General features: G+C 41.6%; 4 protein-coding genes across 4 annotated transcripts; 2 read left to right on the top strand and 2 right to left on the bottom strand.

Annotated features, from left to right (window-relative positions):
• Window positions 1-8,587: 8,587 nt before the first annotated feature.
• Window positions 8,588-68,871, bottom strand: LOC124266150 (low-density lipoprotein receptor-related protein 4-like). Its single transcript, XM_046700962.1, has 52 exons — window positions 68,714-68,871; window positions 66,518-66,625; window positions 62,726-62,842; window positions 61,415-61,534; window positions 59,022-59,135; window positions 57,952-58,017; window positions 54,882-54,998; window positions 48,877-48,987; window positions 48,271-48,390; window positions 47,838-47,957; window positions 46,565-46,687; window positions 45,849-45,962; window positions 45,407-45,520; window positions 44,363-44,443; window positions 43,981-44,079; window positions 43,461-43,583; window positions 42,535-42,864; window positions 41,692-41,869; window positions 40,676-40,903; window positions 40,407-40,525; window positions 39,782-39,918; window positions 39,014-39,155; window positions 38,441-38,584; window positions 37,780-37,968; window positions 37,448-37,631; window positions 36,700-36,927; window positions 35,475-35,593; window positions 34,630-34,772; window positions 33,193-33,331; window positions 31,676-31,852; window positions 31,186-31,374; window positions 30,809-30,995; window positions 29,690-29,920; window positions 27,086-27,204; window positions 26,306-26,448; window positions 25,786-25,924; window positions 24,762-24,905; window positions 23,986-24,162; window positions 23,092-23,278; window positions 21,831-22,055; window positions 20,596-20,714; window positions 19,663-19,799; window positions 18,775-18,913; window positions 17,887-18,027; window positions 17,446-17,622; window positions 14,271-14,454; window positions 13,138-13,368; window positions 10,709-10,827; window positions 10,316-10,458; window positions 9,674-9,812; window positions 8,879-9,025; window positions 8,588-8,720 (listed from the first exon to the last, which is right to left on the bottom strand). The coding sequence occupies exons 1-52, from the start codon at window positions 68,781-68,783 to the stop codon at window positions 8,713-8,715; spliced, it is 7,599 nt and encodes a 2,532-aa protein (XP_046556918.1). The 5' UTR covers window positions 68,784-68,871; the 3' UTR covers window positions 8,588-8,712.
• Window positions 68,872-78,414: 9,543 nt separating this feature from the next.
• On the top strand, window positions 78,415-81,990 carry LOC124266294. The gene is made up of 2 exons (XM_046701116.1): window positions 78,415-78,499; window positions 80,445-81,990. The coding sequence occupies exons 1-2, from the start codon at window positions 78,483-78,485 to the stop codon at window positions 81,577-81,579; spliced, it is 1,152 nt and encodes a 383-aa protein (XP_046557072.1). The 5' UTR covers window positions 78,415-78,482; the 3' UTR covers window positions 81,580-81,990.
• A 5,752-nt stretch (window positions 81,991-87,742) lies between these two features.
• On the top strand, window positions 87,743-104,003 carry LOC124266307. The gene is made up of 3 exons (XM_046701121.1): window positions 87,743-87,857; window positions 95,428-95,493; window positions 102,626-104,003. Exons 1-3 carry the CDS (start codon window positions 87,832-87,834, stop codon window positions 103,785-103,787), a joined length of 1,254 nt encoding a protein of 417 aa, XP_046557077.1. The 5' UTR covers window positions 87,743-87,831; the 3' UTR covers window positions 103,788-104,003.
• Window positions 104,004-107,167: 3,164 nt separating this feature from the next.
• On the bottom strand, window positions 107,168-115,457 carry LOC124265771 (2'-5'-oligoadenylate synthase 1A-like). The gene is made up of 9 exons (XM_046700621.1): window positions 115,262-115,457; window positions 114,423-114,580; window positions 113,533-113,588; window positions 112,982-113,119; window positions 111,426-111,732; window positions 110,445-110,721; window positions 108,667-108,824; window positions 108,073-108,275; window positions 107,168-107,456 (listed from the first exon to the last, which is right to left on the bottom strand). Exons 1-9 carry the CDS (start codon window positions 115,449-115,451, stop codon window positions 107,303-107,305), a joined length of 1,641 nt encoding a protein of 546 aa, XP_046556577.1. The 5' UTR covers window positions 115,452-115,457; the 3' UTR covers window positions 107,168-107,302.
• Window positions 115,458-122,013: the final 6,556 nt, after the last annotated feature.

Genomic DNA, 122,013 nt, shown 5'->3' on the forward strand with positions numbered 1-122,013 from the left:
TTGAGATCCAAGAAAAGTAGTCTTTTTTTAATTTGTAACCTTGAAACGTTATAGTGATGTTGATCACTGGATTGTCTGGTCCAAACTCGATTATTTACAGAAGCCGTCATATAGCTTGAATATTGCTGAGTGTGGCGTAAAACTAAACTCACTCACTTTAAACATTATTTATTACTCAGACTTGACCTAATAAGGAAGAGTGCGAGTAATGTTCAGTTCAGTGTATGTAATACTATATTAATGAAATTAAAATTTTCATTCATTTTCCATTTCTCTTCGAGCGAATGATTTTGTAACATCCCACCCCTCAGATTTTACTGAGCACAATTTGATACACGTGGTAGTCTCATGTTGAACAATACTTCAGTCGCTTGCCTCTTCCTCTGTGTAACTGCATCGTCCTGAGGCACCGCCGTCATATAGCTGGAATATTGCTGTGCGGCGTAAAACTAAACTCACTCACTCACTCGTCCTGAGGCTGTCATAAGACCCAAAGGCACATCACAGACCACTAACATGTTGTGAAAATGTCAACAGCCTGAGGTCATGGGTCGTTTCCAGTATTCCTCATCATCGTGCCAATGTTTCCAGAACTGTTTCGTCAACGATGCTCGGTGGTGTCCGGTAAAACAAATCCTGTTTTGAAATGGCCTCTTTTAGGAGAGTTATCTTCCCTTGTGTAAACCACGCCACTCTGAATGCAGAGGGCTTTGTTTGAAGTAGGTTCCCTGCCGGCTGAGAAGATAATGAACCGAAGAAAAATAAAACTTTAAGAGAAAATTGGCTTCTGGAGTTCTGATGAAAAACATTTTGTTCTTGGCCATGGAGGCGAATGCTTTGACATCATCGAGAAACCACTGCCAGTGCTGCTGCTCATGTCACCTTGACATAGACGTGTATATATGTCCCAGTGTTGGAAATAGCCACTGGTCCGCTAGCCGGTCGTTCCAGTAAATCTTCAGTCACTGGCCCGACTGCCTAGTGAATTTTCATGGGGTCATTTAAATTTGTAAATATATCACTCTTTCCGACTTGTTAATTTATAACACAGTTTTAAAGCATGCAAGATTATGGCCTGATAAAAATGTTCATCATATTAGCAGCTTAATGATGAAACCCGTGTCTACGTTCAAATATCGGGCTAGTCAATTATTTTGTGGGCTGGTAACTTTCAGGCATAGCAATCCCGACTCGCTAGCAATATATGGAATTCCAACTATTTCGCACACTGATACGTCCACGTAATCTTGTACTTCCTCTGGCCTTGCTTAGAAACATATCCTAGTTTATAAAAGGCAATGTATATTACATCGTGTGTTTCTCTTCCTCACCTACAAGGGGAGGGAAGATAATCATAATATTGATAAACATACTAATTGCACAGCCTGGTTGAGAATGCAACGGTTGCGTTGTGGTTCCGATTAAACCTCTTTAAAATGTAGGGTAGGTGGGTATTCTTTTTTTTTTTTACATTTTTCTTTTAGTAGTAAAGTACAAACTAGTAACACATTTATCAATGTGTAATTGTCACCAATGCTATCTGAACGAAAACATAGGATCGGCACCAGAATTAAGGGTCAGTCGGGTAATCAGAACCACAACAATTTTTTTAGGCCCAAGGGGATTGGGAACAAAGTTCACTGCCTTGGTTGATGCAAGCTATCGTATCCAAAAAGTGCGTATATCGATGTTCATGATGTCTGGTCTGTTCAGAACTCGATTATTTACAGACCGCCTTCATTTAGCAGGGAAATAGTTGAGAGCGACGTTAAACAACAAGCAAATAGAAACATGATAGGGGGCCATGCACAGTATGATCCTAGCGTTGTTAATTTTGTTCCATGTATTTTAATATTACTTTAAATTATGACATTATTTCAGTACTTTTCGTACAAATCATGACCCTATGCAGCCACAGTTAATCGCAGTCACTGACCCTCATTTGTTATCTATTCTACGTCTACCTCTTGTTCTGCGTCTGCTACTTCGTCTACTTCTACCTCTTGCCTACGACACCTACTGCTACGTCAACCTCCTTCGTTTTCTGTGTATACTACCTCTCCTAGTATCTATATATTTGCTGCTCTACACACATCTGTTGAGGTATACTTTAATATAATGTATATCATGGAAAGGACAAGATCACGTCGGGATGGTCTTCATTACCTGGAACTAAATCACTACAACTGTTTGTATATCTGGAACAAAGGTACAGTGCCATTATTGCGGTGGGGTAGCCTAGTGGTAAAAGCGTTCGCTCGTTACGCCGAAGGTCCGGGTTCGATTTCCGGAATATACATTGCTGAAACCGGCTTAAAACCATAGTTACTCATTCACTCACTCACTATTAAGGAACACATGCCAAACTTGTTATAACCATCAATGCTACTTAATATCCAGTTCCGAAAGGAATAATATTTTTCAGCATTTTTAGAATCTTGTTATTGTATTATCGTCATCTTGAAACTCGTAATTGGGAGGAAAATGGTGTCACTTTCGTTGCTGCCGTTTGATTAATTGATTATACTATCCAACATGTTTCTTGTACTTTAATGATTTCATGTGCTGGTTGAAAGTATATTCGTCATATTTATGGATTCTATGAACGTTATCCGAAACTGACTGAATTATATAATTTCATAATGAAAGAATCAAGTGTAAAGGAGTATATTTCTATATTACACTTAACGTGTTTATAAGGTATGTCTGAAATACGGTGAAAACATATACGCTGACATTACTGAAACTGTATCGATTAACCCGACGTTCGGGACAAGCGGAGCCCAAGGTTAACACTGTTTCACTGTGGAGGGCACAGTATACACGTATGATATATAAATTAACACTTGTATGTTTTTTTAAATCATTTTTCAAACCTTCTTCTTCACCAATCAGGAAAGGGCGCGAGGTGTATAATAGTGTCACATTTATGAGTTCGTTCGCATCGTATATTCACATCCATAGCTTTTGAATATAATTCTCAAGACGAATTCAGGCATGTCAGTGATTAAACTTATGTTCGTCTTACACCTAATGAAATCTGTATCTACACTGTGTAATAATCGAGACTGAGGTTTTATGATTGTAATATTGCTTGACGGTTGTATATTCGCATGAAGCTGTGGTAAACCTACTCACGCATGCACTGCAGGAATACTGTTCACAAAGAATATTCAATTCTTTTAAAAAATCATCAAACATCGATAATGTATGTAATATCATTCTCGTCACTTGAATGATGCTTACTGTAAGCTATACATGTTCATCATTGACTTTTCCATCATCACAACAGATATGAAATGTGAATAATTTGTATAATTATGATTTATCATGCACGTTTTACGTATGTATTAAAACATTACTACCAGAATAGATCGTTATATTTGTCTTTTGTCCTGTGCGCATGTATAATGCGTGGAGTGGTGTTTGTCATCGAAACACAACCATCCTGCGTCCAACGCACCCAAATCGACATGTGTATAGGTTCGTTGATTTGTTGTTTTACGCCGCACCCAGCAATATTCCAGTTATATGGCGGCGGTCTGTAAATAATCGAATCTGGACGAGACAATCCAGTGATCAACATCATGATCATCTATCTACGCAATTGGGATACGATGACATGTGTCAACCAAGTCAGTGAGTCTGACCACCCAATCCCGTTTGTCGCCCCTTACAAGTATGGGTTGCTGATGACCAAATCTAACCCGGATCTTCTAGGGCACCGATGAACAAACCGAAACATGAGTCTCATTAACCTATTCAGACAATGACCTACTTTTCAGCCGATCCGACATTTCTCGTGTCAAAGTGAAAATAGACATCACAAACAACTATGGTTACACTGAATTCCAATTCCTTTTTTCATAAAAAATGGTATTTACAACTGAATTTTAATTTTAAACTTTAATAACATCGTATTTCTATATTTTATGGCGAGGTGTATGCAACATGACCTTAACTAAGACGTCACAGACTGCCCCAGTTTGATGAGGTCGTAAAATGATTCACAATGCATCTGGCTCACTGGTTACACCTGTTGTGTGTTTTTTTTTGCGTTTATTCAGTGTAGTTTTGTAACGCGCAATGTGATTGATATAATATCAATTCCGTACCATACCGCCAAACATTTCTAGCGGCAGAGACTCGTTTTGAGATTTCCACGATTTCCTGGTTTCTGTTTGTCAGTGCTCGCTGTACGACAGAGCACGCTGCACGACATGTTTGCACGGGGTTATAAGGAGCGTAGTATTCAGTTGAATGAATTGGTCTCAAAATTCTGGACTGGTTATTGTACTAAGTTGCGCAATAGGATGGAACCCAGTCAATAGGAAACTAGACTGTTGTGTAATCAGTGTTTTGACTAATAAATAGAAATTATAGATTGACTGTAAGTCTTCATATTTATGAATATCCAATTTTTACTTCCACAAAATGTTTTAACTTTTTGGCGAGATAGACATACGCTTTTCATCCTGTTACGCCATAAATGGGTCGCTGGTAGAAAAGAGAACCTCGTCAATGACAAGTTGCGTTTAACTAACAAGTTCAGAAGGTTAATATCGTCATGGTATTAAAACATTCAGGAGCCATGGTTTGAAGGTTTTCCGCTGATCCTGAATCCGACACCAGATGAGCAATTTAGATAAAACCATCCGTTTAGGCGTGTCATGAACAGTGGTATATCGGCGAAATTAGACCACTGCCTCTTCATGTTTTGAGATATCTAACAATAGCAATACGAGACATATTAACATTATTTTGTGATGATGTGCAGAAAGTTAAGACCGCTTCGTGGCTTGCGAGGGCGTAGTGTTTGTACGCACCCGCGGCGCAAAACTGAAAACTGACTCTGTTCCTGGGTAGAAAACAAACATGGCGTCGTCAATTTGATCGTCTGGTTCCACAGGTCGAGGACACAAACGTCTCAGCTAACAGCGCAGATTGCGTCCTCGACCTGTGCCGACTGCGATGGAAAACACAGATCAAGAGAAGGGTGTTTGAATGTCCATGTGGCAACGGCAGACGGCAGAGTGGGTCACTTTGATTCAAGTCTCCTCTACATTCCTGGAAACGTCCCCGCCGTTACGACGTGGCGCTGTGACGACTTTACAGGTCGTGGGAACGACGGCACGATAGAATCAGACGAAAGATAACGCTGATAAATATCGATCAAGTATTCTTGGAATTTTCAACAAAAAGACTGAAACTCCGTGTATGTCAGCAAACACTAGCTTGTAAAGCTGCCGTTCTCCATTACGGGACAAATGTGGCCATTACACACGTATGATGAAAACATGTAGCTTCTAATTCAAACGGGAAAGGATGTCTTTGTAGCTTAGGCTACAAGGGGTGACTATTGAGGGGGAAACAACTATTGCGATAGCTATGGTCTATTGCAATACATTTTTCTCTCCTTGAATTGTCTCATTTTGAAGCCATTTCCCAAATGAATGTATTTATATGAGAAAAAAAAAGCTGAAATAGTTTCGTCTCTTTTAAAAACTGACAAGGAACTTGAAACCCAAATAAGTTTGTTTAATAAGTAACAGGGGCGGATAACTCTAAATCAAAGTCGAATCTGGTACTTCCGGTATTTTGCGCTGCGTATTTATCAACAGATGTCAATTACTAAACTATCGATAGTCACACATACTATCGATGCATCGATAGTTTTTGTTTCTACCATTGATTAATTGCTCTCGGAAACTCAACAATTGCAGTCCATCGATAGTTCGAAGCATCGTTACATCCCTAAAGGCTACCGTTCCATTGCCTCCCGGCCCTCCTGTCCCGATGGAAACAGGAAGCTGACATATTGTGATAGGAGTTTAAATATTCCAACCTACTCGCTGACTTGGTTGATATGTCATTTTATCCCAATTGCGTAGATGGATGCTCATGCTGTTGATCACTCGATTGTCTAGTCCAGGCTCGATTATTTACAGATCATATTTCCAGAGCATATTGGTGGAATATTGCTGAGTACGGCGTTAATCAACAAACAAACAAAAACAAATGTACATTTCAAGGTCCCGAGCCACAAAACGGCCGTAGCGCTGTGTAAGCCTATGATAAACTCTAGAGTTACGACAAGTCGTAAAGTTACGATCGCTCTGAGAATCGGTACTTAGAGTCTTTAAGTGATATTTACTATCAGACTGAGGCGGCTGACTTTGTGTGGTGACGATTAGGTGCCTGAGGGTGTGGTTGGATTCCCGGATGGGACTCAACCCAAAAAGTACTAGAATCTGTACCTAACAAAGAAAGTGTAATCCCAAATATAACACGTTTGACCTCTTTCTAAATGGCATTGTGCAATGATATTTACGAGTTTCATCTCCTTTAATCCACGTGTTAAGGACGTTATCCCACTGGTATTGACGATGTGATTAAAATGCAATCCATTTTCCCATTTAACAGTGCAAATTTTGCATTCCAGTAAGAACATCACGGCATCATGAAACTCAGAAAGTCATCCGCCTGTTAAGAACAAAATGCAACTGTGCTGAAACCGATACCTCTGACGTGTGTTCGTAAATACAGAATCTTGCGTGTGTAGTCACATCCCAATGAGCTGGCAGCTGTGGATCCCCTGTTGATCGGGATGTATGTGTCGAGTCCTCCTGCAGAGGGCAATCACTTACTGCGAGATGAGCCAAAATAACAACTCTTGTTATTGAACCATTGGTTGTTGGCTTGTTGTTTTACGCCGCACTCAGCAATATTCCAGCTATATAGCGGCGGTCTGTAAATAATTGAGTCTGGACCAGGCAATCTAGTAGTCATGATCAACAGCATGAGCATCGATTTACGCAATTGGGATACGATTACATATGTCAACCAAGTCCAGACCACACGTTCCCGTTAGTCGCCTCTTACAAGCATGGGTTACTGAAGACCAATTCTAACCCGGATCTTCACGAGTTTTTGAACGAAAGCGCAGTAGCATTACTGTGCCTATCTGGAATTTGGAAAGGTGATTGCAACCCCACTCAACGCAGTCGAGTCTGATTCTTCTTCAGCATTCTAGATTAACGTTACGTGGACAAACGAGACATTGACGAAATTATTTTAGGGGAATGCAGATAAATGGCAGTCAGCCTGTGGTTTTCAGTTCAGAACAGTTCGATTTCATCTTTTCTCGAATCAGCGTTGAGCTAGCAGCATGCACGGGCGTGATCTTTGGGCGAATTTATTCAATTTTGTCATGTTTGTCTTCAAATAAAGAGGTCCAGCAGTGAAATACGGATACACAATATGCCGTTGGGGTTACTCTGTACCTTAAACACAATCGGGACTAAGATTGGCCAAGCCGGCAAGGTGCATGTATTTGCGTTGCAGAGTTGCGAGTATTAGGTGCCAGAAAGTTACTATCGCGAGCTCGAATCCAGTTGGCCCGGATCATTTTGTGAGGTCAATAGTAGTAAACGGCTAGACACTGTGATGTCACAGATATTGATCCAAACGTCTATATCCGGTCACCATCACGCAAACCGGGAAATAAATATGGATTTCAGTCAGTCACACGGATTTAGGTTTATTTTACGGACGCTTCTGACAACTTTGCACTCTGCCGTGGTCACATGTACAATATTTCCATGCAGCAAAGCTGGGGAAACGTGATAATTCACGCGCTAATATATCACGCTTAACTGGCTGATCAGCACTAAGCGGGGGAATACTCAGTGAGTGAGTGAGTGAGTTTAGTTTTATGCCGCTTTTAGCAATATAATAGCAATATCACAGCGGGGGACACCACAAATGGGTTTCTCACATTGTGCACATATGGGGAATCGAACCCGGGTCTTCGGCGTGACGAGCGACCGCTTGAACCACTAGGCTACCCCACCGCCCCGAATACTCAAATGACATGATTGACAACCCACATCTTTATCCCAATAAATTGATGTAGATATTTGTCAATGACCAGTTGAGAAAATATTGATTGTTTTTTTTCACCCCAACCTGTACATTCTAGAACTTACATAATCCACATCGTTTCCATAGCAACTTAGTTCCAAAATCCACACTGTCGTTGAGATTTACAGTCAATATCAGTGTCAACATAGTGTCAGATAAACCAAAAATAGAATTAGAATGAATGACAACATGATTTTATTACAACTATTTACATAGTATTTACAATGTGTGTTTGACAGCAGAGTTAATACGTCATCCCACATTTCATAGAAGTCCAGCCAGACACTAGTAATCTACACTGAGGTGACCATTATGATATACGACACCAATAAAGCCGTCGGGCCAACAGTCTGTGGGCATGTTATATTAGAGGAATCAATGATGATGTTACGTAGATGTGGTGTATTTTGGAAACCAGGAGGCATTGAACGCGTTTCAGACATGTCCCATCTTTGACTATATAGCTATTTTGTCGACAGCAGCGTGGCCAGTGTAAACACTGTTACTCAAAAACGGTAAACGACCATCCCGATTCTTACACATTACTGCAGTTAATCTGGCACAGCGGTATAGCTGTATTAACATGAAGGGATCGACGTACCCTTACATTATTTTAGTAGTATAAATCATAATAATGTACAGAGACATGGAATAAACGAACTTCAGGTGTCAACATTGAACGAAATGTTTTATGTCCACTTCAAGCATCGTTGTAGCATAGCCTCATCCAAGGTGACAACAGTGATGACGGTGTTTTTGCTTTTGTAAAACGTCCGTTGAAAAATCTCGTTAAGAATCTGTAAATAAAAGGTCAGCATGGTATGACTTTGTGAATTTCAGTTTGTAACGATAACCAGAAGTGTTTGCCAGGTGAAAATCAGTTCTGAGATGAAAACACTGCGCCAGTTAAAGTAGCCGGTGTGGATACTGTTGAAGGTCTCTTAAATGTACTTACTTATTCGGACACATGATATGTCGTCTCTTTTCAACAACATATCATCCGGGCATTCACAACGGAAACCACGTGGTTCTGACGTCATAACAGGAGTAGGGAGACACAAATGGGAACATCCGCCATTGTTGTTTCCGCAGATATCGATATCTGAAAATATCAATTGCTTTGTGAGTCCTGTGTATGTGATTTTGTATAGTGAGTGAGTTAAGTTCAACTAGATTTTGAAAAGTGTTCCAGTTAAATCAAGGCGCGTTTGCTTCGATAGGTAAAGTTAGATGTGGGATGAAAACCCGGAGTAATGGTTGGTTGTTTTGTTGTTTAACGCCGCACTCAGCAATATTCCAGCTACTGCTTACGACAAGCATGGGTTGCCAAAGACCCATTCTAACCCGCATCTCCGGGTTCGGAGTGATGGAGGACTCAGACGCTTGCCAGTTTGGTGAAACCCACGGAAAGGGTGACGATAAAACGAGAAACATAAAATCATAGTGACACGTAATCATGATCATCGGTTTCTGGCGTGTACAAGGGCTGCAACTCTGTACAGTCAATTGCAGAGCCTGAGACAACAAGGCTGTTCGTGTACCAACACTTGATCATGATCAGTTTGAATCCGATTTGAAGAATTTGGAGTTTCATCCACTGTACATGCAAAATACATTACTTTTCAAAATCTCTTCATATTCATGGGGTACCTTTCGCTCAACATTCCCCCACATGGGTACAATGTGTTAAATCTCTTCATAGTCATATATCATTTGTGTGAAGCACTACGCGATGTGTTGTATAATTTACCCGGTTTCTGGCGCGAGGTGTGGAATACTTTCACGTCCATTGGTGAGGTGTTTACGCGGTATGACGTGATATTCTGTCCAGTGTGTTTATTCGCCCTCTTCAGTGCACGGTTGATCCAGTCCGTCCAGTACACCCAGTCCTGCAATGACCATCATTGCAATACTTTACACAATGTATTTGTCCTCAAACATGCTACCAAACATTATCCAGGGAATTGTATATATTAAATATTGTAAGTATATAAATACACTTAAACAGTAGTAGTTTCCGAAATGTATCAACAACCCATCTTTTGCGCCCCTATTTCCAACAGAGCAGGACATTTCTCTCGCATAGGAGAGTAATTTGATTGGATGGATATATTCAAATCGTTCCATATCGCCCCAAGACAAATTTATGGTCCACAAATGGCTGTATTTACAGTGCATTGGCTATATTCAAACACAGGGGTCATCAATAATTTAGTTTCTTTTTCTATATTATTTAAATAATTGTCAGTCGGCTTTGAATGAGACTGAAACTTGCATATCATTGAGCAAACTGTATCTGGGGCTGGAACAGTTAAGAGGACTTGACTTTCAGCATGTCACGAGTCGAGGAAGCTGTAATTCCCGATAGCTACAGCTATGGATGTACACTCACCCCGTATAGCGAGACCGAAAACAGGTGTTCCCTGGGAACGCCGATGTTGTGTAGGAGGATGCGCCGGTTGCTACCGTCGATGTCGCTGCTGGACAACATCTCAAGGCCGGCGTCCGTCCAGTACAACCGTTCCGTGTCGTAATCTACCAGGATCAGACAGGCAGAAGAAAGTATTTCATAATGAATGCCTTGGATAAAATTATTGAATCTCCGTTCTTTGCCATAAATGTCGAAATTCTATTCTTAGCGGACATCCCATATGGGCTTGCGCTTTAGACATTTATGGTCAATTGTTTCCAAATTTTGATTTTTTATGTTTTTATATAAAAAATGATAATATTTGCTTTTTCATCTCTAAACCTGGTCCAACTAAAACCCACTGGATGAACTTACCAAGGGTTATTCCGTTAGGCCATTTAATAGCATCGTTGATGAGGACTTTCCTGTTCGTGCCATCCATACCGCACCGTTCTATGGTAGCCGACACCGCCCAGTTGGTCCAGAACACCCAGCTGGGTAAGCACAAAAAACATACATACAGCATCCGTCCGTCTGTTTATATGAGGGGGCGGTGGGGTAGCATAGTGGTTAAAGCGTTGGCTCGTCACACGGAAGAGCCGGGTTCGATTCCTCACATGGGTACAATGTGTGAAGCCCATTTCTGGTGTCCCCCGCCGTGATATTGCTGGAATATTGCCGAAAGCGGGGTAAAACCAAACTCACTCACTGTTTATATGATGGTGACAGTGACACTGAGTTTAACGACCTGTTCAAGTGAGTATGGTTTTACACCGCTTTTAGCGATATTCCACAATAATTACCAAGGGAAATGCCAGAACTACTCCTTACATGTTGTACTCAAATTGGGAATCGACCCCGGGTCTTTAACCGTGAGCGAACGCTTTAACTACTATGCTACCCAAGTCCGTCGCCCTTGAGATTGTTGGACTTCAGTAGCAACATGCATGCATAGTGACCCAGGCGGGTGGGTCCGGACAAAAGTGAGAGAGTGAGTGATGTTTTATGCCGTTTTAGCAATATTCCTGCAATATCATGGCGGGGAACACCAGAAATGGGCATCACACTTTGTACCCATGTGGGGAATCGAACCTGAGTTTTCGGTGTGACGAGCCAACGCTTTAACCACAGGGCTACCCCACCGCCCCTGGTCCGCACAAACATCCCGTTTAATAGTTCCGGCTAACCGAGATGACATAACGCTTTTGGCTGAGATTTCTCATGGATGTAGAAAGGGGTTTTTCTATTTAGGTGTATACAACACTGGTCCACATGTGTCTCATCTTATTCACTGTAACATAGTAATGAATCAGTAGTAGGAACTGAAGGATTTCAAATCATAGCCTTAAAATACCGAAAGGTGCCATTGTCTCTGTTAAGTGCGAAGTTAGCGGTACATTTGGTTGAAACTGACTGTTAAATGTAAGTGCTCAAACATTTGCAAGAAACGTTCTTCTCCCGTAAAGTCTGACGACAGCTCGGAGGCGGTGGGGTAGCCTAGTGGTTCAAGCGTCCGCTGATCACCCGGGTCGAATTCCTTTGCACGGGTAGGGGCGGTGGGGTAGCCTAATGGTTAAAGCGTTCGCTCGTCAACCGGGTCGAATTCCCTTGCATGGGTACAATGTGTGAAGCCCATTTCTGGTGTCGCCTGCCGTGATATTGCTGGAATATTGCTAAAAGCGGCGTAAAACATCACTCACTCACTGCAGCAACGAGACCATTATACGATTGGTCGAAGGACTTCATCCCAATAGAGCACTTTTATATTGTCTAGGTCTCAGTGATGGTCGATATAAACGGAGATGATACATATATGTACGGACTGAAATGTCTAATAAGAGACCATGTCGGATACGAGAGAGACATGTCTTGCCAGTGCAAGTGGGAACGGAAAAGGTTGAGACCAATACGTCATTGCATCTCGGAATAATTCATATGCGGCCGTTTTCGTTGCACGTAGACAATCTGTGACACAGTGGGAGTTAACCGAAATAATCAAAGGTTGGTGTGTTCAGGTGAAACCTGCTTCAAAATTATGGTATTTATAGCGAAGGATGCATGCGATTTCATGGCACCAATGAGTGAGTGAGTCGGGTTTTACGCCGCTTTTAGCAATATTCTAGCAATATTCTAGTGTTTATGACCCAACACTGCCGCTGTAACAGGTCATTGGCTCCCTCCCTCTGCAAGCATTCTGCGTTCTGCTGTTTATTTTGTTGACAGTTACATAGACAGATTCTTTAATACAAATGCATAAAATCGGTGATTTACAATGTGATTAGCGTGTCTGACAAAACATCCACTTGCACAGTTTGAGATCGATTTGGTCCTTGGATGAAGAGATATTTACAAAAAACCGGGTCCACATGCATTTCATGCCAAACTATACGTCAGGTTTAGCAGCGCCCTGTTCTTACACGTCATGCACAACGTCGGCTAAGCCACGGTGTTACTACGTCCGATTTAACGGGTTCACGGCGAGCGTGGTGTGCTTTTTTTAGGGTACACTATGGATCCCCGACTTACCCCCTGCTGGGATGTACTGTGGATCCCCGACTTACCCCTACTGGGATGTACTGTGGATCCCCGACTTACCCCCTGCTGGGATGTACTGTGGATCCCCGACTTACCCCCTGCTGGGATGTACTGTGGATCCCCGACTTACCCCCTGCTGGGATGTACTGTGGATCCCCGACTTACCCCCTGCTGGGATGTACTGTGGATCCCCGACTTATCCCTGCTGGGATGTACTGTGGATCCCCGACTTACCCCCTGCTGGGATGTACTGTGGATCCCCGACTTACCCCCTGCTGGGATACACTGTGATAGCTCTAGGTTTCCCAAGCTCCCTGTCCACAATGGTTTTAGTGGTCATCCGGCGAAATGACCTGACCCGGATAGCCTCGCTATCAGGCAAGGCATCCACCCAGTACAGGTTCTTGTGAACCCAGTCGTAGGCCAGTCCGTAGACGGTGGAGGCGTCTTCATCCACGACAACACGGGTGTGTGTCAACTTAAGTCCATCCACTGTTGCCCTTGAAATGGAATTGGAATAAGATTTGGAAATCAACTCTTTGATTAATCCTTATGATTCAAGATGTTATATAATTATACATTGGCACGCATTGTCCTTCGTTTGGAAAACGTTCACCCAACATACATGATACTACGTCTTCTACAGCGTTTCTCAGATCAGTAGGCTTTGTTCTGTATATGGCGGTATACATGTATCACACATTTACATGTCACAGAGGGATCCACACATTCTGAGGTGAGGTGAAATGGTGTTTAACGTCGCACTTAAGAATATTTCATTTATATGACGACGTGCATGCATGTGTATGTGTGGCTGCTTGAACTAATCCAGACTAAAGCTGGTTTTATAGTGCTAGCTCACTGAGATACCATGCCGCAGTGAAGCATGAATACCCAACTCAGACACATTATACTGACCCCGAGCTGACCAGTCCTTGTTGTACCCATTAATGCCGAGCGCCAGGCAGGGATCAACAAGTACCAACGTCCTTTGGTATGGCGCGACCGGGGATCGAACCCGCTAACTTCCACTCTCCGGGCGGACGCTCTAACCACTATACCACGGAGGCGGTCCCATACATTCTGAGGGATGTCGGGGTGCACATAATACAGACATACGACTTGGCCGAGGGATGTTAAAATGTAAGGTGTTTGAAGAAATAGAGGGCAACCCCTGCTGCCCCTAAAACACATACGCACGCACACACGCACGCACGCGGACATCTCTCTGGATTCGCTCGTGTATGCCATCTTTCATACACATGATCGCCAGAAACAGTTTACAGAACTGTAGACATTTATGCAAAACTTGTGATCCAATACAGTCTTGACATGGTGGTTGATGTATTCACAAGGGCAGCTGCCAAAACAAACAAAACAAAAACAAACAAATGCCTCTCACGTGCTAATAATCTGTCTGGCCACATCTGACCAGTACATGACGGCATTGTCCACGTCAAAGTCCAAGGCGATTGGTCTATGAGCGACGAAACGGTCGGCCCCTCTCATTAATGTTGAGCTGTACGTTGTAAGGTTGAATCGCCGGAAGTCCACGTGATCAATCAGTATAAGAAATGCATCTTTGCCTGAAACACATAATCTAGTCGATATTAAAAGCAAAAACAAAACGATGTTCATGAAATTGTAAGGGGCGGTGAGGTAGTCTAGTGGTTACGCCGAAGACCCGGGCTCTATTCCCCACATGGGTACAATGTGTGAAGCCCACTTCTGGTGTCCCCCGCCGTGAATATTGCTGGAATATTGCTAAAAGCGGCGTAAAACTAAACTCACTCACTCACTCATGAGGGGCGGTGGGGTAGCCTAATTATTAAAGCGTTGGCTCGTCACGCTGAAGACCCGGGTTCGAATCCCCACATGGGTACAACGCGTGAAGCCCATTTCTGGTGTCCGCCGCCGTGATGTTGCTGGAATATTGCAAAAAGCGGCGTAAAACCAAACTCAGTCACTCACTCACTCATGAAATTTTAGACATCAGTGAATCAAGAATTTAGTAACTGCAATCGCACAAACTCGTGAAGATCCGGGTTAGAATTGGTGTTCAGTAAACCATACTTGTCGTAAGAGGCGACTAACGGGATCGGGTGGTCAGGTTCGCTGACTGGGTTGACACATGTCATCGTATCTCTATACAATAGATCGACGTTCATGCTGTTGATCACTGGATTGTCTGGTCCAGACTCGACTATTTACAGACCGTGGCCATATAGCTGGAACATTGCTGAGTGCAGCGTTAAACACCAAACCAACTAACCATCCAACAAAGCCATCGCACAAGATACCAAACTGATTTTTTTTATCGCAGCATTCCTAATTTCGATCATAAGTCGTTGACCTCCATACACATATTATGAGGGACTGTGATGACTATGGAGTGCATATTTAAATATACTCTCCCAAAAAAGAAACGCATATAGGAATTTCAACAGTATTTTTATGTTTATTTTGAAACATCTTGTAGGCTTTCTGAGTCAATGGAATAAAGCTAAATTGCACACTGGAAATGCAGACTTATCCGTCTTTGGCACCAACTCGAGGAAAGTCAGTTTGAGTGTCACATGGAGACGTGTGGTGGCGCTGAAGTCAATACCTCGTGTGACCACCGTTGGCATCCAGAACTGCACGGCATCGCCTCGGCATCGAACGAATAAGTCTCAGAATCTCGTGTTGCCCAATCGCAGCCCACTCTGCCTGTAGTGCCTGTGCGAGTTGCTGAAGTGTCTGGGGCTGAGGGTTACGGCGTCGCACCCGTCTGTCCAGGGCATCCCACAGATGTTCGATCGGGTTTAAGTCCGGTGATCTTGCGGGCCAGGGGAGCACATTGATGTTGTGGTTCTGGAGGAAGTCTCTAGTGTGACGTACTGTGTGGGGCCTGGCATTGTCCTGTTGAAACAACTCCCTCTGGCGATCAATGATTGGAAGGAGGTGTGGGCGTAGGATTTCGTCACAGTACCGTTGAGCTGTCAGGTTGCCCTGGATCATCACCAAATCACTTCTCCTACGACAGGTGATCGCTCCCCACATCATAACACTGTCCCGGCCGAATCTGTCCACTTGGGGAACGCAAGCGTAGGCGAAACGTTCACGTCGACGTCTGTACACCCGCATTCTTCCATCGTGTCGTTCCAATAGAAATCGTGATTCATCACTGAATCAGATTCTACGCCAATTCGGTAGGTTCCAGGCCTCAACGTTGGTGCACCATTGAACTCGATGTCGACGATGTTGTTGTCGAAGCACAGGGCCAAAATAAGGTCTTCTGGCACGTAAACCAGCCTCTCTCAACCTGTTCCTGACGGTCTTTGCAGAAAGCCTCTTCAATCCGGGTATTTGTCGAGCGGTACTGGTCACCGTAGCTGTTCGATGACGCAGGCGATGTACCCGGATGTAGCGATCCTGCGTCGCAGTGGTCGCTCGAGGTCGCCCACTACGAGGGGCATCTACTACCGAATTCTGCCGGCGATATCTCTCCAAGAGCCGTGAAATGGTGCTTTGGTGAACATTCATGCGTCGGGCAACTGCATGTTGAGACTGACCAGCTTCAAGCAAACCAATGGCGATATGACGGTTGGCTTCACTTAGACGTGGCATTTTGCGTTCGTCAACAATATTCCAAATACAGTGAATAATCGACAGACAGCGGTCAACCTTTTATACCCATCATTGAGACTATCTGATCCCCAACTTTCACGTGCATTGCTTGTGAATTGTGTATTCTGTGACACTACACGCCGAAATTGAAAACCATGCTGTTAAATACGGGTATTTTACGGATGGTGCGTTTTGTTGTGATGTTTCAAAACATAAACACCATAGGACTCATAAACAGAGCAAAACCTTTTGTAAAATGAATCAAGTTTTAATTCATTGCTACATGAAATTGCTATTTTCATGATGCGTTTCTTTTTGGGGATAGTATATGTTTCGAGACGTTTTACGTGCATTTTTAATAAGCTGGATATGTGATGCTGGATATTGACGAAAACAAATGAGCAAGTCAAAACATTGATTACATAACACTCTCGTTGCCTGCTGACTGGGTTCCGTCCTACTGCGCAACTTAGTACAATAACCAGTCAAGAACTTTGAGACCAACTCATTCAACTGGATACATAAATATTAATCAGTATTATTTGATACATCTAATCACTTGTATATTGCAACACCACGCTCCTTCTAATCCTTGCAAACACGTCGTGCAGCGTGCTCAGTCGTGCTCTAACAAACGGAAATCGTGGAAATCTCAAAACGAGGCTCGGTGGCTACAAAAGTTTGGCGGTCTGGTACGGACCTCGACATAAAATACAGAAATACGATTTTTTTAAACTTCAAAATTATAAATTAATTAATTTGTAAATACCATTTTCTTATGAAACAAGGAATTGGAATTTAGTGTAACCATAGTTGTTTGTAGTGTCTATTTTCACTTTCACACAAGAAAATTCGGATCGGCTGAAAATAGGTCATTGTCTGAATTGGTTAATGAGACTCATGTTTCGGTTTGTAGTGTCACACACTGAGTTAATAAGATTGACATTGGATGAGATGGTTAAACTCACTCAGCACACATGTTCCATTTTCCAGATCGAAGCCGACACGACATGCGCACTGGTAACTTCCGTTGGTATTGGTACATAGATGATCACACACGTGCGGCTGCTCCTCGCACTCGTTGACGTCATGGCATGTGCCGTTGACGAGGCGGTAACCTTGGAGACACTTGGGCCAGGATGGATCTATAAAAGCAGTTGATAATATGTCCTGTTATTCACAACAATGAATTTCACTCTTTTGAAAGCTGTATGCGTATTCATGTTTCATTAAAACCTAACTAATATCCCAGATATGTTATATAGATAATGTAGACAATCGAAAAAGAGTTACCTTTAACTTTTAGTTTGAAGTGCTGACAAAAAATTCAATAGATTTGGAATCAACCTCTACCACGTGCATCACTGAGTTCCTTTTCAAATGATGTTTGTAAAGAAGAAAATGACCACCTGTAGCGCCACAGGACTTCCCGTCAGATTGCAGATAGAGACCGTCTGGGCATGCGCATCGGAAGTTTTGTTTGCTTCCGGGTGGTGTTGGGAGGCAAAATTGACAGCCGTTGCTGAAGGCGTCAGTGCATCGATACCTTGCTGTGGATACAGGACATAATATGTGTATCATATAGGTAAATGGTTATCCTATTGTAAATTATGTAATGTAAGCTTATACATATGCTAGGGGAATCGACTTTGTTTCTTGTGGTATCTCTACCGTCAACAGGAAGTATCAACTTATCTACGCAAAATTTGCGCACATACTTGCCATAAATACACGACGACGTTCTTTACGTTTGCGAAAAATCTACTGCTATAAAGAATAGGTGAATGATAGCACAATTGTTCATGCATACGAATCACGTAGGAGTGCTGCCTTTAAACAAGAGTCATTGGCAGAAGTGCTTGTCACTTGTATTAAACAGTACTGCTCGATTCTACAACTGCTGCCATCTATACTAGAAGGTTTATATCATTTTATTTAACGTGCTATGGAAAACACAATCGTACATGGAAACACGGCTCAAATGTATTTGAGCTTTTAAAAGACGACTTGGTTGAACGCTCACTGACCTTGGGGAAAGTCTTTTCGTGTCTGTGCCATCATCAACTAAACCAAACGCTTAATTCATCTACAGTCGCCATCCTTTACACGGAAATGTAACGGGGGCGATGGGGTAGCCTAGTGGTTACAGCTTTCGATTGTCACGCTGAAGATCCGGGTTCGATTCCCCACATGGGTACAATGTGTGAAGCCTATTTCTGGCGTCCCCCGCCGTGATGTTGCTGGAATATTGCTTAAAGCGGCGTAAAGCCATACTCACTCACGATATGAGAACTCACCGTACGGCTGTCTGTCAGGGTGGACGATGGCCACCCCCGAGGGTTGGGTCCCATCACTCACACCAGGTCCCCGTTCCATCCACACCAGATCAAAATCCTGGATTTTAGGCTCTCCCCACTCGGTCCAGTAGATTGAATTCTGACAATTAAAAATTATTCAAGATATTCAAAAGCATTCATTTTTCGAAAGTCTTTCTCCATGTTAGTTATTTAGCATGTTGGTTAACACAATACTCCAGCTGACATCGATCTGTAAAAAAGTCAGGACTGGGCCAGGCAATCCAGTAATTGACATCATGACCATCGATCCACTTAAGTAGGGATACGACATGCATCAATCGAGTTGGCGAACCTGACCACCAGAACTCGTTACTCGACTCTTAGACTAGCACGGGCTACTAAACATCAATTCTAACCAGGATTTTCACCAATTCTTTCAACATGCTACGGCGTAATGATAAATATAGCTGACACAACTGATGAGACACTGAAATTGCCAGGAGAAAAAGTGTCATTATAATGACATCTTAAAAGAAAAACGTAGAATTTAGTTAAGTTAATTCTATATCACGTCATACGGAGATCGGTTTTCTTACATATGGACGCCTAACAAACTGGTGCAGCGAGTTCATATTTATTTGTTATTTGAAGGTTGTTGTCTCGAACCCGGACAGAAAGAAAAGTTTGGTTTTAATCCTTTCGACAAAAATGAAAGCGTTATTTAAATGCTCAGAACGGAGGTGTTGTCTGCCTAAACTATTCTCTACCACTTGGTTAGGTCTTAGACATCCTATAAAATGGTATTATAAAATAGTGACTGTGTTTCTATCCACGAAGTGGCAATGATGAACAAATAGTTACTGCGTTAAAGCACCATATTCATTTTACCCCAATTGCGTCCAGTGAAAATATCATGAGCCTGTCCTTCGACTTCCACAAGACGGTGCAGTCCTTGCCGTTCAGGTCGCAGCTGACCAACTTCGTCGCCCAGCCATCCACCCAGTACAAGCGGTCACTTACATAATCTGTCGAGAGAGAACAGTGAGTAGAACATTAAAAACTGCTTTTGTCCAATGAGAGATCATTTCGTCACCCCAAGGACACACGATGGTCTATAATTGCAGTTCAAATGCTAAATATCATTGACCAGTGTACATAACTTGCATGTTCTAGAAAATATGTATTTACACGCCTTAAGCGTATACTTGCATTGCTATGATTGACAAGAGGCACAATTGGGCAATTTTCTGTGTTGAGTCAATTTCCTTAATGGTGGCAGAATTTGATCCAGCATTGAGCCTGTTTATGATTCTCAGCACAACATCTTGGCACTTCCACTGTATTAAGGAGGCACGACTCAATATGGCACTCCACACAACACCTTCATTTACTATAGGTAGCCGCATGTCTCAGGCATGTGCTTTGCTTTATAGCAGAAACAATAACTGACAGTGTGCTTTAGAGGTTTTCTATAGTCAACTCACTCGGGTCATACCATACAGATCCGTCTGTCAGTGTACAGAAAACAAATTTTACTATGGCACTAAAAAAACCGACTTAACATGGGCATGGGCTAGCGAAAGGAAGTAAGCTGGGCCCGGCCCGCATGTCGCAAGTTGGCGCGCACCAAGGGCGCCGGGAACCAGCTTAGTACTGGAAGTAGCGCCTCTCGAGACTTACAGGCCCTATACAATGGATTGTTTGAATGTATTCATTACATACAGGTATTTTCTTTTTTCTTGCGAAATTATCCGCACGCAGTTGCTCACTGTGGAGAAAGGGTATAGGATTATATTGCTCTGTCGTTTTGGAACTGCTTACCTATAGATACATCATTGGGCGTGTCCAGACCTCGGTGTATGAGAACCTCCCTACTGCTCCCGTCCATTCCGCAACGGGCTATCTGAGGACGCTGACCCCAAGCAGCCCAGTACAGCCAACTGGACAACGTGAGTCACAGACAATAAAGGCACTACATCAAACCACAAAATAATATAATGCATTTCTCTCAATAATACTATCAGCCCTCAGGGAAGTTACCATATAATTGTTTTATAAAAATTACCTATTTAGATTACAATATTAAATTCAAAAGTTCGAGTGAATTAATGCATCGTTGCGAACCCCATGGGGTAATAATGTCTCTTGGAGCGCTCTTTACGAATATTCTACGCACTATAGTCCGTATGGCTCAAAAGCGGACCGATGAATTGCAATCTAACTCGAAAACTAATAAACATAAAATACTCAATGAAACGCTGATCATAAGGGACAGCCAGGTGTTCGTGAACGAATGGAGACGGCACAGCACAGGTTAATGAATAGATAACTTTGTCTGTGAACGTGCTTCTCGAACACCTGGCTGTCCCTTTCTCTGCACTCCTCCCTTGTAACAAATAGTGAACTGTGTCAATATTTTAATGATAGATTGTTAATCAACTTTTTTATTTTTAGGACAAAAATTCTGCAAAATCCCCACAGAGTGGGTATGATGTTTTGATTATGATCAGCGTTTCATTGAGTATTTTATGTTTATTAGTTTTCGAGTTAGATTGCAATTCATCGGTCCGCTTTTGAGCCAAACGGACTAAACTTCTGATTAAAACCAGTTCAGCAAACACCGACAACACTGCGTGCAACTTTTCGATGTACGGAGCTATTGTTTACATTCCATATATGGCATGTGTTCTCTGTTTGGAAGCTGTTCGTTAAGTTTCAATTATCGATTTTCAGTCGTAAGGGATAATAAGCCTTTTATTGCATCAATAGGAAGCTAAAGTGAGTGCATATGCCCCAATATATATAATATAGGTCCAAATATTGTGGAAAATATCTGACATAGTGCCTTTAAGGTGAATAGATCAGAAATTTCAACAACTATTTCTTTTGTTGATTATGAAAAATGTTTTGTCATCGTTAATAATCGCGAAACTTTTAACCATTCGTTTTTCTATGTTGACTCTTCAGTTTCACGTAAGACAGGTAAACACATCACTGTGCATTCAACAGGTTTGTTTGTCAAAAGTGACGTCACGCCACATTTACAAGCATCATACCCATGTCGTGGATCAACAGCAAGTCCCCGGATGTATTCAAGGTCAGTGTCAACAAGAGTTTTCTGGACCATAGTGTCCAGGGACGCAACGTGAAGGGAGTGCGCGCTGAGGTCTGACCAGTACAAATTGTTGTGCACCCAGTCTAACGCTATGCCCTGGGGGTCACGGATACCCTTCCAGAATAGTTTCCTTTTGTTCTTCAGGGTGTCCCCTTCCAGCTCTGCCCTGAATGAGACAAAGGTCTGTGAATACTATTTCATGTCTTTTGTATAACGCGAATAATAGTTGCATGTTTGCATTGTTTAACGCCAGCTTATCTGACAGCTGTTTCTAAATATAACTGAGTCTGGGTCACACCATCTAGTGATTGACATCATCAGCATCGATCCACGACACTGGGATACGATGACATGTGTCAACCAAGTCAGCCAGCCTGACTACCCAATCCCGTTAGTTGCATCTTACCACAAGCACGGCTGAAGACAAATTCTCACCCGGATCCGGCAGCGAGTAACAAGACAGCAGCACGTAAGTAATTGGGACAGGCACAGACAAACGAGTGATTAATAATATGAACAACAATGTGTTGTAAAATGATTCAGTTAACATGGGTAAGTAAAATTGCGATTGCATATCTATCCACACACAAACCAAATGTATAAAAATATTCAAACATAATTATAGCTTTATAACTGTTTGTTTATTAAATGAGATCTTTTTTGTAAACTAAATTTTAATCATGTTTCAAATTTTTACTCGCAAATATGAAATTATCCTTCGATTAAACGTGGTCGCATTCATTGTCATATTTCGAGCTATAATAATAAATGCATTTCTCTCAATAATACTATCAGCCCTCAGAGAAGTTACCATATATTTTTTTTATAAAAATTACCTATTTAGATTACAATATTAAATTCAAAAGCACTACTTCTGATTAAAACCAGTTCAGCAAACACCGACAACACCGCGTGCAACAGTTTTCGATGTACGGAGCAATTGGTTACATTCCATATATGGCATCTGTTCTCTGTTTTGGAAGCTGTTCGCCTCTAAGTTTCAATTATCGATTTTCAGTCGTAAGGGATAATAAGCCTTTTATTGCATCAATAGGAAGCTAAAGTGAGTGCATATGCCCCAATATATATAATATAGGCCCAAATATCGTCGAAAATATCTGACATTGTGCCTTTAAGGTGAATAGATCAGTCTATTATAGAAGTATGTCATGTTATCACGTTCGGCAGATGAAGAAAGCTACCTGTATATTCCAGTCTCTCGGTAATCTGTCCAGTAGATGGTGTGGTTTTTGAAGCTGTAGTCGATAGCGGTCGGCCTGGACTGGGACCTCTCATCTGCGAGAGGAATGGACGTCACTTTGCCGTTCACGAGGTTGACTTTCTTCAGATTCTTCCTGTCAACCACGAGGAGAATAGCGGCCACAGGCTCTACCAAAATACAAAACGTCTTGTGGTTAAACGGTACTCGAATTAGGGGGGCGATGGGTAGCTTGGTGGATATAAAGTTCGTCGTCCTGCCGAAGTCCCGGGTTCTATTCCCCACATGGGTACAACGTGTGAAGCCCATTTTTGTGTCCCCCGGTCGTGATATTGCTGGAATATTTGCTAAACGCAGAGCAAGCCTATGATCACTGACTCAGTAGGATCGTAATCGTTTATGCATTAAATATTATGATACCAAGATAGTTACAAAATAAATGGCATTAACGCGTCGAATTTCCTCACCTATATATCACGGGGCAGAGATTTAGCGTCATTCTGCTGTCTGCTTAAGGTGGTAAGTATGGTAATTTGTTTCGTGTTTTTACATTAAGGAGTCTACTTTGATTTTACGAATTAAAACAAAATTTAATCCTACATAGATCCACTTGGACATTTACGACTATTGCTCGTCATATGCTGTGTCATGTGACTTTCACGTGTGCACAAACAGGTGGAACTGAAATCTATGGTACTGATCGATGATGTGGGTCTGGTAGTGTCCGAATGCTATTCCTTTCGGTTATGTGAGAAAATCTACATATTCTGTAACCCATGGAAATGCACCATACATAAAAGAATTATTTTAATATCAAAATTTAAAAACTTCTTATTTCTATATGTAGCTTCGCATAAATTAGTGTAGTTCCTTTTACCACGTGTCATGCAGCTTGTGTCGTTGATGAGGGCGTACCCATCAGGACAGGTACATTTATAACTCCCGGGTGTGTTGGTACAGTTGTGAGAGCATGGACCCGTTTCACACTCGTCGTCATCGACACACTTGCCTTTCACAGAGCGGAAACCTGACGAACACGTGGCTGACCTTTGACCTACAACATACAAATTTTGTTCGCATTATTTGTTGTTCAGTAAGAGGGAGAAAACAAAATATTTCGATTTTTTCTTTTCGCAGTGATCTTTCATACATATTGTTGTATATAGTACATGCAAAGATTGGAGAGCTTCGGGAGCAGTGGTATCCCAACTGTCTATGGTTCTCACATCCGCTTTGCAGAGTTCGTTGGTTGTCAGCATCTGAATCCCCAGTCACATTCAGCTAGCACATCGTTCAAAGTAGCATTAAACATACCTTCCTAAAAACCCAATCACATTTTATATCGAGCCGTGCCAATATAATTATTATGATATCGGACAACAGAAAATCAATATGATGGGGTATTCCTAATAATATTCTTTCATCGGTACACAATCTGATTACATAGCCAACTGACAAGATACGATGTTTTACTATACAAATTAGAAACATTGACGCTGACGGGCAGAGCAGAATGTTTCCCTGACGCGACAACCTATGGAGGTGTCTTCAGACCTCCACACATACAGGTATCACATCGGAATAGAATATCTATGTTTATGACATTGGTTGGCACACTAAGTCTTTGTTATGTGACAGTTGTGTGTAACTGACCTTTCTTGACACAGGTCTTCCCATCAGCCTTCAGTGTCATTCCATCTGCGCATGCGCATGTGTACTCTTTGGTGCTTCCTTCTTTTTGTGGATGTGGTAAACAAATTTGGCAACCTCGATTATCCAGACCACATCGGTTCCTCTCTGCAGAATATTCACAATACTTCAAAATACAATTTATTGATGAGCCGTATACCAAGAATAGAGTAATATCGTCCTATTAGGAGTTATGGTTGGTCACACGCTATGTACATATATATAATTGCCTTTTTTTTTGCTGCATTTGCAATACGTCAACTGCAAATATTCGGTGGTTTGTACATAATAGAGTCTGGACCCGAGATGCGCATGGCCTTATGGGTAATATAAAACTTTTCCAGCAAATGTCACGACAGCCTTCAAATAATCGAGTCCGGACCATATAACGGAAACATCAGAAAATACACCGAATCCGAACACGTCGCCTCTTACAACCAGCACAGGTGAGGGGTTACGAACTGGAAATGGGTTGCACGATAACACATTGTAAAGGTGTTACATATTGTACACATACATTTGGATATAGATAATACATGTTGGGAATTTCAGAGTCAGCTACGCATCATATTTTTCAAAGGAATAAATTAATGTATCACGTGGTTACGATTTGGCCTCAATACTTTCAGATCCTTAAGGAAGGAGACCTAAACCGCGGGAGGACTCAACTGCATTTTAGAAATATAGCACCTTTAATATAGCATATTTTTCCAACAAATATAGGCAGTGTCATTCTTGATCACTCGTGTTATTCCGGGACAAGCTTAAACCTTGGAGGTTACGGAAAGGGGCGAGTGGTGACGATTGAGGCAGTGTCATTCGTGATCACAAGACTTGGAGGTTACGGAAAGGGGCGAGTGGTGACGATTGAGGCAGTGTATTACTGTTAAGGAAGGAGACCTAAACCGTTGGAGGCTTCGTCATCATTTTTGAACAAAGCCACTTCTGTATTGGTCAACAAAGTACTGCCGTTGTGAATATGTCGCACCTGTTATCTGCCTGGACTTGTGGAAGACCTTGATGTCCATGGGGTGGACCCCACCTACATGGTGGAAGGTCATATTCCCAGTCCGCTTGTCCATCTGCCTCACTGTTTTGGTGAGCCAGTCCGTCCAGTACAGGTAGTCCTGCAGACAAGAAAAACAGGGGAATGGTATACACGCACCTGCAGTCTCGTCCCCACCTCCATACCTGCAGGTGTCTGTCTATGTAATTACATACAGTTGTACTTTGTCTGTATGGAGCTGTAACACATGCCTTTGTAAATGCTGAACTGGGAGCGATTTTACGACGGACGCCTCTTAGCGGTAAGACCTCCTATCCAGTCAGATATTGTGAATGAGCCTCTTTTGGATCTTCATTGTTACTGTTTATCCTTAGCAGCGTCGAAGATAAATCCCATCTCCCCCAAACGGCTGTAAATCAAACGGCTGCTAACTGACAGCAAACTTACTCACTATTTATTTTTAGTGCATATTCTTATTGTTGTCATGGTCGGTGAAAATTACCTCGAATACTGTAATAGCAAACATATGTTCCTTGACGAATCTTCTCTTGTCAATGAGGACTCTGACGTCATTTCCGTCTAGGTCAGAGGTCGTGACACTGTCCAGGTAGGCATCGATCCAGTACAGGCGCTTATCTATGTAATCTGGAAGAAACCAAGACGTATGCTCTAATCAAATCACCTTAATAAAAAAATGATATAAACTCTAAGATTCTGTTTGCAAGGCTTTTCTTCAAAAGGAATTATTTTCATATGTACTTCATACTTTTCCCCATTACCCAACAGCTCATGTTTACTACTCAAAGACGTTAAAGAACATACGATTATTACTGTTAGTCTAACTGTAAGCTGTATATCAACTTACAGAAATATGAAAGAATCAGATGTTCTTTTTTACTCCTTTTGAGTAGTACGTAATTATTTTTGCCAAGTTTTTTACGACACGGATCAAGGTGAATTACATTGTTGATGGTTATTAGGTTGTTACTTTTATATGCCTTCAACATTGATGATATTGGCCCTGCAAATACTGTAAGTTATGGATAATGTACAAAATGTAAAGCCATTTGACCGTTGTCGCTAATGGGCTAATCTCGCAGCCTCATATGATCAGAAAACTAGCCAATAGTTTTATTACTCAACTAAGTGCAGTCGGTACAGCGACAGCCGTCAATGATGATACAAATCTCAGAAAGAGATGTGAGTTATTGCTGCTAAAACTGATTCCATCAATGACCATCAATGACGTAACAAATGTGATGGTGATACGGTTTCAGCTCACCAATAGTTATGCCGTTGGGCCAGTGAATCTTGTCAGTGATGATGGCGTGCCTCCTCGTGCCGTCCATACCGCACTTCTCTATACTCGCCGGCCGACCCCAGTTCGTCCAGTACATCCACCTATAAACCATAAACTAGGTGCTTACAAGATTGTAACAGTAGTATATCACATAATCATGTTTACACACTCATATTTCAGCAACTGTAAGATAACACAAGACGTGTCCTGTGAGTCGCTTCAAACCGAAACTAGCACGAAAACTAGGTTCTAAGAGGATTGTAACAATAGTATATCACACAATCATGTTTACACAGTCATATTCCAACAACTGTACGATAACACAAGATATTTACATGGAATACAGGTCTCCAGGAATCTGCGAGTCTAGAGAGTCCTGAGAGTCTAGTGAACAAGTCGGATGACAAAATTTCGGTGACGGGGCTGCATGTGTTAGTGTTGCGTCAATATATACACATGGAGTCAATCACTGGACTGGCTGGTTCGATCACTGAGCCGTGTGGTACTGTTTGTTACACTTCCTGGTGCTCCATATTTTGGGGATGAAACACGGAATAGTCGGCTCATACCATTATATACACTATGCTCTGAGTGGGGTATATCTGTTAAACTATTGTGTAGTATGTCAGGGGATACGGTGAAAACGGACCCCAGCGAAAACGGACCCTAAACAATTCGGACCCCAAACCTTTTTTCAGAAACAAACAAATGAAGAGTGATTTGACGAGCATTCTGCGGCAAACAGTCATCCCACTGAGATGTTAGATGCGCAACATTACAAGCGAGTCCGGTAAGTTTGCGCGTCAGGTAAGTCTGCGCAGCTGCAATGGCGTACTTCCGTATCGAAGGTAAGCATCGTCTGCTTCCACATTTAGGCTTGAAATCGGGACATTTCTACAAGGGACTGGCTTTTAATCACTAAAGGTAAGTACACAGGGATAACATGTTATTTAAAAAAAAATTAAAATAATTATGAAGGAGACTGAATTACGAAAAACATCAATGTACATACCTGCCACGCCCACCCACATCGCTGACAAGTTCATGGTGACCTGTTGAATATTCATACAAGCACCCGACACCTCCATGGCAATATGTAGATTGCTCACGGAAGTAAATTCACAGTATGATCATGCGGAAGAGCGCGCGGTGCACCCCCAAACGAAAATCCTGTATCCGCCCCTGATCATGTATAAACTTTTTCAGTCAATAAAGTATTTACTAGCATCGCTGATTCAAGGACAAAAAATGTTCGGTTTTGCCAACGTCCGCCATTTTCTCCAGCCGGATGTTGTGCGCATCAGTTGCTGCGCAGAGTTACCGGACAGCAGGCGATGTCGTCAGAACACCGGTAAGGTCAACTGTGTGGCATAATGCAACTTTAGAATCTTGTAGTCGTCAATAAAACTTATATTTCTAGGTAAATATGATGCATACCAGCGTGTTTATTCACGTAAACCACAAAATATATGAGACGTTAGCTGCCGTGTTGCGATCGATATGCTTAGGTGCGCAGACTTACCGGACGTATACATAAATACACGTTGTAGATGTACAACCTAAAACTTTGCCATGACTATGTTATCATTGTTGTTGCCTTCTTATTATGATATTGATTTAGAGCAAAATAAACTACCAGCCTAAGTAAACGTAGGCTCAGTATTATTCGTTACACTGCTATACTGCGTCTATCAAAACATAGTAGTAGGTCGCGTCAGCTAACCTTTTGGACTGACCAATCAGAACACAGCTTACCAAATCGCGAAAGTTAACATTCGCACATACCTTTTGAACCTTTACCCCAAAAACTCGAACGATTCCGAATGCTATTTTCCGCACGATCGCTTCCGAGTTATACACGCAATGAGTAAACAGTCGCAGAAAATAGCTTTTTTGTCAATATTCAAGGATGTCATCTTGCAAAATATAAGCAAATAGTAACCATGTCATTAGAAATCCATAAGCGTATATACTGCAGGTCAAATATCTGTGTTTTATGCGGATTTTCGTTTGTTGATAGATCAGTGTCAGCGACCAGGGAAGAGAAAATCCAAACACCGTTTGGTAAGTCCCGCCGAACCCTAACAAGTAGTCGTTGTCGGATTGGTTAAATCCGTTCGGCAGTCTCGCGTTTTATTGGACGGTCATAGGTCGCTCAAAGGTTAGCTGACGCGACCTTCTACTAGGTTTTGTTAGACTCAGTATAGCAGTGTAACGAATAATACTGCGCCTAAGTTTACTTTGACTGAATAAACTACATGACTTTTGTAGTTTTCTGTTATATATAATGGCCGTTTTCTCTTGGATTAGAGGACGTTTTTTCCAGCAGCGGTGTCAGTTTTCTCCTGAGCGGTGGCAGTTTTGCTCGAATTTTGTTTGGGCCGTTTTCGTTGGGGTCCGTAAAAACAGTAAAACTGGCCGTCACTACTATGTATGTGCAATAACCATTGACGTGATATTAAACTCTTTTCGCCTCACGACCCCTTACTCATCTTTTCTGCTTTCCCAATCAAGGAAAAATAATTTAGAAGAAGTTTATGAATATGTTCCTTTACATATTTACCAAAAACACTCAAATGCGTTTACCCTCTTGCAGGATCAACAGCTATCGCACGAGGATATCCGAGATTAGTGGAAAAGAGAGTCGCCACCAGCTTTGTCCTAAGGGACATAACTTTTATTGCCTTCTCGTCCTCTGCATTTGCCTGAGTCCAATAGAGGGCCTGGTGAACCCAGTCGTAGGCCACACCGGCCACTGAGGTCACATTCGACACCAGGACTTCTGGGCAGTCCAGATTGTATTTGTCAATACGGGCCCTACAAACAAACAATTGCACACATTTATGCAGTTACCAATGACATTAGAATCCTACACTCACTTAACGTACATATTCATATTCCGTATTTTCAGTTCAATGCATATTTGTTTATTGTTTTACGTCGCACTCAGCAATATTCCAGCTGCATGACGGCTATCTGCATATAATCGAAGCTTGACCAGACAATCAAGTGATTTATATCCTGACCATTGAACTATTATGCATTTGGGATAAGCTGACACGCGACAACCACCTGATCCCGTTAGTCGCCTCTTACGACAAGCATGGGTTGCTGAAGATCAGCTCTCTCCCGGATTTTCACGTGCATCTAGCCTGCACCTTCATGCTAGAGGAATAGGATTATGAAGGCGCTATATCACCACGTATACTGAATGATTAATAATTACTTTAACTAAACTTTTGTAAATGAGGTCTTCTGCATCGAGCGATAGACTGGTAAGATGACAAAAGTCATACTATCATTCTATCTATGTGGAGCGCAGTAGTGCAGCGGTAAGGCGTCTGCCTACCACGCTAAATGCCCGGGTTCGATCCCCGGTGGAGGCACCTAGGTTCGGTTCCCGAGGTGGGCACATTTGCGTAGTATCCTCGGACAAGATACTTAGATCCACATTGTCCTAGTTCACCCAGCTGTAAAATGGGTACCCGTGAAGATGTGCTGGCAATGTGAGTGTTAAATTCATTGCGCCTAACAGGCAGCATGGCTGAATGCTCTCCCGGGAGTTGAAAAAGTATCGTAAAGTACGATAGTGTCCTGTGACCGGGGATAGTAATGTACGTAGCGCCGTGAGCAGGCAATGTGTCTGGATATGAGCGTCATATAAGCGGTATATTACTATTACTATTACTATCATACTATACTTACATACTGATGGTTTCTTTTGGTACATCCGTCCAAAAGACTCTGTGTTTCCTGACGTCAAAATCAAGAGATACTGGTCTTCCGATCCGGAAGCTTATTGGCTTCGTCATGACCACATAATCAAACGTTGTCAGGTTTATTCGTTTAATGCTCAGGGAATCCAGAAGTACAAAAAACAACACTTCATTTTCTGAAATGATAACAGGTGAGTGCAAAATTACAAAAACTTAATCAAATGTTAGAGATGTACATCTGATTACTATTTACTCACAGTGACTTATTTTAATCTGTAAATAACACTATATGTACGTATACTACCATTACTACTACTACTATTACTATAACAATAATAATAATAATAATGATGATAATGTGCTCACCATCTTCTACCTTACATCTTCTGCCATTGACAAGTGTGTAGCCATCAAAACACGCGCATCTGAAGCCGCCGACCGTGTTGACACACTTTTGTGAACACGACTCCGGCGACACCGCACACTCGTCTTCATCCACGCACCTGTTGCCCTTCAACACGTACCCCTCAAAACATGGCGACGGCGTGGTCGGGCCTTCAAAAGTGAAAGCATTGATCTCCCTTTCAAATTGTTTAATCACATTTATTCTCAAAAAGGCCATGACGGATATAACACGTTATATTGTACAGTTTATATGAACTGGTTTTATTAAATCACATTGAAAAAGAAAGTATACGCGCATGTTTCACGGTGGCTTTAACACAGATAAGAAATGCTTGTTCGATAGGGGTTGTACTTAGTGCGGGTAAAATAGCTGTGTTTTGAACTTCCTTGGGCGATCGTTTTCAACTATCTCTATACATGGTTTTGCTCAGACAGATGTAGTCCCTCTTACCACGTGCCATGCAGCTTATCTCGTTGATGAGGGCGTACCCATCAGGACAGGTACATTTATAACTCCCGGGTGTGTTGGTACAGTTGTGAGAGCATGGAGCCGTTTCACATTCGTCGTCATCGACACACTTGCCGTTCACAGAGCGGAAACCTGACGAACAGGTGGCTGACCTTTGACCTACAACATTCAATTTTGTTCACATTCATTCTTGTTCGATCACTTACGAAACAAAACAAATATTTCGTTAATTTTTGTTTTATATACAAAGGTCAAAGACGTTCATGGAATAGGGGTGGCCCAATTGGCGCCCTCTTCCACTCTGCAGAGTTGCCTCCCCATGGCTTTCCACGTTCCTGTGCTCGTGGGATCCATCTGATTCCTTCGTAACTACTCATGTCATTCCGGCAAGCCGGATGGCATCTCGTACCCTCTCTCGTGTTTACGACTGGGCCCTGTCCAAGCAAAAACGGGCACGGAGATGAATATAGTCTTGTACTATTACCAAGGAAAGATAACTCTAAATTTCCAAACATGGCTACTCCTAGAATATCCTATATCCCGTGGGCAAAACAACTATACAGTCATTCCCTTTGTAAATATGTTTCAGTGTTGAAAGTTGCTGATCCTTTAGCTCAACGTTTATGTTTAAATTTTGCTGTGCATAGATTAGCGAAGCTTCAAAGTTCAACGGTGCAGCCATTTTTATGCTTCGAAATGCGTTTTACTATGCGCGATTTGATTGGATGCCACGATTCTTGGCAATAATGGCGTACGACAGGGGTACGAGTCTTCTTGTGGGTCACGGAAAGAGGCGAGTAGTTACGAATGCCATCTGATTATGATGCGTAGTATGTCAGCATCATACAAGTACAAGCTCGTTTGTTGTAAGCATCTGAATCCCCAGTCCCATCCAGTGTTCGTCACACATTCATCATCCCTGCACATCAAACTAACACACCTACTCTTATACGTAAACGAGCCGTACCAAAATACGATATAGAACAACACATAAAACAGTATGAGGGGGTATTCCTAATTAATTGAAAATATTAACTTTTTAGATACGATGCCTTGCCAACTAATGATAACCCCATCAGATGTCAGTTTTCTAAAGTTATTAGGCTTCATTAATTTCCCTTACCTCCCCGAATCGAAAGTTTCGGTTTTATACAAACTAAGGCTGAAACATTGTTTTGATGGTAATCATTTTTTGTGCTGATGCCATGAAGGTAAAAAAATGTCTCCAATAACATGATGGCGTGATCGTTTTAATTGAAACTGGGAAAAGCCGATTATCTCCGTTTTCGAGACACAGAAATCAGAAATACGAGTGTAACGGTTTGTTCATTAGTACCAAGAATTGAGAAATCTCGACTAGTTGAGCAGAATGTTCCTCTGACGTGACTACCTATGGACATCTCCACACATGTAGGTATAACATCGGAATAGAATATCTATGTTAATGACATTGGTTGGCACACTAAGTCTTTGTTATGTGACGGTTGTGTGTAACTGACCTTTCTTGACACAGGTCTTCCCATCAGCCTTCAGTGTCATTCCATCTGCGCATGCGCAGGTGTACTCCTTGCTGCTTCCATCTTTTTGTGGATGTGGCAAACAAATTTGGCAACCTCGATTATCCAGACCACATCGGTTCTTCTCTGCATAAATAATAACAAGACTTCAAGAAAATATAGAATAGACTTTAAAAGAAACCCATGATATTACCGTCCTATTAGGAGTTCTGGCTGGTCACACTCCATGTTTTTATTTGCCTTGTTCTATGCAGCAGATAAAATATGTCAACTGAATACTGTATACAGTTACTGTTTTTCTTCTAATAAGCGCCAGGGCTTAAGGGACCATTCCTTAATTAACCTATTTTGGGATCAAGGGAGACTACATATATAAAACACGTACCCGGCGCTTATTAGAGGCCCGGCGCTTATTTCTTATATTAAACCGCTGCTTTACCCCCGGCGCTTAAGAGGAAATACGATAATCGACTCTGGAACTATGACTCTTTGAGCAATGTCAGAGGTGTTTTTATTTTCCTTATAGCGCAATATTCCTGCAGTGTGACGGCGGCCTGTACATAATCGAGTCTGGTACAGACAACGGCAACATCCGAAATACACATTAGGGCTCCTTGCCTCTAGGCAGGAGACCTATTGTAATCGTTCGGATTATTATTATTATTATTTATTATTCCGCCGATTTTTGTACCAAACATAACTCCTAAACCAATGCTCCGAATCACTTACAAAAAATCACACAGATGCGCACCGAGGTGTAGATATTCCCCTTAAAAATCTCTAGGCTCTTGGCCCAATAGCAAAGGGGCGATAATTCAAAATTAATTCCAAAATTTCAACGTTTGACAGCAAATATCTCAAGAACTAATTGTTCCGACACTTCCAAATTTCTTGTACAGGTGCACAATCGAATACCCAACAATTTTGCCTGGACGGGTCAAGTCGCTAAAACGTACCGTTTGGCAGTTATTTTTGTTTTCAGCTTTTCTGAGTAGTTTGCTCCCAAAATGTGCAAATTCTGCCAGTATGGTAGATGAATTCCAGCCAGTATGGAACGTAGATGATGTCCTGGCGATTCCAGAACACTAATTGTTTTGAACGTAGACCCAAGAACACCTGAGATACAGCCTTTTAAAGAGGGAACTATTTCTTCTCCGGAACTACTTAAAAGGTACATCACCCCCGTGACCCCGGCTGTATTTGGAAGATCCGCTCGCCTGTCAAAACATGTGTTCTGGCTCCGTTTTGACGATGATATCTAGCCCTCAGATACAATAGATAGAAAGTAAAGCCAAGGAGAGACCTCATCGTTGCCCGCAACTATATTTGTGGTTGCTGACTAAAAGCAAATTCACTCACTGTCTATGTCGTGGTGCATGTTTGTAATTTTATCAGCCGAACATTGTCAGTGATAAATACCTGAAAAACAGTAACAGCAAACATATGTTCCCGGAAGAATCTGCTCTTGTCAATGACGACTCTGACGTCATTTCCGTCTAGGTCAGAACTCGTGACACTGTTGAAGTGGGAATCGACCCAGTACAGGCGCTTATCGATGTAATCTGGAAGGAAACAATACGTATGATCAGATCAATTACATACCTGATCATTTAAAAGATTTCCAAGGCTGTCCTTCCATAGGAATTAAATATGTACTTCATACTTTCACCCATAACCCAACATCTCATGTATACTACTCAAAAGAGTGAGTGAGTTTAATATTTAGGCCGCACCCAGCCGCATTCCAGCTGTATGGCAGTGGTCTGTAACTAATCGAGTCTGTATCAGACAATTCAGTGATCAACAGCATGAGCATCGATCTACACAACTGGGATACGATGACATGTGTCATCCAAGTCAGGGAGCCTGACCACCCGATCCCGTTAGTCGCCTCTTACAACAAGCATGGGTTACTGAAGATCAATCCTAACCCGGATCTTCACGGGTGGAGGCAAGCATGGGTTATTGAAGACCAACACTAACCCGGATCTTCACGGGTAAATTCTCAAAGAAGTTGAAGAGCATCCGATTACTTTATATCTATAATTCACTATGTTTCTTAATGGACTAATCTTGAAACCACACATTACATTCCCAAAGGTACAGCCAATAGTGTTATTACTCAACTAAATGCAGTCGGTATAGGGACACCCTTCAATGACGAACAAATCTTAGAAAGAGATGTTAGTTGTTGATAGTAAAATTGATTCCACTAAACCATCAATGACGTAATAAACCTGATGATAAATACGGTTCCAGCTCACCAATAGTCATGCCATTAGGATATCTAATATCGTCAGTGATGATGGCGTGTCTCCTTGTCCCGTCCATACCGCACTTCTCTATACTCGCCGGCTGACCCCAGTTCGTCCAGTACATCCACCTATAAACCATAACCCAGTAGGTAAAAGAATGTAACAGTAGTATATCACATAATCATGTTTACACAGTAATATTTCAGCAACTGTTACTTAACACAAGACGTGTCCTTTGAGTCGCTTACATGTGAAGGGCGTTGGGGTAGTCCATTTGTTAAAGCGTCGACCCATAACGCCGAAAACCTGGGTTCGATACCCTACATGGGTACAATGTGTGAAGCTCATTCCTGGTGTCGCCTACAGTGATATTGCTGGAATATTACTAAAAGCGGCGTAAAACCATACTCACTCACGCTTACATATAAACGACGTGGTTGATTGCATGTGTTTGCCTCAGTTGAGTGGATATATGCTGGATTGGCTGAACCAGACTGGGAATACAGACTGCTTTCATAAAGCCAGAGTATTGTTGAATGACAACCAGAAACGGCAATCAAATATTGCGTGATGAAAACTCGAATCTACCTATGTAATATAGTTTCCGGATAATATCTACTGCACACTCTGTGTCTTATACCATGTATTTTAAGAGTGGACAGGATAAGAGTGAACATTATCCTGCAAGGTTTGCCCAAAGCTTCCGAGCGGAATCAATCGCTTTGCGTCATATGCTCTCTCTTCCTCGTCTGTTTAATCAATATTGACCGCTCTACAACCCAAACTGCATGTGATGCGCAAGATGGTTTACAGTCATTTCGGTACCAATTCACTGCTGAGTGAACACATGCAATTATGAACTCACTTGCTTAAGGTGAGACCATATGTGTTTCATGTGCTTCGTTGCATTGCCAGACTGAAGTCCTAGAAACCTTCAGAAGGCAAGCTGCCAAGCACGGTCACCAATCCAAGGGATGTCCGCGACCGACACTGCTCAATTTCAACTGGTTTGTGATTTGTGACCACACAAAACCACATATTAAACTGGGGTTTAGTATCTGAGGTGGGGCTAGCACAATAAAACTGGCATTATTTGAGACCACTACTACGCGTGTGTGACCCTTGCTGAATAAGTGCAATAATTTCGGGCGTACTGCAATTATAATTTTCTTGGAACAACTTTACTATTACCAACAACATCATAATTACTAGTAACATAAAAAAAAAAGTTTACCCTCTTGCAGGATCAACAGCTATCGCCCGAGGTTTGCCGAGATTTCTGGAAACGAGAGTCGCCATCAACTTTGACCTAAGGGACACAACTCTGATTGCCTCCTCGCCCGCCTTTTCCTGAGTCCAATAGAGGGCCTGATGAACCCAGTCGTAGGCTACACCGGCCGCTACCGACACGTTCGTCACGAGGACTTCTTTGCTATCCAGATTGGATTTGTCAATACGGGCCCTATCAACAAACAATTTGACACATTAAACACATTATGACGTAACCAATGACATTAGAAGGGTAGACGGGACTCACTTACTGTACAATTCATATGACGAATTTTCAGTTCGAAGTTTGATTGTCTGTTTGTTTGTTTGTTTGTTTGTTTAACGCCTCATTCAATAATAGTCCAGCTGTATTGCCGCGGTTTGTAAATAATCGAAGCTGGACCAGACAATGCAGTGACTGCATGAGCATCTATCTACGTAAGTGCAATACGGTGACATTTGTCAACCAGTTCTGTGAACCTGACCATCCGATCCCTTTAGTCGACTCTTACGACAAGCATAAGTTACTGTAGATCAATTCTCATCCGGCCCCTCACGGGTCAGATTGATGTATGAATAGGGCGGAAGTAAAAACCTTCTCGTGCATCTGAATGCAAATACTCAATGATTTTTAATTAATTTTATTGGAAAACTGAGTCTTATGCATCATTTGCGGGGACAGAAAAGATGGCATACTATCAAACTATACTTACATACTGATGCTTTTAGTGTGTACATCCGACCAAAAGACGCTGTGATTCCTGACGTCAAAATCAAGAGATATTGGTCTTCCGATCTCGAAGCATTTAGGCTTCGTCATGACAACATAATCAAACGTTGTCAGGTTTATTCGTTTAAAGTTCGGGGAATCCAGCAGTACCATAAATACTTCATTTTCTGAAATGATAACAGGCGAGTGAAGGATTGCTTAATCAAATGTCACAGACGTGCATGATGGAGTGATGGAGATTCATAAAAACACCCCCCATGGTACATTGATAATGATGATAATTAAAATATACCACAATTGTAATAATGCTCTTACCACCTTCTTCTTTACATTTTGTGCCATTGACAAGTGTGTAGCCATCATAGCACGCGCATCTGAAGCCGCCGACCGTGTTGACACACTTTTGTGAACACGTCTCCGGCGACACCGCACACTCGTCTTCATCCACGCACCTGTTGCCTTTCATCACGTACCCCTCAGAACATCGCGAAGGCTTGGACGGGTCTTCAAAAGCGAAATGAATGGCAATGTTCTTTCCTTTTAATTCTTAATTAAGATGTGCTTTTTACTAAGGAAAACCAAGAAGAATATAATACTTTAAATGTAAAGCTTACATGACATGCTTTTATTGATTTAAAAATTATACTCACATGTTCCGTGTTGTTTACATAACACAAACCAGAAATACTTATCCGATAGGGAATTGTATTTGGTGCGAGGAACATAGGTGTGGATAGGACCTTTAGCTTGCAGTGTACAAGCGACTTTTTTCTATTAGTAACGTTTTGATTACGTTTGTAATGTTACTGTAAAATAAAACGCTTTTTTCGGCAAAGTAAATTAGTGAATGCATATCCAAACTATGATGGATAGCGCGAATCAACTGCGGCTTCAATCCTTGTAAGTTCCGGAATATCAGGGGTGACCCCCGATCCCCGACAAATACGGAAATGATCTATTCCAAGAAAATAAGTACCTCTGTTTGAACAGGTTTTCTTGTCTGATTGCAGGAACAAGTTATCCGGGCATGCGCAAATATACTGAGAAGTGGAGTTCTCTCCCTTCGGTGAAGGTAAACAAATCTGACATCCGCCATTATCCGAACCACACCTGTTTGGGGCTGAAATGAAAGCAATGCATCGAATAAGCTGCGTCTATCACATGGAACGAGAACTTTGGATGACAGGATCGTTATTGTTAAGAATTCCATCTCCTAACAACCAAGTCAGCGAGCCGAACCCCTTTGTCACCCCTTACAGCTACATTAGTGAGTCCGAATACCTGAACTCCCATAATGATATGCAGCTTCCTGTTTGGGGAAAGACACACAGACTATCTCCATGACCACTTGGGGGTGGGGTGGAGGTGTCGTGTGGTGTGGGATTTAGCCCAGTGGTTAAAGCGTTCGCTTGTGACGCCGAACCCGGGCTAGAATCCCACATGGGCACAATGAGTGAAGCCTATTTATGGTGCCCCCGCCGTGATATTGCCGGAATATTGCTATAAGCGGCGTAAAATTGTACTCACTCACTCACTCACTTCTACCCACCGTAAGGTTGACGCTGACTATACATCACAACCAGGCCCTTTGGTTGTATCAGGTTTTTCTGAACACGACGGACGAACTTGCCCTGCTCCCTGTTGATTCTTTGAATCTGTCCGTACGCCGTCTCGCTCCAGTAAAGACGTTTCTGGGTAGTACATATGTCAGAACAAATAAAAATGACATCTGTGAGAGCGATCAAGGTATTGTTTTAGTTAAGATGCCGTTCAAGCTGTCACAGAAATGGAATGTACACTAGGGCATCCATATTACAGTCAGTGACCACAGATAATAATATTCATTATCGGTAGCAAATTGGGTTCCTTGGTTGTGCCAGGATCTGTTGTTTAGTGGTTTGAATATCTGCCCTCTCTAAGATTAATCATTGTTTGCCAACGCCATGGCCTGCAGCACGGTCACGTCGGGGTCACTTATAGAGCGAGGTGTATGCACGTGTGTGTGTGTGTTTTTCTAAACTTTTCTTTTTTTAACGCTGCACTCAGTAAAATTCAAGTCATATGGCGGCAGTCTGTAAATAATCGAGTCTGGATCAGACAACCCAGTGGTCAACATCATGAGCATCGATCTACACATTTGGGAACCAATGACATGTGTCAACCAAGTCAGAAAGCCTGACTACCTGATCCCGTTAGTCGCCTCTTACGACAAACATGGGTGGCTGAAAACAATTGTATCCCGGATCTTCACGGATTGAAGCGTTCACCAAACTCGGGGTAGTTTTGCTGCTATCCCATTAGTCTCAGTTCATCCTACCTTGTAAATATCGATCCCATAGTACATCAGACCTGTCCGGGCCGTCCACAGTACCCGACATCCGCCTTTGACGATGTCGCACACGCCGATCTTGTTGTTACCGCTGTCCGCCCAGTACAGCTGATTGGTTTTGAAATCTGATATACAAGGGGATAACAGTTAATTATAAGTTCAGGTCTAAATATAAAATGTATCTTTTGAGACAAACTCTTTCACTGAAGTGGACGACAAACCAGGGCACAACTTTTTCAGTCACAGTATGATTGCACAGTATTCCGAATTTGTTAGTAAAGCATTGTTACCGTATCTCTGCCACTAAGCTTCGACCATGTTGTTCTATAACATAGTGCCAATTCTATACCTATCCACAGATACATGTAGGTTGACAGTTACCTATTACCACCGCTATTTTAGTATTGTACATACTTTCTTACTAACCTATTGCCACTCTGTACCATATTAGCAAGTATATCATCTATTGCAATGTTGTTACTACAATTGTCAAGTTGATGTTTACATGTAGTCATGTTGTTGCTGACGAGTGTTGCTAACTTATCGTATCATTGTCACTAACCCATAATCTATTGTCACGTCGATATCAACTTGTGGGAACGTTGTTACAAACCTATGGTCACGTCTTTGGGGTACTCGAGTCCTTTATCGAGGAGGACTCTTCTGTTGCTGCCGTCGGTGCCGCTCATCTCAATCCTAGGACGATGTCCCGCGCAGCCCCAGAACAACCACCTTTGGAAGGAGAGCATTTTTATCCCTGAACGTCTATAAGCTGGTGAATTTTTATAATGTCAAAGTAGCATTATTGTTCCAGGTATACCTCATTTTTGTAAACGCTTAATACAAATACAGTTGACACGACTACCAGACGTTTATATTCACCTATTCAAGGGATCTACGTCAAGACCCTGAACGTCGACCAGATCATCATCCAGCAACGTAGTTGTGACCCCTGTGTCAAGGGAGGCAACTGTGACAGTGCCGGCTGACATATCTGACCAGTAGAGGTTGTGATGAACCCAGTCAAGTGCTATGCCGACGGCTCTCTGTATCCCAATATTATACAGCTGCTTGATGTCTGTTAGAGTCTTGTTTCTGGTTAAAGTTGCACTGCAGATACAGATTAACGCTGTAGTAAATGACGAAATCATCAAATTATATTTTCCTAAAGCTTGAACCGCAATCAGTGAAAAATATTCAATTATACAGTCAGCAATGCGTGACCTTCATCACTGTGACACTAATGATGATGGTTGAAACCGATTCATGGCCAGCCCGATATGATATTGCTGGAATAGTGCCAGGAAAACAAGGGTCGATAACATGAACAACAAACAACGCAAAACAGAGGGGAACACACACACACAAATCAAGGCTGCACATAACCGTTATTATAAGGACCTCGTGATAATCATGTAGATATAATCATTTGCACTGCCCACCTAACCTAACGGGATTGATAACAGTATTTCTAACTGAAATGCCAATAAAAAATGAATGGGTCAATAACTGACATCACCTGTAAGTGAGTGAGCGTGAGTGTTTGGTGTAACCACGTTTTTCCGGCATTTCAGTTCTATCAGGGTATTCCGCATAATGTGTGAGGAAAGCTATGACAAGACGTTTACCCAGTGACAACAACGGATAAGACCTGACAAACTTAGAAACCAAGATAACTTTAGAAATAATCGGAACGAACCAGGATTTGACCCCACGACTTCAGTTTTCAAGTGTGCATGCACCAGTGATGCACATTGTTCAGTGCTGCGGCGTCTCTGCCAACATGGCCACCCGCGAACCCAGCGTTTCATGTATTGTCATTTCCTCTTTGATTTGTTATCATGAATAAAAGACAATTCGTCTCAATCCGCACCACCCATCTACCCTCCACGACTCACGAGTTGATGGTGTTGTACTTGACGTCGGGCCAGTACAGCGTCCTCTGTCTCACGTCAACCGTGAGCCCAGTGGGAATTGGATCAAAACCTTTAGCAGCAAGCGGAAACACAGTGACGTCATCGGAAGTTAGGTCAAACACACGCAAGTCCTGGTGTACGAACACCAACAGAAGGGGATCTGGAAAGATATAGAGAATTCTCTGATGTAGTGTACACAGATGAATTCTGGTGTAACTCGCTGGCATCTGAAAATTGCAATAACAAAGTAAAGGAAATGACCCTGAAAGGCTTCCGTAATTAACAGCACGTTTCAATAAAACATTTATTTCACCTGATCACCAGATTCATAGAATTTAGACTGTATTTCATTCTGACTACCGAACTGGTTGCTTTTGAAAGAACTATTCGCAAACTTAAATTTAAAAATGCCTCATATCCCCTCATCTAAGGATAGCTCTATTAGCTTCTCGGTGTTACACCTTTGAAATTATCGAAAATTGCGGGTTCTCAGAATGAGTTAGTAATGCTTGAATAACACTGCCCCATGTTAGTCACCAACGCTGCTTCAGCCAGTCAGACCTCGATTTGGATATTTGTTTTATCAAAACGAAAGGAAACGCTTGTTGAAACAAACCACAGGTACTCAGTTTGAGAGCTAAGATTGTCAGAGATAGTCAGGGAGTGAGTGAGTAGCAGCTATTCTCGGCGAGGCGCGTAAATGATACAGGCTGTATCAACTATCCCTAAGAGTGTTATTGATGACGTGCATTTATTCATTTTTCTTTCGAAAATGCCCAAATGAATCGCTTTCGAGCAACATAAAACCATATTGCAGACACACACCGTTGTCCGAACGTGTGGCAGTAACTGCTGGTGTTTTGACAGTCGGCAACGTAGAAGCTGTAGTAGAAGTTGTCGTAGTTGGTGTAGTGAAAACAGTTGCTGTTGACGTCGATGGAGGCGTGGATGTGACTGGTGCTTTTGTAGTTGATGCTGCCCTTGTTGACGTGATAGACCTTTGAGTTCCTTCTGTCGACGATGTCGTGTTTGGAGCAGGGCACCCAACCTCGTCTGCACCGTCATCACAGTCCACCTGGCCATCACACATCCACGGACTGGGGATACATTGTCCTGACCCACACTGGACATACCTTGACCCACATGTTGTGTCACCTGTACCAACAGGTATGCTAGACACGTGTACTTGACAAACAGGTGTACTGGGCAAACATGTCTTGTTTAACACAAACACGTATATTACTACAAACAAACATGTTAGAAATACACGTATACTTAACAAACAAGTATGCTTGACAAACACGTAGTCTTGTTTAACACAAACATGTATACTTGCCGAAGAACAAACAGGTATGCTTGACAAACACGTAGTCTTGTTTAACACAAACATGTATACTTGCCGAAGTACAAACAGGTATGCTTGACAAACACGTAGCCTTGTTTAACACAAACATGTATATTTGCCGAAGAACAAACAGGTATGCTTGACAAACACGTAGCCTTGTTTAACACAAACATGCATACTTGCCGATAAACAAACAGGTATGCTTGACAAATACGTAGCCTTGTTTAACACAAACATGTATACTTGCCGATAAACAAACAGGAATGTTAGAAAACAAACAAACGAACTAGACAACCGACTATCCTAGACAAACTTGCGTACTGGAGAAACGTTCATACCGGACAAACAGGTGTACTCGACAAACATGATGGTGTACGAACACGTTACTGATGTTGGGTGAACGTACCACAGTCCAGCTCGTCACTGTTGTCGAGGCAGTCTTGTTGGTTGTCACACCTCCACCTGATAGGGATACACTTGCCGCCCCCACACCTGAACTTCCCGGGGAGACACGCCCCCTGGAGACCAGCTGAGACACAAACACAGGTCAGAGGTTATCACAAGACATATTGGTCACAGGTTATCATTGTATATATTGCTTTACTGTTACAGATGCACGCACATACCACAACACGGGTGTGATGGTAACAAACCAATAATTTAACCTCACGATTATGCGATTCTGGCATGATAACGAACTGCGGTGCCTTAGGTGACCCGTAACGGCTATGAATATTAATAAAACATAAATCTACACCTTTTCGGTAGGCGCGATGGTTCTAAGGATAATCAGAGACACAAAAAGTCCTTTGGGAAGTCAAATCGCTGGTATTGATTGTAATTGGTATACTTAACATCATACTTGGGCGAGACCAAAGTTTATAGACTCAATGTTGACATGCCGGAACAAGGAACAAGGCGCCTACCCGATGAGGAGGTAGATGGTGTTATAGTTGAATGTTGTATTGGTGTTGATGTTGGTGATGTTGATGTTCCTGACGTTAATGTTGAGTTCAAAGTTGATGCTTTAATAGAAATATGAAATTTATTAATTAATCAAAAAATATATATTTACTACATTAGACCTTGTCTAGATTCAAATAGAATATTGCAATATTTCATCTCCACTAAAAGTAAAGAAAACTGCATTCATCGAGACTATCACCCACAAACGCAATGCGAACTGTGAAGCTCAATAACGGCGCATTGTCATAAAATAAAATCCCGATAATTTACGCAATGGGAAAATGAGTAACTATATATATCGTGTATATACGTCTGAAAAATTATCTGAGATAAAATACTCACCATCAGCAGTCGATCTACTCGGGTCAAATGTTGTGTCGCTTTTAACTTGTGGCACAACAGTATCATTAGACTTGACCGGACCTATTTGTAATGTATACACATGTTACTAATATACTGAACAGGGAACTATTTGTAATGTATACACATGTTACTATACTGAACAGGGAGCTATTTGTAATGTATACACATGTTACTATACTTAACAGGGAACTATTTGTAATGTATACACATGTTACTATACTGAACAGGGACCTATTTGTAATGTATACACATGTTACTAATATACTGAACAGGGAACTATTTGTAATGTATACACATGTTACTATACTGAACAGGGAGCTATTTGTAATGTATACACATGTTACTATACTTAACAGGGAACTATTTGTAATGTATACACATGTTACTATACTGAACAGGGAACTATTTGTAATGTATACACATGTTACTATACTGAACAGGGAACTATTTGTAATGTATACACATGTTACTATACTGAACAGGGAGCTATTTGTAATGTATACACATGTTACTATACTGAACAGGGAACATAGAATCCTGTCAACCAAAGTTAATGTCGTTTCATCAAAGTGGGAGGGATTTTTTTTTTTTTTTTTTAACACCACACTCAGCAATATTAATTGGTGATGACCAGTTCTAATCCGGATCTTCATGGGGCGGGAAACGGAGTGAGTGAGTTGAATTTTACGCCGCACTCAGCAATATTCCAACTATATGGCGGCGGTCTGTAAATAATCAAGTCTGGACCAGACATTCCAGTGATCAACAGCATGAACATCGATCTGCGCAATTGGGAACCGATGACATGTGTCAACCAAACCAGCGAGCCTGACCACCCGATCCCGTTAGTCGCCTCTTACGCCAAGCATGAGTTACTGAAGATTAATTCTACCCCGGACCTTCACGGGTCGGGCGGGAAACAGATGTCTACGTGTCTGAAAGATAACATGCTCATGGTATTTTATGGGAGGTAAATATCCCGAGTAACTGGTACTATAATACACATCGGTAACAAATACATACACCTCATCTCGTCACTGTCGTCCTCACAGTCAGCCTCGCCGTCACACGTCCACGTCTTCGGGATGCAGGTGTTATCAAAACACTTGAATTCGGAAATGGCGCAGTTCACGGGTGCTAGAAGTAGTAACGACATTGACAATACCAACGTCAATTCACGAGTGCTAGAAGTAGTAACGACATTGACAATCACAACGTCAGTGAAAAGGGGTGATGAAGATTATTATGATGACGAAGGCGATGACAAAGATGATGACTGGAGCCATAAAAATGATGATGGTAACCGTACGCGTTATAGTAAAGAGGAAGGATTCATGGAGCGCACGAAGTTGGTGATGACTCAGATGGCACCAATAAGAAGAACGGCGACCATGTACAAGTGTCATGATACTGAAAATGAAGACAATAACGTACATGTGTGTTGTATAGATATGACACAACGTACCACACAAGGCTTCATCAGACCCATCACTACAGTCCGCGTCCCCGTCACACCGCCACGCCTTCTTAATACACTTGTCATCCGCACACTGCAGCTCGTCAGACGCACAGGTTGGGCCTACGTCAGAACAAAGGGGGCACTTTGTTTAAAAGTTGCCATGCTTCTATTTTCTTCATTTCTAAAACTCCATCGTGTGTTTGGTTCTAAGGATCGTTGATAAGTTACAGATTCAATAAAGATTCCATTATACTGGAATTATAATTTAAATTTAAATCTTCGAATTTTAAATCTGTTTTGTACAAGAGGGTGCGGGAAGAAGGAGTCAAGGGAAACACCAAATTACTCTGTCTTAGTGCAGATGGCGTATTCATTATTTGTAAAATATGCAAAAGTAATTCAACCAGTTCAGCTACTTACAAGAAACACACAAAAACCATAGCTGTGAGGCCATCAATATGAGTAAGTGAGTGTAGTTTTACGCCACTTTTAGCAATATTCCAGCAATATCACGGCGGGGGACACAAGAAATGGGCTTCACGCATTGTGCCTATGTGGGGAATCGAACCCGGGTCTTTGGCGTAACGAGCGAATGCTTTAACCACTAGGCTATCCAACCAGACTACCCCACCGGCCCCCGTGAATATGAGTTGACAAGTGTAAATTTCAATTGCTAGATCGTCAAAAGTGAACTTTCATTCTAGCGATATGACTCAACTTACGACAATTGACCTCATCAGTTCCGTTCGGGCAGTCATGTTCCCCATCACACAGCCAGATGGCCTTGATGCAGAGGTTGGCGTCGTTCCGGCACATGACATGATCTGGCGCGCAGGTCTTTCCGCCTGAGGAATCCACCATATTTCTTCCATAACCACAGGTCTATATAGGTCTAATGGCATGCATAGTTTGGAACTTTAATCTATATCTATAAACATAATGAAAAACCTGCAGTGACAGCACTGCGATTGGGAACACACTGATGATATCTAGTCTACGACTAAGCGGCGCGTCAATATATACCGCTCTAAAAGGATTTAACACACCTGCGATTAGCGTGACCTGGGTTCATGAGCTGAATAATAACCAAGTTAAATAGCAATCGGTTGTTTCATATTCTTACAGTTCATTTGTCGTGGCATGACGTAATATTCATATGCCGGTTTTATTTTAGTAGCATCACTTCATGGGTACATTTGAATCTGTGGCAGTTTCAACCCACTCAGCCTTGTATGATAGATAAAATGCATTGTCATATATAAAGGATAATATATGAGTGCCCATGTCATACTATGTTTACGACACGAGTGCCTAAGAGTTGGTATTTCCCGAGTGAGAGCGAGGGATATACCGATATTTAAGCACGAGTGTCGAAAACATAGTATGATATGGGCACGAATAAGATATTCTGTTCATTACCGAAGTTGTCAAATTGACGAAAATAAACCCAAATCTACTTTCAAACATAGGCTGGCTACCCGCCGTCGCCGTATGCAGAACGCAATGTCACAGAAGAAACGTGACGTCATAGCATTGTTCATGACGTTACATCACCATGACAAATTGATATTTTGCCCTAGGGCTTCGTATGAAAAATATAAACCCCGATATTTTCGCGCTCGGAGGTAATAAATAATCTTACTTCCTGAAACCACAACCATGTGTAGCTTTAGGTTAGTTTGGTAAAACACCACAAGCAACATTGACAAATTTTATGGATACATATTCTTTTTTCGTACAGTTCATTAAATAATGGGTTGCTATAAACCGGATTCGCAAATATATACAAAGTGATATATTCGTGTACCGTTGTCAAGCGAACAACCGGACAAGAATCTATATCGAAACACGTATTCAAGAAAAAGAAGCTGTTATCCATAAGATTTGTCAATAGTGTACTTTCCAACTTCTAAAATATCTCTCAAAGAAGCACCATCAACACTTTGTTTTTGCATTTGAACATGTTAGAATCTTCATACAGAATCAGATACATACATTCCTCCTCATCACTTCCGTCTGTGCAGTCCTTCTGACCGTCACAGAGTGAACGTTGCAGGACGCATTTCTTGGTGCCAGACGCGCATGACGTCGTCGATGGTGGACAGGTGACGTTATCTGTTACCAAAGGGAGAGGTGTTTTATGGAATTTTTGGAGACTTTTACAAAATCACTAGGATTACAGTGGGAAGAACTTGTGGTACCCACGTGTACATCTAACCTACACTTTCCTGGGGCAAAGAGACTTGAGAAATATTTAAATATGCTCAAAAAACCTGTGTTCAGAGAGACAGTCAGTTGCTGTTACAGAATGAATACCTAGGACATCATATGATGTGCAGTAGTGTTTGAATTTTTAAATGTTTGGTATTGTGAAGGTCTCATATTCCTGTTTTGGGTTGAAGTAGATGGTCACCGTAACATCGCTCACCACAGTTGTGCTCATCGCCGCCGTCTTTGCAGTCCCTTTCTCCGTCGCACCACCAGTCAGCAGGGATACATGCGGTATGTGACGCACAGTACAGGTAATCCGGTGGGCACGTTATGTCACCTTCAACACCAAGGACCTTACATTGAAGATCATGTCTCTACTGAGTAATCAATTTGTAGTCATTCTTAAACAATGGAATTAAATTGAAAGTTTCCGCAAGTGCTACCAACGTGTGCTTTTCATTACTTTTTCACAAATTGCAAAGGATATGTATTGTACATCTATGCTCATGGAAGGGAACACATGAAAGTACAAGTGTTCCAGAATTTCACCCACAGTGCTTGTACTTGTACTTTCAAGTGTTCCCTTATTCGTTTCCATGAGTATATAATGCACATCATAGTCACACACTGATTGATTATATACAGTCACAAAACAATTCAATAGCAATCTGATGAGTTGTGTTTACAGTATTTTAAGTTACTTTATTAATTGGCAATGAATAGAGATATCTGAAACAATTCAACGCTCCTTTTTGGCAAATGAAAAATATTGTGCCAAAAAAATTTTGAGCACGAAACACGAGGAAGGGAGTTGTGTTCCTACCACAGTTGATCTCGTCACTGCCATCCACACAGTCCTTGTCGAAGTCGCAGCGCCAGTGGTTGGGGACACACTGATCGTCACACTCGAACTCCGCCCCCTCTCTACACACACCTGCAAATACCAGGTAGTACAGCATACTGTCCCAATACTCACACCCGGATGTATATAATAGGTAGTTCAACATATTGTCCCAATACTCACACCCGGATGTATATAATAGGTAGTTCAACATATTGTCCCAATATTCACACCTGGATGTATATAATAGGTAGTTCAACATATTGTCCCAATACTCACACCTGGATGCAAATAACAGGTAGTGCAGCATATTGTCCCAATACTCACACCTGGATGTATATAATAGGTATATAATAGGTAGTTCAACATATTGTCCCAATATTCACACCTGGATGTATATAATAGGTAGTTCAACATATTGTCCCAATACTCACACCTGGATGCAAATAACAGGTATGCAGCATATTGTCCCAATAACAGGTGTAGTGCAGCATATTGTCCCAATATTCACACCTGGATGTATATAATAGGTAGTTCAACATATTGTCCCAATACTCACACCTGGATGCAAATAACAGGTAGTGCAGCATATTGTCCCAATACTCACACATGGATTCATATAACAGGTAGTTCAACATATTGTCCCAATACTCACACCTGGATGTATATAATAGGTAGTTCAACATATTGTCCCAATACTCACACCTGGATGCAAATAACAGGTAGTGCAGCATATTGTCCCAATACTCACACCTGGGTGTATATAATCAATACTCACACCTGGATGTATATAATAGGTAGTTCAACATATTGTCCCAATACTCACACCTGGATGCAAATAACAGGTAGTGCAGCATATTGTCCCAATGCTCACACATGGATTCATAAAACAGGTAGTTCAACATATTGTCCCAATACTCATACCTGGTTGCGTATGACAGGTAGTACAACATATTTTCCCAATACTAACACCTGGATGCAAAAAACAGGTAGTACAAAATATTGTCACAATACACACATCTGGATGCGTATGACAGGTAGTACAGTATATATTGTCCCAACACTCACACCTGCAAATAAAAGGTAGTACAACATATTGTCCCTGGATGCGTATGACAGGTAGTACAACATATTGTCCCAACGCATACATATATACCTGGATGCAAAAACAGGTAGTACAACATATTGTCCCAATACTCACACCTGGATGCATAGAACAGTTAACACTATATTGTCCCAATACACAAACCTGGATGCGTATGACAGGTAGTACAACATATTGTCTCAATACACACACCTGGATGCGTTTGATAGGTAGTACAACATATTGTCCCAATACTCACACCTGGATGCATAGAACAGTAAACACTATATTGTCCAAATACACACACCTGGATGCGTATGACAGGTAGTACAACATATTGTCCCAATACACACACCTGGATGCGTATGATAGGTAGTACAACATATTGTCCCAATACACACACCTTAATGCGTATGATAGGCAGTACAACATATTGTCCCACTAAACACACATGTATGCGTATGATAGGCAGTTCAACATATTGTCCCAATACACACACTTGTATGCGTATGATAGGTAGTACAACATATTGTCCCAACTCACATCCACACAGATACCTCGATGCATATAACAGGTAGTACAACATATTGTCCTATCATACATACACACACCTGGATGCATATAAGAGATAATAGAACGTATTGGCCTAACATACATACACACACTTGGATGTTTATAACAGGTAGTACAATTATTGTCCCAACACACACATATACCTGGGTGTTTATAACAGGTAATACAACATATTGTCCCAACACACACATATACCTGGATGCATAAAACAGGTAGTACAACATATTGTCCTAACATACTACTTGATTTACTCAAGTCTTTAATGAGCTACTGGTCGACTCAATTTGAGTTGTACTCGCAAGGGCAGGTGCAGACTTCGGAATCTATTACAATCAGAAGGGGAATATTCCAGGGGGACTCATTCAGTCTTTTGCTATTTTTTCTGTCTTTAAATCCGTTGAGCTTTCTGTTCAATAGGGAGGAGGGTTACCATCCTCAACCTCCTAAAGACAGACCCCCAACACCGCTTCCTCATCTCCTTTATATGGATGACATCGAGCTCCTAGTCAAAGGAGATTTGAAAGAACAGGTTCTGATTGTCGAAACCTATTCTATTGATGTTGGCATGACTTTTGGACTCGTCAAATGTAATACTCTTCATTTGAAACGTGGCAAGGTAGTTAATGGTGAATCAGTCAAGTTACAGGGGGGGGGGGGGGGGAGAGAGAGAGAGTTATTGAGCATCTTGTGGTAGATCAGGCCTACACCTATCTTGGAATGTAAGTTCGAGACAAGCTCCAGAATGCCTAGATTCAAGACTAACTTCGGGCTGAGTATAAGTCTCGCTTAATGAAAATCTGGAGCTCAGAGCTAAATGCTCGTAACAAGCTCAATGCTACCATTACCTTTGCTGTGCCAGTCCGCTCCTATTCCTTTGGAGTAGTTGAATGGACTAAACAAGATCTCCAGAGTCTTGACCCAGAAGGATCATGTCTGATAACAGAGCCCACCACCCTCGTTCTTCTCTCAATCGTTTATATATGCCAATCAATTCTGGAGGTCGGGGTTGGATTAATGTGGAGGCTCTTCATGATAGACTTTTATTGTGTACTTGTGCACATATGTATTCATCGGATGATCCTCTGGCGATGCATGTCAAGACTCATGATGAAAGGAAGGAATTCCACAGCTATTTTAAGCGTGCCAAGGTTGTTGGACACAATCTGATTTTGTTGGTGGCGATGTACTGCTGGACAGTACAGCGATGGGAGTAAACCAGGTGAAGTCATTCACCAAGTCTGCCCAGATTCGGTCACATAGCTTTCTGAGAAACCATTGCATCGTGTGTACATGCAGTGTGTGGAACAGAACAGTAATCCAACCGACTCCTTCGCCTGGATGAAGTCGGCTGGTTTTAAATGTGAAACTGAGGGCTTTCTTTTGCTGCCGAAGACCAGTCACTTCCCACTCGCAATCGCCTAAATGTGATTCTAAAAGACAAATATTAACATGAAATGTTGATTGTGCAATGAATTTACAGAGACTGTTAAACACCTTGTCAGTTTATGCGCTTCCTTGGCACAAACAGCATATCTTAAACGACATGATGGCATGGCTCGTTGCTTTTACTACCGCCTCCGCCATGCCTGTGGCTTTGACTCCGAGGTCCATCCATGGTACGACCCTGATCATGTCCAGGGCGTCATGGAAAACAATGCTTTCAAACTTCTGTGGAATAGGCCCATATACAGCCTGAGAAGAATTCCGGCCAACAAACCTGATCTTGTCCTTTTTGAAAAAGCCAATGAATTTATTTATATCATTGAATTTTCTATCCCTTTCGACAGCAATGTGATTGGCAAGATTCAAGAAAAGCATGCTAAGTATGCGGACCTCGCCTTTAAAATGTCTCGTTGCATCCCACGTACACTGTTGTCAGGCTCCCCATTGTTCGGTTTGGTACCTCCTGATCTCTTGGTGCAGATCAGGAGAGTGCCCGGGTTCTCCCGGGATTTTGAAGAGTGGCCGAGTTGGTACTAGTTTTAGATCAAGAGGCAGAGAGTTCCAAAGGGTAGCAGCTGCATGCTGAAGGGCCTGGCACCAAACGATTTTTGTTTATAAGTAGGCATTGACAGGAGAAACTGATCATGGGAGCGGAGAGTTCTGGAAGGAGTGTACAGTGTGATGAGGTCTCGAAGATAGGCAGGTGCCATTTTGTGAATTGCCTGATAAGTGAGTATCAATGTTTTGAATTTAATACGTTCAGGAATGTGAAAGTAATGGAGAGTTTGGAGAATGGGTGATAAGTAACGAGAAGGTTTGCTCCTTGTTATAATACGGGCAGCAATGTTCTGAATCTTTTGTAACTTGTTGATCAACTCGTTAGAAACAATAAACTGTTACAATAATCGATATACATGTACATACACACACCTGAATGCATATAACAGGTAGTACAACATTTTGTATCTGTACCTTTGCCGTACATAGAATGGAAATTATGTGATTCTATTATTCTACCCATTCACGATCATAGTTTGTCCTCATGTAGGACTCCTACGACGGTATATAGCAAAGGATCAATCCCAGGTCACTCACGTAACCTGTTCAGACAATTGACTTCAGCCAAGAATCCTAACACCTAAGTGCTGACAAGTTAGTGCTTCCCAACAACAATATCAACTACAGGCATGGGTAATTTTTGGCCCAACTTCACTTAGCACAGCTTGACGAATGTGCGTCCGACTTACGTAACTATATAGGCGCATCGTTATGTGCATTGTGTTCGACATAATGGTCACAACGTGAAACACGTTGTTACACCGTTGTCGAGCTAGACGTACTAGACTGTGTTTACGTCAATATAGGCTGCTCATAGTTGTGAATTTTTATGACTAAACTTATTTTTATAGATACATATACGTATACCACGTGTATTTGTATGTGAATTCTTCGATGCTTTGAAAATGTTTTATGTTTCATCAAGTAAAGGTTTATTCAAGGAAACGTGGAAATCAGCTTGAAGAACTGTGGTGTCCATATATAACAGCTGTTTTTTTTCTTTCTGCACGCACTTCTTTTAAACTGAGTTAAACCGTTTCAGCGGTACATTAAAACTTCGTCAGACCGGACAAGCAAATTGCGGAAACCTCGCCTTCGCGACCATCTTGGTGTAAAACGCTGTAATGTTTCTAAACATAAATCCGTAACTTTACTATCTGGGACATTCACTGTAACTCTATTTTCCCGTTTGAACGAGGTTTCAAGGTATTAAAGTGTTATCACGACGGATGGAGATTCGAATGAGGGTCTTCGACGTGTGTGAACCAATGTTGTATCCGCCATACCGCCCCCGTCAGAATGACATGCCAAGATGGCCTTGCGATACTTGTAGACAAATATTCCTTGACATCTCCGATATTTCCGTAAAGCATGATGAACAACCACACAGACTTACATACGTACACACTGTAGCCATGAGCTTGACTTCCGAGGCAAAACGTAAGGATGATGATTGGCGTTGTTTCTCGATTTAGCAACATTTATATAATGTCATTCACATTGTACATTCATCAGGAAGGACTCTTCCTTCCATTGTATCCTGGAGCGGTATTCATATGAGCTTATGCTTGTTTACCAATCCGGTTCATTTCATTGGAAATAAATATGTTTAAATCAAAAGTAAGGATGTACAAACAGTTGTGTGAATTACACTGCAGAGGAAGATTCAGGTCAACACAAGGTCTCCATTACATTGACCTATGTCGGAGTAACATTGTGTACCGGAAGTACTTGAAGTAGAGGTCAGTACAGTGTCAACGTGTCTTGATGTCTCGCTGGATATATACACACTGACTCAATGGTTTAAAAGCTAATGTAGCGAGTTCACTACTCAAATAACCTACTCAGATGTATAACATATTCTAAAATATATTTTGGTAAGTATTAAAAGATGAATAATTATGATAATTCTCATTCCGTACAATGCTAGACTACAACTGTATATTATACAAACACTATAGTGGAGAACGTAATGACAGAGTAAACGGCTGAATGAAATACATTTTAAATTATTAATTGTTTTGTTTTACAATTCCTGTTTAATGTTTAATCGATGATTTACAGATCAAAGGCAACATGCAAACACCGACCGTTTGTCACAGATTCATGAAAACGTGATTACCTTTTGTGCACAAGACAAGGACGTCGCCAGAATCTACAACTGTTTTTTAAACATGACTTTTCGCATAAAATACCATCATGAACGGCTTAAAACACTACGTTACATGAAGGTTGGAAAAACATAACGGATCGCAAAGCAAGATCATTTCTTAATATATAATATCACACGATTCAATACAAGAGCTTATGTCAATGTAGATTTACTCACGGCTTTCGGACACTCGTAGCAGAAATACTGTCAGCACAAACATCCATCGCATCCAATGCGATTTGTTTGTCATGTTTGTGTGAGTGCTGTAGTCTGTGACAGAAATTTCAGTTTTATATCATCAGTGATGTGGGTATCTGGCTTAACACCATTACTACAACATGTTGGAGCTCGTTCCTATCCAGTTCCGTATCTACTTGGAGCTATTGTGACGTCATCGAGTGCCCGGATGCACCTCGTTTGGAGGGGATAGAACATAGTCAAACTTGCGTGACCAATAACCTGACTGTCAGCGAAATGCTTGGATATATTTCATGCTGTTTTCAATCCGTCTTTATTACCAGTGTTGTTTATAGGTAGAATGACAAGTTGTATATTTATGAAAGGATGTTATGCACACGAGAGAGTAGTAGAGTTTATAAGTGGATATGTCCGATAGGGACAAAGAACAAATATGACGTTGAAATAATCATAAGGTTTCAAATACCTTCGGTCTAATGGGTGACAAGATATTGATAAGTATCATTTTCAGTTTGACATCATCGTTACTTATACATTGTCAGGGATGGGGAGGGGAGTGGCGGGGAGGGGGTATGCGTAGCTTAGCGGTCAAAACGTTAGCTCGGCAAGACGAAAATCCGGGTTCGAATCCCACATGGGTGTATTATGTGAAACCCATTCCTAGCATTCCCCGGTGAACTACTCATGGACCGCCTCCGTGGTGTAGTGGTTAGAGCGTCCTCCCGGAGAGAGCGGAAGATCGCGGGTTCGATCCCCGACCGCTTCATACCAAAAGACGTTAAAATATGGTACTTCTTGGTCCCTGTCTGGCGCTCGGCATTAATGGGTACAACAAGGACTGGTCGGCTCGGAGTCAGTATAATGTGTCTGTGTGGGGTATTCATGCTTCACTGCGGCATGGTATCTCAGTGGGCAAGCACTTTAAAACCAGCTTAAAAGTTGTTTAACAAACGACCATAGTTTCAAATCACTAGTATTGGTTTGTATTACAAGGAGGTATGCACATTAAATGAAACACCGAGAAAAAGTAGGGTTGGTCTAAGTTAACGCTCATCACGTACTGCACGTGCATTTGTATAACTGTTCCAATTACTGCGTTTACTCCCTTGTAATACAAACCAATAACAGCGATTTGAATCTATGATTGTCTGTTAAACAACTTTTATCCTAGGTTGAATAAAATTCTGAAATTTAAATGTTTAATTGGCAAGGTAAATTTAATGGATTAATGGAGGATTCGCAATGTTAATTTCACTTTATTTGATTTACATTTTTTGTTTAAAGTGAAATTCATCGCTACGTTATCACTGCAAACAGACTATAGGCTGCCGTCTTGTAGCTGAATAGTCACTGTCCGTGAATTGGTTATCAACAACCCACGCTTATCGTAAGAGACGACTGACGAAATCAGGTGGTCAGGCTCGCTGACTTGGTTGACACATGCCATCCTGCCCAATATTGCGTAGATTGATGCTCATGATGTCTGTCATTGGATTTCTGGACTGGATCATTTACAGACCGCCGTCATATAGCTGGAATATTGCTGAGTGAGCGTTATCCATCAAATAAACAACACAAAGAAGCTTATTGGAAATCCCCAATACCGTTTCTTAACATCAGTCATACATTAACATTGATACACAGTCACACAAATCACACTTCTATTTAGAGTGAGGACATGCAAGCTATCGGTTGTTGTCATCGTAATCACAACAGGGTGATATTTTATATACAGAAATAACAAAAACTATGAATAATAAGGTACTGTATTTGTTTACTGACAATTGTTGAAACAAAAAGTATATTCGACGCCAAAAATCAGCATTTTAATAACAGTTCTTTCATACAAGGACCTGGTTGCCGTTTCTGGTGTCGTCAACTGCAAAAGGAAAACATGGTTGAGTAACTACTGACTGAGTAAACCCCGATATGCTGCAGATATTTTAACAAAGTCATCCCCACGCTTACTCCCCTAAGGGCCATGAATGGGCCACGTATGTTCAAATCGTGGAAATTGTGGGGCAGCCTATAGTCTGTTTGCAGTGAAAACGTACCGATGAATTTCACTTTAAACAAAAAAGTAATTTAATCAAATAAAGTGAAATTAACATTGCGAATCCTCATAATTTTACCTTGCCAATTAATAGAACAGGTATATATGGATGACAACTTCTTTTATTCTAGAGCACGACGTTTCGATACAGCTTCAGTTATCATTCAAGTAGTTGTCATCCATATATACTGGTTCTATCTGACTTCCAACTTCTAAAATGCCACTCAAAGTTTAAAGTTTAAATTTCAGAATATTATTCAACTAAGGATAAAAGTTGTTTAACAGACGATCATAGATTCAAATCGCTATTATTGGTTTGTATTACAAGGGAGTAAACGCAGTAATTGGAACAGTGGAACAAATGCACGTGCAGTACGTAATGAGCGTTAACTTAATTAGACCAACCCTACTTGTTCTCGGTGTTTCATTTAATGTGCATACCCCCATGTAATGCAAACCAATAATAGCGATTTGAAACTATGATCGTTTGTTAAACAACTTTTATCCTAAGTTGAATAAAATTCAGAGATTTAAATGTTCAATTGGCAAGGTAAAATCATGAGGATTCGCACTTCTAATTTCACTTTATTTGATTTACGTTTTTGTTTAAAGTGAAATTCATCGGTACGTTTTCACTGCAAACAGACTACAGTGGTTAAAACTTTCGCTTGTCTCGCCGAAGACCCAAGTTCGATTCCCCACATGGGTACAAAGTGTGAAACCCATTTCTGATGTGCCCCGTCGTTATATTGCTGGAATATTGCTAAAAGCGCTGTAAAACTAAAGTCACTCACTCTGTTGTTGTGACAGTTCTTTTTTCAGGTCTCTTCAGGTCATTTTAAGTGACACTTTCTTTTGTCCTTCAGTGTATGATTCGGATTTGGAAAATTCAGTTGATATTTAAAATTCATTGCCTAATACTGACCTCCCGGGTCCATTGGTCACGTTGCTGCCAGCGGTGACAACGTCTCTGCCGTCGTGACTATTTAGCTTCACAATCTTGGAAGCCGGGGACACACTGACCATTCGGACACTGCTTCGCACCAGGCTGGCAAGACTTGCCTATAGGGGAGGTAATAGATTGCTTGAAGTAGTCGTAAAATCCAAAACTATAGTAAGGTCCATGGACGTTAAACAGAACAACGGTTGACTGAATATAATATTGCATTCACAAGAAAAACGTCAGTATGAGAATGCTAAATTTATGCATGGTAGCTCAGAGGGGACGTCTCTTTATTGATTTCTTGTTTCAGTTAGCGCTTTATCGCTTTATCGGGGTTGCAATTGAAGGCGATAAAGCGACCACCCCGCTCGGTCACTATTGGTGTATACACAAAAGGAACAGAATATCATTCGGGATAAGCAGTTTGATCATCGTATATAGTGATGCTCGACACGACAGTAGGGTTACAAACTCTAAAGTCATGTTTAAGCTGTGACAAGAGGTGAAGTTGGGTTGAATGTCGCGTTCAAGATTCTTGTTTAAGGACAACCGTTCAAAAGACTCTCAATCTTAAGGCTATAAGATGTTGCCTGCTCAGTCCTCTTTATCTGGGCTGAGGGGCGATGGAGTAGCCTAGTGGTTAAAGCGTTCGTTCTTGACGCGAGTTCGATTCCCTGCATGCATATAGGTATTATGTGTGAAGCCCGTTTCTGGTTTTCCCCGCCGTGATATTGCTGTAATATTGCTAAGAGCGGCGTAAACCTAAACTCACTCGTCTGGGCTGAAAAGCTACGTGTTTTGAATGACATTGTCAAGACACTTACATAAGTATATATCTATAGATGTGCGAATCAACTTACAGGCTCACTTACATTTGTTTATGTTTGACTTTAACGGAGTTTCATTGAATGAACACCCCTACTTTTTTTAGTGATGTGAACAAGAGGCCAACTTCAGGATAACAAGGGAAGCAACTCTTGAATGAACCTGACCTATTGCACACAACTCTTGCAGTTCACTGTTCGGCTAAAATAAAGCCTGGTTTGCACTGATTGCCACCGACAGATGGTTGTATTTATTCAGTGGACTTACACACAGGGAACACACGTCCGTCCATACTTACAGTTGGTTTCGTCGCTGTTATCAGGACAGTGAGGATAGCCGTCGCAGACGGAGCTTTTGCTGATGCAGTAGATGTCGTTACAGCTGAACTCTCCATCTGGACATTGGCTGGACTCTAGATACAGACAATGAATGAGACATATGTGTTTATTCAGTAAGGGGGCCACCGGCCCTTTATACACATACATATCAGAAGGATTCAAGATGTGACATGAAGCGCCATAAAAGTGACGGAATGAACATAGGAGAGGTGAGGTGAAATTTGGTTTTACGTCGTTCTTGAGAATATTTCGCTCATATGACGACGTGCATGCGTGTGTATGTGTATGTGCGGCTGTTTGTACTAGCCCAGACTAATGCTGGTTTTATAGTGCTAGCCCACTGAGATACCATGCCGCAGTGAAGCATGAATACCCCACACAGACACATTATACTGACTCCGAGCCGACCAGTCCTTGTTGTACCCATTAATGCCGAGCGCCAGACAGGGACCAACAAGTACGATATTTTAACGTCTCTTGGCATGACGTGGTCGGGGATAGAACCCGCGACCTTCCGCTATCCGGGCGGACGCTCTTACCACTACACTACGGAGGCAGTGGAATGAACATAGAGGTATAATTGTACAGAGATGTGAACACAAGATCAGCAGGATGCAAAATATTTCATACGTTTTTTCATAGCTAAAAATATATATTAAGCAAGGTTGTTTATAACAATATTATTTTGAGAAGTAAACAGTAGAGCTAGCTTGTTTTCAGAAAGATATACATGATAAAAACGTGGTATGAGAGATGCTCTCAGATCGTCATGGAATGGACATTCAAGGCAAAAATGGTATTCTGATTACAGACAATGAATAATAAGACCACACACACCAGCCATTCTACTACCGCCATGACAGAGACAAACGAAGTAATTTGTTCCTCAAAGATATTCGTCACACAATTTCTACTTGCTGTAAATATATGCAGAAATATAAGGGTTACATAAAAGCAAACCTAGTTATTTCCCAGTCAGAGATCATAGATAATTTTGACCATAGAAGTCGACAAGTTCCATGTTTTTATAACGGTACGGTTAATGCTAAAATGTTCAGCGGAGAATAACTGAACAAGAATTACACTGTAAAATGTCATTTTTATATGTGCATTCATTTTGGACAGTAATTTCTATTATCTAAGTAATAAAGAATGCATATAATACACTAGTGCTCAAAAGAAAGTATACAGTGTGTTTGACCAAATTTGAAAAGAAATTATTTAAAGCTACCGGCTCCAAACGGTCGGTCTTGCTGAACGTAATTCCTCTTGTTCACAAGGAACATATAACCATTTACACATGAGTATCTTCCACCACGAGAAGTAGGAAGAAACTTGTAGTCTAATTGTGCAGTTGCCATAACTGAAGTTCTGGAAATGATTCTTACAGCATGCAAGTATATGTAAGGAATTGAACAACTCACTACTAATGATCTGAGTGGACTATATGTTCATATTATAGATCAAAGTCATTGAGTGAACTCACTCACTGACATGGATTCACTCACACATGTCTTATTTCGTTTCCTGAGTGAACACATTTTACTTTTTGTAGAAAACCAGTGTCTTAATCCTTTAAAACAACAGCGTTGTCACAACATCAAACATCAAATGATTTTTACCTCGACCCAAAGGTCTAACTTACTACTACCATTCAGCTAATGCTAACGAGGTGATGGTGATGCGACTAACTATTCACATCACATTGTATTTATTCATGTCATTCAAGTTGGGTTTTTTTTTATTATTTGAGAAAAATATACGAGTCTGGACCAGATGATTTAGACATTGGCATGCATATGATCCCTGCATGTAGGATACTTAGGGTGATTGGCATCAGCGATCCTGACCGCTCGCTCCTGTTGGTCGCGTCTTACGAAAACCTTATTGAAACGACATTAAGTTTCTTTTCACGTGAATTCAATGCAATATGGCTATCTAACTCAAGTGTTTGTGCATGCAATAAGTTGTATGATACACAGAATCAACATCGCTAGATCCCATCTCAAATTCAGAGAAATAACTATTGCGGTGTTTATGCTTATCTTAAACAGAGCAAGGCATGTATCAAATTAACAAAATTTGTTCCTATTATATTATTCAAATATAACGAAAATAACCATTACTACGAAAAACTGCCAAGGATCACCAATTCTATATTTAATCTGTCATAGCATCGTCTGATCCTTAACCTTTTTGAGTAGTATACACTGGAGTTGCAGTTCGATGTCTTTGTTTCGTTTTTCTTTTTCGCTTATTTTGTAATGTTCAACCTATGATACAATGTTGTTGGGGTTTTATAAACAGAAACTGCAAGCGTTTTTATTCATTAAGGGAATATTTTTTCACATACCACAATCATTCTCATCAGTCCCGTCTAGACAGTCCTGGTAGATGTCGCACTTCCTGGCCTTGTCCACGCAACGACGCCCGTTGTCGCAGGTGATTTCCGAATCGAAACAATCACGCACCGCTGCAAACAATAAATGTAAAGCTGAGACGATGTGTTGGCACCTATTGTCGACTTTATACACAACATGGTGAAATATCACACGGCAGTATGTCGTGATATGGTTTGGACGGGTTGAGTAGCGGGTTTGGATACATTAACATAGGCGGATCCAGAGGGGGTGTGCAGGGGTGCGCCGGGTTTTCGGCGTGACGAGCCAACGCTTTAACCACTAGGCTACCCCACCGCCCCTTGCTCCTATGACGACGTGCATGCGTGTCTATGTGTGGCTGCTTGTACTAGCCGGTTTTATAGTGCTAGCACACTGAGATACCATGCCGCAGTTAAGCATGAAAACCCCACACAGACACATTATACTGACTCCGAGCCAACCAGTCCTTGTTGTACCCATTAATGCCGAGCGCCAGGCAGGGAACAAGTACCATATTTTAACATTTTATACGACGACATTATATCTAATGATTGGCCACTTTATAATACTATTCCCCTTAGATGTACGAAAGATACTAGATTACAATGGTTCCAATACAGACTTTTACGCCTTATCTTGCCAACAAACATTTTTTTAGAAAAGATAGGATATAAAGACACTAGTAATTGTAGTTTTTGCTCCGAAGATATAGAAACAACTATCCACTTATTCTGGTCTTGCAGCAAGGTAAACCATATATGGAAAAAACTTGAGAACTGGCTACATGTTAAAGCACAAATAAAACTCAAAATTGAAAAGAAACATGTAATGCTTGGTTACCCAAAATAAAAACAATGATCCAATAAATATCATCTTAATTCTCTTCAAGGAACTAATTTTTCGAAATAAGTTTAACAACATTATGCCATCTTTTCAAGTTTTTCAACATAAAGTGTTTGAATATTATATGTTAACAAAGTGTTCGTCAATAATTAGTTGTAATATCAATGCTTTCTACACGTTCTGGTCGTCATGCCATGATTTATTCTGCTAAAACTATTTGATTTTTCATCAGGTATACTGGAATATCACTGTTATTTGTCTGTATAAAATATTGAAAAATGTAACAAAATAAAAAACTATAATTTTTTTTTATTTTAACGTCTTTTGGTATGACGCGGTCGGGGATCGAACCCGCGATCTTCCGCTCTCCAGGCAGACGCTTTACCCACACTTCATGACATGTACAGAGACGCGCCTCAATGAAAGATGATATCACTCACTGCAATGTTGTTCGTCCGTTCCATCTTCGCAGTTGGGGTTACCGTCGCACGTGTAAACCGTGCTGATGCACTGTCCGTCCCCGCACTGGAACTGTCGGGAGGTGCACGCAATGGCCCCTGCAGGTACAGATCAGTACACGACATAGTGCAGACAAATATTGATGTGTTATGTTACAAAATTAATATCTCTGTGTGTGTGTGTGTGTGTGTGTGTGTGTGTGTGTGTGTGTGTGTGTGTGTGTGTGTGTGTGTGTGTGTGTGTGTGTGTGTGTGTGTGTGTGTGTGTGTGTGTGTGTGTGTGTGTAGTGAATATAGTGTAAACATATTTTATTCAAAATAAATTGAACTAGGATTGGTAAACAAGCCGTAATGGCTTATTTGAATACCTCTCCATTTCAATGATACATGAATAAAACAAATATTAAATAATATGATAGGAAAGCAAGCAACCTGCGTATTAAACATTATTAATCATTTATCAAACCTATGCGATTTTATTATAAAAGTATGGACAGATTGTAGTATGAAAGAATTTACAAGTACATTTTTGTTTGGATTACCATTTAGGACAGAATTTAAATTATATCCATGTTCGTAAAAATACATGCGATGTCTGATGTTAGAATAATTAGGACAAGTAAAGAAGTAATGTAAAGTATCCTCATAGGAGTGACCACAGGAACAGAATGGATCAACTGAAATGTGCCGTTCAAACATGTGCGCTTTCAAATTACTGCACCCAAGTCTGAGGCGTGAGCTGAGGCGTGAGTGGATAACTTGGCAGAAACGTGTACCAAAGTTTTTATCAAATATATTAATATTGGGTGGTTTTGATGATTGGAATGCATTTTTGAATTGGCCTACGGTTTCAATATCGTACATATTCTCAGGCAAATCATTCCATTGTCGTATTGTACCAGGTGAAAACGAGTTGCTATACAAATCACCACGACACCTTATAGTTTGAATGTCATTACTGTTTCTTAATCTATGGTCACTTAACTGTGATACTTTTTCGGGCAGTAGATCAGTTAAATAAACTGGTGTCATATGATGAACCATTTTGTAAATTAATGATAACTTGCTAATTTGTCTACGGTCAACTAGGGGCATAGAGTTAGTTTCCTTATATATTAAATCATGACTTGTTCCTCTAACTGCCCCGCAAATCGTCCGCAGTGCGTCTAAATGTAGATTTTCGACAAGTTTTTCTTGTTCTTTAGTACAGTTATCCCAAAGGTGCGAACAGTAATCGAACGTTGGTAATATATATGACTTGTACATTTGCTCTAATGATTTTCTAGATAATCTATATTTAAAACTACGTAGACAATTTACCAATGGACGAACCTTTTTAACGTAGTGAATATTAAATTAGTATGTCAGCTGTATGACATCAGTATGTATTCAGTATTCAATCTGTATGTCACTTACAAGTATGAAATGTTTATGATATGTGTATTAGATCTGTATGTCACTTGTATGAAATGGGTTAATACGACTATTAACCTTCTAGCGCCTCACAGGCAGGTTGGATTATCCTGGGTAAAAATGTCCAATCTTGTTCTATACGTCTGTCTTGTTAGTCTGTCTCACAGTCCCTGAACCACATTATTTTCCTTACTGCCTAGCCCTCCCTGCAATGCTAAAGCCCTAAAAGATCTCTGGTCTAACTGGGGCTCCTTTTCAATTTATAAGGGTTTGTTTGTTACTATGAAAATTATAATTAATATATTCAGAGACTTACCGTTAGTCAAGATTCGAGCATGCCCTTGCGGAGTTCAGCGCTATACAAGTGGTCTATAGTCATATAAATGAAAATTAATTCATGACTTAAAGAACTAATAATAACTTAATTGATTGAAGCACATCTATATGGAATGGCGCTATATAAGTGGACTATTATTATTATTATGTTTCACAGATTAAAGATAGTATGCAGCAGAGAGGGTTCGGCTGATCCTGGCATTATTATTTTTAATTATTATTATTATTATATGAACAAAAGGACACTGGTCCCTTAACTTCATTCAGCTCGGTGGTGATCCGAGGTCTTGGGTGAGTGAGTGAGTTTTAGAGAGTGAGTGAGTTTTACCTTTATGGCGGCGGTCTGTAAATAATTGAGTATGGACGAGCCAATCCAGTGATCAACAGCATGAGCATCGACCTCCGCAATTGGGAACCGATGACATGTGTCAACCAAGTCAGCGAGCCTGACCACCAGATGCCGTTAGTGGCCTTTTACGACAAGCATGGGTTACTGAAGATCAATATTCTAACCTGGACCTTCACGGGTCTGAGGTCTTGAGACAGGAAAGGACATGCATGTAGATACGGATCTGGTGGAGCTACCAGCACTGACTGAACATTCATGACAGGTGAGATGTATATGTGAGAGAGTATACCGAGATCTAATCTGGATATGGAATGTGACACCTCCCTGGATAGATGTACGTTTCAGGTCAGTCTATATACACCGCCGTGTGATTGTGGGGACGATTAATCAGTGAGTAACGCTGTATTGCAGTAATGTTATGCTGTGTCATGTCATTGTGGGAACAACGTGTCGAGAGACGAATGTCGTGGAAAACTTTCCACTTCAATGAGTGAGTGACTGAATTCAGGGTTTTCACCGCTTTGGGCAATATTCCACCTATACCTCGGTGGGAGACACCAGATATGGGCTTCACACATTGTACTCATGTAGGAACTCGAACCCGGGCCTTCGGCGTGACGAGCAAACGCTTTAACCACTAGGCACAGGCAAACTGTAGCGCAAATAGGGCTGCGCAACAGAGAAAACTATGTAAGTCTTTCTATACACTAGCGAAGCGAGCAAAGGTTGGCAACGTACTTCCCTCGCTTCGGTTCGAAAAATATTTTTAATATCAAAATTAATTATCGCCACCATCAAAGGTACACACCCATTTCCTCACAGGGTTGTGCTCTCAGATTTCCAACTTCATATTTAATCATTACTCATGTAAAATAGATTTCATTCAACATTATAAGCGCCACTCGTGGCATATCAAATAGTTCTTCGCATCCATTACCCATTGCCAGCTTCCGGGGCACAAAAACACCATTTAGCCAACGCCCCATTTCTGTGTTTAAATGGTGGGCAGGGTGGGTGGTTTTGTCCCCAAAACCAAAAATAGCGGAACCCATTGGCATGATCGAAATGACTGAATTCAGTCAGAAGAATTTTACAAGCACCCCTGATCTGTGGGTGCATCTGTGTTCTCTGAAACACTATGGCAAACGTATGCCATCTACATTTATACATTACAATACCTATTCGTGATCAGTCAGATATACCTTACTATCACTAACAAACGTCGGGGCGGTGGCGTAGCTTAGTGGTTCGATCGTCACGAAGAACACCCGGGTTCGATTCCCCACATGAGTACAATGTGAAAAGCCCATTTCTGGTGTCCCCCGCCATGATTTGATCCTGGAATACCGCTACAAGCGGCGTAAAAACTCACTCACTCCACTCACTCACTCACTCACTCAGTCACTCACTCACTCACTCACTCACTCACTCACTCACTCACTCACTCACTCACTCACTCACTCACTCACTCACTCACTCACTCACTCACTCACTCACTCACTCACTCACTCACTCACTCACTCACTCACTCACTCACTCACTCACTCACTCACTCACTCACTCACTCACTCACTCACTCACTCACTCACTCACTCACTCACTCACTCACTCACTCACTCACTCACTCACTCACTCACTCACTCACTCACTCACTCACTGTCAGTAGCTGTCCTTACCACATCCAACTTCATCCGTTTCATCCAGGCAGTCGACCTGTCCGTCACACTGCCACTGACCAGGGGCACACTCGCCGTCACATTCGAACTCCCCACCACCGCAGTCCACTGAAACAGAGACAATCCTTATTTACAAACTTTCTGAATAACAACTTCTTTGATTTCGTGAGTGCAACGTTTCGATACTGAATCAGCGGAACAAGGATCTGAATTGAAACGTCGCACTCACGAAATCAAAGAAGTTGTTATCCATGAAGTTTGTCAATTCTCAAGAGAATATCCTTGTTTGCCATGTAGGATCCGGTTGGAATCCGAAAATTATAGAAACCTAATGTGATATATTTCCTTGTATGAAGTGTAACTCATCCGTCTCCTACTCTTTGATAGTGTATTGAAGCAATCGTGTTCAAACAGATATTAAATAAAAACGGCACAAACATTCTGAAATCATGGTAAGAAATCTGAACCATCGCCCATTGTATGATTCAAACTATAACGCATGTGTGTATGATAACCATCAAACCGTGAACCGCGGCCACGTGAACGTGTATTCATTATATATAATATAATGTCCGCATTTATTTCTGTTCCCATTTAAGACGTGAAATAATACAGAGTTTTTTTATCTCACATTTCCCGTGAAAATCGATGCCCTGATGTGATAAAAAAAGCATGCTCTTACACGTGCACAGGTCAGCAAACCCAAAATGATTTCGTCACATATTCTTCATCTTTTTTTCATGTACCTATATTAAAACATTTTTTCCGAAGCAAAGCAAATCGACCTACATCATATATTATTTCAAAGACTTTACCGGGGAATTTAAATTTTAAAAATTCACAATTACTGAAAAGAGTTTTGGATGATTTTAATTTTCGTACGTCCGCTCTACCGGTTGAGTTTGGACATGTGAAACAGATAAAAAGTACAGCTGGCCTAATTCATTCTCCTCATAACTTTACCTTGCCACTTGAACATTAAAATTATGCATATTAAATGAAACCCCGAGAACAAGAAGGGTTGCTTTCTACGGTAGTCTAAGTTAACGCTCATCGCGCACCTCACGTGCATGTGTTTCACTGTTCCAACTGCTGCGCTTACCCACTTGTAATACAAACCAATAATAGCGATTTGAAACCATGATCGTTCGTTAAACAACTTTTATCCTAAGTTGAATACAATTCTGAGATTTAAATGTTGTTCAATTAGCAAGGTAAAATTATGAGGATTCACAATCTTAATTTCACTTTAATTCATTTGCTTTTTTGTTTAAAGTGAAATTCATCGGTGCGTTTTCACTGCAAACAGCCTATAGTAAACATTGATGCAGTGAATAGCTAACGAAAAACATTCACCCACTTATGATGATGGCTGACAATGACAAACAAGAAATGTTTATTCATGAATACACAGTGCCATTTAGCATATGTTAAATCTATATACAAGAAATGTTTATTCATGAATACACAGTGCCATTTAGAAATATAGCAAATAATAACATCACAGATACGAGTGTCTTGGATGTATTGTATACCAGAAGTCTGCAGTGTTTCGGTGAATATGTTCAGCCTTTGATAATGTTTATAAGAATGTTTATCTCAAATCCAAGTTTCAAAAGTTTTCTTGATTTCAGTCTTTAGTTTACTGGCAGATAATCGGGGTATGCGACAGAAATTTTAGTCAGGACTAAACTCCAGTTTCCGAGGACCAATTGGTCGGAAGCGATTCAAGTTGAGATTAAGTGTTGAACTGCGCTGTTTCAAAACAATACATGTCATGATCATTTGGAATTTAATATCTGTTCTAGTGTCAATACAAGGTATGCAGCTATCCATGTTGTTTTTTCTCAAAACCCCACTAAAATATCGTAAATTACTTATCTATGAATAAAGTTTTTTTTATAATGTTTATATTCATTTTAACAAGTATGATATACTCATGGAAATTAATAAGGGAAAACATGAAAATACTAGTGTTCCTTTATTTATTTCCAAATTTTCACCCACAGTGCAATATGAAGCATGGCAAGAAACCCAGAAAAGAGTACAGGAACACTTGCACTTTCGTGTGTTCCTTTATTCGTTTCCATGAGTATATATATTTGTACGTATGTATACATTTTGTACTTATCACAAAATATCAGGAAAGCGTGTTCACACTTAGAAACTCAGGTTTCAAACTGTAGTAATACTTACATGACGTCACAGCATCAAATACTGCAGCCATGGCCAGTAAATACGCCAAACAAACAGAGATGGAAGCCATGGTATCTTAGTCCTTTCAATCCACTGAAGCAAACTACCAATACTCTCCGATCGCCGAGATTTATCCCCTACCCTACAGCTGTGACGCGAACGAAATAGTCCCCACTTACGGAAATACCACCCATTTAATTACAATACATTTGTATTTAAATGTAGCCATCGACATTGAGATATTCGTTGACATACAGACAAAGTAGGCATTGTACGTTACTGTGATAATAAACATATATAATTCGACTTGTTGTAGTGCTGATTAGGACTATTAGTTGATCTAACAAATAGTCAATTTGTTGGTATTAGTGTCACAATTACGCTCTGTGTTCTGTACTATGAATAATGGTTGTATTTTTCAAGTTATTAGTGAAATCTGTTTCGGCGGATAATCGACTGTGGTTGTTTTCTGGCGTTGAAGACGTTTTTTGTTGTCATGACACAGTATTCAGATGTACATCTATATATCTGGAAAAATATTCTTTGTGGGTATATGTAATGAGTGGGCAAATATGCTTATTTGTGATTATGAGTAGATAATGACACAATCATCTTTACACAAAAGACACCATTTATTACCAGCAGATGGTTCAAACGCTCTTTGTGTTGGCGACAGACACTCCATCTAAATGATTGAATGATAAAAATACAGCCACTTTCAAGCAGAGCTTTGTTTTTCGTGAAGACAGAATATTTGAGGACGTTTTTAACACGAAAGAAAAATATTAATCAAACAAATATACATGTACTTGTTTTAGCTAGGTTTATAGTGAGACACGAGTTTCAGAAGCACCATATATACATTTGATAATGTACTCTGCATGGTACTGTTTTTGTGAACCATCTTTGGTCACCCGTTCCAATTCAGGGGCGGTGGAATAGCCTAGTGGTTAAAGCGTTGGCTCGTCACGCCGAAGACCCGGGTTCGAATCCCGACATGGGTACATTGTGTGAAGCCCATTTCTGGTGTCCCCCGCCGTGATGTTGCTGGAATATTGCTAAAAGTGGCGTAAAACCAAACTCAGTCAGACAGTCAGTCGTTCCAATTCTTTGATAAACATTCTTAAAGTCTTCAGGAGCTGTATACAGAACTGTGTTAACGAGTGAGTGAGTAAGTGTGGTATGACGCTGGGTTTGACAATAAGTCTGCAATATCACGGCGGGGGACACCAGAAATGGGCTTCACACATTTCGGGGAATTCAATTCCGGTCTTCGGCCTGATGAGCGAAAGCTTTAACCACTAGGCTACCCCACCGCCCACTGTTTTCACGAAAAGCAGTTAAGTCGACGACTTTACACTCCCTAGATTATTCAGAGATGATCAGGGTAGATTCACCCCGGGGAAGGTCTACTCATATGTCTACCCATACCAGCCTTCTGAAATTGAGAGTCACGAACCTTATTCCCAATGTGCTTGCTCTCACTTCCTAGCTGTGGAAATCTGTAATCTTTCAGTGGCTCGATGTTAGCATGGGTGAGTCTTTCTACCCCAACCCGACTCTAGCCACGTCAGGTGAGGCCACGTCACTGTAGATTTGAGGGACAGGTCTCAAATCAAACGACGTTGCTTACATCTTCACTGAGAACCGTGGATAGTATTCTGCTGAAGGTATGTACTGTAGTGCTCTTACGCAACTTTAGTATAATATCATACAGTAAATCGATCTCCAGATTGCATAAGTAGTTCCTCTGACAACTAATTGAAAGTTGACGTAATTGACGTATAATTATCGGTTTCACCATTGTAGATGTACTCATATTCCAGACAAATAACTGTTGTATATATCATATCTATGGCAACGCTGTTGCTTGCATTGGTTTGAATAGGGCGGTGTTGTGTGACAATTTGTTGGTCTGAGATGTGTTATAGATACTGTTTTGCATGACAATGCGCTGTCTTCCTTGTGTTTTATGACAATGTGTTGGTCTGCAATATGTTATTAATACTTGCATTGCACTTCATGACAATGTGTTGTGTACATTGTACTGCGTGACAATGTGTTGTTTACATTGTACTACATGGCAATGTGTTGTGTACATTGTGCTACATGGCAATGTGTTGTGTACATTGTACTACATGGCAATGTGTTGTGTACATTGTGCTACATGGCAATGTGTTGTGTACATTGTACTACATGGCAATGTGTTGTGTACATTGTGCTACATGGCAATGTGTTGTGTACATTGTACTACATGGCAATGTGTGGTGTACATTGTACTACATGGCCATGTGCTGTGGACATTGTACTACATGGCAATGTGCTGTGTACATTGTACAACATGGCAATGTGCTGTGCACATTGTACTACATGGTAATGTGCTGTGCACATTGTACTACATGGCAATGTGCTGTGTACATTGTACAACATGGCAATGTGCTGTGCACATTGTACTACATGGCAATGTGCTGTGTACATTGTACTACATGGTAATGTGCTGTGTACATTGTACAACATGGCAATGTGCTGTGTAAATTGTACAACATGGCAATGTGCTGTGTACCTTTTAATACATGGCCATGTGCTGTGTACATTGTACTACATGGCAATGTGTTGTATACATTGTATGACATGGCAATGTGCTGTGCACATTGTACTACATGGCAATGTGCTGTGTACATTGTACTACATGGCAATGTGCTGTGTACATTGTACTACATGGCAATGTGCTGTGTACATTGTATAACAACGAGACTTATGTGCATGTATATGGGTCTGCAGTATAATTTCAGTAATGATCCAAGTTTTTGAACAGGCCTGTTTTTGTAGCATCGGCAATGGTGCAACAATGTCTATGGACATAAAGGATTGTATATGCATACTGTGTAGTGTGGAATAACTCCAACAGCTGAGTTCCAGGTACACTGGACCACATCCTTGGCCAGACTCGTTGAAATTGTGTGACATCGTGTCTCTATGGCGTTGGTCGATCCTCTTGTTTAAGTGGTAATCGGGTCAATTTTTCAGCGTGATATATCTACAATAATGAATGCGTCGCTTATAACATTCACAAATCCATTCCCTCTTTCAGATTTTCTTCCTGCACAACGGTTATAAACCTTAGCGGGTCTCCCAAAGATGAACGTCGTAATGTTTCGTAAGCCTCTGATGTACGGCCTTCTCTCCGCGGCCCTCCTGATACTGGTAGGGCGCTATATCCACCACAGCAAGGTGTTCATTATGGCTGTAACGTCTCTCAGTGAGTACTACGCCATGGACGAACACCGTTTGGACACAGCATCAGATGACACCGGACCAGCAGAGCTCAACCTGGCCAATACAAACCTGCGGAATCTTACCCAGGTTTCAAGCCTCTTTGCCGAACAGAAACGGTCACATAAGACTGGTAAACCCATACTGCTTCTGTTTACGACCTGGGACAGTCATGCTGCCAATGACATAGTGAGGAGAAATGTTCTGAGGAACTGGAACTGGTTGAAACCTGATGTTCTCCCAGTACTGCTCACATCAGACCCAGATGCAAAGACTGAGGCTTTGTTACACGGCTGGCATTCTCATAATGTCACCGAGCGAAGCTGCAGTCCCAACCCAACCCCGACTTTGAGGTCTATGTTCTACGACATCGCAGTACTCTACGGCAAAAGGATTCCACTACTTGCTTTTGCTACTGGTGACACGTTGTTCGACGAAAGCATTGTATCGACCTTCCAAGCATTCATTCGAGATCAGCATGCCACTGATAAGAAACCATTTGCTGTTCTTGGCAAACGAACCGATGTACTTCTGGAAAGAGGAGTTGAGTTGGAGAACAGTTTAGAAGCGCGTCAATGGTCGCGTAAAGGAAGCTTCACAAAGGATGGGTTATCTGGATTCTTTGTCACCAACCTGATGTTTCCGTGGGCTCGTCTTCCGGACGTTAATGGGGCTCTACAGGGTGTATATGAATGGATCGGTGTGTTTTGTACACACCACTATATTCCTCTTTATGACATTACCGCCACTGCTCTATCCCTGCACATTCAAACTAAACCAACAGCAGCGCAGTTAAACCTGACTGCTTGTAATGAAGAAATCATTAACAAGAGCGGCCCTCATCCACCTGACAACCACTGTGGACATACAGAATGTTTTAGCTTGCGCTCTTTGTCGACATCGGGAGGACATATAACATTTCAGGAAATTGATTCATCGGCACTGCCAAAGAGTTGTTATGATTGTGGGATGTAGCTCTTCTTGTTCATGTCCGTGATAGCTCTACACAATGAACTGTGCACAATGAACTTTTCCGGAAGTCCACACTATATGATATACCGTATTTCCTCCTATAAGCACCGGGTCTCCAATAAGTGCCGGGACTCCTATAACCACCGGGTCTCCAATAAGTGCCGGGTCTCCTAAAGTGCCGGGTCTCCTATAACCACCGGGTCTCCTATAAGCACCGGGTCTCCAATAAGTGCCGGGTCTCCTATAAGCACCGGGTCACCAATAAGCACCGGGTCTCCAAAAAGGGCCGGGTCTCCTATAAGCGCCGGGTCTCCTATAAGCACCGGGTCTCCAATAAGTGCCGGGTCTCCTATAAGCACCGGGTCTCCAATAAGTCCCGGGTCTCCAATAAGCACTGGGTCTCCTATAAGCACCGGGTATCCAATAAGTGCCGGGTCTCCTATAAGCACCGGGTTTCCAATAAATGCCGGGTCTCCTATAAGCACCGGGTCTCCAATAAGCGGGTCTCCAAAAAGGGCCGGGTCTCCTATAAGCACCGGGTCACCAATAAGTGCCGGGTCTCCTATAAGCACCGGGTCTCCTCTAAGTGCCGTTTGTGCCACATGTTTACAACGGAGTCTTTAAATAAAATACCACTGGAGAATCTATTTCCGTTGAAACTGTAAACGCCGGGTCTCCAATAAGCGTCGGCCCCTATGAAGCGTTGGGTCTGAGAGTTTGCTGAATAAATAAGCGCTCGGTCACTTATTAGAGGTAATACGGTAGTTTTCCTCAGTCTTAAGTAAGAGATGGAGGGCAGTGGACAGTAAGTTATTGATATTTAGTGTATATTATCAGTGCCCCAACAATACATTTTCACGAATTGTTTGTGGAACATTTCAAATGAATCACACTGGCCTCACAAGACCCCACTTTCTGACGTACATCTGTTGTGAAGAAAAGTATTGTAGGCTACGCGATCCAATACTGATATCTAATGGATGCAGGTTAATTTGCTGTGATCATTGTGAAGAGTTTCCGGAGTCAAATGTTTGTGTTCGGAAGTGTGTTTATTTGTTGTTCTACTCTGCGCGGTACGTTATCCCAGCTGGCGGCGGTCTGTCAGTGATCGAGCCTGGACCACACAAACCACAGGCTGATATCATGAGCATCGACACGCAACTGTGATACGATGACGTTTCAACCAAGTCAACGGGCCTGGCCATCCGATCCAGTTTGTCTTACTAGTTCCTGAAGATCAATTCTAACCTGGATCTTCATGATTTGTTTGAAAGTCAGGCATTTGTCAGATGTGCAGTAAATTATAAGCATAACAAACTAGCAATGTAGTTCCTGTCTCATGTAAGGTCTATTCTGAGAACAGTTGCATCTGCCTTTCCTGTTTCAACTTTTAACATCTTACTTTGAACATTTCGTATATTAAATCACATTTAAACACAATTTTCGATGAGACATCGAGAACCGTCTTTTGACAAGAACTCTGAATAGACGTTACCTATCATTACCTGATGTATCCCGATTGCTTTAGAAGCGTATCCGTGTATGGTTACACGTGATCTTATTACGATAGACACTTGCATGTACACAATGTATGACAACACCTTTGTCTAAGGAACCGAATGTGCCAAGCCAGCCGTGACTAGCTGTGGTACCCGGAGAACGACAGGCCCATAACGGTTCCTGTAGATCTAGATTCTAGATTTGAAGTTCATATATCCTTTCAATCAAATACCTACAACAAACGTGGATATAATATATTTAAATGCTCATCAACAACAAGCATGTATTTGGATTGTATGCAAAAGGATTACATATATTTTCTTTTCATGACCCTATTGGCGATAAGGGCAAACTTCCATTAAGTCTTGGGGCGGTGGGGTAGCCTGATGGTTAAAGGGTTCGCTCGTCACGCCAAAGACCCGGTTCGATTCCCCACATGGGTACAATGTGTGAAGCTCATTTCTGGTGTCCGCCGCCGTGATATTGCGGGAATATTGCTAAAAGCGGCGTAAAACCAAACTCACTCACTCCATTAAGTCGTGTTGGTGCTACGGCTATTAAGAAGAAGTGAAAGTGAAGCTGAGGAGGTCCACGTTGTCCATAAACATGTGTAGTCTATACCCCATTGGGGGGACGTGGGGTAGCCTAGTGGTTAAAGCGTTCGCTCGTCACGCCGAAGACCCGGGTTCGAATCCTCACATGGGTACAATGTGTGAAGCCCATTTCTGGTGTCCCCGGCCATGATATTGCTTGAATATGGCTAAAAGCGGCGTAAAACCAAACTCACTCACTATACCCAGTTGCTCCCGTTGATTACATGGGACTTACAGCAAACATTCAAGAGGGGAGCTGGGCTCCTTCTCTCGTGACCTGATTGTATTTCCAAGTAGTTTATGCCTATTATTCGCAGATAACCTCACCTTCAAACAGGGCGACCGCCTCCGTGGTATAGTGGTTAGAGCGTCCGCCCGGAGACGTTAAAATATGGTACCTTTTGGTCCCTGTCTGGCGCTCGGCATTAATGGGTACAACAAGGACTGGTCAGCTCGGAGTCAGTATAATGTGTCTGAGTGGGGTATTCATGCTTCACTGCGGCATGGTCTCTCAGTGGGCTAGCACTGTCAAACCAGCTTAAGTCTGGGCTAGTACAAGCAGCCGCACATACACATACACATGCATGCACGTCGTCATATGAGCGAAATATTCTCAAGCACGACGTTAAACCCAATTTCACCTCACCTCACCTCAAACAGGGCCTGCCAACCTGGGTCCAGTTTCACAAAGCGATCTGAGACGCGCGTTACTCCTATGGGCCAGCATAGGCTTACGGAAGCTGCAGCGATAAAACTGTTGCCTGAATTGTTGAACGCTGATCACTTAAATACTCAACCACAAATACACAACCGGGCAAATAAATCCCAATACATCCATGCCTGATGGAGGCTGAAATGACACAAATAGAAATAGTTGATCAGGTATTTGATACGGGTACCGCAGTGTTGTTTTGGACCTTGAGTGTCAGTGTTTCGGCTCCCGTTTTCCGCCTATAGCTAACGTTTAGATAACATTCAATTGTTTGGTCAAATCCAGTGTTCAACTGTATACTTTCTTAGTTTTTAAATCAGGATAATCAGGAAAAATATCCATTGCCATCAGTACCGCCTCCGTGGTATAGTGGTTAGAGCGTCCACCCGGAGAGCGGAAGGTCGCAGGTTCAATCCCCGGCTGCGTCATACTCGGAGTCAGTATAATGTGTTTGAGTGGGGTATTCATGCTTAACTGCGGCATGGTATCTCAGTGAGCTAGCACTATAAAACCAGCCTCAGCCTGGGCTAGTCCAAACAGACACACATACACACGCATGCACGTCGTCATATGAGCGAAATATTCTCAAGTACGACGTTAAACCCCATTTCACCTCACCTCACCTCCAGTCCAATCGTGCGGATTAGCAAATACTGGATAAACGAATTTGATATGAACGCTTTGAAGATGTAAGCATGTTCCCAACAGGATCGGGAGTGATGAGGTTTCAATATATATGTTATGCTGCGCAAGTTGGATGGTGGCAAATACCTGCAAACCTTTTAAAGCTTCATTAAACAATGCTCACACACTAGCCACTAGTGTGGTCACTACGTCTTTTAATGTAATTATTTTTTCTTTAATTCTATCATTATCACAACATGTTACTTGAGGATCAACAACAAAATATCACATTACTTCAACACGCACACGCACACGCGCACTGACAAACACACACAAGTATTTGAATAATAGTTCTCAGTAGGGCTGCAACGATTCGGTTCGATTATTCGAAAATCGAATGAGACACCTTAGTTTCGATTTTCGATATCCAGTATCACTATTTCGATTCGATATTTGAATACCTATTAAATTTCCAAACAATGAAAACGTAATTTTGACTCCAACTCGAGCAGCTTCGAGCGCTGAAATTAGGCGAAACGTGATTGGTTGACGCCGGGCTAATTATCCACTGAGAATTGTGGTTAGTAGACATCGCCAAGTTGACAATGGATTTCACGCTAAACAAACCGACTCTGAGAGTTAAGTGAAATCTGATGTTTTTTACTTGTATGACTGACTGACTGAGTTTGGTTCTACGGCGCTTTTAGCAATATTCCAGCAACATCACGGCGGGGGACACCAGAAATGGGCTTCACACATTGTACCCATGTGGGGATTCGAACCGGGTCTTCGGCGTGGCGAGCCAACGCTTTAACCATTAGGCTACCCCACCGCCCTTTACTTGTATGAAGAATTGAATCGAAAATGATCAAATCGAGGGTCCAATATCGAAAATCGAATCGAATTGAGGCCTGGGTGAATCGTTGCAGCCCTAGTTTTCAGCGACATACTTTAATGTCGTTCTGTGTAAGCTGTAGTGGTTTAGTTAACGTTACAGCATTGAGCGCCTCAGTAAAGTTTATGGTAAATGTACATCAGTGTACGTCACTGACAGAAGTGGCAATCCCTATTCTGACCTGTACCATGTGTTCCCTTTTTTTCAGATGAACAGTTGACTAGCCTTTGCATGTGTTTATGACGTATGGCATCGGTGGGACAGGGTACACCTTTTCGCAAACACCTGGTATGATCACTATTTGATATTAATGATTTTTCCGGTGACTGTTACTTTTCAGGGAAAGATACGCCTTACATTATCACAATTCGATAGTGACTCATAAACACATGCTCATGGTACGTATTCGATAGTGACTCATAAACACATGCTCATGGTACGTATTCGATAGTGACTCAAAAACACGATGCTCATGGTACGTATTCGAAAGTGACTCATAAACACATGCTCATGGTACGTATTCCATAGTGACTCATAAACACGATGCTCATGGTACGTATTCCATAGTGACTCATAAACACGATGCTCATGGTACGTATTCGATAGTGACTCATAAACACATGCTCATGGTACGTATTCGATAGTGACTCATAAACACGATGCTCATGGTACGTATTCAATAGTGACACATAAACACATGCTCAGGGTACGTATTCCATAGTGACTCATAAATACATGCTCATGGTACGTATTCGATAGTTACTCATTAACACATGGTCATGGTACGTATTCGATAGTGACTCATAAACACATGCTCATGGTACGTATTCGATAGTGACTCATAAATACATGCTCATGGTACGTATTCGATAGTGACTCATTAACACATGCTCATGGTACGTATTCGATAGTGACTCATAAACACGATGCTCATGGTACGTATACCATATCATATCGATCAGGCACGCGATAAGCTGTAAACTTTGATTCAACTCAACGTTCAAGTTAAAGCTTAAAAATATATTTTCCGCTTAAACATGTCATTAATTTTTCCGGGTTAAAATTAGCAGAGAAATTATGTATAAGGCGTATCTAACTTCAGGGAGAAATCGAAACCATGACCTAATGCCTGATTTCCTCAACAACAAATCAAATGTAACTCGTTCGTGATAAACTCTAGTCTCAGCTAGACAAGGCGTTATGGCGTCATGCTTCAGGTGAGTGCTGTCATCACGCAATTTAGGATGGGTTCGGAGTATTGTGTTTATCTTTTGTTTTTGTTAGTGAGGGCGTAAAACATTATTTCTTGACTACACTTGTTTGTGTTTGTTGTTGTGTTGTTTAACGCCGGACTCAGCAATATTCCAGCAATATGGCGGCGATCTGTAAATCTTCGCGGCTGGACCACACAATCCAGTAATCAACAACAGGAGCATCGATCTACGCAATTGGGATGTGATGACATGTGTCAACCAAGTCAGTGAGTCTGACCACCCGATGGCATTGATAACTTAGTATTTTTAGTGGAAATGCCAATAAAAAATGAATGGGTGCATGACCACCCGATCCCGTTAATCATTTCTTACGACAAACGGGGCTAGACTTGTGAACTTGTTATGATGAGAGCTATCGCGCAGGGTTGAGATGCATTCCTCCTGCCTGTCTGTCAGTTGGAACAGCATGACAAGCCACAATCAAGTCAGCGAGCCTGACACACGTTACTATGGAATCCGAGAAGGAACATTGTCGCTATGTCGCATTGTCGCCCTCTCAAAAACAAGTGGGCGATGGGCGAAATACTATATACTATTAATGTGTTAGCTGATATTTGTAACCATATAATTTAAATGTGGGAGCTGATATTTGTAACCATATACTTTAAATGGGGGAGCTGATATTTGTAACAATATACATGTACTTTAAATGTGGGAGCTAATATTTGTAAACATATACTTTAAATGTGGGAGCTGATATTTGTAGCCATATACTTTAAATGGGGGAGCTGATATTTGTAACAATAACAATACTTTAAAAGCTGATATTTGTAATATTTATTTGTAACCATAGAATAATATTTGTAACAATATACTTTAAAAGTGTGGGAGCTTTGTAACATATTTGTAACCATTTGCTTATTTGTAATGGGGGGGCTGATATTTGTAAAAAATATACTTGAAAAGTGTGTAGCTGATATTTGTAACAATATATATTTTAAAATGTGGGAGCTGATATTTGTAACCATATACTGATATTTGTAAATTTAAATGGCTGATATTTGTAAAAGTGTGAGCTGAATATATACTTTAAATGTGCAAGCTGATCTTTGTAACAATGTACTTTAAATGTGGGAGCTGATATTTGTAGCCATATACTTTAAATGCGGGAGCTGATATTTGTAATCATATGCTATAAACGTGGGAGCTGATATTTGTGATCATGTTCTATAAATATGGGAGGCGATATTTGTAAATATAGACTAGTATTATGTATTTTGATTACTGTACTTATAACCAAATGATATAACCTCGGGTGTTGATGTTTAAAACCATGCACTATAATACGAATGGATGTCTATAACAGTGAACTATAAACATGTACCTGATGTTCCTAATCATTGATCATAAACATGACTGTCAATCATACATATGGATGTTGATGTCTGTAACTATAAACATAAATCACCATGTTAATAGGCATGTGGTACTGGCGACCTATTGTGATCAGGACACTTGTAGCACAGATGTAGCAGAATGATCTAATTGGTCTACCTTTAAAATATATTTTGAAGTTTTTGTGATACATAGCGAAGTTTCACACAACCAAAGTGTGTCGCATACATTCCTTCAGCCAGTTTAAAATAATAAAACATTTACAATGATAATTGCATAATTTCAGCTATGATAAATGAAAGAGTTTTCCATTTGAATTTTTCTTTAAAATTATAAAACATTTACAATGATAATTGCATAATTTCAGCTATGATAAATGATAGAGTTTTCCATTTGAATTTTTCTTTACAATTATAAAACATTTTCAATGATAATTGCATAATTTCAGCTATGATAAATGATAGAGATTTCCATTTGAACTTTTCATTAAAATTATAAAACATTTACAATGATAATATGTTCTAGTCATAACATATCAAACTGCCTATTTCAGAATTCGTTACAATGTGTCAAAACGGACGGCACGTAATGACGAGGACTGTACACCAAAGCCTGTCTGCAAATTTGGATCCTTAAAGTGTACATCGGCTTCATCTCTGTTGCTTAAGATGGGAAAGTCAAATCCTCGCTTCGGAAAATGGATATCAAATGATACCTACGGTACATGTGGATGTGAACCAGATCGACATAATTCCTCACAACCATCTCCCACGTTCTGGATGACGAAAGGAGAGACACCGACTACAGTTACTAAACCAAAACACCGGCATCACAAGTCAAGTCGTAAGCAAGTTAAAGATGTCGCAAGCGGTCGTTGCGCTGAGGATGCTGGCAATGCTGTCACAAACAATAAGACAAGTCTCAACAGTCGGTCCGTGCAAGGCAGCTCTGGTTCCGTTCCGAGGAGCAGAGATTCGGACAAGGAGGACTGTATCACTAGGCAGTCCACACAAAGCGTGTCATTTTCTCAGTCACAGAACACAGGCTCCGATGACAGTTTAGACTCCGTTTTTGAGTCTCAAAATGATTTCAGTCAGTTCCCGGCTCACACGTCCGGCTGGTCAAACATGAACACAGACATTTATATCACGCCCGTGCAGAGGACGCTGCCACGGTGTTGCCCACCAAAGGGAGTCTGTGTGGCAGGGGACACAGACAAAGATATCAAGATCCTAAATAAACCAGAAGGTTTGAAACAAACATTGGAGCCGTCATTTGCAAACATTGTGAACAGTCCCGTCATAAAGCTGTCTGTGGACAGCCCACCCAGGCCTGGTCTTCGTGCAGCTCCATCAGACGCTGAGTGTTCCCCTCCGCAGGAGGACGTTGATCTCAACCAACTCGATCTCGCAGCTTTGGGCAAGAGGATCTCGAGTCTCAACTCACCACGTACTGTCAATGATATGAATCCCGACAATGTACCACCATTACACGTGCATAGAGAGGAAGAAGTGAAAATATTGTCTCGGGAATTTCAAGATTGTCCAAAACATCGGGCCTTAGATATTCCGAGTCTGCCACCTCGGCACAAACATTTCCCAGTACAAGTCAGTACTCCCAGGCCGTGTATAACTCCATACTATGTTAACTTCAGGGGAACTCTGCAGTCTAGAAACCATTTGGGCTGATCGACATTTCAAATCTACTAGAGCCGAACAGTTCACAACATGGCAACTTATTTGGCCGAGTCTGTTACCTAATATCTGTTTAGGTTTTCTCTTTTTGTAAAAGATAGGTCATATCGTTCGCCTGAGTATTAAAGACGTATACTTGAAATTGTTTGAAATATAGCTAGTTACGTCATGTAACAATTTCCGTATAAACTAATTCTAGTGTTTACTTTAACGAAACTTGTTAAGTTGTTACCATCCGGTCAGAATAACTAGCACAAAATTCACTAATAGTCATCTATGTTTGCCTGATTGTCCATATGTAAATCGTTAGTTTATTTTGGTACATATCAGCTGCTGCTGATAGAATGCCTATTGATATCATGTAAATAATACTTGTATATCTCAAATTAAATCTAAATGTCATTATCATGATATTATGTAATTGATTAAATCATTACTGAGAATTTCCACTCTCTTTTTCTTGGAAGATTCCAAAACTGCCGTTACATAAGCAGGCTGATGAATGCTATAATACTTGTATTTGAATTTCAATTGAAACAAACAGAAATCCATGTATTCGTCACACAAATAATGTTGACTGTATGCAAGCCTACATATGTATGACTCACAGAACTACGTCACTTAGACGTGAAGGATCCGCTGATTGGCACTGAATATGATCCATATTTATGTGCCCGTTACAACTTTACCCTTACACACTCCAAACCCGTGAAGACCCGGGTTAGAATTGATCTTCAGTAAACCGTGCTTTTCGTAAGAGGCGACTAACGGGATCGGGTGGTCAGGCTCGCTGCCACATGTCATCGGTTCCCAATTGCGTAGATTGATGCTCATGCTGTCGATCTCTGGATTGTCTGGTCCAGACTCGATTATTTACAGACCGCCGTCATATAGCTGGAATATTGCTGAGTGTGGCCTAAAACTAAACTCACTCACTCACTTACACACTTCAGAATGTGTTCGCAGGATAAAAATAGAGCATCAGCGCCAGGAAATACACAGTCACGCAGTTTTGACTATCATCATACAAACATTCCGTTTAGTGCAAAGGGAATTTAGCTGTGAAAATGATATGAATCGATCAGTGAAAATCAGTGAAGACACCTGGTGCTCTCGAAAATTCCTTCTTCCATTATATGTTACAGGCTTAAAACGTTTCGTATCCGACCCATGTTTAAAATCCAAAATTCAGTCTGTAAATGCAACCTAAGCATGTAAGAAATATCAAATTCCCAATACATTTATGTCTCGATTCCAGTCTTGTTTAGAAACAAAACCTGGTAACAATATTTTGATTCGTTATTAGCGGGTAGGGCTGATTTGACCAATGGTGTAAATTTACCACGTAAAGTAGCTCTTTGGAGTTGTTGATATCAGATAGAGATGTTAAAAACGACAGCAACAAAACAGGGTGTACCTCTCTACATTACATGACTTTTGCATACAGCTGCAGTGCCACAAAGACATGAAACAATAACATGATATTATCCCAGATTCTTCAGTGTGTATCTAGGAGCTCGATATATATACACAGAAGGGTATCTGCTTATCTATTTCCTGGTACACTTTCCGCAAGTATTCGCGCGGAATTCCGATGATAGCATCCTTTAGGTCAGGTGGTCCTGACATTTTAACGAAACTGTCAATTTTCGAACGCCTTGCTCCAATCTTTTCACCGCATTGTTGGCCTTTTCAAATCTTGTTCCCGGCCACTTTATTGGGTGAGGTGAGGTGAAATTGGGTTTAACGTCGTGCTTGAGAATAGTTCGCTCATATGACGACGTGCATGCGTGTGTATGTGTACGTGCGGCTGCTTGTACTAGCCCAGACTTAAGCTGGTTTTATAGTGCTAGCCCACTGAGATACCATGCCGCAGTGAAGCATGAATACCCCACTCAGACACATTATACTGACTCCGAGCCGACCAGTCCTTGTTGTACCCATTAATGACGAGCGCCAGACAGGGACCAACAAGTACCATATTTTAACGTCATTTGGTATGACGCTGTGTGGGTTGGGAGAAAATACACTTACATTTTAATGTAAATTGTTTCAGTGTTTTATGTAGAGCTGGATATGCTCACGCGTTTAGTCATACCCGATGTCATCAGTGATTTTCATTGAGTCATTCATGTACTATTGTTTTTCCTTTTACAATCAATAGAGACCGTTTTGGCAGAAAATCGAGACTGATTATTCTCTTGCGTTTACGTTTTACATTTATCGTAAGTCATTTTCGACGGATAGCACATCGTAATTTACCATCAGTCATTTTCGGCGGATAGCACATCGTAATTTACCATCAGTCATTTTCGACGGATAGCACCTCGTAATTTACCATCAGTCATTTTCGACGGATAGCGTCTCGTAATTTACCATCAGTCATTTTCGAGGGATAGCACATCGTGATTTACCATATCTCATTTTTGACGGTAAGCACCTCGTGATTTACCATAAGTCATTTTAGACAGCCAGCACATCGTGATTTACCATCAGTCATTTTCGACGGATAGCACCTCGTAATTTACCATCAGTCATTTTCGACGGATAGCGCCTCGTAATTTACCATCAGTCATTTTCGAGGGATAGCACATCGTGATTTACCATATCTCATTTTTGACGGTAAGCACCTCGTGATTTACCATAAGTCATTTTAGACAGCCAGCACATCGTGATTTACCATCAGTCATTTTCGACGGATAGCACCTCGTAATTTACCATCAGTCATTTTCGACGGATAGCGCCTCGTAATTTACCATCAGTCATTTTCGACGGATAGCACCTCGTAATTAACCATAATTCATTTTCGACGGATAGCACATCGTGATTTACCAGAAGTCATTTTTGACGGAAAGCACCTCGTGATTTATCATAAGTCGTTTTAGACAGCCAGCACATCGTGATTTACCATAAGTCATTTTCGACGGATAGCACATCGTGGTTTGTCCCTTGTAAAAGATAGATAACAAGACAGTATTTATAAACACCTCATTACATCCCGGAGACAAGCAATTAAATGGAAATAAATGCTACACGCTGTCAGTAAACACTCAACTGATAATAATAGTCACTCAGTCACAAGTACGGATTTGAGAAGGTCAATTTGTCTTAGTTGATAATAAACGTCGATTCCCGATAATCACCAGTCTGGAATGTCGGTAACCAAAGAAAACCCGAAAGTTATTCAAAATACAGGACGGCGATAACCACGTGACTTATCGATTCATAAACAATTAGATTTTATTGTTTTAACCAAACAGACCAATATTTCAGATATCATACTGTCTCATCAGTGTCTCTAACTTCGACTACCCGTGCTCATCAGTATCTCTAACTTCGACTGCCCGTGATGGTTAGAATTGATTTTCAGTAACCTATGCTTGTCGAATAACGGGATCGGTTGAGTGAGTGAGTGAGTGAGTGAGTGAGAGAGAGTACTTACGTCACCGTTGTGAACGACTGGATGTAAGCCTGGCCAGTCATTTCAGTGAAAATAACACCAGCAAAGTTTCATGAAACATAATATCAGGAGACAATATCACTGGTTTGAAATTTGAGGTAGACAAACTGTCGACTTGATACCTCATGTACTAATTTGTAACCGAGCCATTTAACGCATGATATAAACATGTAATAATTATTCCATTAGATACCGCTATATTGGGAGTAGTACACTTCATAGGGCGCACGTTTTTGGTCTTCAGGAATCACTGACTGACTGACTGAGTTTGGTTTTACGCCGCTTTTAGCAATATTCCAGCAACATCACGGCGGGGGACACCAGACATGGGCTTCACACAATGTACCCATGTGGGGATTCGAACCCGGGTCTTCGGCGTGACGAGCCAACGCTTTAACCACTAGGCTACCCCACCGCCCCTCTTCAGGAATCAAACATTACGGATTGTGAATGACAGTTTGATCGGAGACGAGTACCTAAACCTCATGATCCTGAGGGATCGCAGAGGGGATCGGAAAGAGTTGGAGGTTACCTACCCTAACCTAATCCTAAGTAACATTTTCTCACAGTGCTTCATATTTATGTAACGTGCACATGTATGTCAATCGCCATGAAATAGTGGTGACAGGAAATTTGAGTGTACTTTGTCCAAATACTTGGATAGCGAGTCAGTTTACACCTGAAACAGTGATTGAGCTAGTTAGTTTTACGTCGTTTCTAGCAATATTCCAGGTGGCGTGGGACACCGGAAATGAGCTTCACACATTGTACACATGTGGAGAAGCGTACCCGGGTCTTCGGCGTGACGATTGAACGCTTTAACCACTGGGCTACCCCACAACAATATTTCAGCTGTATGACGGGAGTGTAAAAATAATCGTTTGTGGCCCACACAAACTAGTGATTTACATCATGAACATCGATGTTATCAACGAAAATAAATCAACGATTCCAACAATCCGGCCCGTTTAGTCACCTCTTACGACAAGCACTGGTACTGAAGGTCATTATGGCTAAGGCCTAGCACATGAAACTTACTTTTCAAACTGTGGAAAAGTAAAGAAATGCGACAGCTGCTATTTCACGTAAATAAACTTTAAACGTCTCTGTTTCATGGAAGCAATCTCAAGAAGTCATTCAAATCCTTGGTTTGCTTGGAACAAGATGGTGGAACAAGATGGCCCTGCCCTACACTTAATGATAATAATGCATCACTGTGTTTAAGCGCCTTATGTCCAACCAGTGCTGCTCAGGGGCGCTGTGCAGAGAAAGAGGAGAAACTTGTAGGACGCTTGTAATAGATGAGTTTTTAGTTTGCTCCAAAATGTTTTCATTGAAGAGACTGTTTTCAGTTCAACTGGCAGAGAGTTCCACAAAGCTGGTGCAGCAGCACTGAAAGTTCTCTCTCCCATAGAAGAACAACAAGAAGCCAATGAAGGATTATTGGGCCATTGTCCCCGTTGGATAGGTGTGTCATTAAATTGTCAAATGTTTATATGAAATAGTAAATATATTATGAATAATAATTCATATTATTTTCATAAATCGGCATTCCTTAAAACAAAAGACCTACTTCTGTCTGATTATGTCCATGAGCCTGTGTGTGTGGAATATCATTCATCCATTCACAATAATCATATTGGATTTTCTGTGGATAAAAGCACGATGACCTAGAGCCAAAGCTGAACCTATTACACTACAAATCAGTTGTTCGACGATGTGTTCTACTGTGTCTGGCAGCGTTATGTTAGAGAACATGTATGAAGTGTGAGATCGTCTGTGTGAGCTTGGTCAATTTATGTTGTAGCTGACAATTCTTCAGGCGTTTATGATAGGCCAACACCAAATCATTGGAGACAAAGTTACAAAACTATGGCTTCATTAGAGAACGGGTACAGTAATGTTCAGTGAGTATTGAGCTGCATACTGCAGTAACCAAATGGTGATCTGATTCATAATTCGTTTCATTAAATTTCCTGTTAACAGTGAGTGAGTGAGTTGAGTTTTACGCCGCAATATACCAGCAATATATCAGCAGTGGTGGATCCAGAGTGGGGTTCAGGGGGTTCGCCCCCCTCTTCCCTCCCCCACCCCCCTTGTAAATGACTAAAGACCACATCGAACTTAATGTTTAGCAATGGCGAAGCCAAGGTGGGGTTCAGGGGGTTCGTAACACACACTCAGACACACACAACCCACCCCACACCCCTTGACAATTTCTGGATCCGCCTATGTATCAGCGTGGGAAATGATCTTCACACATTGTACCCATGAGGGGAATCGAACCCGGGTCTTCGGCGTGACGAGCGAACACGTTAACTACTAGGCGTACCCGCCGCCTCTAATCATCTTAACATACTTTCGTGATGGAGCATTGAGGTAACTCACCACAAACATTATATTTATAACACTGACCAGAAAAGGACTTCATACAAAACACAGATTTAGGGAATCGAACCCTGACATTCGCCGGGGACACCGTGACCACTCGACTACCGTACCGCCAAAGGTTTATTCGAAATACACGGTATTGTCGTTGTTGACAGATGGGTTAACACTGTTGGTGTGGTAAATCGTGCATGTCTACCAACTGCTTGATGTTAACGGTTATGATGCAATGATGCAAATATTCCCATTCATTTAAACACAATGGTTTGTATCAAACGCGGACATTTCTGGTTTCACAATATGGTTGAGTCTTCCTGTTGATTCTCGCTGGTACAGCGACATACACTGCTGCTCAGGGACACGACCTCGTCAGCAGCTATGACACACAACCAGCCCAGATGAGTGAGAAAGATAAAAGTCGCGCGTAAGTATGATCATTAATTTTATAGTGAGTACAGAGCATGTCATAACTCATTTCATAGATGTGGGTTTTTTGGTTTTACGTTTTTACAACCGTTGAGAAATGTTTCAATGTTTTTACGGAAGTAGGCCTCAATATGGCGCGTAAAGTCGATATCAACACAACGTTGCACCCACGACGGCAGACATTTAAGTCCCACATCTAATTATCTGGCTAAAATATAGACTGCATTATATCATAGGGTGACAAGACGTTTGATGTCACAATTCCACTATGATTTATTGCAGCGATTAGGGAGGAGTTGCTTAATCAGTGTCCTCGTGTTCAGTAGGGTTGTGTCCTGTGAAGATCTGGGTTAGAATTGATCTTCAGTAACCCATGCTTGTCGAAGAGGCGACAAACGGGATCGGGTGGTCAGGCCTGGTTGACACATATCATCGTATCTCATTTTTGTAGATCGATGCTCATGCTGTTGATCACTGGATTGTGTGGTCCAGATTATATTATTTACAGACCGCCGCCATATAGATGGAATATTGCTGGGCGCGGCGTAAAACTAAACTCACTCACGCACTCGCTCAATAGTGTTATCTTCATCTTTTCACCCATGCTGTCGCCAGTGTTCAGGAAACAAGGCTGAGACACAATCAGACAGGATACAGTTTTGTATTAACTTCTCACATTTCCAAACTAAACAAGAATCAGCCCTGTAGCAAGCCAATTTTGTCGTGTTAGTCCGATATGTTGCAAAGCTTTACATTAGATAGTATTGAGGGCTTGCCTAACCTTTTTAGCAACAGTCATGTATAAGCCCGGGCTTTTTGTATAATGGTAGCTACGTCCCTGAGAATTGTCTAGACTCAAGAGATGTGTGTGTAGGTTTTGTGCAACACCTAGGTAGGTGTACAGGGTGGCCAGACAATGCACTGTGCAGAGTTATGTCCCTTGGGACCGATGATTGTCTATTCCAATCCTGGTTCGCCTTGCCTATGTATCCAGGTACGTCAGTACTACCATTTGCTCGAGAGTATTATAAAGGCGGTAAAGGTCAAACATTGCATCAATTCCCAGTTGGAATACTGTTTACTAAATCATATTCACTTACTCACTCATTAAAATACCCTACTTTTTCGCATGACATGGGGGCGCTGGGGTAGCCTAGTGGTTAAAGCGTTGGCTCGTCACGCCGAAGACCCGGGTTCAAATGCCCACATGGGCACAATGTGTGAAGCCCATTTCTGGTGTCCCCCGCCGTAATATTGCTGGAATATTGCTAAAAGTGGCGTAAAACCAAAACTCGGTCAGTCCGCATGACATGGAAATGGACTTATGACAAAAAAACGCGCTTACAATCTTGCGAAACGAACTATTATATTGTTTAGCCTTTATGGCAAATGTATTCATTTAACTTTTCATTTTAAAGCTCCCTAACCGTAAGCTATTTCAAATAAATCATGGTATTTACAACATTATTTAGGGATACAAATCATGACTCCTCGTCTTGACCGTGTAATTAATTGACCGTGAATCGCTACTTGGAGACAAGACACATTCCTTTCCAGGGCTGGAAATAACTGTAAAATTATTAGTGTACTCCGGTACAGTGGCACAAGTAAAATCACTTGCCCTGATAATTTTACACTATACTGGCCGATGTTATTGTTGATTTATTAAATAAACAACATAATTAAGATTGGAAAGTCAACTGGACACCGGTACAGTGTGATAGACAAATATGCTTACCCGACAGAAAAAAACACTGGACTCGGGCGTCGGGCAATGGGTTATTTCCACCCCTGCTTTCCCTGTCATTGCCCTTGGCAAAAGTACATGACTCTCATCTTGCTTGGCGCTGTTTGCTGATGATAGGCCGATTAACATGTGCGAGTAAGACTTAACTGACTTAAAATGTTCCTTGTAGTATTTGAAATGTAAACATGTCCCCGGGATGCATTTAATAACTCGATTCGACAAACAGCGCAGTGCACGTGTAAAATACTCAGGATAGACAAACGATGTTATTCTCAAACTTGAGCATAGAATTCTTGAATATCTCTCGAAATATGGTTGTCAAAACTATGTTGTGTGAACAGTTTGGGCGCTGGGTTCTTTTTTGATGTTGGACATTGTTTGAATAGCCCTCAGACTAACTAACTAACCATTTCAATTTGTATACACCCACCATGCCCTCGTTCTCTGAGCCTGGCGTCAGCCCCGAATACCTGGGTTCGATTTCCAACATGGGTACTATGTGTCAAGCCCATTTCTGGTGTCACCGCTATGCTAATTTTCGAATACTGCAAACATGTGGCGTAAAACTATACTCACTCACTAACCAACTCATTCACACACTCACTCTACCCTACACGTGCATGTTTAACGGCAAACACCGCACTGACATCAACTGTGAATATTTTCTTCCGTATGTTGTGGTTGAAAGTTCCATTCAATGCTAGTTTTTGTATCGAGGTCCTTGAAGCGAGTCGCATGTAGATGTAAACAGGAAATATAAAGTTATTAACAATCGTGGAAATTTAAGGAAATATTTTATAATTAGTTTTCCCCGAGAGATGGTAATGGGGAATATGCTTTATCGTTTAAATAGACTTGTTTGTGGCGTAATGTATTCACTATGTGAGGTAAATGAGTTCGATAAGGAAGTAGAGTAGACATATTAATTTTCAATAGAAACAAAAATCATATGAACCCCATCAGCAAGCGCGAACCAGGCCCTTTCACTCCACATACATCTGTTTCAGTTTAATCGGCATTCTAGAAGTTGTGAGTCAACAATTAAAGAATGCGACGTTTTTATGGATGACAACTTCTTCTTCTCTGTATAGAGCGACGTTTCAGTGTATATTCTTACACCGTTATCAAGCTCAAAGACTTTTAGCGTGAAAGACGCTTATCTTGATAACGGTGTTAGAATATACACTGAAATGTGGCTCTATGCTATAAACAAGTTATTATGCTGTAAACAAGTTATTATGCTGTAAACAAGTTATTATGCTGTAAACAAGTTATTATCCATAAAGTTGTATGCTTCATTCTTCATATCTGTTTTGTCGTACATCACGCGTTCTGCATACAGTTGCTGAAAGTGCATCATAACAGAAACATAAAGATGAGACAGCTTATATACTCAGAGGCAAAAGTTATTGTGACATGGTATTTGTTTATTGGATATTTTGTGAAAGCATTTTGGATTCGAACGAGGGAAAGCGTGCGTGAAAATGGTCAAGGAAACGCAACAAAGCAGTTATTATTCGACTTGCACGAAATTTGCAAGAAGCAGGACGCATTGTTCACCTTAAAAGGCCATACAAACGTGTATCACTTCCATTCAATGCAGTTTTCAGAAGTGCAGACTTCAGGAAAACACCTCTCATCGTTCTGAAACAGTTTCGACATCTCACACTTCGAATAACATGACAGATGGAGTATCGGTATGCTTCAGCCTGGCACCTCGCAGCGTGACGCTGCTTGTCAATGCAACGTCAATAAAAACACGGCACTTATTGCGATGTATTCACAAAAACGATGCAGTTATAGACCTTGTCCCGTTGTGGCCTCCCACCAGTAACGACCCAATGGATTCGAACCACGCATCTCTGACACAGGTTGTAGCCAGCGGCCCTTGCAATCTGTACCATACCTGACAACAGAAAAGTATCTGCCGGAACAGTTCACAATGTATAAGCGTCAACGGAATTCGTGCAGAACGCTCAGCACGACGGCCAATTATGACGCCAGAACATCGACGTCGACGGCTCCAGCGAGGCAGACAACACTTGCGATGGGAAGCACGCGAGTGGAGAAGTGTTACTTCACCGATGAGACAATTTTCCTTCATCAGCAGGACAGTGTCTACAGGTGTGCAGGTGAACGCCATATCAGGCCATGTATTCAGGATTGCGATCATTTTTGAGTGAGTTGAGTGAGTTTTAAGCCGCTTTTAGCAATATTCCATCAATATCACGGCGGGGGACTGGGATCATATTGAAAGCGGGGTGTTATGATCTAGGTTGTATAACAGCTGCAGCAGGAACGCCAATGATTGTGATTGAGGGGAACTGGAATACTTTGAGGTGCAGAGACGAGATGTTGCAAATGGTCGCTTTACCGTATTTTAAACAGAACTGCTCTGGAGTTTCAACGTCGGGACACACGTTGCTTGAGTCGTACATCAGTATCGGCATCAGAACACTGTTAAAGTGAATCAGTGGAGACCCTCTTTTCTCTATTTACAAGGGCTGAGTTTCTGTTTTGTTCCCACATTCAATAAAGAGTCATGTGTGGTGGTCTCAGCTGTCAGACATGTATTCATGAACAATTTATGAAGCAAGCTACACACTGCCCACAAGTTGATTTATGTAAAACAAAAACCCGTCCATTTGAATTGATTTTGTGGGATGTGTAATTTGTATGTTGCCTTTCCAATCATTGTTCTCAATTATTTGTTAAGGATGTAATCTACGTGACCTACATGTATCAATATACAACATAAAATGTTGGAAATAACTGACAATAGCGAGGCAAGTGCTTCAAGAGGATGGAGCAAAATGCAGTAATATGTCACAGATGATACACAGAGAGTGTCTGTGGTACTAAGTACACGTACATGTAAACTCTGTGATGTGATGTGATCCACTTGGCAACTACAATGCATTCTTTTCATATACAACAAATACCTATCAACAATACAGTACTTGTGATACAAAATCCAGCTAATGTTAAACAATGAATTTGCTAGTTTATATTTCAAAGCCGTCTTGACTTTTGTAACGTAAGTACACTAAAGTGAACATTCTTAACATTATCGGACAGTCTCTAACAATGCTATCCCTCGTTACTTTTCCATGGCATCTATTTGTATTGTTTCATCTATGCATATTGCCCATTTTTTTATAATAGTTTAAGATAATCAGTGTATTGTAAGCTACAGAGCTACCAATGAGGGGTATCGTAGATTACCAAACATGTTTTGTTTCTCGTAGTTCTTCAGTTTCCACATCTTTGTTTCATGTTACACTATAATGACTGAAGCTATATGGCCAGATAGATTACATATCGTGGTAACGTAGATTACATATCGTGGTAGCGTAGATTACACGATTTCAGTTTTCAACGTTACATTCTTGAGATGTATTTTTTCCAAAGTTAAAAGCTGTATCCCACCAACTGCCATTGATTTTGATGGAGAAAGTTGTACTTCCTTAAAAGGGAATATAAACAATACTGCAATTACATTTATGTTTTTCTCAATCTGTGTTATTCAATTTGTCAGAGATATCTAGTAGATTACAAAACAAAAAAGATGCCTGTATCTTCATAAGACTGTAACAGGCCAAGGGAGTGTTCCCTATTCTTGATTTTTGCACACCATGTTCCAGGAGTTGTTACCTGTTAAAACCTAATAAAATTTCACAGAATGTTAAGACTGTATTTTTCAAAATGTATTTGGCTATTGGCTCCATTTTACAGAGAATTGGTGTATAATGTCATACTTCTAGTCACATATTTAACACTACAAGAAAATAACATTCTAACGCCACGGGTTTATTCCACTGATTTAGGTATGTTCAAGTGTATGTATCAAGTAATTAACAAAGTGAGGCAATGTTCTATATCCGCCTAAAGTTCACCAAGCGTCGCGATCGGCGTGAACTATGAGAAAACAAGGAAACGGAAAAGTGACAAGTACAACCGAGAAATAGGTTTTCAACAATTAGAAACAAAACAATTCACGTTCTGAATACTTTACTGCATGTATCGTAACGTTAAGGCTAAGGTACATGGCTTGGTTTAGAAAACTAGAATCTGTTGCATTTTCTGCCTCCCAATCAAGATCAGAGAAATATCTACCAGACTACCGGACGGGCTGCTTTTGAAATTTGACCGTGGGACATGAAAATGACCGTGGGACAGGCTGATATTACATGTTGCTATGTGCGCTTAATTCAAAACGTATGTTCAGTACTGTGTCAGAGAGTAGTGTACACTCCTCAGTCAGCACTCTCCAAATACATGAAATGAAATATAACAGGTAAACATACATGAGTGTGAGATGTCCGTCACTTACTTTTCACAACTGGTTTTTCATATGTTTGGATAGCGCAAGATGCAGGAAACAAGCAAATATTTATCAGGACTTTTACACAAAGAGTCCGTGATATATATTCCCAGGTCTGGCATGAGTCACTTTGCACATCAACATTTTTAAAGAATTACTCCACTTTCAAATCATTATTTCAGCCTGAACTATACCTTACAACACTAAGCGATAACACCTTGATTCGTGCATTATGTAAATTACGTATTGCATTGCATTCGTTTAAAGTGAATCTATTGAGACAAAAAATGTACAAATGAAAACATTGCTGTATGCACAAGTTGTAATCTAGGAGTTCTCGGAGATGAGGACCATGTATTATTTGTATGTGAAAGGTATGCGGATCTCCGAACAAAATGTTTACATAGTATCAGTTACAAATGTCTATCTGTTCTCAATACAAAATTATCGAAACCATAACTTCTGTCGGAATTTTCATGAAACATGTGTGTTCCTTATCATGAAGATGTACATATGTTCTTCCCGTCACGGGTTACGGCTATGTCGGCTATTTTGACATGCTCCTAATTAACTTAATGAAAACTCACCAAATGCATGCTCCTAATTAACTTATAGCAAAGACACATACTTCGTTACGAGTTGGCGTTTGAGTATTAAAAGTAACAACGGCAGATGGATGATATCTAGAGGAACGTGAAACATATAACCGAAAAATATGTGTCCCCATGGCATGAATGAAAAGCTGGCCCATGAAGTCCTTGTGCGTTCCTGACATTTTACGTCTGTGAATAGACCGCCTCCGTGGTGTAGTGGTTAGAGCGTCCGCCCGGAGAGCGGAAGGTCGCGAGTTCGATCCCCGACCGCGTCATACCAAAAAGACGTTAAAATATGGTACTTGTTCGTCCCTGCCTGGCGCTCGGCATTAATGGGTACAACAAGGACTGGTCGGCTCGGAGTCAGTATACTGTGTCTGAGTGGGGTATTCATGCTTCACTGCAGCATGGTATCTCAGTGGGCTAGCACTATAAAACCAGCTTCAGTCTGGGCTAGTAGAAGCAGCCGCACATACACATACACACGCATGCACGTCGTCATATGAGCGAAATATTCTCAAGCACGACGTAAAACCCAATTTCGCCTCACCTCACCTCACCTCACGTCTGTGAATAATAAAATAACAGCGATCGCTTCACTTGGATACCACACAGCACTTTCCTCAAGAAATGAACTCCAAATACACGAAACGTTACGGACGGAAACCTTTCCAACTTCTCCAAACATACCCTCGCAAACCTCCTTTAAAAGCTTAATGCTTAATGCATGCATCCATCCGGCCGTTCATCCATCCGTACACACACATGCACGCACACACACACACACACACACACACACACACACACACACACACACACACACACACACACACACACACACACACACACTCAAACACATTACACTACAAATTACAAGCATTAATAAAATGAATGTCTCTTCCAGAAATAAAGAGAGAGGTGACAATGGGCCACCGGAACCAAGCCCTCCACGCCCTAGTTTCTTTAAGAGGTCAGTATATGTGATTATCTCCTTGACATTCATGTTCACTGTCACTGGTGTCACTCATGAGAATCTACGTTCCTGTTCATGGTCATCATCCATTAATGATCAATTTCCGTGTCTGTCCACTGTGCCATATGAAGAAAGTTGTCAATTACAGAACGTGTTTAGTTGGGATGACACTTTCTCAGTAAAGTAGAGATTCCATGACTTTTTGGAGGGTGTGTTCCATCCGGGATGGGGCAGTGGGGTAGCCTACTGGTTAAAGCGTTCGCTCGTCAGGCCGAAGGCCCGGGTTCGATTCCCCATATAGGTACAATGTATGAATCCCTTTGTTGCAATATTCAAGCGGCGAAAAAACATACTCAGTCAGTCCATCCGGGATACACTCACCATGCACCAGGAAACTTTCAGTCTCTCATCTGAATTTACCTTCTTGTTTATTGTCACCTCCATCAGCGATGCTGTAGTCTCTTATCTGAATTTCCGTACTTGTTCATTTGGACCTCTCCATTAGCGATCCTTTACTCACTAACATGAATCTACACTGCTCTACATGGGGCATCGCCATTAGCAATCCTTTACTCACTAACATGAATCTACACTGGTGTTCATGGGACATCTCCATTAGCGATCCTTTACTCACTAACATGAATCTACACTGCTCTACATGGGGCATCGCCATTAGCAATCCTTTACTCACTAACCTGAATCTACACTGCTGTTCATGGGACATCTCCATTAGCGATCCTTTACTCACTAACATGAATCTACACTGCTCTACATGGGGCATCGCCATTAGCGATCCTTTACACACTAACCTGAATCTACACTGCTGTTCATGGGACCTCTCTATTAGGGACCCTTTACTCACTAACATGAATCTACACTGCTCTGGGGCATCGCCATTAGCGATCCTTTACACACTAACCTGAATCTACACTGCTGTTCATGGGACCTCTCTATTAGGGACCCTTTACCCACTAACATGAATCTACACTGCTCTACATGGGGCATCGCCATTAGCGATCCTTTACACACTAACATGAATCTACACTGCTGTTCATGGGACCTCTCTATTAGGGACCCTTTACCCACTAACATGAATCTACACTGCTCTACATGGGGCATCGCCATTAGCAATCCTTTACTCACTAACCTGAATCTACACTGCTGTTCATGGGACCTCTCTATTAGGGACCCTTTACCCACTAACATGAATCTACACTGCTCTACATGGGACATCGCCATTAGCGATCCTTTACACACTAACATGAATCTACACTGCTGTTCATGGGACCTCTCTGTTAGGGACCCTTTACCCACTAACATGAATCTACACTGCTCTACATGGGGCATCGCCATTAGCGATCCTTTACACACTAACCTGAATCTACACTGCTGTTCATGGGACCTCTCTATTAGGGACCCTTTACCCACTAACATGAATCTACACTGCTCTACATGGGGCATCGCCATTAGCGATCCTTTACACACTAAGCTGAATCTACACTGCTGTTCATGGGACCTCTCTATTAGGGACCCTTTACCCACTAACATGAATCTACACTGCTCTACATGGGGCATCGCCATTAGCGATCCTTTACACACTAACCTGAATCTACACTGCTGTTCATGGGACCTCTCTATTAGGGACCCTTTACCCACTAACATGAATCTACACTGCTCTACATGGGGCATCGCCATTAGCGATCCTTTACACACTAACCTGAATCTACACTGCTGTTCATGGGACCTCTCTATTAGGGACCCTTTACTCACTAACATGAATCTACACTGCTCTACATGGGACATCTCCATTAGGGATCCTTTACTCACTAACATGAATCTACACTGCTCTACATGGGGCATCGCCATTAGCGATCCTTTACACACTAACCTGAATCTACACTGCTGTTCATGGGACCTCTCTATTAGGGACCCTTTACTCACTAACCTGAATCTACACTGCTCTACATGGGGCATCGCCATTAGCAATCCTTTACACACTTACCTGAATCTACACTGCTGTTCATGGGACCTCTCTATTAGGGACCCTTTACTCACTAACATGAATCTACACCCCTGTTCATGGGACATCTCCATTAGCGATCCTTTACTCACTAACCTGAATCTACACTGCTGTTCATGGGACCTCTCTATTAGGGACCCTTTACCCACTAACATGAATCTACACTGAACTACATGGGGCATCGCCATTAGCAATCCTTAACACACCTTCCTGAATCTACACTGCTGTTCATGGGACCTCTCTATTAGGGACACTATACCCACTAACATGAATCTACACTGCTCTACATGGGGCATCGCCATTAGCGATCCTTTACACACTAACCTGAATCTACACTGCTGTTCATGGGACCTCTCTATTAGGGACCCTTTACCCACTAACATGAATCTACACTGCTCTACATGGGGCATCGCCATTAGCGATCCTTTACACACTAACCTGAATCTACACTGCTGTTCATGGGACCTCTCTATTAGGGACCCTTTACCCACTAACATGAATCTACACTGCTCTACATGGGGCATCGCCATTAGCAATCCTTTACACACTAACCTGAATCTACACTGCTGTTCATGGGACCTCTCTATTAGGGACCCTTTACCCACTAACATGAATCTACACTGCTCTACATGGGGCATCGCCATTAGCAATCCTTTACACACTTACCTGAATCTACACTGCTGTTCATGGGACCTCTCTATTAGGGACCCTTTACCCACTAACATGAATCTACACTGCTCTACATGGGGCATCGCCATTAGCGATCCTTTACACACTAACCTGAATCTACACTGCTGTTCATGGGACCTCTCTATTAGGGACCCTTTACACACTAACCTGAATCTACACTGCTCTACATGGGGCATCGCCATTAGCAATCCTTTACACACTAACCTGAATCTACACTGCTGTTCATGGGACCTCTCTATTAGGGACCCTTTACTCACTAACCTGAATCTACACTGCTCTACATGGGGCATCGCCATTAGCAATCCTTTACACACTTACCTGAATCTACACTGCTGTTCACGGGACCTCTCTATTAGGGACACTTTACTCACTAACATGAATCTACACCCCTGTTCATGGGACATCTCCATTAGCGATCCTTTCTTCACTAACCTGAATCTACACTGCTGTTCATGGGACCTCTCTATTAGGGACCCTTTACCCACTAACATGAATCTACACTGATCTACATGGGGCATCGCCATTAGCAATCCTTAACCCACCTACCTGAATCAACACTGCTGTTCATGGGACCTCTCTATTAGGGACCCTATACCCACTAACATGAATCTACACTGCTCTACATGGGGCATCGCCATTAGCGATCCTTTACACACTAACCTGAATCTACACTGCTGTTCATGGGACCTCTCTATTAGGGACCCTTTACCCACTAACATGAATCTACACTGCTCTACATGGGGCATCGCCATTAGCGATCCTTTACTCACTAACATGAATCTACACCCCTGTTCATGGGACATCTCAATTAGCGATCCTTTACCCACTAACATGAATCTACACTGCTCTACATGGGGCATCGCCATTAGCGATCCTTTACACACTAACCTGAATCTACACTGCTGTTCATGGGACCTCTCTATTAGGGACCCTTTACCCACTAACATGAATCTACACTGCTCTACATGGGGCATCGCCATTAGCGATCCTTTACACACTAACCTGAATCTACACTGCTGTTCATGGGACCTCTCTATTAGGACCCTTTACTCACTAACATGAATCTACACTGCTCTACATGGGGCATCGCCATTAGCGATCCTTTACACACTAACCTGAATCTACACTGCTGTTCATGGGACCTCTCTATTAGGGACCCTTTACACACTAACCTGAATCTACACTGCTCTACATGGGGCATCGCCATTAGCGACCCTTTACCCACTAACCTGAATCTACACTGCTGTTCATGGGACCTCTCTATTAGGGACCCTTAACTCACTAACCTGAATCTACACTGCTCTACATGGGGCATCGCCATTAGCAATCCTTTACACACTTACCTGAATCTACACTGCTGTTCACGGGACCTCTCTATTAGGGACACTTTACTCACTAACATGAATCTACACCCCTGTTCATGGGACATCTCCATTAGCGATCCTTTCTTCACTAACCTGAATCTACACTGCTGTTCATGGGACCTCTCTATTAGGGACCCTTTACCCACTAACATGAATCTACACTGATCTACATGGGGCATCGCCATTAGCAATCCTTAACCCACCTACCTGAATCAACACTGCTGTTCATGGGACCTCTCTATTAGGGACCCTATACCCACTAACATGAATCTACACTGCTCTACATGGGGCATCGCCATTAGCGATCCTTTACACACTAACCTGAATCTACACTGCTGTTCACGGGACCTCTCTATTAGGGACACTTTACTCACTAACATGAATCTACACCCCTGTTCATGGGACATCTCCATTAGCGATCCTTTACACACTAACCTGAATCTACACTGCTGTTCATGGGACCTCTCTATTAGGGACCCTTTACCCACTAACATGAATCTACACTGAACTACATGGGGCATCGCCATTAGCAATCCTTAACACACCTTCCTGAATCTACACTGCTGTTCATGGGACCTCTCTATTAGGGACACTATACCCACTAACATGAATCTTCACTGCTCTACATGGGGCATCGCCATTAGCGATCCTTTACACACTAACCTGAATCTACACTGCTGTTCATGGGACCTCTCTATTAGGGACCCTTTACCCACTAACATGAATCTACACTGCTCTACATGGGGCATCGCCATTAGCGATCCTTTACACACTAAGCTGAATCTACACTGCTGTTCATGGGACCTCTCTATTAGGGACCCTTTACCCACTAACCTGAATCTACACTGCTCTACATGGGGCATCGCCATTAGCAATCCTTTACACACTAACCTGAATCTACACTGCTGTTCATGGGACCTCTCTATTAGGGACCCTTTACCCACTAACATGAATCTACACTGCTTTTCATGGGGCATCGCCATTAGCAATCCTTTACACACTTACCTGAATCTACACTGCTGTTCATGGGACCTCTCTATTAGGGACCCTTTACCCACTAACATGAATCTACACTGCTCTACATGGGGCATCGCCATTAGCGATCCTTTACACACTAACCTGAATCTACACTGCTGTTCATGGGACCTCTCTATTAGGGACCCTTTACACACTAACCTGAATCTACACTGTTTCTACATGGGGCATCGCCATTAGCGATCCTTTACACACTAACCTGAATCTACACTGCTGTTCATGGGACCTCTCTATTAGGGACCCTTAACTCACTAACCTGAATCTACACTGCTCTACATGGGGCATCGCCATTAGCAATCCTTTACACACTTACCTGAATCTACACTGCTGTTCACGGGACCTCTCTATTAGGGACACTTTACTCACTAACATGAATCTACACCCCTGTTCATGGGACATCTCCATTAGCGATCCTTTCTTCACTAACCTGAATCTACACTGCTGTTCATGGGACCTCTCTATTAGGGACCCTTTACCCACTAACATGAATCTACACTGATCTACATGGGGCATCGCCATTAGCAATCCTTAACCCACCTACCTGAATCAACACTGCTGTTCATGGGACCTCTCTATTAGGGACCCTATACCCACTAACATGAATCTACACTGCTCTACATGGGGCATCGCCATTAGCGATCCTTTACACACTAACCTGAATCTACACTGCTGTTCATGGGACCTCTCTATTAGGGACCCTTTACCCACTAACATGAATCTACACTGCTCTACATGGGGCATCGCCATTAGCAATCCTTTACTCACTAACCTGCATCTACACCCCTGTTCATGGGACATCTCAATTAGCGATCCTTTACCCACTAACATGAATCTACACTGCTCTACATGGGGCATCGCCATTAGCGATCCTTTACACACTAAGCTGAATCTACACTGCTGTTCATGGGACCTCTCTATTAGGGACCCTTTACCCACTAGCATGAATCTACACTGCTCTACATGGGGCATCGCCATTGGCGATCCTTTACACACTAACCTGAATCTACACTGCTGTTCATGGGACCTCTCTATTAGGGACCCTTTACTCACTAACCTGAATCTACACTGCTCTACATGGGGCATCGCCATTAGCGATCCTTTACACACTAACCTGAATCTACACTGCTGTTCATGGGACCTCTCTATTAGAGACCCTTTACCCACTAACATGAATCTACACTGCTCTACATGGGGCATCGCCATTAGCGATCCTTTACACACTAAGCTGAATCTACACTGCTGTTCATGGGACCTCTCTATTAGGGACCCTTTACCCACTAGCATGAATCTACACTGCTCTACATGGGGCATCGCCATTGGCGATCCTTTACACACTAACCTGAATCTACACTGCTGTTCATGGGACCTCTCTATTAGGGACCCTTTACTCACTAACATGAATCTACACTGCTCTACATGGGGCATCGCCATTAGCGATCCTTTACACACTAACCTGAATCTACACTGCTGTTCATGGGACCTCTCTATTAGAGACCCTTTACCCACTAACATGAATCTACACTGCTCTACATGGGGCATCGCCATTGGCGATCCTTTACACACTAACCTGAATCTACACTGCTGTTCATGGGACCTCTCTATTAGGGACCCTTTACTCACTAACATGAATCTACACTGCTCTACATGGGGCATCGCCATTAGCGATCCTTTACACACTAACCTGAATCTACACTGCTGTTCATGGGACCTCTCTATTAGAGACCCTTTACCCACTAACATGAATCTACACTGCTCTACATGGGGCATCGCCATTAGCGATCCTTTACACACTAACCTGAATCTACACTGCTGTTCATGGGACCTCTCTATTAGGGACCCTTTACACACTAACCTGAATCTACACTGCTCTACATGGGGCATCGCCATTAGCGACCCTTTACCCACTAACCTGAACCACGTGTTAGCCATGTATGTTCCACCAAACCCCTTTTGAAATTGAAAACGAGAACATGGCCATGAACACAACAATGATAACACTGCGTTTCCATGGTTATTTCAGACTGCGGAGGGTGTTCAGGAGACGTAAACGTTCAAACAGAAAACCAAAACGGGATGACTATGTTAATGTTAATCCTGTTGACCTCCCATCCAATCACCACTCCAAGTCTGGAAAAAGGTTGTCTATATCTGGACCGATGCCAGTTGAAGTGAAATCACCCCCAAACACACTAAAGGTAACACTTGAAATCGAGGCGCCTCCTTCGGTGCCATCTGGTAGTCCGGTAACACCTAAAGAAGTCGAGCAAGCTCAGATAGAAGCTTCTGAAGCTGTACCTGCAGTTACCATTGAACACGCCGCAGCTGATCCTGATCTGAATGTGGACAAAGTCACTGTTAGGACCGAAGTCAACACTAAGGATTCAGGAAATCATACGGACGACTCTGAGGAAGATGTCTGTGCGACCTACGTACCCATGGGGAAGCCTCTTCGGGCACTCAGAAAAAGTAAGACTTTTACTGAAGGGGTGCTTACAAAGCCACACATATTTACAAATCAGCATCCCAGCAATACACCTCCAACGTCCCGAAACTATAGGGACACTTTAAATAGAGAGGAAGAGCGTCCTTTCAGCATTTACCAGAACAGTGCAGTAGAAGATGTTGATGATGAAACAGAAGAGATAGATAATATTCACCTAAAATATTTCAATGCTTTTAACGCGACTCAAGATAAACCAAGGAGCGTTTACATGGAACCTGATACAAGTCTGAGGGTCGGCCATCCACGAGGACTTGCTCTAAGTTCCTCAGACCTCAAAACGGGCAGACCCACTGATGACCTGTTCAAATGGGGATGGTGGAAGCCAGACCAGTCTTCACACAATATTCACGACGAGCTGGAGACGAAACATGATGGTGCAGTCAAGGTGGTACCCGACTTTGACCTATACGTCCGTATGGGGGGAAGGTCGACCGGATCGCCGGGGTGTCGGCCACCCCCGGGGGACGGAAGGAGGAGCAGAAGCTTAACCGTGCCAAATATCTTTGCGTCAGAATTTGAAGACGCTGTTTCCGATGATCTGCCTAAGCTTTCATTATGGTGCCCCCCGAGTCCATCCGGTGAATTTAATTCGGAGTCCACGATAAAGTTTAATACGTGTCCACGGCCATGTTCTGTAGCTCACTATGTTAATTTCAAAGGCAGTATCCCTCCTAAATAAAGACCAAGATGTTAACATTCGCTGGTATTGAATGTGCGCAATAATATATGATGCAATGATGTTTTCATGATATTTACCAGATATACAATTCCCAGGGATCTTTATAGCGTAATACCTAACCTATTGCTATCACGGACATTGGTATCTGAATCTGAATGAAAGACATGTGTCTCTGTGTGTAAAGATCTGTGAGATAAAGAAATTGTAAGTAACCAATATGTGAATAATTTCTGTTATCATTTCGTTATCGAGATGAATTTAATGTCATGGCATTGTCTCAGAAAATGCTTGCACATTACGTCTGTATGTTATGGAATTCGAGAAGGGACATTGTCAGGTTGTCGCCCTCTCAAAAACAAGCCAAAAAGAGGCAAAATTAACCAAAGCGCGACAATGCGACCTTGCGACAGTGCGACATTTCGGCCATTTGTCGTATTGTCGCGTTTTGAATAATATTTTTCTATTCATCCCAAGGGCGACAATGCGACATCGGGAAAATTTTCAAGTTCAAACTTTGTCATTGTCTTACTGTCGCCCGATCTTAGATGTATACGAAAGCCTAAAAATGCGCGACAATGCGACATGATGAATGTGTCGCATTGTCGCGCTTCCGTTCATTTTGCTTCTTTTTGAGAGGGCGACAATGCGAGAACGCGACAATGTCTCTTCTAGGATTCCATAGTATACTCATGCCAATAATGGTTGTCACCCCCTTCAATTTTCCTAATTGGAGAGGGGGGTGGGGGTGGGGGGTGACAACCATTATTGGCATGAGTATATGTTGTGTAACCTTCCACTCTGCAATATACCAGTTATATGGTGGAGATCTGTCAATAATCCAGTCCGGACCAGACAGTCTAATAATCAATGTCATGAGCATCAATCTATGCAATCAGGGTACATTATTTGTAGATACATGAACGAAATGTCTATAGGACAAACCGTTTTTGTCTTTCCTGTTTAAAGCAAGTGACATCCGATTCGTCATAATAAGAACATATCTGGACAATAATGAACTTGACATAATGGATCTGGGTGAGGAATAAAAGCAGTAATTCTTTATATTTTGTATTACGATAGCACATAATACAACATTCATACAGCTGGATAATACAGAAAATACATATATTCAAGCTTCGAGATAAATAAGAGACGACATAAGGTAAATGGTTGTATGAATAAAGCACAAAGAAACAGGAATAGGGATATAGAAAAGTAAGAAAGTGGAGAAGAGATAGTAAGTATTTGCCAAATAATTGTAAGGTGGACGGGGGCGAATTTGGTATTGTCTCCTGAAATGACATTTTCTATGTTGTAATTATATTTTAATAGAGTAATTTTTGGTAAATTTTGGAATATGTATAGTGTTGTTGTAATAACAATCTTGGTTATTATAAAAGGGTGATTTTCAAGCCCTTCGGATATTCATCTTTGGTTCGCCAAGAAGGAAATTATTCATATACTCATAGAAACTATTAAGGGAACACATCAAAGTACAAGTGTTCCTTTATTTATTTCCAGAATTTCACTCACAGTGCAATACATACCTTGTGAAGAAACCTGGAAAAGAATAAAGGAACACTTGTACTTTCACGTGTCCCCTTATTCGTTTCCATGAGTATATTTAAGTCTAATTTTAAATAGGTTCTACTCTCATACCAAATTTTGAACTCATTTTTCATAATTTGAAATTTTCGACAGGAAACAATAAATCTTCTAATGTGTCACTTTCTGATTGGCAAAATGTTATGTTACAAATGTTATCCTCTATCAATCCTATTTTGTAAAGAAATGGTATGATATGATGGCCGAGTTTATGTTGGAAATTCCGTGTCTTGCTGTCCTCCACACAATTTCGTATTGTATGAAAACATTGGGAAAGGCAATTTTCTGATGTGTGTGCATCCAACTTTGAGTTCCATTTAGAAGTAAGATATTGGAGAGAATAGATACCCTCATCATTACGAATCAGTTTATAGATAGTTTACAATCTAGTGATGAAATATTGTCCCTGTGAATCTTACAATTAATATTTCAAGTTGTTCTGTTAACCAGGCTTTCTTTTGATAATTTAATCCATGAGTTGGGCATGAAACGTATAAATCTGAAATAAGAAATGAAATTATCATTTAATGTGAAGTCGTATTTCAAGACATTGAATTCTTTTAAGTGTCCTGAATCAGTCATTAGGTCCCGACTGTATCTAATTCCATACTGATACCATTTAATATGATTTAAAATCATTATATGAAAGGGACATTTTTGAATTCGTCAATATTCCTAATCTCAAAGGTTTGCAACTTAAAATAAATAGTTAAAACATCTTTCCAAAGGTCATTCTTAATTTCTTTAATTAGCTTTTTTAATTGATTCTATGGGAAATTCGGGATATCGATATATTCTAGGTTTACCATCGAACATCTTGCCAAGTGTTGCCATAAGCCATCTTTTTGTGTTAGCCAGTAGGCATGCCAAGGGGCCTGCTGTCTCGTTCTACGATCTGAACGACCAATCAACAATGTTTGTTTATGATACCCAACTTAACCGTGTTTTTGAGTTAATACCCGCAGACCGGAAGATTGGTGTTTTGGTTTTGTTTGTTGTTTTATGCCGCATTCAGCAACATTCCAGCAATATGGCCGAGGGGAGTGGACAGACCCTGCAGCAGTTCATTCAGGACACTATACAGCGAGCTCCGCCAACAGTGTGACCGTGTTGTTGAACGTGTCATGTACTTCCTGCAACATCACACGTCACTCGGAGCTTCAATGGTTGTCAAGGTGGGTTGGCTTTATTTGAGTGAGTGAGTGAGTTTAGTTTTACGACACACTCAGCAATATTCCAGCTATATGGCGGCGGACTATAAATAATCGAGTCTGGACCAGACAATCTAGTGATCAACAGCATGAGCATTGATCTACGCAAATGGGATTACGATGACATGTGTCAACCAAGTCAGCGAGCCTGACCACCGATCCTGTTAGTCGCCTCTTTCGACAAGCATGAGTTGCTGAAGACCAGTTCCAACCCGGATCGTCACGGGTGGAAGGTTAGTACGTGGTTCGAACCCCGGCCTTAAAATACGGTTCTTAATGTTACTCCTTCTGGCGCTCGACAAGAGTCGGCTCGGAGATAGTAATTGTGTCTGAGGGATCCATGTTAAATTGCTGCATAGGATCTCGGCCTGAGAGCAACGGGAACGCGCGATCAGGTACCCTGATTTTGTAGCTTCATTCCGTCCTATAGCTTGTGTAGATCGTTGACCTTCCTGTAAGACACCGGATATGTGGTACAGACGCGATTTTTTACAGGTCATCCTCTTAAAACTGGAATATTTTATGTGCGCATCGCTAAACAACAAACCAAACAACAAAGAAGTGTTGTGATAGACTTGGGTTTCAACAATAATGTGCAGATTTGGATAATCTGCCTTGTCAGTGCCATTCGTCTTGATCTGTTACACTGGGTAAGCACTCCCATGTATCAGTGCAACAAATCTTGCTACTCAGAGTGTTCTAATTGTCAGCATAACGCCCTGTTCTGTAGTTCTGCCACGCCTGCATCCTGTACAACACGTTCTGGGCACACGTCATCACCAGGGAGTGATGCTTCGATCGCGGTGCTACGTTGATGTAAGGGTTGGTGGGATCCAGTACGACCGGATTCCTTCTGGAAACATAAATTGCATGACATTTCAAACCAGAGGATATTTAACCAACACAGATCCCATTGGGAGTATGGGAGTAGAAGGCACACCAGTGATTAAAATCATATGAACGGGTCATGGCAAATTAGTGTTTACACCAGGTTATTGCGTAAAGCAGAAAGCTACAACACATGACTATTTCTAATCGGTATGTATATGCAAGGAACCATCACTGTCTACAATAATCAATAGAACAAATGTTTAAAAACAGTTTCAGATCTCGATGAAGGGCAGTTAAAGGGAGACTACTTTATCTCTTCTGCGCAACAATGGTCAATATATTGATGATTGACCGTGTGAGGGTGCGCTACAATATATATGCGTTGGATAGAAACAGAATTTCTTAATTTTTATAACAAACGAACTTACGAATGCACACGCCTGAAATGTCGATTTATTTACCTATTATTTACACGGTATTGTTTGTTTTGTCGCATCGAGTATTTTGAAACCTGGTAAGATGATTCAGCATTTAAATCAACATACTTTGGCACACACTCGATTTTCATGATCATATCGGAACGAGAAGTTGCACACCTAACTAGGTGAATCAAAATGTGGATCAGAAGTGCAACGTACGGAAATACATAGAACGAAGCTGCGTCGTATTGGTCGGGCCACAGTATCCGCAGTGACGTCAGATCAGTCAGTTGGGTCATGACCTCTCGGAACCAATCCTGGGTGACGAAGTCGAATGGGGAGCCGTTCTTCTTCCAGTGGGAGATTACAACTAGTTCCAGGAAGAATGACGTCACAGCTTTGACTTCTCTGTTGACTTCTACCTGTCATGAGTGAGTGAGTGACTTTAGTTTTACGCCGCTTTTAGCAATATTTCAGCAATATCACGGCGAGAGACACCAGAAATAGGCTTCACACATTGTACCCATGTGGAGAATCGAACCCGGGTCTTGTGCGTGACGAGGAATAGATGCAGTATAGACTTAACCATTAGGCCACTCCAAGGTAAGTCGTTCAAAAACTTGAAAAAGACCTCAGTAAGAACTACTCCACGCACAAGACTCCATGTCTCTTACTGTCGCCCATAGACGTTTTTATAAAACATGACCCAGAAAATTACAGATTTGTTTTAACAGTATATATACAATCAAAAATGTCATACCAAAACGGTTTAAAGGGATCCAAATGTTAGGCTACCAAAGTTGAAGTAGTTACCTTTGCCCAGTATTTCACAAGCCGTATCAGATTCTTCACTTTGATAGGAGCTTGCTTAACGAAGTCCACCTGTTTCTGAGAAAAACATGGCGCGTACAGCCTCCTCTCATTGTCCGTCTTTGATTTCATTTCTGTGAACACCTCATCTGGAGTTTTTACTGAAACCACAAAGATTCCGCAAAGATCAGTCGAAGTAGTTCAAATTATTTATACGCAAAGAACTTATTTTTAAGCATCCCCTAACATATCTCACGACTGAATGAGCCCCGATATCAACCCTTTGGAGCATATCTGGGACATGATTGGTTTTCGTGTGCAACAAAGGGATCCTCCTGCACCGAACCTGGCCCAAATGGAAGCTGCTTTACACGAACAATGGCGCAGACTGCCCCTTCAGAGGATCAGGAAGCAGACGGGGTACGAGGAGGCGAGTGCTGGCTGTCATACAGTCACGTGGATGTTACACTTGGTCTTGACCTTGAATCGTTTAAGACACGCAAAATGTCATTTTGAATGCTCACATTCACCGATAAATTCAACATTAAACATTCCAGGGCCATACTTGTACAGACATGGCTTTGTATGAAAATATGAAGTTTTTTTTAAATGAGCAATTGTCATCATAAAATCAACATGGATTCCAAATATTTTGTCGTTTTTTTATGAGTCAAAGGATCATACGGGTCAGTAAAACCTCATATTTTTCCATCGTGGTCACCATGAGAAGGTTTATGTAGGTGTCGAAAACATATCATTGCAAAAATACAGGGGTGCTTAAATAAGTTATTTGTGTATGTTTTGCCCTCATTCTCTTGAAAAAAAATTCAGTGTCAAGCCTACGAGGCAATATCTTACGGACGCCTCTCATTCCATATTTCCATATTCCGGGTGAGAATCTTACATTAGATTCTTTCCTTTTGTATGTTTCAAACCTCCGGAAAAAGCACATATCTACAAGAGTGGTTTCTGAAAAATATGTGCTTACATGCACAGGTTTGTTTAGCTCTTTGAACAACGGGTTTATGTCGAGCAGCTATCAGTAAAGCAAGTCTAATTGGAGTTATCCACACACACACACACACACACACACACACACACACACACACACACACACACACACACACACACACACACACACACACACACACACACACCACTACACACGCACGCACACACACACACACACACACACAAACACACACGCACCCCACACCCCACCCCACCCCACCCCAGTTGATACAAACTTGATTGTGTGAGAAGAGCACGGATACAACAGTTTCAGGAAGGCTGATTGTACGAACATCAGAGCATCAAGGGTGAGTCGGGGACTTTTGTGCCACCTGCCTCATCTAGTAGCTCAGTCGTACAGGATAATGGTTTTTCAAAATAGAGTTTCCGACAGTTTCTGAGTATGGTGTTAGGTCCTTTTTGCAATATTCCAGCAACATCACTGCGTGAGACACCAGAAATGGGCTTCAAACATTGCACCCATGTTGGGCATCGAACCGGGGGTTCTATGGGAGAGCGAACGCTTTTACCACAAGGCTACCCTACCGCCCCGTTTGTCTTAGGTGCACTACCGTAGAATATGTCAGTCATGGGATTGTGTGATCCCGACTCGGATATTTATAGACCGCCGTAAAACAGCTGGAATCTTGCTGAGTGCGGCGTTAAACAAACAAACAAATATTCCTTCATTAAGATATGGATATCGGGAACATACTAGGAAAAAAACTCTAAGACTTTCCTCAATGCCCTCTGTGAATGAGTATCGGTACCTCGGAGAATGTTGAAGGAAGGCAAGATGTCCACGTCATGGACATGGTTGCTTTCTCCGCAACTGAGATTGTACTGCAGTCCCCGGTCCGAGCGGTTTCCCTGCTCCAAACATCCTGCAAAGTCCGTCCACTTGGAGTTCAAGGCATCTTCCAAAATATTCAGCAGGTTTGGCATTTCCATTGAAAGGTCTTCGACAGACTTGATGTTGTTTACAAACACCACAAGATCGACGTCCGACTTTCCAAAAACATTGGTGCTTTTTCCAAGTGAACCTCCCTGAGAAGACAAAGTATTATAAAATATTTTTAAAAATTTATAAAGAAAAAAATTATAATAAAAACATATTGTAAAATACAACTGAACCCCTGTGACATACGTTTCAGTTGGTCTTCGCATACACATACTGTTGTTCTCAGATACTTGTGTATCTGATAGCTGTGTTTTGGTAATAATGTTTAGTCTGTCTGGATGCTCATGACTCGCTATCTCGAATGTTTGGATATCTCGAAGTCACGTTTGGTACTGGGTTCGACTAGCAGAATATGTACCTATGTACAACCTAAATCTGTTATTCATTTTATGTTCGTTTGGAAAACAAAATTGTTTCTTTTATCGTCATAGATTTTAAAAAAAGCTAAATATTGTTCTAAAAATGTAAAAGGACACTTCGTCTAAACAAAAATAACTATAAGAGAGCTGCATGTACCTATACATATATAAGCATTAAAACATCAGACAAATCTCCTGTAGCATACATTCCTGTAAAACATTTATGTATGATGAGGGGAGGTGGAGTAGCCTAGTGGTTAAAGCATTCGCTAGTCACGCCGAATACCCGGGTTCGATTCAATGGGTACAATGTGTGAAGCCCATTTCTGGAGTCCACGCCGTGATATTGCTGGAATAGTGCTAAAAGCGGCGTAAAACTAACCTCACTCAAACAGGCAAATATATAATGTATCCTTAATACGTCTACTCACTCTGACAACCATGTTGACGCTCAGATGCGTGTGATGTTGCAGGAAGTACGTCACGCGATCTACCAGGTGGTCGCACTTCCGGCGGAAGTCACTGCTAGGCTGTACTTTTTCCTGGATAAAGTGTTGCAGGGATTCCCCTCTACCCATCCCTTCAATGATTGGAGCAGGGCCTTCTTCTAGGTAGTTCTTCAGTTGTTGGCTCCGACTGACCACAATTCTGGCACACTCCATAATCTCTGCACAGCTTCGTCGATCGGGGATGACGTTTTCGTGGGGGTTTGCAGGGTCCAACACAACCGGTTTGGTTCTGAAACCATCGTTTACGTCGGTATGAGTGAGTGAGTATGGTTTAACGCCGCCTTTAGTCAAAGTCCAGCAATATCATGGCGGGGTATGTCGGTTTGACTGCATTGCGTACATGTATATGTTTGTAATGTCAAGGGGTAATATAATTCATTGTAAAACAATCTAACGATACATTATTTCTGTTAACCAACAGTAGAGGGCAGTGGAGTGCTAATATATAGACATAGACATAGGGAGCAAGTGGAAAGTCGAAATTTCTAGAATAACATAGAATGTCTAGCATAGTCATGGAATGTTTAAGAAACGATTTGTTAAGTGGACAAGTACGTGCCTCACTCATCACACATTACATCAAGACTGTGAAGATTGTTGTTTTCACCTGCATACCCACCACTGCTTTCAGGTGAATATAATTGTCACTTACTTTATTGACATTCCCACTCTCCGAGTATTGCATACTGTTATTACAATTCGCTTTCAGTACTTTGTCTTGATTTACAAACTTAGCTCATTTTATAACTCAACATTGTGTCAGATTTCTTTGTTGTTTGTTTTACAGCAGAGGTACACATAAGCTGCGTATCTGCGTAAATTACGCAAGTAATCCAATCAAGCGTTGTCGTGCACATATACGCATGCCAATAATGGTTGTCACCCCCTTCAAATTTTGTGGTGTGTGTAGGGGGTTGGGGTGGGGAGGGGGGTGACAACCATTATTGGCATGAGTATATATGAATCGACAAAATCCGTAAGCTTCCACATCCATAAGAATAAAGCCTATATATCATCAACATGTGTGTATGGACCACTATCAAATAGTGATGATACCAGGTATTAAAGTATCTGTCCCACCGATGGCACCCGTCAAAAACACACGCAAAGGCTTGTCAATTGATGAACGTAACCAAAACTAAGGAATTGAAATTTCGGACGCTGATGCGTCACGGTATTGAAATGCCCTTCACACGTCTACCATACAGCTGTAGAATGTTTTGAAAACCTTACTGAGACCTTGAAATAACAGTGGCATGTGATAATGACATAATATACAAACATCTAGTCTCTGAAATGAACATATTTTACAGAAAAAAACGGTTTATTAATAATAATCATTAAATATAATGGAAAGAGCCCAGAGCCCAGATCTAGACATGCCACATATTTTAAACTTGCATGGGCTTTCTTGGATTTGTTTCAGGGTATGTATGAAAGACTAATGGGATTATAATGACTTAGGGTAATATACATACGGGACGATCCTGTAGTTGCTCGCAGTGTATCTATCTTCCCATATAATACTAAGTGACGAGAGGTCCGCCAACTGTGTCATAATCTCTTCAAACCAGTCAGATATGTTAAAATCATTCGGTTTTCCTGCCCGCTGCCATCTAAATCAACAAGAGCGAAATAAATATAGAAATAAACTACCGGGCAACAGAAAGTACTGGATTCGATGAAAACATCACAACTGACTAGCCTGAAAACAGTCGTCATAACATTGCAAGTTTAGTAAGTTAGATAACACAAGTATCACAGTGGCACCATATCATCATACAGCACCATCGAACAGACACATAGAAATCATCAAACATGGGTGGTTACTTTCTTTAAAAATTTGCTTTCCAGATATGCTTAACTGTTATTAACTGTGTGTCTTCAAATGCTGTTTACCCTTAAAACTATATTTAATCTATATTTATTTAAAAGTTTTTGTGATATTTGTTTACAGTTGGTATTTCCGGGGAGGAGTAGCTGTAGTACAGTCGGTGTGTGCCTGCTCCTTATATGTACTCAGTATTACCTGTGCATGACCATGGTCTCCATGAAGTAATAGCCCGTGTCAATCTGCACATCCTCCTGTAGCAGGGTAAGAGAGTTAGTTTTAATACCAAGTTAATCAGTAACTATTACCTTTGCTTCAGAAGGGAAAGCCCCTCGTGATGTTGGTCGTTTGTACCCACGTGCAGTTGTGTTGTGCCTACGTGCACTTGTACTGGGTCCACGAGCGTTTGCATTGTACCCTCGTGTACTTGAAGTGTGACCATGTGTACTTGTATTGTCCATACGTGCACCTGCATTGTATTCACTTGCGGAAACAAGAATATTGAAACACATTACAAACGGATCTTGCCCCGTGACTAAGTCGACACATTTGTAGCCATACAAGTCCGAGGTGAGGCATGAATAGTGAGTTAAGTCAAGATAGCATCTGAAATAGGTTTCACTATTAAAACTGCATTCACTCGTGATCATGTATCGTGATGATCGTATATCGTTCAAAGAAGATCAAATATCTAACTGATTCACCTAACCATATGACCATAAGAGATCACTTTACCCTAGCACTCGTTTGTTTAAGTTATTAAAAGATGTATGTGTATGTATTGTGTCAAAGCGATAGCGCTCATGACATGTACACATGTCGCAGTATCCGTATATGGTGAGTGAGTGAGTAAAAAGAGTGAGTGAGTGAAATTCAAGGACGCTTCGGCGTTATTTCAGTCATAGACGGACGAAACCAAGTTTGCATCATAAATTTATCAGTTAAAACTAGTATTTACAAAAGTATTGTAAATACACGTGCTTTAAGAGACCAGCAACCAACGTTTGGTGGGGATCATGGAGTTCCTCAGCTTCATGTATGATACCCCAGCTGTACGGTATGTGAAAGGTACTTCTTACAAGATTTACCTTCAGCCAGTATTTCATGAGTTTTATGAGGGAGTGTACTTTGCTCGGTGCCCGTTTGATGAATTCGATCTGTATCTCTGCCAGACACAAGGAGTAGTATTCTTTGTCAGCATCAGAGTGTTCGCCCATGTCTATGTACACATCGTGCTCGTTTTTGTCTGGAGGAATATTTGAAAAAGAACGTCATGCACCAGAACAGATATTACAGCTTCTCTAATTGTGGTAAATCACTACACAATGATCTCTATCGAAGCCTATTTGTTCCACATAACGAGAAACATTAAGGGCGATGAACTATAGAAAAACCTCGACTGACAACCACCCTTATCACACGGTCTAGTTCCTAAATTGTCTTACAATAAGACTAGATTTAGGTCCTAAATTCTCTACAATAAGACTTTTACGAGAGGGATGATGATTTAAGGGTAAATTTCAGACTTCACCACCACGGTGGTTAAGGACCAAGGAGCCCCATGAAGATCAGAGTTAGAAGTGGTTCTCCAGAACAGGCTCGCTGACATGGTTGACACATGTCATCATAACTCAGTTGCGCAGTTCAATACTCATGATATCAATGACTGGGTTGTCTGGACCAGGGCCCCGTTCCTCAAAGCGCTCGTAGCGCTACAACAGTCGTAAGTCTATGTTAAAGTATGGGAGTTACGATCAACTTTGCGCTACGATCGCTTTGAGGAACGGGGCCCTGACCGTATTATGTACAGACCGCCGTCACATAGTTGGAGTTCCAACAAATAAGCATGAACCATGGTCTTAATAACCAGTAACCAGGAATTCGAACAATTCCTGTTGGCTAAAAGAGGCAGAATGAAACTACCTACATTTGAGGATGTCATACACAGGGAATATTTGTATCATGTGTTGTTGTTCCAAGTCGTAGCATGTCAGAAGAAACGAGATTGAGTGATCTGTGCATTCCACGGTTCCTATAGCCCCAGCTGATGGTAGCCACTGTGGAGAGTCCAGCTTAGATCTGATTATGTGGAGAAGACTACTTGTCTGTGTTTTCATGTCAGGAACAGATCTCAAGTCATTACAGAAGACGAAGATGTCCACGTCGGAGGGAGAGCAGAAAGAAGTGTTCCTTCCAATAGATCCACCCTTCAATGAAATAGAAACATGGTCAGAGTTTACAATGATAATGAGGTCTTTTTAAAATGTCCTTGGATAAATAATACGCTTAAATTGTCATGGTTCGTTTGCCTGATGACTGATGTGATATGCGGCCTAAAACACTTGTTCATATCGTCTTAATAGATTCATGAATTTGAGGAACTCAACTTAAACATATGTCTTTTTCTGCATGGAGCGATATGACATTTTGTATACACATACCACTCAACTCAAGCTGAAGAGTTAGCGGGTATGGGTTTACGCCGCTTTTAGCATATTCCAGCAGTATCACGGCGCGGGACACCAGGAATGGGTTTCACACAGAATACCCATGTGGGGAATCGAACCCGCGTCTTCGGATTGACGAGCGAACGCTTTAACCAATAAGCTACCCCACCGCCCCCTGAAGCTGGAGGATTATTAACCAACTAATCAGGCCAGGCATGTCAAGGTGTTATTATCGCTGCTACCTACCTTGACGATCTTCGCAACACTAACTGGAACGTTATTTCTCAGAAATCTTATAACTCAGTCGATGAGTTCATGCGTCTTCATCCCATCATATGTTCCCCATTGCGCCATGAACTGTTGCAACGTCTGGCCTCGCTCCATGCCAGGGAGGAGAGGTTCCGGTCCTGGCTGATATGTCGTCATACTGGCCTGGAACCTTCTGCAAGATGGAAACATTGATCCCACTTAGTCTTGAAAATATCATCGTAAATTTACGACACAGTGTAAAATACAGAATTTACAGGTGTCAGATAAATATGATTGGAGACCCTTGGAGATCCGGGTTTGAATTGGTCTTCAGTAACCCATGCTTGTCGAAATAGGCGACTAATGAGATCGGATGGTCAGACTCGCTGATTTGGTTGACACATGTCATCGTATCATCGCGTAGATCGATGCGCATACTGTTGATCACTGGATTATCCAGTCCAGACGCAAATATATGCAGACAGCAGCTATATAGCTGGAATAATGCACAATATGACGTTGAACAACAAACATATAATCAGAGGAAGATCATGTGCGATAGTGGAAGTTAAAACCGTTACAGTGATCGACATATGTCATGTTTGTTTTATGATGTGGAGTTTATTTGTGTACATTGTGATAGCGATGAGTACGTGTCAGCAGCTGTCAGTACTGGTCGAGACTAATGCTGTACTGAACGCCGCCCTTGTCTCATACCTTGATGCCGAGCGTCAGGCACGGAACAAGTAACAGGTACAAATGTCGCCCAGTATGACGCGGCCAGGAATCACTCCACCATCGTTCTGCTCTCCCGGATACACATAACACGTAACTATGTCTTTTGGTATGACGAGGCCGGGGATCACACCACCGACATTCCACTCTCCCAGGAGAAGGTAACACGTAACACGTACAATGTCTCTTGGTATGAGGGGGGCCGTGGTCAGACGACCTACCTTCCGCTCTCACGGGTAAATGCACCACGTACCAATGTCTCTTGGTATGACGCTCGGCTAAATTGCTATATTAGAAGAGAACAGCCTAGCCATACCATTAAACATGTCACATCTAGTATCTATCTCCTAAACAGTTATTTATGGATTGGTGTAGATATCATTTGATGTATGTGACATAACACCTGTGCGTGCCTTTGTGTGAGAAGCAGAGGCGTTCCCAGTAAGATTGCGTGAGTGTGATTTGATGCCGCTGTTAGCAATAGTCCCGTAATATACCACTGCTAGAACTCCAGAAAAGAGCTTCACATTCTGAGCCCATGAAGGGAATAGAAGCCGGCTCTCGGCGTCACGAGCCAAGCATTTAACCTCTAGTCTACCCTACAGACAGACACGCACGCACGCGCACACGCACACACACACATACAAACACACACTCTCTCAACACACTTCTCCAGACAAATACATTAACAACCTTTCTTAAAGGTCACATGCAACGAAAAAATCAAACATAATTAAAACACAATTATCACTTATTCATGACATATAATACATTGCTGGTTATGAAAAAACATATAAACAAAATTATAAGCGTACAATCGCAAATCAAAAGTGCAATATTGTGTACTTGGGTTTACTTCCCAAGAAACGAAGCAGCCGGGATACCGAACCCAGTCAGAGCGGGTGGGTGTGCACTCAAGTGTAACGGCTGGTTCATTTGCAGATGCCTTCACGGCTCATTGTGTGTGTATATATAGAGATGTAAAATACATGCTCATTTTTTTGTGTATAACATTTTACAATCAATAGACATCATAACATGTCATGTGTTCAAGTATCACACCTGCCTGTCTGTGTAATTACATAATGTGACAGAGGCCGAACTCGGGTCATAAATCAATGCATTTTGTTTATGGTGTATAGCCTGATTGGTGTTAAGTTCAAATTGCATGTGGTCAGTGATAGCAGCTGTGTATTGAACATTGTCATTAGCAGACACACAGGTGTCAATAAAACAAGACATTGAGTTTTGTCTGTGACAACGACATATCTATTTCACAGTTAGAAGTTCTGTCAACGCTAAATAATGACATTGCTTTTAAGTATCGAACTGAGAAAGTGACTCGGTAAGAAGAACGTGTGGTGAAATAGACAAATGAAATTATATAAACAGTTAATTTACTGTCATAACATATAAAAAAGCTCGCGCCTGTGAGATATCAACAAAACATTAGAAAAATAGCTCACACCAAAGCCTTCACCGAGTATTCACCGGACAACCGAAAAGTCGGGGGAAAATTAGTGAAACTTTTGAACTCCGATTTCGCGCGGTTTTTTTCATCGAGTTATTTTTCAACTTTATAAGTTGAATTTGCATTTTTGACGATTTGTTTCGGTAAGTCCATACCGAAAGGTATCAGATTCTGCAATGTTGTGTTTTACGTTGCATGTGACCTTTAAGAAAAAACTGATTGAAGTAGTAAATAGTACTTGAAAGATACCTGACATACTTGAGGTCAGCACTATAAATAATTCGAATAGAGCTGGGCGAAAATCCAAATACAATGTACGGAATCCAGGTCAAACTTCAAAAGATTACAAATGTATTACACAGCATAACAAGATGAAGTTGGTAGGCAATATCGGATTTATTGTTGCGTTCAGGATTATTGCACTCAAATAAGAAAACCGGTCCATGAGGTTTTTTTTGAGCGGCTGCTTGTGCTAGTCCGGACTAATGGAGGATTATTGCTCGCACTTAAACGCGGATACAACATTCTAACAATGTATATTGACTCCGAGCCGACTTGTTTTATCCCTTTAATGCCAGAAGGTAACAAGGTCTATCTTCTCGAGAGCCTGACACAGTAACAAGGTCTATCTTCTCGAGAGCCAAGTAAGGAAACAAGATCTATCTTCTCGAGAGCCTAAGGACCGTTCATAATTTATGGCTAGGGGGGTGATGATGATTTTAAGGGGTGTCACCCATTTTGTTCTGGGGAGCTAGGGGGGGTCAGCAATTTTGTACACACGTACTAGGGGGGGGTTAAATTATGCTTAGAAATTATGGGAAGGTGGGGGTCATTGATTTTGTACATGACATGCAAGGTGGGGTCACTTATTTTGTACATAAATTTCTGGTGGGGTCATTCACATTGTGCATGCTTCTCCATAAAAATCATCACCCCCACCCCTAGCCATAAATTATGAACGGGCCCCTAGCAAGGAAACAAAAGCCAGGTAAAGTTAAAGCGTCACGCCGACGGCGCGGGTTCGATTCTACACATGGGTAAAATGTGTGAAGCCTATTTCTGGTTCTCTCTCCCCTCTCCCGGTGATATTGCTGGAATATCTATCTTCACGAGAGGCAGGCACCCAAATTAAAATATACTCTATCCAATATACCACTAAGCTTGTGTGTCACTATCTGTGGGTGTCAGATATCATGTCATCATATCATTTCATATCATGATTATTAAATCAGACACGACAAACTTGATTATCAAAATCAGCGCCATATACTAGAGCTGGGCGTGTCCTGCCCTGGTGAACTAGATATGCCCGAAGCGTTGTCGTGTAATAAAATTAATTCAGAGGATTAGAGTAAATTATAATTTTACTATTCTAAAGGCGTCATTTGGATGTGCTATTCACACATCAAGCAGATTCAACCTAAAGGTTCACTCAGTACACTCGCGGTAGACATCTAACACATTGAACTTGCAAGTGTGCACACCGATAGACCGCGTGGCCGAGTTATGTGTGGTTGTATGTGTATATAGTGGATGTATAACCCATCACTGCCCAGACTCATTAGCACATACCATGACTGCTGCTGACTAAATGTTCCCAGTATATACTCACTGTTTGTACGACGGCTCGTGTGACGGCGTGTCGCTGAAAAGCGATCTACTTCGCCTCTCTCCTATCAGGATTGCACAAACCTCGGGCCGGGCCGGACCGGGCCAAAACGAGGCAACGTTATTATTGACGTATTACTCAGTCATCGACAACCCGATATATATTATGGCGTAACGCCATACCTGACACTATTTACAAACTGTACAAATACAAATATGCAACAAAACCACGTTATTGACACTTTTTTCCTCCGACTTTTACGCAACCATCCTTTATCTAGTGAACCTTTCGTGGAAAGGCCACTGTTTCTTGGAAACCTATCCGTATTTGGAATAGGTAATCCCGGCGAATGTCATTGCTTAATGTTTTGTACAATATTTTAACCAGTATGTTGTTTGAACAGGTTTAGTGTATATCGTTATAGTAGACACATACTCTAGACTACAATTTTTGTGAAATTCCTCGGTGGAAGTAGGGCTCGGTTTTGCCTGTTTGTTGTTTAACGGCACACTCAACAATTTCCCAGGTACATGGCGACGGTCTGTAAATAATCGAGTCTGGACCAGACATCTGGTAAGCGCATTATACAATACCCTTAAACCTTTAGTCGACACTTACGATAAGCAGACAAGCAACAGTTGCACAATTCAATTCTAACAAGATCGCATCGGTTAAATCGCCGGCGCGGTTCGAAGCCCGTGCATGTCTTATTTTCTCTATAATTTTTTTTTTTTTAGTGTTATTTCATATTATATACTTTTCATCTTTTTTTAGGTTTATTTGTTTGTTTATCTTTTAAGGTTTGTTTGTTTGTCGGTTGGTTTGTTGGTTTGCGTTATTGTTCCGGTAGACATGGATATGGGATTCAACTCTGGTCAGTTGACAAGGGACCCGGATATACAGGTTGCGAACATGCATGAGTGCAAGTGGATGGATGATACAATGTGTGGTTGTATCACCTCTCCATCTACCTGTACTAATCCCTGGAAATCGTATGATACGTCCGTAGGTAGCATAGGGCACCTCTCGGGTTTACACACCACCGACTTGGGTAAAACACATGCACTGAATTAATCTTTGATAACATGCCGTTGGTATCCTCATTCTGAAAACTCTAAAACCAAATCTTTCACTCCAAAACGATACGTTCGGATGATACAGATGCTTTGAAGCTGACATACTGATTAGAGAGGTCACATATCGCGACCTGCTATGGCAGTGTATTCGGATTTTCCCTCATGGGTATGGAATATCAGATTTGAGTTAAATACATTTCCAATCTGCATGGAACAAAATTCACCCCGAACCGTGCCTACAGTATCACTAATGACTGATTGGTTGATCTCAGCAATATTTGAGTTATATAGCGGCAGTCTATAAATTAATCTAGGGTGGACCAGACAATCCAGTGATCAACAGCATGAGCATCGATCGACGCAATAGGGGTATGTGGCCAACCAAGTCAGCTAGCCTGGCCACCCTATCCTGTTAGTCGCCCCTTATATTATTTTACAACAAGCATGGGTTGCTGAAGACCAATTCTAACCCGGACCTTCACAGGTCGTATTACCAATGAAGTTAGAAGATTAACCTAACTGCTACGGAACTCGCGCCACTGGGCGTAACATGAAAAATAGCCGTGACATGAATGGATGAGGATCAGTCAGGACACCAGGTGTTCGCGAAAAGGGTAAACATGCCCTGGAACTGCCGCGGACATGTTTCCTGTTTCAATTCAAGTCGTGAACACAAATCAGACTATCAAGCATTTTTATTCATTTCCCATTTTGGTTATCACATAAAAATCACACTAATAGGAGTATCAGATACATGCGTAATACATGTACATAGCAAATAACAGTAACACCAGAGAAACACAATGAAAACGCAATAAAATGTAATATTATAAAGTAATGTCGGTGCATTATTGGTTCTGGGGTTAACCTTACATTAAGATTAACTCTTCAGGTTTGCAATGAAAACTAAGTGTGTGCTAGATGTGGTGACCATTCTATTGGAGAAACCGGTATGTAACTAAAGGACCGAGTCATTGTACACAGGCGGGAAATTCCAGATCCTAATGTGCGAAAGGCATTTACGTCTACCACTGTTATTACAGAGTACATGACGTCAAAAACATGATGACGTCACACACGTAATATTACTGC

This window comes from Haliotis rubra, unplaced genomic scaffold (genome assembly GCF_003918875.1).
Source record: "Haliotis rubra isolate DU_JTF1 unplaced genomic scaffold, ASM391887v1 Scf10, whole genome shotgun sequence".
In the NCBI taxonomy this organism is placed as follows: Eukaryota; Metazoa; Mollusca; class Gastropoda; order Lepetellida; family Haliotidae; genus Haliotis; species Haliotis rubra.

What these genes read in the sequence shown, in the direction of transcription:
- LOC124266150 (XM_046700962.1), bottom strand. Translation starts at nt 68,783, where the DNA reads ATGGCTTCCATCTCTGTTTGTTTGGCGTATTTACTGGCCATGGCTGCA. An exon ending in AAGATGTAAGGTAGAAGATG is followed by an intron (nt 30,996 to 31,185) that starts GTGAGCACATTA and finishes TTATCATTTCAG; the next exon opens with AAAATGAAGTGTTGTTTTTT. An exon ending in GCTGTTGATCCTGCAAGAGG is followed by an intron (nt 27,205 to 29,689) that starts GTAAACGCATTT and finishes TATGGTTTATAG; the next exon opens with GTGGATGTACTGGACGAACT.
- LOC124266307 (XM_046701121.1), top strand. Translation starts at nt 87,832, where the DNA reads ATGAGTGAGAAAGATAAAAGTCGCGC. An exon ending in GAGAAAGATAAAAGTCGCGC is followed by an intron (nt 87,858 to 95,427) that starts GTAAGTATGATC and finishes TGTCTCTTCCAG; the next exon opens with AAATAAAGAGAGAGGTGACA. An exon ending in CGCCCTAGTTTCTTTAAGAG is followed by an intron (nt 95,494 to 102,625) that starts GTCAGTATATGT and finishes TGGTTATTTCAG; the next exon opens with ACTGCGGAGGGTGTTCAGGA.
- LOC124265771 (XM_046700621.1), bottom strand. Translation starts at nt 115,451, where the DNA reads ATGAAAACACAGACAAGTAGTCTTCTCCACATAATCAGATCTAAGCTG. An exon ending in TTGTGAAATACTGGGCAAAG is followed by an intron (nt 108,276 to 108,666) that starts GTAACTACTTCA and finishes CACTCATGACAG; the next exon opens with GTAGAAGTCAACAGAGAAGT. An exon ending in GCTTCGTTCTATGTATTTCC is followed by an intron (nt 107,457 to 108,072) that starts GTACGTTGCACT and finishes TTATGTTTCCAG; the next exon opens with AAGGAATCCGGTCGTACTGG.